The sequence below is a fragment of the Aptenodytes patagonicus genome, chromosome 5 (genome assembly GCF_965638725.1).
Source record: "Aptenodytes patagonicus chromosome 5, bAptPat1.pri.cur, whole genome shotgun sequence".
NCBI classification, from domain to species: domain Eukaryota; kingdom Metazoa; phylum Chordata; class Aves; order Sphenisciformes; family Spheniscidae; genus Aptenodytes; species Aptenodytes patagonicus.
Genome location: NC_134953.1, coordinates 12678630 through 12822419, shown reverse-complemented (window position 1 = coordinate 12822419; position 143790 = coordinate 12678630). Strand labels below are relative to the sequence as shown.

The following is a 143790-nucleotide window of genomic DNA, read 5'->3' as shown; positions in this document are numbered from 1 at the left end:
CAGACAGAATTTGCACGTTTGCCACTGCTTGCTGTTGGGCTTCAAGAAGCAGAGCACCTCCAGCATTTGCTCCTCAAAGGATCAGAGCTGCAGATCCTCTTGCAGTGACTCACAGAAAATTCAACCATCTCAGCCTGAAGCTCTGCAGAACGTTAGGGACAGACATACCAGTGTGTGACTGGACACTGATTCAGAGTTTATGTCTGACCTCATTGTCAGGACTTGGAAAAAAGGGGGGAAAGGAGGAAGGGAAAACTGGATTGAAGTCAAAGTCATTAATATCCTTCTACTTGAAGAACAAGTCCAGAAAGCAGAGGCAAGTAAGGTCAAATGTACATTAAAGTAGTGAGATATAATAGCCATCAGGCACAGCTGAGGTCACAAAGCAATACTTGCCTTCTTTTTCCCCCCTCCAAACTGAAGAATTCTTGTCTAAGCAAAATTAAGTTTCTGGGCAGAGACTAATCCGTATTTATGATCCTCTGTGCTGAGGCATAATGAAGCAAGCTGCCAGATGCAGGGTGGAGGCGGCTGAAAATGAGCTGCTCCGGGCCTTAGGGATATCACCACTACTGTGCCACAGAGGTGTTAGAGCTGCATGAACTGCTGTTGCAAGCATAGTCACCTCTGGGCTCCCTGTGATTTGCAGAGTGGCAGAGCACCCTTGTGCACTAGCAAGCGAGACATTCGGGAGCTCTGAACCACTTTGCTGTGCTTCTTCCCAGCATAGGAGAGAGGGTAGTTGGTAAATGGAGACGGCTCGAAATGCGCAATCTTTCTAAAAGCTGCTCCTCGTACCCTGTTACTAAACCAAGAAGCCCCTTCCCATACCACTGTCCAGACCTGACTCATCGTGAAACCAGTGGGAAGAATGTCTGCGCTTTCACTGGCAGGTCCTTGAGAAACCACTGGGAAATATATTTTCATAAATGCTTGCATTTTTCACAAACCTGGTAGGGACGTCTCCATCTAGTGGTCTGGCCAGGGAAGAGAGGCTTACAGACTTCATGCTCCAGCTTGTCCTTCTACACTGAGCAAGCCCACTCTGTTTCATGTGCTTTGGCTTTTCCAGCTGCACATTGATATAGCAACATTTCCCAAACTTCCAGGGGGTCCTGTTAATGTCAGAGAAAGGCCTGGAGATTCTTGGCTGGACACTCCGCTGTGAGCTACAGCCCAGATTCCACCCACTCAGCTCAGCCAGAGCAGGAGGGGATCAAATTGTCATCTCAACATCTGTTTCGAATCCAGTAAAAGAGATGCTGTAATGTCACACACACACACACACACACACACACATACACACACACTCAAGTGCTTACAAATATCAGGCCGTGGTGACATCCAAGTGGCTTCAGAAGGTGGAGGTGTGAGTGAGGGGAAAATCTGGCTGTCCATCAACACCCAACCGCTATTTACTTGGCTCTCCTTAACAGCAAGTATAGCAAGTAATAGCAAGCAATACCAACATTAATGCCTTTATCTCCTCAGCATCCCTAAGAGGCAGGGCAGTATTGTCAGCCTCACTTTACAGTTGGGGAACCAAAGGCCAAGAGTAGCCAAAGTGAGTCAACCCAAGTCACAAGCAGGCTAGAGGCAGAACGAGGAGCTGAGTGTAGGTCCTCCACTGTTCAGCCTAGCCTGCTTGCTGACTCCACGCTTACTGACTTGCTCTGGAGCCTAGCAGAGGGTCCAGAGCAAAGCTACAGCCCCGTATAAATACAATAATACAGCTTAGTTCCCCAAGCTTTGTGTAAAGTAGTATCTCAGCCAGGGGACACACTCAGATACCTCAACAGGAGAGCTTTGTGTTGTCACCAAGTACGATGATGAATTGCCTGCTAGAAGGTAGATTTCATCCTGTGTGGCAGATGGAGAACAAGCCATAAGGATAGCTCGTAAGAGTAGGGAGGGGAGCGGGGCTGGGTCCTCCTGCTGACCAGGCACAGTGCATCGCCTACCACAGGGTCTTGGCCCCAAACTGAGCATTTTGAGGGGCAGCCAAAAGGGGAGAGTGGAAATGGATGGGGAGGTACAGAAAATGGCAGGGACTTCATGCAATGTAAGCAGACACGTTTGGGATGGAAAAAGCAGCTCTAATCAAATGGAACTCTGAATTTCCCTCTAGACACAGGGTATTAAAAATAATCCCAGCTGAACTTTACCCACCTCTCTCACAGCATCTCCCTGCTGCTTCAAAAATAAACAGCTCGCTCTGGGTGGAGCTGCAGCCACACATGATTTTGGTCTCCCAACCTGAGTGCAGAGATGGTGAATGGAGCTTCCCCGGCCCAGCTGTCCAGCAGGGTCTGCCATGTACAGTTTGTGACTGAAATGACTGCTGTCCCGAGGATAAGACACAGTGAAATGAAGCACAAGGAGAAGGGCTCTGAGGCCATGAGCCTGCTCCCACGCTGTTGGCACAAGCTGCTCCTTGCAGACCTGAAGACCCCCAAGCTCACAGACTCCCTCCCGCTCTGCAGCCGCTGCACTGCCCTACCCCAGTGCAGCCTGTGTTCCCACCCAGCTACCGGCTGGCCTCAGCCCAGCTCTGGTGAATGCTTCATCCCGGTTTGTTCCTGCTCAGAAACCCACCACATGCACAAACAGCCCCTGCTCTGTTCCCATGCGCCAGCCCACCCCGCTTTGCACAGCCCTTCCAGCCTCCACCCACTTGTTGGCACCCACGCCTCCCTGCAGTCCTCCATCTTACACCTCCCTCCTTCCCACACACACACATTCCCACGAGCAATCCCTGCCCCCCCAGTCTCACCCCTCTTTTCCCCCAAACTCCACCTCATGAAGCTGCTTTGCCCAAAGGCACAGACCCCCAGCACACCACTCCTTTCTAAGATGTCTGTCCTTCTCTCCTCTTCCCAGGCCTGGGCATCTTGTGCAGGTAGGTTTTGAGGTAATCCTTGGTGCCCCAAGAAGAGAAGGCATTAGACCTTTCCCCCAGCATGCCAGGATATAACCTCCACGTTACAAGCTGCCAGGCAGCACACACACCACATTTTAAGAGGCTTTAGCACAAGTTACATAAATTCCAGTGCCCATGGGACTCCTTTTGCCCACAGGCTCTTCAAACCTGGGACAAAAGTTTCACCAGGAGGGCATGGCTGCCTGGTGGAGTCAGGGCCAGGATGGGGTGCAGGCTCACTGGAAGACCCAGGACCTCTCAACAACCATGTTTAACCACAAACGGTTGTCACAGACTTTGCATCTCTCCTCTGGAGCGGGGCCAGCAGCAAGTCTGGCAGCATGGGAGCTGGGGAACGCAAAACTGAGGCTTTATCGGCGCCAGGGAAGAGGACACAGTTTTGGGTGTGAAAGAGTTCCTGACTGGCTCTTGAGTTTTAAGTGGTTTATGTTGCAATCTCTACTTCTTTAAATTATCTGAGGTTAGTCAGGTATAGAAAATTTCCTGCATCAGGCTCCACTGATCTTCAGACACCAGAAAGCTTTCATTTTTTAACAAATTCTCTCTCAGGGACTGCAAGATCTAACAGGTACCTGGCAGATGACAAATGGGTCCATCCCAGGCTGGAACGCTGCTCTCCGTCAGTTGTCTTTCTGTCCCCCTCTCAGTCTAAAGACCATGATCCCTTCCACCCTTGCACCCTGCCAACTCCTAACACTGTACAGAAACCCCCAAGGGAGGTGGAAACCACTGTCTCCAGCAGACTCCATGTCTCTAGCAAGTTCCGAATTTTTGAAGGTGTTAACCTTATTTGAAAGGGGAAGCAAGTAACAGGGCTAGTCCATGGCAGAAATAATCAGATCGGGTGGGAATTACAGCTCCTTTTGACAGGGCCACACAATCTGCTCAGCAACAAACCCTTTGTTAATCTCCCACCTATTTCCTGCCGCAGCTTTAATTGTCGGGTGTTACTCAGAGGGAGGCAGCAGGCAGTGGCAGGCTTTCTCTTCCGACCCAGCAAGGGCCACCGCCGCCTCATGGCAAACACACCATGCCGCTTCGGAAAGCTCCTTTCTGAGGGACTTGGCCAAAGGACCGTTTCCAATTCTGGCTGCTCTATTTCAGGCAGAGCACATACACCCACCCCCAGCTCGATGCATCATTGCAGGCTTGCCTTTTTACTTTCCTCAGATTCTGTTCAGGCAAATTCTCATTGACCTCTGTCCTCTGGTACATCCTTCTCAGAGAACAACTTACCGATGCTCTCGGCAGTGCCCAGGCAGAGTAGCCTATGCCCTGCTCAGACGTAAACAATCTCCAAAGAAGGCCTCAGTCAGAGATGCAGCCACATGCTCGCACCTGCCCCATCTACTGTGGGTTCACAGTGGGAGGCTCTCAGCAGGGGAACCCCCCAAAAGAAGCTGCAGCCGTTCCTCCCAAGCTGCCATGTGCTGGGAGGAAGAGGAACAAGGCTGGGCACCTTCCTGCTCCCAGAAGAGGTTTCCCCAGCACGGACATGATGAGAACTCAGCCAGGGTAGCAAGCCTGACCCAGCACACGCGTGCATAGAAGTGCCCTGCCTGGCACAGTTCTCCCTTGGTATTTTTAGAAATGTCTTTCTGGCACGAGTGAGGAGCTTTTCATGCAGGATGGACGGAGCATGGGAACAAAGCAGGCATGCACATGAGAGAGAGCCCTCAGGCAGCACTTGACAAGGGGTTTGGAGAATGTGACAGAGATTGAAAATCTAACGCTGGTGAGTCCACAAAGCGACAGAAAACCACCACTAACAATCAGCTCCTTCGAGTCCAAGGCTTCACAGATGTTCCCGAGCCTGTCACTCCTGCCAGCTGTATTCTGATGTGACAAATCCAAATTTTTAACATACCAGCGTGCTTTCCCCACCTTTCCTATACGGATTGCTCATTGTTCTCTCATTCCTCATGGCAGGCAATTGCTCCTTGCAATGTAGATGTTAAAGAGTCACAGGTTTCCTGAAAACTGTAGCACGGGCTGTGAAACTAAACAACGCGTGCTGTACAGTAAGTCATAAAGCATGTGTGAAAAATAGTTGACACAGAGGCTGTCATGGAAACCAGTGCTACCAGAGAGCATGCAGCCGCAGAGCTCCCATTAAAGGCTGCAAAGTTGAACACAAAAGCTAATCACTAAGGCAGAATATATTAAATTTACCCTCATGCCCCATTCAGTCTTCACAGCAAGTTCGCTGAAAACAGCAACCATTTCCGCTAGCAGCACTGGATGGTAGTTAGTAGTAATTAAATTACCAGAAATCTTCTCATAGAGAAATTCTTTTCATCTTGTGTACCCTAGAAACTGTTTTTACTGACTAGGCACCGCTTTTCTCCCAGGGAATAAGTCTGTTTAAAACAGACTACACACATTTCCCAGCTTTGGATTATATTCTCCTACTTGATTGTCTCCCAGCTCCCCTCAGCCACAATACCCTGCGAGCAAGAAAAAGCCCAGGCTGGAAAAAGAAACATGGTGAAACCAGATTAGGCTGTTCAGGCAAGATAAAGAGAGACAGACTGAAAACTACACAATACCCTGCAAGGATTACAGGCGTATCCCACACTGTGATCAAACCTTAGCTGGTCCTTAGATACCAGCTAGAAGGAAATGACCTAAAAATATTTGCATATATAGATACCTTTTGACATCCCACAGGCAGAGAAGGGGCGGAGGAACCTTGCCCTCTGTTGTGGAGAAGCAGCCCTACAGCCTTTCCTCATTCCCTAGCCTGGCACGTTTCTCAGATGGCCTCACTGGCTGGGCTTCCGACATGGGTGTTGCATGTTCTGATGTGATGGGGGGACACCAGAATTCATCCCTGATGGCAACATTTACAGCCGAGAGCAATGCTGGGCTGTCTGGTGTGGTCTGGATGGAGGCATAGGATTCTATTTTTTCCCTCTGCCACTTGCTTCAAAAGATTTTGATGTATCCAAGGGCCAGAGCAGTGCATTTAGTGTATTTTTTGTGCTCTCTCTCAGGGCCTGGTCTTCATCTCAGTGACTTCAGAGAGCTTCAGGATTGCACTGGTTCAGGCTATGAGGAAAGCCAGCTTTTTCTGCTGACTCTACAAACATATAACAAGGCTTTTACTGACCTATAAAGGAAGCGTCTAGGCCAGAGTTGTCAAAAATAGGGCACCAGCAAACTTATTTCACCTTATTTTTAATCCACCTAAATACCATAGGTTGGGAAGTTCATCTAGTACTCAAATGTTTATAGGGATCTTATTTTGCTCAAGATGCTATAGAAAGAGAAATGGTGGAGAAGAAAATAAAATCCTGATGAAGAAAAATTAGGACTGGTTAAAAACTCCTGATGAAGAAAAATTAGGGCTGGTTGACAAATTTGTCAGAATTCTTTTTCTGGACAGAAGTCAGATCCTTAAGTGAAATTTTTAGAGTGTATGAAAAATGTGTGCTTTCTGTAGAAAACAGAGTGTTTGTCATAACCTTTTGACTGCAAAGAAAGTGATTCTGCCAGATGCTCCTGGCTAACTCTTTTTGTTTTATAGATGAAAAGTTGCCTTGTTTCACAGGGAGATGCAAGAGGAAGAGAAAGAGTCAGGTAGGGAGAGGTCCAATTACAGTTCGGCAAGAAAAGATGTTAAAATAAACTACAGAATGCCCCACTACAAATGAGAAAGGAAGAAGGATCCTGAAAAGGGAATGAGACAAGAAAGTGTAAAATTAAAGCACAGGTTCAGATTTAATGAGGTGCATAAGAATGACAAAGTCAGTGCTCTTTTAATGTAGGAGTCAGAATAAGGTCTTTGGCCAAGACTAGGGCCTTTTCCACACATTCATTGCCTTCTTTAATGACAAGATCACAACCCATTTTTCCTACAGTGCTGTTCACTGCACATACCTTGTTATTATGCTCCAGCATATCAAACTACAATATGCACATTTTTTATGATACGTAAAAGGTGCAAGCCTAGCTAACACAGATGGCTACATGACAGTCATGATGGGAAAAGGACAATATTTTCCATTAAACAAAGAGCCTTCAGTACATAAATATTGAAGTGTGACACGAGATCAAGCTGCAGCTCATCAGATTGGGTGCAGCTTTCCCTTAGACTCACTGAAATCCAAAGTTCTGCTGCTGACCCCACATCAGCCAAGTTTTGTTTCTTCAAATGAAGGATGTGAACGCAATGCCTCCAAACAAGGCATTATCTCTTCACTTGCTCTCTCCCCTCATGACAAGACGGGGAGGTGGCTGTATTTCTGACATTTCCCATTTAAAGTTAAAATACTTCTACTGATGCTGCCAGGACCTATACAGAACAAATCATGTTAGCTCTACTGATGTCAATACAGTGGGGCAAATTTACACCAATGGAACGTGTGACACAAACTGACTCAGACCTCAGCATTTTTTTCTATGAGATAGACCCTAGAAATGCCAGTTTTATCTCCCAAGCTTGACAAAAGCAGCTTAAAGGCTTTCCCATCACACTCAAAGTGAGAGCTGATAAGGCTCAAAATCCAGAAATTGCTTACTTTACAACTCTAAGTCCCTTTCAAGCTGACCTTCTGCCCTGAAAGCCTAAAACCCCTCACCAACAACTATATTTAGGCAACTAAAGAACTGGAACATCTGGGAATAATAACAGCAGTCTCACTTGGAAATGGCATTTATATACCATTGTCTAGAAAGCATCACCATGCTGCAAAAGCTTTGCAAAATCCACTTTGTAGATTTCAGCCTGGAAAATTACCTGCTAGACAATTTGTGCATCACCAGAGGTGATGAGTGACAATCAATCAGATGTAGGAATAATCCAGCTATTAAAAAAAAATCTTAAAACAAGGCTCAGCAATGTGATCTGGCAAAAAAAACCCCGACCTTTTAAAAAGCATCCAAAACTTTCTTCAACCAGAATGTTTTTCATGATCTTTTGAAGGTGTATTTCAACATTGTCCTTCCAGCACTGAAAATGCAAAGCCGTCAACAACTGACCAATGCCTGAGAAAGAGGAAATCAAACTGACGGGTATTTTCACCTCCCAAGCTGAGCAGCATGTGAAAAAACAAACAAGCAGCCTTCAGGATCTCATAGCACTTTCTTTTGATTGCTTGCTTTTAAAGGGGGCTGCAAGGCTAAATGGAGCTCTGGGTCAATATTAGCAGCATTAGTTGTTTGTCCAGCCTGCTCTTCATCACAGCTTGCCTAGGGATATGCATATTCAACACGTAAGTAAGCAAAATAACTAATCTCAGCTAAAAGTTCTTTGTAGATATCCAGAATTCTTTTGGTCCACCCTCCGATTCCTTGAGAATCTCTAAATGCTTTGGTAGTGTTGAAAAATAACAACTAACAAGCCTACTTCATAAAGCCAGGGGAGCAGAAGCAAATGTGGGATCTAGCTTGACCTAACACTAGTCACTCAGGACTGTAAGCTGGGTGCAGACATTAGCTGTTGGACCTCTAGACATCCCCAGTAAAGACCTCTTTGCTAGACTGTCCTGTATCAGCAGTAGGTGATAATTTGCTGAAGCCAGTGGCTAAGCTTGCAGTGAAGCGCAAAAATAGCAGGATACAGTTACACAGGACATCGTATTCATTGGCTCTCTAATGCGAGGACATACTTCCTCAGGTGGGGGCTAACAGCTGTATCTGGATAGACAGCCAGGACAACCCAGGCAATTTCAGTATGATGGACCAAGCCTAGCAAAAATCTTCATGCTGTGGCCAAGAGTTGAGGTACAGACAGTCAAGAATTCATTTGCATCCGGACACATCAGTACATTGAGTATTTAAAAGCATTTGATGTCTCACACTGATACATGCAGAGATATCCAGGACCAGAATCTGACCTCCATTTGAGGCAGATAACCCACTGCCTGTGGCTGAGATACTCATTCAGATTTATATCTCTGGCTTTGCCTGCCTGCAGTCATAGCAGCTCCATGTGGTAACTAAATGCCTGTTACACTAGTACACTAGTACTAATTCCTGGACCAGTAGGAACATCCTAAATTTAGCAGCACAGCATCAACACAGACAGCAAACAGTGTAAGACTATGGGACTTGCTAGCATTTGCAAAAGTCAACACACAGGCACTTACACACCAACCTCTACCACAGCTGAAAGTAAAGCCTGGGCTCCTAAGTCCAACAGCATGTCCACACCGATTCCTGGGATGAACATCAAGGTCACCGTTAAGCTATGATCCAGTGACTATCTGAGTTGCAAACCCCCTTACTCTTTGTCACCATCATCCAAGTCAAAGGAGTTTTGCTGAACCCCCACATGTGAAGTCAGCACCATCCTCAGTCTTCGTCCTCTCTGCTGGGTATTTGGAATTTAGTCAGGAATGCAGGACATCAGCCCAAGAAGATCCCCTACAACTCCACCTCACTCCTGCTCCCCCTGCACCCCACTTCCTCTTCCACCTCCCCATAAGTAGCAGCAAGTCTGCGAGGGGAGGTAAAAGACTTTTTTAGATAAGATTGCTTCCTTGAGGGGAACTCTGAAAGGAATCTGAAATACATTTTTTGCGTAAAGCTTAAAAAACTATGAAAAAGCAGTATCATCTGGACAGCCCGGGTGCACACTGCAAGGTGCAAAGCCTGCAGAGGAAGGGCAGCTCACATACTACTTAGCTGGTGGATGCAGGTCCACTCAGCAACTCTTGCTCCATCTGCGATGTCACACGTCCTCTTCAGCTCACCTTGGTGACTGTGCAGCATCTACGTGCTTCTTACATGCTTGGCAAGTGCTGAGGTCAAACTGAATTCCCACCGCCTCTCTGATTTCAGCTCTAGGCTCACTTAAAAACCCGAAGCTGTATCATGTAGCATGCATTCTTTAATTTTAAAATTAACTTCTGTGGGGACAAAAGGTGAAATAAAGTAGGGAAGTAGGACAGGGAAAGGCAAAGGAAATTGCTTTACTGGAACACATTTTATTAATTTTGGTACTGTCTCTTTTTCAGCTGGCCAAATAATTGTCAAGGCTGTTTCAAATCCTGTAAAGGAGTTTGTGGAGACTTGAGTGATATGCACTTGTCACGACTCAGCCAGTCAACTAAAGGTTCCCAAGCATCAGCCTCTGAGCCAACAGGACACTTCATGACTCCACTAACAAAACCAATAATTAGAATTACAGAGAGTGACAGCTATGAAAAATAAACAGCAACAAAGATTAAAGACTCCAAAGTCGCCCAACCAATGGGAGCTAAAGTTTATGTACTCAGTTTAAAAAAGACCTCTTAGAGCTCCCCTGTGGTCTTTTGGCAATTTGATTTAATTTAGTCTGTCCCTCCAACAAATAATTTTTAAATTAAAAGGAAAAAAAAAAAACCAACCCAAACACTGCAGTGCATTTGTCCAGTGCTCAGGCTTGGTTGATTACGGCCCTCTAGCTTCCAGGAAATCTTGGAAAGCTTTAAAAGACAGACGACTGTTACTGGATCCATGAATTCTTCTCTTGTGCAGATGTTTCTCCCTTTACTTACACCCCAATAGGGCCCACCACTTCCAGTCATAGTCAGCTAGGAAGATGGGAGTCCCCTGTCTCTGTAGAAACTGACCATAACCATATACCTAGCCAACGTGTAGGTATACAAGGCTCCATACAGGTAGGGCAGGAGGAGCTATTCCTGGTCCTGCCCCCAGCACCACTAAAGAAGTAAGAGGAGGATTTAAACACACACTTTCAACCCAAACAGTGGAGCCATTATTGCTTTTAGCACCTGTCACACACAGGTCGACTAACAACACTGTTTTCTTCTGGACCCATCACTCAGAGCTGGATCAAAAAGTTTCATCTATCTGCACTCCCCCAGATCCTCCTCCTTTAGCTTTTGAAACATCTATCGGTACACCACTGTCTACCAAATATCAAAAATTCCTGATCTATTTTGAGAGCAATGTCAAAGGCTACTTGTACTATTAGTTTGAGAGAAGGGACATCCAGTGCAATGAATCTGAGGAAGGAAATTTAAGACATGAAAACCCTGAATGATTTATTATGTCCTGAATAGGAACAAATAGTATCTGTGTGGCTTTCTAGAAAAATGGTGGTATTTAAATGATTCTTCATTTTATGCTGGAATATAGTTTTTATACTTTTTCTTACCCCTTCCTGCCAAGCAGGTTCTTCCCCACTCCCCTCTTTGTCTCTATTCCTTGTACGGATGGTGATTTCAGGAACTTGCTTGTAAGGATCTTAATTTGAGTCATGTTTTTTTCAGATTAGACTTTTCTTTATATTCTTGTCACTTTCTTTCACTTAACACTGGGTTTTTACATGATGAAAGAACAACAAAAACACAATTCAAAAAACGTTAATGCTGTTGGCTATCTGTCTTGTGGAACACACACTCCTACTTTCTAGATAACTTGGCGGTACTCAGAAGACCTACTGCTTACATGCCAGCACACCACACACACATGACTACATACAACTACACTTTATATAATGGACCCAACACTTGTGTATGGCCAGTTTGTGGCCAGCACAGACTCAGCAGTGGCTCTACGGATTCTCGCTGTCCCTTGATTCTTACAAATTTACCTTTCTGATCCATTCGGTCAATGTTTCATATAAACATATTTCAGCCTCTGATCTCTTTGTCTCCTCAATCACAGAGCATTATCATAGCTACAGAGTGCAGAAATCAAGAAGAAAACTCATGAGAAAAGTTACCAAAGCTTATTTGGCAAGGATGTCCAAGCAAACAAGGCTATGCTTTAAAAAAATACAGATTCCTTTTACCAGAAAAATAGGACTTTGGTGTTTATATCGCCACCAAAATGACTTCAGTAGCACAGTGACTGTAGAACTTTGCTGGGACGTTGATTTAATAAATAAAATATCTCAATAAACCAACACCATTTCCTGAAACACCTGTTCTTGTCTGCTTCCTATCAAAGTTCTGGCATGATTGACTCTTGCTTAGCGTTGAGATCTGATGAGATCATAGCCCAAAGCAGTATGTTAAGAATTAAAGGCAGCAGTCAACCAACATCATCAGAAGCCCTAAATTCTCATTCAAGTCGACACTGGTTGGGCTGCATGCCCTTTGGAAGTAATTACTGTATAGTTGTTGGCAAGGCACTTAAGAAATCACCTTTTGTCCTTCAATTCATTTTTATCAGGAAAATAACCAGATGAGGAATGAGTTTCAGTTGTTCCAAGTCACTTATCTTTTTCTAGATTAAATTGGAATAAAAAGTGAAACAGTCATTTCTGCAGTTCTTCGAAGGCTGCTCCATGCAGCAAAACCCAATGCCAACATTTTGAGTCAATATTACAACAGTCAAGTCCCTTGCTATACTAATGACCTGCAAGTATCGCTTTACATCCTCCTTCATATATTATCTCCCTTACACCTAATCAATTCCATTGTGATCTCAATGTAATTTGTAGAATCCCTTATTATTTGTAGGTGGGAAGGAAGAGCCATAGTCTCCGGGGACTGCTCCATAAGCCATGAGAATACACATCAATTGGTAACATTTAGGAACTATTGCAATCATTCTTTATAAATTCCACTCTAATTGCTAGGCTGCCATTGACCATGCTGCATGCCAACAGTTCCCAGTAACAGGCTTCTTCACATGAGGAGTGAAAGAGATCTGGCAGTAACTGGTAGGTAGTGTCAGTGGCTTTCCTGAGTAATTTCCTGAGTTCCTACAGAAAATGAACCTGTAAGACAGCTGCCTTAAAGAGGCATAATCAGACACAGATGTGAAACAAGGGCAGCTCTTTGGGCTCAGTGAGAGGAATACATCATTTTGAACACACTCCTCCATTGGCGGCTAATTAGTTCCAATAAAATTGGGTGTGCGCTGTTTGTCAGGGCTCTGAAAAGTCATTCACTCCCAGAACACAGATAACAAAACATTCTGCCTGACCCACCTGTGCTGTCATCCAGGAGAAACTGCTTATGTTGATTATTTTTTTAAAGGTGTCTTATCAAAACAACTATTTCATACTCATTAGAAGTATTTCCACCAGCCTTTCTAATGACATCAGTCCCTCTCTGTCCACTAGGAACAGCCCTGTCCTTCTGCTGTGACCTGTCTGGATTTACAAAGGCCAGTCATAGCTGAGATATGCAAGTCTAAGTCCAGGTTTTCTGAAAAGCCACCTCCACCTCTTCCAGTGATGGCGCATTGCAGACTCAAGTCAAAAAGCCTTGGAAGATGGAGCACCCATGAGTGGGCACCACTGAAGGCCAGGCAGTATTAACCTTCATGCAGGTTGGCTGTTCTCCAGTGAAAGCCACCTGGAAGAGCAGTAGAGGAGAGGCTCAGACAGACAGAATATGCAGCATCATACTTGGAAGACTGCTGCTCTCAGAAAACACTGCTTATGACCTCAGACGGAGTCTCTGCAAGCAATTCAAGTGGCTGAGACAAGTATACCACAGTGTTGCAGTTTTGCACCAAGTTGATTGATTGTTTTCATTGGGGTGTTTCTTATTTTGCCTTTTTAATTTTTTTGCCCATCCTTAATTAAAAGGAGCTAAGATTTTGTCTAAGACTTGTTAAATCAAGAGGGAGAATTCCATTGACCGCAAAGAATGGTGCATCGGTCTGCTTGCAAGGACAAATTGTTGGTTTGATTCTAGTAGCGTGAGCAGATTGAAGATGCTTACATAATATTTACAGACTGGTTTACTTCTTGGAAAAATTCCTGAATGAATCCTGTAATGCTTCCTCTTTTTGTGAATCTTAAAGATAATTGCTTTGACATAATCCAATCAAAATGGCTCTTCCTTACTAGAATAACCATATCCTTGAATAAGTATAGTGAATTTGTATTTGGAGAAGAGCTGGATCTTACATGTTTTGCTCTTGTTCAGTGAGCACATTTTTCTGCAGCATTTCTCCTCCTCCCCTTCACAAGGAAGCCTGTAAGTGCAGGGTGGGATTTTTCTGATGGGCTCTCTATTCACCAAGCCAAGGCACTGCTCGAGCCCAGCACCCTGGCAGTCTGATCTTTTCACTGTAGAGATAAGTAAGAACAGAAGCTGCTGGCCTTCTCTTTAATCAATACTGCACTCCCTGAGGAGGCTAGAAACCAGCCAGGATCAGAAGAGAGAAGCTGTGGTCATTGCAGGTCATGGCTGTATTTGCTTCTGGCTTCCTTCCAAAGTAATACCTTTTCTTGGACCAGAGTTTATTTTGCATTCTGGAAATACTCTCAACAACACCGTTTCCTTTTTCAAGTTATTTTTTGCACAGCCCTTTGGGGAACACTGTAGCACTCTGGCCAGCATGTGTGCGTGAGCGCGTGCATGCCTGGGTCTCACACCACTGCCCAGGACAGCCTCAGAGCTTCCCCAACAGCTTCTGACCTCTGCAACCTCTGTTAAGTCTTGAGTGGTTGCTCAGTGCCTAGGCAACTGCAAACATAACTAGTGGCAATAGAAACAACTACTGGTTTAGTAGAACTAGGCCTAAACTGTGTCTTGTCCTCTCACTCAAAACCGTATCTTTTTTTTCAAACATCATATACAGCTCAGCCATGGCAACATCACATTGTGAAGTTAAACCACGTAGGATACCTGTCCCAGTGATTAAAAGAGAAGCAAACACACTACCAACACCCTGCCGACATTTAGGCCAGGCCTGCTTGGCCTTTCTGATATTTTGCATCGCATTCCTTTCACTTCTAGTTCAGACACCAGACTTACTAACGGTCTCAAATCTTCCAGATGACAATAACGTTGGGTCACAGTTGACCACTTCTCCATTTAGGAAATGGAAGATTAAACGGCACTCTGGTTCCCCCAGCAACAAAAACACAGGGCATTTCCTTCAGCCCCATTCTTTAGTTTCTCAGAGGATGTTTACCCACACGCTGCCAGAGCTAATGATGTACTGCAGGTTCGGGGACTTGTTGTGAACCAACCGTAGGATGAACTCGAGGAGCAGATTGCAACCGCATGGTCTTTCTGAAGGTGAAGAATGTCTCAGTGAGTAGGAGCAAAGGGCATTGATTAATCTTACTTAACAATTACATGGCTTACTTGTCCCTACAGAGTGTATCTGTTGTACCAGAAAAATAGCAGTTTGAAACATATGAGATGTCACAGTCTGTATTTAAAAATGCCTGTCTATATTATTTCTCTCTCAGTCACCATGGGGCTAGATCAGGCAATGCTTTCCATGGGTGCTGGACTGAACATAAAAAGTCAGGGCTTGTGACTTAGCCACTGCCTCCTGAACAATGACCTGTTTCCCTTTTAGGAAAGGAAGAGAAAAGCCGAGCTTGAGCCAAAAATTTCACAGTGATCCAACTCCGACTCTGGCTTTTGGGTCAAGTAGCAGGGTCAGCAGGGCCATTGTGGTACCTATTCAGTATTCTACTGTTGGAAAATGTAGTTTTCTTGAACTTTAGATTTTCTGTTGAAAAAAGATGTCAGTAGAACTGACCCTGGGGAGAGGAGGGAAGCACGGAGGGAGTCAAGAAGAAGCATTTCACTTCAAAAAATTTCCTGCATCCACTCAGTTCCTCACATCCCCATTTTCTCCAACGGACCGCACTAACCTCCCAGCGGTCTCTTAATTTACTTGTAATCAGAGGCAGTGTGAGCTGCACCTTCCCTTATTCTTCCCTACTGAAATGACCTCTTTAATGCAAAGCTAGGAAGTATGACTGAATGTTTCTTTATATTTCCCTGGTGGTTTATGTGTATAGCACTAGTCTGAGTCACTGTACTAAAGAAGGAGAGCACAGCCTCCCCCATCAGTTCAGGATACTGCATGGTCTCTACGTCTGTGTCACAGATGTCAGTATTGGAGCCTTTCCCTGGACACAGCTCTTGTTCCAGTTCGCTCTCAACTGCAGCTCGCTTGTGTTGTTCTTCTGCTCTCAACTCTACCTTAAACATGAACTCACACGCAAAATGATTTCGAAACAACTGTGAAGTGCAACTGCAGCAAAGGCTACCGAGTGAATGCACTCGGTTGTTTAGCTGTTCTGAGTGCCCCAGCCAGGCCAGACCAAAGGAAAAGAGAATAACAATTTCATCAAATGAGCCACACAGAATTACCACACCTCTTTGAGCGAGGCCATCCTTATCAGAACACGCAAGTCCCACTAACAGATTTAATTTCCTATGTCCGTGGGCAGCTTCTCAACAGTATTAGAAACCTTTTGGTTTTCTTCCCAAAGAGTGGGTGGACAAAGTGGGGAAAATATAATTTCAGGAAACAAATCTTCAGGACCACCGCAGAATCTGTGATCCATTAAGCCTTCTGAAATGAACCACTTCCACAGCATGTATCATTCACTAGCCATTACACACACTCATGCAGAATGCCCATAGATAAATGCCGTGCCTCCTTCACTTCCCACCCTCCCTGTCTCTGCATCCGCACTGTGCTGCACAGGGAGCAGGGGAAAGAGCCACTACGTGAGTGAAAGGATCACACTTCTACTCACGGCCTTGCCTGGAGCAGCTGGGACTTCTCAGGATCTGAGGAACAGTCAATTCCTTCTGCTTGATACCTATTTCTTGAGCCACTGCTTTACCCAAGTGTACAGTAGGTGGCCTTACTATAAAAGTTGCTTTCCCACAGCACTCCAAAAGCTCCTCTGCCTAAATTTATGTTCCTTCTGTTAAATAAATATAATAGCCTGCACCCCTAATGGTGACTAAGCCATGGTTGTTTTGTGTTTCAGTAAAGGTTTAGCTCTTGACAAACGGAGATTGTCAGATTATTATGTATCTGATGTGAACTGGAGAGTAATGCAATACTAAATGGCTTAATGAGCTGAAAGAAAGCAAGCTCTGCTTAACTACTGTTTTTGCAGGCCTGCTTATATCTATAATTCATCCAAATAATTGGCAGATAGATGATCTATAGCAGCCAAGTAATTCTGGCCATTCCCACCTGGATAGTAAAAAATCTTGATGATTAAACAAAATGCCTGAATCTGTTGGTGGCAATAAATCCTTGTGTGTTGACACAGGATCAGAGCTAGCAGAGTCCAGGGAGACCAGGGACGCTCTATGCTGGCTAGACCACAACCAAGGCAAACTGTGGTTGGTCTGGCAAGACAAGTAGCTACAACATTACCCTCAATGAAGAGGAGGCGGCAGAAAATAAAATGCTGGTCTTAAGGCATCTGCTGCTATTGCTTATATACAGCTTTCTGGAAGGTAGAGTTGTGTAGCCTCCTTGGCCTGATTGTGTCAGCCGTCATGTGAAGTTCTGTCAGGACCGAGGTTTATGGAAAGATAGATGTGCCCCCATGCCTCACAATGATCTTCCAGTGAGAGGAGCTTTTAGACTCTGTTGAATAAGACATGAGAAAGAAGTATGTCAGAAAAAATAAAACCACCCTGATTTTAGTGAAGCCTCTTTCTTATGGCTACTACCCACTCAGCTTCAGAAAAATAAACACTGCAAAGTGGAGACACAGCCTCCAGTACCCAGACACTGATGGGATGCTCTGGGATGTATTAAACTTTCTGACAAAGAACAGCAGCATTAGTGAACTTGTAAGGTAACAGCAAAAATACACAGAGCTAAGCACTGGTCATATGTGCTGCTAAGACAACCAGAGCTGGGGTTCCCTTTCTGGCATCCATCCAACACTTAGAAAAATGCTGCTGTTAGATGCAACTCCAAGTCAGCTGTCAACACCATCTAGCTTCTGGGCCTACACACTGTTGCTAACATCTGCCTCTGAACAGATGATCTGAGCCTCCATAAACTCTGTCGAATCTAGATAGTGACCAACCTTGTGTCTCAGACCAATCCGCGGTTACAGTTAACAGAACCACTAACATGCCAATTGTGCTAAGAGCAGAGTTTGCCATTAGCAAGGCTCCGTGCTTTAGATTCTTTCAGGACATGTGACTGATGCTCCCTAGCATGGAAATCATAACACAAGCAAGACTTGACAGTGTAGAGAATTCCCCCTCTTCACCTTAATAAACTTGTATTCTTGGTCCTTGAATCGTTCCAATTACTTCTAGGACATCAGCAGGGAATCAGGTGGATGCGAACCTTCTGGGCATGAAAACAAGTAGACAACATCTTGGAGAAAAAAAACAAGAGAAACAATTTGATTTCATTGTGATCTATTACTTTTGCGGACAGATGGAAACTAAGGTATAAATCTACATGCCTCCTCTGAGTTTATCAGTTGACATAGGCTATAAGAACCAGAAACAAAGTCTTGCAAAACCTAAGATAGTCTTGATAAGAACTTTCATTATTGGCCACTGAGTTAAAAAAAAAAAGCAACAGTCTGTGCTCATGTGGCAACCTCAAAACAGCCACTAGAGAAGCCCGTGCCAGAGTTACAACGGTGCAATCCAACCATCTTCATTTGCTCCTACACGAGCTGTTCAAAGCAAGGCTTTTCCCTGTTCTCAGCAGCACATAACTGCGCTTTCACAGTGGAAGGACAAAGCACCATGGATTTGATGTGCACTCTCAACATTTTATTATTTATTTTCAGGAAAAATGTGCACAAGAAACCTCAAGCACTTCTTCAATAGATTGCAACTCTGTTCTCTCTGCATCTGGTTTACACTTGCTTTCATTCCAACTTATTTCAAGTTAAGCCTCCTGGTTATTAACCGGAACAAATTGCTCTCGTGTTGCCTTCAGCTCGGTAATCAGGGGAAGATTTCATACCCATAAAAATGCATTAGATCGTTGTGATAACACTTTTGGGGGAAGGGGAGTTAATAAAGAACTCCTGCCAGCTTGAACACATTGGATACTTTCTCTTGAACTAATGCGGGAGGATGTGCTCCATACCTCCAATAGAGGGACTCAAGCTAGTGCTGTCCGCATAAACCACCAACAAAGCATAAAGAAACGTCCTGTCATACTTCCTAGCTTTGCATCAACCGGGTCCTTTTGACAAGGAAGAGTAAAGGAAGGAAGTTGCAGCTCACATGCCCTGGATTATAAGCAAACCAAGAGACAGCTGGGAAGTTAATCTCAGATGTAGCATTTGCAGAGCATTGTCTTTGATGCAACGCATCTCCCTTGTGATATACCGCCTTCCTGTAAGCAGCTGTGAGTCCTTTAAAATGCTGCTTTCCTAAGGGTGACGTACACAGACAACAGGTAGCTATTTGAAGCACATATTGGTATGCTTAATTCCAAGGAGCCACAAAACCTGTGCCTGGGCTGTTCCATATAACCACGTGCAAGACTGGAGCCCAGAGACTGCTCCTGGGGCATCCACGTCAGGTGGAATTTTGCTGTCAACCTGACTGCGAGCAAGATCAGGTTCCTGAAGGCTCCGGCTGCAGTTCCCTCAGCAAACTAAACTGATCTCCAGGCTCATTGTTGCTGAAAGAGTGAAAAGGTCTTGCTGACCCTCTCCACTGATAATTTTCACCTATATTAGTGAACTGAACCAGGTCACAGACAGACCCAACAAACAGCAGAGCTGGCAGAAGAAAGGGGATGGGCTGACACAGCCAGGAGCAAGAGCAGGAGACACACATGCTACCTCTCAACAACTTCATAAAATGAGGTAAAACTGAGGAGCAGTTGCATAACAGCAGCGTAAGCCCAGGCTGCTGATAGAAAAAACAGGAAAGTATAGTAGCAAAATAGTCCTGTATTCCTTAGGCCAGACAGCCGAGTGGCTGTGGGACAGACTGGACCAGCTTGCTGATCTACCAAGTCTGCATTTAGCTGACCCACCTCATCCAAAGGCCACGGCGCCAGCACTGCTCACACAGGGAGGGTGCAAACGCCCAGTCGGCAACAGAGGGGTGCGCAACAGCACCCTGTTCACCCACAGCACAGCTGTCAATTAGCTTAAATCAGCTGTGAACCTCCGTCTCCAATACAAGGGTCCCAAGTGCCAGGAAGGAACTATTCTGCTCTGATTTACCTACCAGCTGGTTGTATCAGTTTGTCACAAGCTGATTATTCAAGGCTTCAGGGAGTTTAAGAGCATGCTGTGTTCCTAGTTGATAGTATGTTTAAGAACATGCTCTGTTCCTATTTGGTACTAGGTCATCATTGTGTAATTTAAGAGTCATAAGTTGTCAGGCTGCCAGCAGCACACTGTACATGGGGGACGATGCTTTTTGTTGTTTAACTATTGTTTAAGTTTAAATAAAATCTTAATTGCAAATGGAAAAAATCTGCCTAGTCAATCAGGCCAGGTCTGCTCTGAAGAGAGTTTCCAAAGCCTGTTCTGAGTTTCATAATTGGGTAGCTCAACCCAGTCCAGAAAAAATTTACTGGAGTTAACAATATGAAAGGGCTTGCTTCAAACCGTTACCAAACTCCCACTCAAGACAGAAAATCAGCTGGAGAGCACCATCTATTGGCCAGAAAAAATTGCTGTATTGCTATCTTGTCGCTTTCTATAACTCAAAGCCAAATGCACCTCCACCACTGCTGAAGGCCGGATCTCTCACCGGCAGTTCCCCTAGCTATGGCGCGGTAGGGTACGCCCAGCTGCGGTACAGCCCCGCAGGAGCAGGAAGGCACTCGAGCCCATTGCACACCTATAGACCCCGCGCAGGGGCAGCTCTTTTACACTTAGGGCAGAAATTTTGGCTTGAGAGCCAAGGGCCAGCTGCCGAGGGGAGGACAGTCCAGGCAGTCCCAGTGCTTTATTTCAATGTCATTTCCCTCCCTGCCAATGACCTCTAGGTTTGGTGACTTCATGGCACAACCAAGCTACTGGTGTCTTCTGATTCTGGCTTTAGACAACCACTGACCCCTCACCTGAAGGTCCATCCCACAGAACAGCAGCATCCCAGACCCGTGAAACCAATTTCAAACTGGCACCTGGCCATTGCCTCTGCATGGCGCTGAGCAAGTTCATCAGCCCCTCGGCCTCTTTCTCCCCATGCACACAACAGCATTTTCCTGTGTGTCTCAATACAGAAGGCGCAGGAGAGGGCTATCCTACATCAGCACCTGTATTTTTGTGACACTCCGTCAGCGGCCCCATAGATGGCTGGCTTGTCCAGAAAGTGTATTTTTGACCGCAGAATTCTGTTTCTGAGGATTCCTACTCCAAGCTGGTCTTATCTTTAGACTATCTCTATTTAGATGCCTAAGTTTAGATTTCAAGGGTTGGCCTATGAATCCTACTTTTAACTGTGAGACACAACTCCCTGGGGAACACTTTTATTAGAGCTGGCTAACACTTTTGGCCAGAGAAGCAGGAAAGAAATCTTAAGTAGCTTTTCACTACTTTTTGCCTAATTGCCATTTGTGTTTATCAGCAACACCATGAAGGCATAAAAACGAAGTTAATGCTGTCCTTGCACCCAGGGAGGCTGGCCCAGACCGGGTCCAACAACGCAGGTCACCACCATACTCTGTGGCACTGGTGCTCTCCTGGAAGAGCTCCTTAGAAGTCAAACAGGTTGAAAGGTCTCGCTCAGTGTCCCCCTCCAGCAAGGTCAGAGGGACCTGGATGTGGTACAAACGTAAGAGAGGAGCAGAGACCCACAGCAAAGGCACTGCTGCAGGTAACCCGAGTTCTGTTTCCCAAAGCGACACCAGCGGTTCAGATCCTGACTGGCCGTGAGGAAGGCTCTGAACTGCCCGAGCAGTCAGTCACAGAGGGACTATCTCCATCACGTGCAGGTCTCTGGAACATTTCCAGCTCCAGTAGTTTTCCAGAGACTTTTTGCAGAAGCTGTGCAGAGTAAAGTTGGATAAATAAAAGTTATCAGCGATAACTGTGAACTAAACTATCGGTGATATCAGTGAATTAAATAGCCAGTACAGGCTGTGTTTTGGTTTGAACTAAAATGGAAGTTTCCTGAGAAATAGAAAAGCTGTTCTGGTCAAACCTGAGTATTTAATACACATTTTTTCTAGAAAGAAACCTGTTGGGGGGGGGGGGGAGGGGGCTGTTCATAGCTAAATTCTGAGTGGATACAAACATCAAACTTCAGAGCAACCAAAATCCGACCCCAATCAGAACATCTCAGCTCAAATCAAACACTGGCTGAGAGAGTAAACTTAACAGTGGCAACAACTGCAGCCCCAACATCTCTGGAAAGGTCTGTTCACCATAGCAAATTTCCTGATCTAAAAATGCAGGATGAAACAATACAAAACTAACTGGATTTCATGGGAAGGAGGGGGGGTCCTCTTTTGTCAGAGCTCTCCCCCATGATCTCCATTCAAACTGGCCCAGGATACAGTAAGGGATGTGGCAGCGCAGAAATAGAAAGGCGGGCTGTGGTAAACTGCAACAAGTGCTCAAATAAATCAGCGCTAATAAGCTAAGCTCTAAGGCAAATTTCTGCTGCAGAGTAGAGAGGAGACAATTAAATCAGAAGCAAAAATTATGGCTGACAAATAGCTTGATACAATTAGCAGAAAGATAAATCAGCCTGTTAGCTACTCCAAAAGAGGCAGGCAAAGGAATCTCCAGCAGACAGCACCCTGTCTGAGCTGCTTAAGTGGAATTCCCCTGGGAGAAGGCCGGCAGGTCTGAGGTCTCACAGCCCAGAGCACAAATTGGAAAATAATGAAGCTGGTCTGCTGCGACTGCTAGAGGTGACAGCACTGCAAAACAAAGGGATTCTGGAGCCTGAATTAGGGCAGTGGGAGAGATCAGCTTGCACATACGGCAAGGGGTTGGGTTACATGTAATTGCTCCTGTGAAGAGTGGGTGGTTTGCAAGTGTTATGACAGCTGCAGAGCAGAGGATGTCTCTGCTATGAGACAATACAAAGCTGGACCAGAAAACAGGGAGGCACAAGTCACCGAACTCTCTAACGCAGGGCAAGTACTTTGTCCCAAGGCACTTGCACTATGCTGGGACTCCAGAAGCAGATAAGTTTATCAGCACTTAGGCTCATCCATTCATTCCCTCCCTGCATCCAAGGAGCACACAGTGGCTTTACGCAAAGAAATAAACTGCAGGGTAGCTAACAGGTCCATTCACTGCACAAATCCATGCATCTGAGTGGGACTTTATCTTCTCACAACTCGCAGGGCGGTGCTGGAGGACAGTGATTTTTCAATCTAGGTCTATCTTTATTGGGTTTTCATCCTCAACACTTGATGGCAAAAAAGCTTTAATTGCATGTTCTTAACATGACAGGTTGTCTTGCCAATATAATCTGCATTCAGAAGTTCCTGGAACTGCACAGGTAGTTACAACGTGATTTTAACCTTTAAATGACTGATACACAACCTCACCTTTAACTCCATGTTTACATCTTTTTATCTAGCAATGCATTTGGCAACCAGTCCCTCTTGCCTGCACTTTCTGTTTAAGATACTTAATATAAATGAGCCAGCAGCAGGACAGCTAGCACATTCCTGCACGAAAAGCTCCCATGCCGCTAGAGCTAGCCTTAAGTCTTGCTGCTTTTAAAAAGCTCTATATCTGCAAGCCGGTTTGGGCACAGTGCTCACAAAGCTTCCCCTCACATCCCAATAAACTGGGCACTGGTGCCTTGTAAATACACACTTGGGGAGCCTGGCACGCTGCCCACAGCTGAAACATGAGCATGCCCCTGGGCTCCAGCAGGCCAGCTGGCGGGGGCTGCTCAGCCTGCTGGCACTGCCACTACCACCGGCTCATCAGCCAGCCCCGCTGCGCCTCCACCCCGTTCCCCACCTAGCAGGACCCCGTGGGTGCTGGTTTCTTCCCTACTGGCGTCAGCATCCAAAATCCCTTGGAAATGCTTCACAATGGATGACTTTGTGGTGCAAGCAGGGCACGTTTTCCCCTTCTGATTTTATTCCACTGAGTCCTATTTTGCCTGCGCGGTGGTTGATCTCCTAAACTGTATTAAGGTACCACTTGGTTTTCCTGTTTTGGGAAGACTGGCAAGTGAAAAATGGACTTGAACAAAAGGGGAAAAAGTTGCCCTGAAGAACAGGATAGCTGTTAGCCTTCCTTCTGCCAGAGGGGAGCAGGACAGCATTTTTAAGACAGAGCGCAACACGGAACTCCAGCTCAACAGCTCGGTTTTGACACTGCAGCAACAAACATTCTTCCACAATGCTTTCCATACCAAGGGCTGGTAAGAGTCCTGCCATGGAAATGAAATGGGGACCCCTATCCACCCACCTTCCTGCCCTGGTGCCCAGGATTCCCAATACTTGCCACTTGTGTGGCTGTTTCCTACAGACCACTGTTTGGCCAGTCCTTGTTCAACCCCTCCCGAGCCCTGTGGTCATTTCCTCAAGGATATAAGCCCATTACAAACCTTAATTACAGAGCCCACTTCAGCTCAGTCTGGACAGACCCAACTGTTTTCAGCACAGGAGGTCTCTCATTTCAATCCTGGGGGAACTTGCCTAGACAACCACTGCCACAAAACTAGTAGAGCCAGATTGTGCCTTGAAGGCTTGGGCCCATGTGGGAGCATCACTGAGCTGCATGTCCTGGGCAGAAGCTTGAAATGTGATTCTCCAAGAGGAGGTGCAGTCCTTCCATCAACTGACAAGTCATCTCTGCTATAATGAAAGTACTGCCCCCTGCCCTGGCTCACAGTGAGGGTGGCTTGTGCCTGACAGGTCCACTGAGCTCTGAAAGTAAGACCCAGAAAAATGCTGGGGAAGAGACCAGCAGGAAAAGAGCAGCAAATGGATAAAGAGTCCTTGTATCTTCCCCCTTCAACACACTTCTCTTTAAAAAAGCAAGACCGGGTATCTCTGCCCCATGTCCTGAAAGAACACCTCTTGGTTCTGCTGTGCTTTCTCCTGGACCCTGCCGAGGGCTGTCTTTGATGCAGAGCAAAACCATGCCCAGTGCATCACAAACATCAACTGTGCCAGGAAATCTAGGAGTGAGACAGAGAACGATGCTGCAGAAACCCAGTATCTCTCCTTCCACACCTCCCCGTCCTTGCAGAAAGGGCAGACAGCTAGCACAGTGGTTTGCTGCAAAGGGAGACAAAGCAGCACACACCAAGCCGTCACTGTTCAGCAAGCAAGAGAAGAGGCACTTCTGCGTCAGGTCACTCCTGCACACACTGCGTGGAAGGGGAGGTGAGCAGGGGACCTGCAGCCCAGGGGCCACAGCTGTACGCTCCGGCGGCCACTTCTTTCCCCCTGGGCCCCCCATTATTCAATCACACTACAGTAGCTTACCAAAGGTGTAGGAAAAGCCTATTTGACCTCACTGAAGAAAAATTCCCTTGCCTCTCGTTTAACAGATCTAGCATTTTCAGCACAGAGAATGAAGCTCTTTGGCCAGTTTTCACTCCCACTTAGTTCCCTGAGAGTTTGCCTGAGTAAAGGCTGAGAAACTCAGCCCTTCCACTGTAACCCAGTATATACAAACCACGGGCAGGACCTGGCCCCACTAAGAGCCACAGGAGCATTGGCGCTGATTTTGCTTGGGCTGTAATTCCACGCTTAGTTTTCTATTGAGAGAGGAAAGAGAAAGCCCCCCTCCTTCTTCCCCTGCCCCCATTCTCACTAGTGTTTGCATGTTCTCCAAATCTACAGCACAATTTGCACAGGAGATTCTTTGTTATTTTTCCTTTCCTGTAGTAGCACAAATTTAACATGCAACAACCTTGGACTTTTTGATGTCAGATATGACTCATGAGATAGGCACTGGCTTTACTGATTAATCTTACTTATGCACATGTCTTATTTCTCCCCTATGACTTGCCAAGAGCATTTATTTCTGCTACACTAGGAACAAAATCTCAGCTATGTCTCCGGAGCATTACATATTGCAGACTCTGTCTCTTTGGCCCTCTGCATTAATTTTCTTCAAATGACACCAAGGGGCCAATATGTTAAGTTTGCACTATTGGTCTGACAAAATTTTGGCTTCTATTTATAATCATTTGTGTAAAAAGCATCAGTTTGGGTTAGCTTAGACCTATTGTGGAGGGAATTGCTCTAGCACAGATCATTCCAAAATTGCTTTCACTTTCTGTACTTGCTGAGGTTTGTGTTTTTGATGCAGCGTAAATTGTATCAGGGATACTGACAACTCTCTGACGTGCAATTGGAGGTGTACACTGGAAGGCTCTATTAATCCTAGCTTTGGTCTCCTGTCCTTTTTAAAAGTATTTCTTTATACAATTAGGTATTGATCCTACCCTAGTTATTGGAGTTGATTCACAGCTGCATGACTCCATGGCCTGCTGGCATAAACAGTCTAAAATCAGATGAATACTACGAGCAGCAATACACAAGATGCAACAAGGGCAATTCCAATTACATACTAGGGATAGAGGTTTCTGAGCCCCTCTGGAGCCCTGCCCCAGTGTTTTACTTTCCCTACTGTTCTTTTTCTTCATCATCCAGATACAAGAATCTAAGATTATTCCTTACACAGTATTCTCCCGGGTTTGGATGTATCATAGTCGTATGTGACCCATGCTACAGGACTTCTGATGTTTCTTTAGGCTGACTTAACTGTAATAAATTTAGCTGTCGGGAAGTTCTTTGATATGTAGTCTAAATTTTGTTTTTTAATGTTGTCATAATACTTCTGGTTATAAATGAGTGCTGTCCCCAGCTACTCTACAGGGAGAAGGACTGCAAAACAGTGTATCTTCATCCAAAACATTCAGAGAACACAAAGGTTTCCCTAACAGTGAGAGGTCTAGGGTGAATCGCACTCAAAGGAAAAATCCCCTCTTCCCTACGTGGTTGTTCATGAATATGTTGAAAAAGTTCTTGCAAGCTTCCTTTTGATGCAGGAGCTATGAGCTCCTAGATCTGCTAGATCAGCCTGCTCATCTTGTGGACCCTTCCAGGACAATTCACTAGGACCACTCCTGGGAGCAACTTGAAAGCATACTGGATGCTGGCAAAGTCATATTGGTGTCAGCAGCCTACCCCCTTTTCTCCAGCCCTTCCTTACAGTGCATGCGTGGTGCTGCCACCTACTCTCATCCAGCGGTTCTGGGAGCACTGTGTTCCCTACATGTGCCGAACAGCAGTGATATTGATACGCAGTAAGACAGACGCTTCCAGGAGTATCAACCAGCCTACCAGACGGTAGGGGAAAAGCTGCACCATGCCACCATTCCCTTACACAGAAAAGATGCAAATAACCCATCAGATAAAAATCTTGGGCTCTGTAAATCAATGCTAGATCTACTTTATATTATTCTTGCAGTAAGATACAGGAACAGGGAAGAGTTGTGCCAACATCCTGAATGGACTGAGCAAAGACATATATTTTAATGCAGAAGTTACTGGCTCACAGTTCCTACTATGTGCCCTGAAGGAAAGCATAGCAATACCTTTTATGTATACCTAAACAAAGGTATTGCTCTGCCTTGCCATACCTAACCACATGGCAAAATACAAACCAGAGCTCCTAGGTCCTAGAAGTATACACCATATACCCTACCGTGTAGCAAGCATTAAACTCAGTAAGTCTAAGTTAACATGGGACTATTCACTGAGGAATCTTGATCGGAAGTTTGGGCTTTTGATCACTTCACAAGTAACTAAGAAAATAAACTAATGAGGTAACTGATTGATCCATGTTTGGAAAAAAATATTGTGCTGATATATACAGCAAGAGAATATAGCTCACCAGAACTATCCCTAGCAAAACCAGACCAGCATGGACAGAGGCCCAAACACCTCATCCCTTCCTCTTTCTAGCTACATTGTAATCATATTTGGCAGCTTCTGAAATTCAGGAAATATAAGTTTTTATATGTGTGCTTATGAAAAGCCCAACAAATTTTTACAACCTTAACTGCATCTTGCCATAATGAAAAGCCTCTTAGCAGAGGCTCTATAGAGCCTGGATTTGCTCCAGTGAAGTCTATGGAAGGTTGCTTATGGATTTCAACTTTTTAGGCTCAAATCTAAAAAGATTCATTCACACAGAGAGCCTCAGTGAAGCCAAATAACCAGGCTTAGCCTAGGCTGCCCTGAGATATTTTATTAGAGATGAAACCAATTCCCTTTGAAGATAAGGGAATGCTTTAGTCGATGGACTCTGCTTTTGGCTAGATCTATGTAAATCTGGAGTAATGCCACTGACTTCGTAAGAACCTCACCCCAGATTTACAGTGATGTGTTGTGGTTTAACCCAGCAGGCAGCTGAACACCACACAGCCGTTTGCTCAATCCCCCCTCAGTGGGATGGGGGAGAGAATCGGGGAAAAAGAAAACAGTAACATTCACGGGTTGAGATAAAGACAGTTTAATAGGACAGAAAAGGAAGGAAAACCAATAATAATAATAATGATAAAAGAATATACAAAACAAGTGATGCACAATGCAATTGCTCACCACCTGCCAACCGATGCCCAGTCAGTTCCCCAGCTGCGGTCACCCCTCCCCCGGCTAACTCCCCCCATTTTATATACTGAGGATGACGTCCCATGGTATGGAATATCCCTCTGGCCAGTTTGGGCCAGCTGTCCCAGCTGTGCCCCCTCCCAGCTTCTCGCTGGCAGGGCATGAGAAGCTGAAAAGTCCTTGACTCTGTAAGCACTGCTTAGCAACAACTAAAACATCGGTGTGTTATCAACATTGTTCTCATCCTAAATCAAAAACACAGCACTGCACCAGCTACTAGGAAGGAAATTAACTCTGTCCCTGCCAAAACCAGGACAGTATGGGGAAATTGCTCCAGTGAGGTCTATGGAAGGTTGCTTATGGATTTCAACTTTTTAGGCTCAAATCTAAAAAGATTCATTCACACAGAGAGCCTCAGTGAAGCCAAATAACCAGGCTTAGCCTAGGCTGCCCTGAGATATTATATTAGAGATGAAACCAATTCCCTTTGAAGATAAGGGAATGCTTTAGTCAATGGACTCTGCTTTTGGCTAGACCTATGTAAATCTGGAGTAATGCCACTGACTTCGTAAGAACCTCACCCCAGATTTACAGTGATGTCACCAGGAGCAGCATACAAGCCCTGGTTGACTGAAAATGAGTACCGAACCCTCTAACTGAAACTGAATCATAAAGTAACCAGTGGGAAGGTATTTTCGCAATTGCACTTGTGATTATTTTTAATTTGTAGTTAATTAGTAATGTAGCCATTAAAGTCTAAGAATTCACATAAATCAACATAATTTATGTGAGGAATTGACCATACCTAATTAACTCCAACTGTTGGTTATTAATTATTATTTTTTCTGGGTAACCACGGCCCCTAATGATATAGGGTGAGCCAGAAAGTCTAGTCTGCTTTGATAATGTATAGATATTTAGGATTTGTAGCATATTGAAAGGCCTGCATTTTCTTCAGCATAACTTCCCCCAACTCAAACATATCCAAAGTGAGGTGCAGGGAGAATTGCGTTTTTTCTTAGGTAGACTCTCAATGTTTTGCTTCCAAAATACTTGAATTTTGGACCAAAATCAGCCAAAAACATAGATGGAAAGAGAAAACCTTAGGCATAAATACTCCATATTCTTCAAAAGTCTTTTCTCCTGAGAGAAATGCATTTTTGAGATACCTTTTTCCACACTATTCATAATGTCAAAGCATTAAGCTAACGGCGAATACGTTATGGTTATGCCATACTTTTAAATGTTATTTAATGTAACATTAAGAAATCACTTGCGTTTCTGGCAAAGTCTACTTATCCCTTTGTAAATGTTTAAGGCTCAGAGGGACCATTATCATAATCTAGTCTGATCTTCCGATAAACAGACAGCCAAGCATTGAGAGGGAGTATGTTGTGGATATCGTTAGTAGTGAGGCTTTGTACACCCAGTCTGGACACGGAAGACTCCATGGTGCCACTTGGAAGTTGCACTGTTCTTCTAGTCTTAACCTACCAGGCTAAATTGGTGGAAATTCTCAAGGTAAATTTGTTTACTCAGCCATCTTAAGAAATTACATGATACAGAGCTAGGATTATACAACAGCATAGCCACTTACCTCATAGATGATCTTCACCTTTTCACCCCACTCTAACTTGCATCCAATACTGCCTATCATTAGATCACAGCCTCTAGAGGCACTTGATGGAGGTATGGTACCTTTTAAACCTCCCAACACATGTAGTTAAACCCCTACACTGAGTAAAGTCCCTCACTGATGCTCACCTTGGGTCATTATGACACAGAAAGCAGTCTGTGGGGGCATTACTATTTCATCAGTGATGTCAGTAGCCAGGACATTTACCCAGATCCTGTTTCATCCTCCAACAGGCTCCTTGCCTCAGAAGATGTCATAGGGTCAGGAGATCTGGGGAAAAGTCCAGTGCTGAGGAGAAGGAGAACGCCAACCTCAGAATAGGTCACAGAGGGGTGGTATCAAACACATCGTACCACAGACAATAGCAAGCCACTGTAAAGCAGCAAGATGGAAGATGCTTTCCTATTATTGCTAGAACTGATATTCTGGGTCTAATCTGTAATCCCAAGCTTTACAACAGCCTGATTGGCCTCTTGGCCTCATCTTTCTAACTCCCTGGATCTATTTAAAACAGTCCAGCTAAAATTATTTTCTTGGCCTGTTATTTGACCATGTCACATATACCAAACCTGAGCCAAAGGCAGATCCAGTTCAGGCTGTGGTTCAGGTTTGGGTTTAAATCAAAAGAATGCTTGTGCTTTGAGTAGATAGAACATTAACAAGTAACAACAATGTAATAGCCTGTAGTAACAAGTTTACTTTGCAAGAATACAGTCACAGATGAGACAAAAGAAGAAACTAATCCCCTGGGTGATACAGTTTTAGGATTAATACAGTATGAAAACAGTTAGATCTTCAGAGACAGGCAAACTGATCCAAAATGCAGTAGGGTTTGTTTGGCACCAAGCTTCCAACTTTGACTCCATCCTAATAAAAATCAGAGTTGTATATATTTTTGTATCTTTCCCCTAGCTTACATAAACCGATTTCAACCAATTTAAAGAGCAAAACCTTCCCAAACTACCGAAGTTCAGGGGCCTCTGTTTTTGCAGCTCCAACATTTTTACTCAGACATCTCCTACTTTGTGACATTTTAATTATTCACAGCACCAGCGCTCTGCAAGTGGAACATGCTGTGTATTCTCCATTCACTCATTCATTAGTTTTAATTAAACCCTTTAATTTTATTTATGCTGTCATGGACTGATTAACAATTTGCAGCACAAATCAGGAAGTCTTAAACAGCACCTTGAGAAATCTTCCTTGCTCTAAACAGAGATCTGCTATAATAACTACAGATCTGCAGGATTATGTTCTGAAAGGCGAAAGGAACCACATCAGCAGCTTTCCCAATGCAATTTTCTTTTAGTTGTTTAACAAAACATATCTCAAGGCCTTTGGTGAGAATCATAGATGATGAGGTGTCCAAGGGATTCAACAGAATGAAACTGCGGACAGACACTGTGAAAGTTCCTTTATTAGAAGCAGTATATGGCTGAGCTGGAGCAGCATGATGCAATAGGAACAGTGGACCAAGTCCCACTTCAGCAGAGACTCAGGACATTTTAAGTGTTGCCAAAAGAACGAAAGGCACTGCCTGGGAATTGTTAAAGGATAAATTCATGGAACAGCTTAAGTGACTCTAAACAGGGTCTTGATAGCTGTAACTTACACATTTTATTATTCTTTTAAATTGCTGCCATCATTTGAAGTGTCTGTAACTTACACCTTCTGACAACAGACCTTCTGCCTCTCAAGACCTTCATCACAGTGATCTTAGAGCATCTAGGCCCATCAGCATGTATGCTATACCTCACTTAAATTCAAAGATTTAAGCCCACTCAAAACAGCCACCATTATACCTCTGCACTGCCCTGCTCAGCAATTAATTCGGGTCCCCAGATTTCATAACAGCCCTTCCCTCTCTCTTCACATCTGTTCTTTCCTCTCCGGTCCCCCTCTACACATTTCCTTCTCACATCTGTTTCTGTCCCCATCTGCACACCCCAGCTCTGCCTCTCTTGCTCCCTCAGCAGTGTTTCATCCCTCCTACCTGACTTGGAAAGACTGCCTCAGAGCACTTTTTTTCCCCCTTTCCCTGCTAGGTGTAGCTGTGCTCACCAGCTGAGGCAAGGCAGATATAAGTCTAGGAGAAGAAGAAATAAGCATCTCCATTGAACAGAGCTCATTGAAAGATTTGGGCAGGATACCCAGAGCTCCTGGGCCCTTTCTCCTACCCCACTTCCCTTCTCCGTGAACCACCTTTACTCCTGACAATAAGGGGTGGGGGAAAGAACAGGTAATCATACTCTCTCTTCCCCTTTGCCAGAATTAACTTGCAGGATTTTCAGCTGCCTGGTCCCTACTTTAGAAATGTAACTTCCAACATTCTGCTCAGTACAGTATATGCCTTGTACCACTCTAGGTTACTGTCAACCGCTGTGGAGCCCTCAAATAACTATTCACATTTTTCTATGGTCTTTTTGTGCAACCTAGCAAAATGCAGTTTACAGACATGGAAGCAGTCCCACCATGCATGAGGGAGCTGTGCATTATCTACCCCTTATATGGTACAGGATCCACGCTGCAACGGGAGGAGCTAATGGGCTACATGGGGAGAGGGAAAGACTCCTCAGGGACCACCACCATCCCTACATAGCCACCATCATTAAGTCAATCCCTATTATTTGGCTTATAGGCTTGCAATTAGGGAGAAATAAATACAGAGTGAGGCACTGACATTTCATCTTCCTGGCCTCTGCTTTGAGTACAAACTGAGGCCAGACAGGGAAATCTGTTTGAGTATGTCAGTCTAAAGTGAACTAAAACAACACAACTCTTTATCCTTTGGCACAGTCTTCAAAATCTGCTCACACAAGAATTCAGCAATGAGCTATTTATAGAGGCTGAACTACCTCCAGGCCCTGCGCATAAGATTGTCCCAGGAGAGCCCAGCTAAGACAAAGCAGAGCAGCGCAAGCTGAATCTGCCTGCCCCATCAGGGAGGTTGAATTTCACTCAGGCCAAGAGCATTCTGGGCAACAAATGAGGCCTCCCATAATGTATTCCAATAAAAACAGAGGCTTTAAAAAGAAATCAGTGTTTTGTTCCCTTCCAAGACACATAAATAGTTTTAAATTGCGCTATTTTAGGAGCCTTTGTGATTTCTTTTAGGTGATGCCTCCCTCTAGTGTTAAAGCAGGCAGGTGACCTCTACCGGGTCTCTGTCAGCCCAGTTTTTGAGGAGGTGAAAGATTTTCAAGTACTTGAATATTCATATGCTTCTCTTCCTGGCACCATCTGACAGTTCAAACACGGTCTTAGCATGACTCTGCCAGCGAGCTTTAGGAATCATCATACATGCTAGTCACTGCAAGGAGACCTAGCACAGGTCGTCAGCAGGTGAGAAAGCAGCAGCCTACGGCTGCCTGGGTAAGATGGCAGCAGAAGATCCTGGTTCTGGGATACAAGGGCCTCGTCATAAGCTTCCCGCTGAACAGCTATGAAGTGCACAAAATGTGAAAGGCTGTTTTGCAAAGACTCAATAAACTTCCAGGTTCAACTACCCTCTTTGTCTGCAGGAGATTGCTGCAATTGCTCTGGCAACATCCTATTACACGCTTACTCAGTACTTAAAACTAATATATATTTGTTTGCTTTTTATACAGGGCCTTAAAAAGTGCTGTATACACACAGCTATAAAAGACAGATAGCAAAGACACATGTGAAGCAATGATCTGGCTGCAAGCTCAGGAACAGTCCTCTACAAGCTGCAGCAGATTTGGCTAGAAAGTCACTTTTTTCTTCCTCTGGAGAAACGTCCAGCCCAAATAAGCACAAACACGGAACCTTCCTAAAAATTTGGCATTGTCAAGAACGTCCTTATGTGTGAGCCTTAGTCCAGCAGTATTTGTTGGAAGTACAAAAGGTGAGTAATCTAACCACAGTAAAGTAGTGGGAGAAACCTTCACTTCTGGAATTTGTTCCCATTTGCAGTCATGATTTTTCCAATCTAATAGTGCATTAGGAGTAGATTTCTGCATTTAATTTCTTGAATGCACTACAGCAGGGAGAGAGTGGGAGAAAAAAAAACAGTTTTATTTCTCTGCAATATAAAGAGTAAAAGCTATTGCTTGCCAACTACACAATTATTTTCAAAGAGCTTAGCATCTCTCTTAAGTTGATATATTAGCTTTATTACACTGGCATGGCTCTGAGAGATACTTGCCACTCAACTCGCTGGTACAAAGAGATATAGATGCTTTATTACTGTGGATGGAATTCCCATTTCTGCCAATGCTGCCAACAATTCTGTGTCCTCCTGAGAAGTAATGCAGCCCCTAAATCATTTATTATCTATTTTCATCACAACTTCAGTTTTAGCGTTTTGTTTTACAAGTGTCAGTGTGCCTCAGTGTATAGCATTTTCACCGCCAGCACAGAAATCTCCTAGGGTGTTGGCTCAGACCCACAGCTGATACTTCATCAGGAAAGGATTGAAAACTAGAGAAGCTAAACTGATACGCACTAAAACCTGCCACTGCCATCTGGTTTTTAACAGAATGGTGCTGCCTGTGGGCACTAGGACACTCCATACCTGACTAACTGACCCCTCTAGCATAGTTGGGATTTTCAGCTTCTAAGCTGGCCTCAGGCAGGACAAGCATAGCCAGCTGATCAGCTCAGCCACAAAAGCAGCATTTCTAGGAATAGCCATAGCACAGGGAAGCACATAACTGCTTAGGGAAGTTTTAGGTGGAACCTGAAGTGTCCATCCCATTGCAGACCTCTAAGCAGGTAAGGGAAATTTTGTTCTCCTGATACTCAGTCTCAAGATTTTACAAAGTTGTGTTTGAGGCTTATTCCAAAATTCCATTGGAGTCTTTCCCTCCACTGTGTTAAACAAGCCAGCCCCTTATTTAAGCACGTGGCTGTTTTTTAAGCTAGTGTGTTTCAGGCTACTTGAAACATGTTTTTTCATAGCAAGGGGAATTAGCCCCTAGAACAATCTACCAAGACATGTAGTGGATTTTCTACTGTTCAGTGTATTTAAATCAAAATGTGATGTCTTGCTAAGCCATCTGTGCTACCTCAGCTTCAAGACACAGGCCTGATGTAGGAGTGACTGAGTGAGAATTTTTGCTGTGTGTCACACAGGAGGTCAGAAAAAAATGATCTAATGGTCCCGTCTGGCCTTAAGCTCTATGAATCTATGAATAAATGAAAATCTTAGGCCTAACCGCTTTGGGAGAAGGAGCATCTTTAAATATTTAGCAAAGCACTGTGTCCACTGGGACTGCTCCATAAATAAGAGTAGCAGTCACATGCCTGAGGCTCAGCCATCTCAGGTCACCTTAATGCATGTAAACACTTGTGTGATGAGAGCTCAAAGATGATGTTCAAATCCTGGGGTCATTTAACTCTGAAAATGTAGTGGTTCAGATTACCTTTTTCTTAGCCGGTCAGTCCAAGCCTTTCTGTGCGGTTGCTCCGTTGCAATCAGTCGTAGTTCATGTACAGGATTTCCTCAGAATAAAATCCATAAACATGTTCTGTCACAAAGTCCTTCCTTAGCCTTCAGTTTGGCAAGATGCATATGAAAATCTGTGGAGAAAAGGCCTAATTGAAAAAGCAAGACTGAAGATTTGGCCAACTGTCAGCAGGGCACACCCTTAACAGCACAACCAGGCCACTAAAGGGCTTAAGAGGATCATCTCCTGCTAAGAACCAGGGACTTACACGTGGCAGATTATTACTGGGTACACTGGGTACATGACTGGGATGTGTTTCTCATCGAACTCCCAGGCCATGACTCTCGGGGTAATTTTTTAGAGTAGGAAACTGAATAAAAATTATGGACTAAAAATTAAACCACTGCCCCTTTCCCCCTCATCACTGACAATAATTTACAGAACCTGATTTTTCATTACCCATTTCAGAGTCACAGAAACAAATTGCTTCCTTTCCAAGTTGTTATTCTATTTGAGCTTCCTTGGAAGCCTGTTTGCATCTCCTCACAGCCCTCCAGAACTGACGGCTGAGCTCCGAGCTGCTGCTTTACATGCTCTGCCAGGATCCTTCCCAGTAATCCTGCAAGGCTGATAGAAAGGGGAGATGTCCACGCAATTTAATTTCCCAGTCTTGCTAGTTCAAGCAAAAGAGCATAATTACTGCATGTCAAAAGCTGCCAGAACCAGCTCCAGCAAGGATTTAGTGTCATCGCTAATTCTTGTATGCGAGGGGGGTGAAGATTGTGGCTACATTAAGAACATCAAAAAAAACCCTAACCAAACAAGCAGAACTAGTCCTGCCCAGGAAACCACACTGTCAGTGATTTAGCAGAGTAGCTGCACTGCAGCTAGCAGTCATCTACATGTAAAAAAAAATTAAAGAAAATCAAGGTTAATGCATTGAAATACTGCAGTAAAATACTGAGAAACATGGATGCATGGGACTCTACCAGTGACTATGTGAAAGGATCAGAAGCCATGTGTGTATGTAGCCGAGAGCAGACTTGAACTTCTGGTTCATCAGAGGTTAATTTCCTCTGTGAAAATGACTGCACTGAAAACGTAACTTCAAAGTCATTCTGTTTTTTAATACGGATTTTGTACTTTTACAGCCTTTGTAATGGACCGTGCCAGGCAATAGCTGAGGCTGGGAACAGATCGAAACCATAGATCTCACCCACTTAAGCAAAACTATGTGTTGAGGTAGAAGAGGTAAAGAAAGGCACAGTGTTGGAAATGCATCAAGGATGGACCACCACAGAACTAGCTTTAAAGGCCTACAGAATCTGTCCCTGCTATGACTTTAATGGAGCCACATTGATTTTCAACTGCTGGGAGACCTGGCTTCAGCAGACTTCAGTCGAACAGCCTTTGTTCAGACCACCTGGGAGCCTGACCCAGTTTGCAACAGACCAGTTGCATAATCAGCTTATTATTTATACAGCATTCCCAGTGTATATGGTGTTTCACAGACAGATGACATTAATCAGTCTCTGCCTGATGGCCCTCCCACATTTTTATATCACGGTTTCAGAACACTCCCACAAAGATCATCTTCAGTCCCATATATCCCCTCATATACAGAGCACGATAGGGATCTTGATGAGCAAGCTCTACCAGGGACGTTTGGAGTCACAGTCAGGATACCAGTGTAACTGCTTTGTTCTGCGAGTACCTGCCTTGAAACAATAGCGTTTAATGTTGGATTACAGCCTCTTTCTTCTGGACTTAATACTGACCATCTCCCACACTAGTGAACTGTTAACCCACAGAAGTCTGTTCACATGTAAGAAAACCTTCACTCATTTTCCTCTCGAGCTTGGGAAAGCAGCAGCCTTTCATTTGAAAACTCCTCTCCTAGCAAATAATAAAGCTCTTTTTTCCTTCTTCCAGGACAACTTCTCTTTTCCCCCTCATTAATCAGTTTCTGGAAAACTGAGCCTACCCCTCAGTTTAGTTTTGACAACAGCTTGATTTTGCTCTGTCCTTAAATACCCCCTGGTTGCTGCCTTTCTCACTCTGCTGAAAGACTTTGCACTCCACATTTTCAATTGTTTCAGCAATTACAAAGCATAGTTCCTTGTATTTAGAACATGGCAAAAAAGGTTAAAAATAAGCCTCCTCATTCTAGTCATTACATACTAAGTAAGGGATATTTGAAGTAATAGCATCTTTCAGAGCAAAGGAAACAAAAAAGGGTGTATCAACTAAGCACTGTTTTATTTGCCTGCTGACCTTTTGAGTCGTGCCCTTACCGACCTTAGAGGACCAGTTCTGTGTTTTCTGAAGACTTCCAGACATTGGGGGCTGGAGGGAATAAGGGAATGGAAGGAAGGGAAAGGAACATCTTCAGTCAAGGACCTGTAACTGTAGTTCAGAATAAAGCCAGGCCACCAACAATTTTGAGAGTTATTCGTTAATACTCACAGTATTAATGGGTATTAAAGGAAATGGTATAATGTGTCACAGAGAGCTGGCAACATGGAGAACTTCGTAGGATACAGTATTTCACTAAAACCGTCAGTGGTGGTGATTTATGAGAAAAAGTAACAGAACTCTGGAGCAAGCGTATAGGGACTCTGTGGGTGTGTTCGGTATGCCACAAATTTGGCAAAAAAAAAGTTTCAATAACGTTTGAAACGCTTGAATCGCTGGGTACTTCATTTATCAACAGTGTTTCACTACCGCAATGTGGGCTCCATCAATGCACTGTAGGAACACAGTTGAGAAAATGTCAATCAATGTCTAGAGACTGGGACTTTACCGGTACAAGAGAGAGATGGGGCTACTAAAGAGAGTCCAGCAAAGGGCCACTAAGATGAGTAGGGACTGGACCATCTCCCCTCTGAGGAAAAGCTGAAAAGAGCTAGGACTGTATAGCCTAAAGAAGAAGGAAGGGAAGATCCCATCAACATGTACAAATATCTAAAGGCATGGTGTAAAGAAGACAAAGCCTAAAATCTAGTAAAAGTTATCTTCTCTCCCTGTACACCCTAACCTACATCCTTAAACTTTCATGATTAAAACATTCCATCTAGTCATACACAACCACCATCTCTGCTACTCCTCTGTTAAACAACTGCGACGTTTCTGCATAGTTACAATCATAATCTTCTGCGTGCAGGGTGACTAGTCAGTAGGACCTGGGATTTCTTTGGATCAAAGGTGCACTATAAATGTATTATCATTACTGGACAAGCTTGCTTTCTCTCTTGGTCTGTAGCATTTTGTTGAATTAAGTGTGAGAAGAATAAGGCATCCTGACTCTCACTGACTTATATATGCCTTGTCTCCACCCCTGAATAATTTACGAAATAATATTTTTTTTAAATCTGCATCTTGTTTCAAGACATTCACTGCAAAAAGATGACATTAAGAATACACGGAGCAGGACAACTAAAAAGCAGTTGAAGAAAGCAACTCTGTGGTCAAACTGAATCACAAATTGTCCCCTGAAGCCAAGAGTTAAACTCTATCTGCCTCAGCATTTACTTAGCAAAACATTTCCAAACGTATTCTGCTATGTATTTATCCCCTCACAGTTGGCCCAAGGCTGTCAGCCAAGAAATCCAGTTCTGCTGCCCAGAGGAGGAGAAGCTGGGTCCAGGACTCTAATGCCCCTGGAATGGGGAGAGAGAAGGAAGGGGAAAGAAGGCAGAGAAAGCAAAAGGAGCCCCGGAGAAAAATCTAGTTTTCTGCTTTTGTCACTACCAGAGAATTAGGGAGAAAATAGAAAGGAATGCAGGAAACAGAAAAAACTGCTGCTTCAGAGCCCAGCAGGCAGAACAGTAGCCCTTAAAAGACTGCTCCTCCCGCCAGTCGCTTACTAAGCCTATAAGCAATCCTGCTGCTAAATCCCGAGCTGTGCAGCATCCTTCTTTTTTTCCTCTTGGAGGAACCTCGATGCAACCAAATTATACGGTTTGCACAACGCTTGTTTTTCGAGTCCCGGGCTAATTTTGCAACCACTAGATCAGGTTTCCTTTCCCAAGCCTTTCAAAGGACAACCGCCTGACGTTAAGGCACGTCAAGGGGGGAAACTGAACGTCTGAAGCGGCCCCTGCGAGCAGCTCCTCCGCGGCTCTGATCTACGGGCACTCCCGCCACAAGCACCAGGCCCCTGCCGGGCGGCCAGCCCCGGGCGACCTGTGGGCCTGCCTGCGCCGCCGGGTAACACCGCACTAACCAGGCAGCCTGACGGTAAAGGCCGGCGGCTGCCCGCTCCACAGCCAGCCACCTCGCCGGCGGCCGGCGGGCAGCCGGGAGAAGCGCGCGCAGCACGTCACCCGCCCACCCTCCGCCGCGCAACCGCGACGGTCACCGACGTTGAGGAAGTGATGCGTACGCGCTCGGCGTGGGCGGGCGGTGAGTGGCTGGAGCGCTGGCGCCGCGCGTGCGCCTTGCGCAGCGGCGAGGAGGCGTCCCGGGTGCCGAGCAGCGGGGTGAGTCCGGCGCCGGGACGGCGCGCGCCGCTCCTCCGCCGCCGCCGCCGCCTCCTCCTCCTCCTCCTCCTCCTCCTCCTCCTCCTCCTCCTCCGCGCGCGGGGGCCGCCAGCGGCCCCTCCCGCCCGCCGCCTGGGCCGGCTCGGTCAGAGGCCGGGGAGTGGGGGGGAGGGGGTTGGGGGGGGGGTTGCGGCGCCCCCCGGAGCCCCTCGCGTTTCCGTCCCGGCCGGGCCTTGTCGCCAGCCGCGAGGGACAGCCTTCGGCCGGCGGTCCTGTCCCGGCCCCGCCGGCTCCGGGCTTGCTCGCAGAGAGAGGTGATGAAGCGGGGGAACTCGGGGACCGGTGTAGGCGGGGGGTGGATGGGGTGGGGGGGTCCCTCGAGGGCAACTGGCCGGTGCGCGGGGTTGTCATGGTAACCTGTTGCCTGAATGCAGGGCCAAACCCGTTGTGCGCGTGTTCGGAGCTGATGGGAGAAAACCGTCAGCTGGGACTGAGATCCGCGGGCTGCCACGCTGGGAGAGGTTGCTGGTGAAGCCCGCCTGCCTTATTAATGTCTCCCTGCAAGTTAATAACACTTGTTTCTCCCCGAACTTGATAAAAAATACATCCTTTCAGAAGACAGTCTCACCCTGAAGGCTCCAAAGAGTACCAGCTCCGGCCTTGCCTTGGTAAGTCAGTCCGGTGTTAATTTCCTAACAATTAAGATGCTTTATGTTCTGCTTCAAAGCTGAATTGTCAAACTAAGGCCTACAGCCAACTGCTCTCATCAGTGCTTTCACTGGCAAGTCCTGTTTCAAAAACTTGTATGTTTTAGTTTTGGATATGTTAAGTTGCATATGTTTTTGTTATGTCATAGTCTTCTGGAGCATGACTGTTTACACACAAGATTGAGTTCGCTCTCTGGCAAGGAGAGTAATTTTTACAGGTTGTTTTATTTGTCTTGATATCTGTGTCTTCCAGGAGTATTCCATACAGTTGTCTTTAAGAAGTTTTGGCCGCTTTTTCTTTTTGATTGTGGAAATTAGTGTGGAGAAGCCTTTGGGGGGAGGACTCATGGAGGAGTAGGCTACTAGGTGTTTTGAAACAATTTCTCATAAAGAAACATGCTCATTGTTTTGCTTACTTTTATTTGGGCACAGTCTTCATGAGGAAGTTTGTGTGTGTGAATGTTCTTATGATGATGTGGTGGTTCTTTGTTGCCTTTGAGCAGAGGATGCCATCAGACAACAGCCACCTGCCAGACAGTATCCAAGAACAACACCCTGTTACTGCTTCGAGCAATAATTGCCTCCATAATGCTGAGGAACTGGGAGTCGAACAAGAAAATGGCATTTGTAACAGTGACCTGGGTAATAGTATTAGAGTTCCCAACTCTGCCAGCCAGTCATCCACTTCCATGGCTGTTCCTTTGGAGATGCCCAGAAGAGGACAACCCCTTTTACAGATCAACAGGCAGCAGATTCAGTCCATCTCATATAGTGCACAGGCCGCTGAGCTCAAAGGTTTAGGAGTTGATGTCTATGACCAGGATGTATTGGAGCAAGGAGTTCTTCAGCAAGTAGATAATGCAATTAATGAAACTAATAAAGCAACAAAAATAGCTGATGCGAAGAAAGAATATCGGTCAGTGCTGGATGACTTAAGGTAAATTGTGTCCTTTCTTACTGTTCCTTTCTGTTACTGACTATCTAATGAGGCTGTCTCTCATGTTTTTAAAAGGTGGAAGACGAAAAGATGTTTTGAAAGCACTAGATCACATGTATTCTTCTAGGTCACCCACCTTTGAAAAAAGGAGAAAATATTTTTCAAATCAGAGCAATGCTTCATTGCTCTTATTTGACTAATTCAGTCATGCATCAAGGCAGTAGAGGACAGCGCATCTCCTTTTTCTGCTTTTGTCTTACCTTACCAAGATGCATGTCTGTTTTCTGGGCAGTGGAGAACTGCGTTATACTCTGTTATTCAAAGTTCTAGTCAGAAAAAGTGCCGCTTCTTCAATTCTGTATGCTTCATGGGGTTATCTGCTTCTGGTTTTGTGCTTTCTGTAACTCGGATGACTCCACATCAGGAGTGTACTAGAAGCAAAACAACCTTATCACAAGTGCTTGTATGAAGTACTTAATGACACTTTAAAAGAATCAAATGCTTAATTAACATGGTATATTGATAGTAGAAGACTTGGAGGGATAGGAGCCACTAATCTTCTGAGTTTTGATTTTAGATCTCCCTTTCTGTTTCTAGTCTCACTGTAGAGTTACTGTGTGAACTACTGCAGGTGAATAATTCTACCTGTGCATCTTTCACTGTATTGCATTAGTGGTGTTTTTTAGTGCTCAAGAGTGCTGTAGGCCTCCATTACCTACGTGAACTCTCGCATAGCTCTCTTGTTACGCATATGCTTAATTTTATGCACTTCATTAATTTTCCAGTTTGGGTGTGGAGATGTGAAATTAAGTTTGCAAAACTGGAATCTAATTTCAGATGTTATGTAGCGGAAGGATGACGTCATGAGTAAGATGGTCATTGAGAGGAAGAATGGAGCAGCGTAACCGTTGCAATTAGATTATGTGGTTATTGAAAGTGGTGCATGGCACTGTCAGTTAGTTGATATTTTCCTGTTTTTCTTTAAGAAGCATCCTATGATTTTCCTCACCCCTCTGTTTTTCACTTTCCACTTCAAGTCATAAAATGAGATTTACATGAGATGATGCAAATGGTTTATGCAGACCTGTAGCACCTTGTCTGTATAAGATGTAACGTGCAAGTCTGAAAGTTGATTTTGGAGAAAATTAGCAGAGATACAGCTGGCTTGTTGAGCAGAGGGACTAACAAAAGTAAAGGTGTATGAGTAGAGCGTGATACAGTTGGTTAAAGTCCTGTAACGCGGTGAATGCATGACTAGAAGTAAAATCAGGCAGGAAGTGTTTTTTGAGTAGTTGGCACAGAGTTCATGGTAGAAGCTGCATGATTCTATAATATACACACAAATATAAGCAGAAGAAGGAGATTAAAAAATGGTTGAAGTTAAATCCTGTTTAAATTCCACAGTCCTGTTAAATAAAGCTTTGTGGAAGAGGACAGTAGCAGTATGTGTCAAGAGACCCTAGGGCCTTGACAAGGAAGCAAGAGCCAAAAGGTAGGAGGCATGGAAGAGGATGGTATACAAAAAAGCTACAAAACAGAAGACTGAGAAAGAGGATGGGGTGGTTCAAAAGTGTTGAAAGAGAATGGAGGGGTGAAGACGGCAGTGATAGCTGGGGAGCTGGCAGAATACATCTCCCAGGAGAACAGTGGTAGAATCCAGATTAGAGCTGGAGAGAAATGTGGCCCAACAATTTCCTCCCTGACAATTGAGGAGACTTACGTGGTGCTTTTTTTTGCATACAAGGGGAATAATGGCCGCTTTGCAGATGTTGTAAAGAATTTTCTTTGACATTTTTTATAATGCTTTGAGATGCTAATTTGTGTATCCTTATGAAATATTCTGCTATTTGAATCAACAAACCTGGATTTGTTGCTTCTGACAGTGGGGCAGTGCCTCCTTCCTTGCAAACGAATTCAACAGCAGAAACAGATGATACTAGGTTATAGCATGTGGTTCAACCTGAATTTCATATCGTGTATGGAAACGTGAAAAATGGTACTGCATGAGTAGTGAAAGTTTAATGTTGATGTGCTGTTAATTCTTTGAGCTAGTCTGTCTTCCTGAAACTGTATTTGTATCTTGTAATCTATTCTTTGTGTAGAAGAGAAACTGTAAAGGTAAAAGAAATAGGCTTCCTTATATAATGGCATCAAACTATTAATTAGAAAATTAAAACATGGGATTTCCCATTTAGATTTTTGTTCTGCGTTTTGTTTACCTTGAATAATAAAAGAAACCGCTATCACTTGCTTATTATCATCATCAGACTTGTAACTTTTGAGTATTAAATATTGCAGTGGTTTGTTCAGTTTCCTTGCTTTGGGAATTTTAGTATTAGCAAAATTTTGTTTAAAAATATTTCATGATGTACAACTTTTTAAAGTGTTTAGTATTTCCAGTGTTGTTTAAATATAAGATGCTTATTTAGAAACTTACCTTTAGACTTTTTTAAATCTTACCTTAAATCTCTTGGAATTTCTAAATTGTCTGAATCGAGAATGTGCTATTTTTCTTTCTAGAGTTGACTAGTACATTGCAATCTTCTTGTTTTTTCAGATCATGTACAACATCTCTGAAACATATAAATAAAATTATTGAGCAACTTTCACCTCAAGCTGCCAACAACAAAGATATGAACAGAAAACTAGATTCTGTAAAACGGCAAAAATATAACAAGGTGATTGGATTACATTAATCTCCTGCTGACAATACTTAGCTTGTACTTTGGCTTAAGGTTTGAATCATGTGATATAATCCTTGCTTAATTATATAGTTCAGAGTCAGTCTACAATTGCTGTTCCTTCCCTTTTAAATGGTTTAATTTTCTACCAAAAAATGTAAATAACTAATTTAAAGATGTGAAAGTGAGAGCTGAATTTTTTTTTATGTTTATTTTTATTCCGAGTTTCAGAAAAAGGTGTAAAACTGAAGTTCCAGGACCTGCTTGGAAGACTGATTTGCATTAATTTAATTAAATCCCTCCCAGTAGTATTTGGAGAATTAGCAAAGCATTGTTAGGGCATGATTCAATAGTTGGCCTAAATCTCAGCTCTCGTGGTCTTCATTCCCTACCTTCCTTTCCTTCCTTTCCTTAATCCTCTTTTATTGTCTGTATCTTTCTTGTACCAGTACATTCCTTTCTGTGAGCCATTTTAACTCATTGATTTGGCAGAAACTGCTCCAGTTTTTTTCTGCCACAGTAGTAAGTTAAAGGAGCTTGTAGAGCAATCTGGCAGGCATCAGGGTAATGTAAGCAATAGACCTATACAGCTGTGAATAGGAAGGAGATTTGAGAAAAGGGAAACTTCTCCTGGTCCGGAATGTAGCACTTCAATCAGCTCACCGTCTGATGGAAATTCACCCTAATATTTTCTCTAATGAGAAACCTGACTGGAAAATTACTGTCCTTTGCCCTCAGACACTTATTCCCAGCCTCAGGCCGTTTGCCACTGGCTCATTCAGTTGTTTGGTTTTTAACCGTGATCGTTTCAGCAACTTGGATAACAATGGGCTCACAATTTGGCCAATTAAGAGAGTGAGGGGTACAGTACTGAACAGTGGCACAGGACTAGGAACAAGTAGCTGCAAGTAGTGGGAAGAAATGCGTTAAACCAGACTTGCCACTAACGAGTGATCATCTGATTGGACACTGTATTTTTCTTGTTTTCCTATTACTTGAAGTAATTTACGCAAGTGTTAGTTGCAGGGGAAGTTCAAGCCTCGTTGCGAGTTCATTGTTAGCCATCTCTAACAGTCCTTGAAGTGTAAGAATAAATCCCTGTATGAAAACTATAATCTGTAAAAGTGGTCCTAATAACCTCAAGAGTGTTTTGGAGGCTGTTTGGAGGCAGGCAGTGTGTTTAAAGCTGGTCTTGAGCTGCTTTTTGCATGGAGAAGTGCCTTTTAGTACTCTTCCTTTTGTAGTATTTAAAAAAAAATTGTTAAAGAAGACTGAATTCTTCCGTTATTGAGACAAATGGGAGATTAATGACTGGTACAAGACAGCTATTTCCTTAGAGCTGTCATACAGGGAATGTTTTATGATATAAAGTACTCTGGTAGCAAGAATAATAGTGCATACACAGGAGATAATATATTGTACCATACGTGAATATACTTACCCTTTGTGGTTTGAAAAGTGCTACATGAAGATATGAGCAAGCTAGTGAACCGTTCTTCACCAAAAAGGAAAAAAAATGTGCTCATTTTGCCATGAACTTGATTACTGAAGTATGTGCCTGTCTAGGTAAAGAAATATTTCCAAAGAATGGAGTTACAAATGTGGAAAGTTACATTGCCTATGTCTTTGTTTTACTGGTTAGAATTTCTTGTTTCATAAATGAAAGTTAGCAACACCAAGGAATCACAACGTCACCAGAAAATACACAGTTGAGGATGTTACAGTCGGATAAAAGGTGTAACAGAAGACCTAGCTATGAATTATTTTCATAGCAGTAGTGAACTATACTTGTTATAGCATCTGTAATGTTGATTTTTTTTTTACTTATTTAAAGTCATTTCACTTTGTAGTTTTTGCTGTTAAATTATCTGGGACCACTCCTGAATTAACTGTGTACAAACATATATTAGGATGATAGACTGATTTACAATTTCAGTTTCTTTCTAACAAAACATTCCAAAAATTCTGGGATGATAAATAAATCTTTTTAAATCTTATAGCTGTTTTTAGTGGCTTACTAACTATTAACCCGGTCTTGCAAATTGTGAACGAATCTTTTTTTCTCTGTGCATCTCACTAATCTACTTGATGGACTTCCTTCACTAGAATCAACACATTGATAAAATGACCTCAAAAGATGTACATAAAAATGTGTAACATGCACATGAAATTTGTGTGTATAAACAATCTGATCTTACTGTATGCATATCGTAAGACAATTGTACACACAAAATTGTGTGTGTTCTGTGGGTTGGAGCCCTACAGATACTGTGGTGACACTTTTTTGCACTTCTTTTGTTTCAAATGCGATACTGTGAACACTTGAATATGATATTCTGGTGGAAAATACTGCAAATGTAGTAATTTAAGTCTTGTTTAAAAGGATAGCAAGTTTATGAACCAGATTAAACATTAAATTATGTATCTACTTGTCATTCAAGGAGCAACAGCTAAAGAAGATCAAAGCAAAACAAAAGCGTCTCCAAGCAATTCTTGGTGGAACAGAGATTCTTGATAAAGTAAATGAGATTGAATTTGAGGAAGATGAAGGTATGGGAGAAGGCTGAAAGTTCTGTTCTACTTTGATGTAATGCCTTTTTTTGTTTGAAGCTAGTTTGCAAGATCTTTGCCAATAAGGAAATAAATTTCAGTGGCTTCCTTTCAAAGAGCAAGTTAAGAACACTTATTCTCTGCACCTGCAGAATTGCAGATCTTGGCATATTCATGTGGGAAGTTTTTAAAAATGGATGTTAATCCATGTTCAGCTCAGTAGGGATGGCTGAGGCACATTAGAGTATTGGGCTTAATAAATTGGAAATCCTAACATTTTTTCACAGCTAATTTGATAAAGATGACTAACATCATGATTGAATTACATTTTATGTGCTGGATGCTATCAATCAGCATTAACAAAATTGTTTTTTCTTACTATTGGGAAGTATCACTAGAAATGGAAGGGGGAAGTGCTTCTCTTTTACAGGCTGCACTGTGATTTAAAAAAAAAAAAAAAAAAAAAAAAAAGGCTTCTTCCAAAGCAGGATATTTGTTCTCTCAGTGTTTCACTAGGTGTTCTTTCTCACTGCTGGCTGCAAACTGAGCTTGGACTTTGTAACTTCAGCTTGGCTGTGTCTTGGTCACAATCACTAATCTGCAGTATTCTGCAGGGCAATTTTGGACCCCATTAACATCTGCGCATCACCTTTGGGTTATATTGTTGTTTGCGGAGGTGTAAACTCTGTGTGCTATTTGTCCATTGCAGATGTGGCTGGAGTGGATTCCAGATCTCACAGAGCTCATGCTTTTCTCCTGATTCAACAAAACTTACAGGAGTCAAAACCTCAGTAAACTTTTCTTAGTAGAAAAGCATCTTTAATCCTTTTTCTTTGAATGGGTTCATGCAGTAAAACTCAGATACCCAGTGTGGTGAAATGTGACTAGGAAGTGAATGGAGCCCAAGACAGAAGAAATGGAGTTGAGCAGTTCCAGTAGTCTGAGAAACTGAGGGGGTGGAGAGGGAGGAGTTTCATGCCTGATGCCTCATCATTACCTGTTAAACATGTTTTGGTGATAAACACAGTGCTTTAAATGGGACCATATACAGTAGCATGCTATGCTGGCAATTCTGGTATGGCTATTTTGAAATTTTGGACCCTAATAATAGATTGCAGGCTGGACTTCAGCTTCCTGAATTCAAAAGCTTTTCCTCCTCTTTGGTTTCAAACACCAATTATAGTTTGTATTAATATGTATAGTAACTGTGTATGCAGTTTAATGGAAGTGCTCTTTTATGGCAAGGTGCTGTGCAGCCAATCTGACTTTTAAAGTCATAATCCTAATATTAGTATTGTAGAGTAGGAAGATGGGGTTTGTTTTTGTTTTGTTTTTTTTTGAAGCATGTGGGAAGACAGTCTTTTATGTGTTTTGTAAGATTTGTGTCTGTCCTGGTATGGTAATGGAAATGTCAAATTTCAAGCTTATTAATAGGACTGAAAAATCAGTAATAAAACAGAAATGGACGATGTTGCTGTATATGGGAACACAGTGGTTTCTTGCACTGAACATGGTGACATGGGTTGAATTGGCATCATAGGGAGCACGGTAGAGTTCATGTGCCATGGGGGACTGTAATTTTATGGTAGTTCTTGCTGCTGTGTGTTGTTGCAGAAGTATTTGCATTTTGATAGTATGTGTAATGTTTCCTATATGAAGTTTGAGAAGTAGTTTGAAGTAGAAGTTACAGTCTGACTTTGTTGGCCTTCTGTTTTGTTGGGGTTTGCCTTTTTTGAACTTCAAGTATTATGTGTGACGATAAATTGGACTTTTAAGTTGTATATAAAAACTGAACTGAATGCAGTGGGGGGGAACAAAACAAAACACCCTTGTTCCTGTGTTTGAGTTATTCAGAAAGTGTTAAAGGCATGCTGGATGTTCTGATTTTTGTTGTAGAACCTGGTCCATCATGTCTTGGCAGTATGCTTATGCCTGTTCAGGAAACAGAGTGGGAAGAGCTTATTCGTACTGGCCAGATGACTCCATTTGGAACTAAAATATCTCAGAAGCCAGAGAGGAAGACACGACGATTAATGCTAAATGAAGCATCTGATTTTGAGAAGTACTTAGCAGACCAAGCTAAGCTGTCATCTGAAAGAAAGAAGTTATCCCTTCACAAAGGAGCAAAGAAGAAAGTACAAGCCAAAAATGTTCAGTGCGTAGCTTCCGCATCTACTACAAAGGAAAAAAGAGGTAAAGCCCTGTCAAAAACAGATAAGCGCTTAAAAAAAAACATGAGAAAACTTCAGAAGCATGCCCTTCAGATTCAATCAAAGGTGGATATTCCAAAAGAAAAGAAATATTTTGAGGCCAAGAAGTTCAGGTGTGAACAGGAGGATGATAGTGGAGAGTCTGAGTATGTACCTGATGAGGAGCTCTTTGATCCAGAAGCAGCAGAAGAGGAGGAAGAGCAGGCATCTTCTCATGCTGAGAATGATTCTGATTATGAACTCAGGAATTTGTCAAGAAAAAGAAAATATTTGGTGAAAAGAGATTTTAAAGAAGCTGAAGATGATGCTGACTTCTTTCCAAGCTCTGAGGAAGAAGACCATACACTGGGGAAGCACAAAGTAAAGAGATGGAGAGATGATGGAGATGAAGACTATTACAAACAGAGACTAAGGTTAGTCCTAGACATTTGTATTAATAACATTCACAAATGATGTTGAACATGCAAAGGGCAACGTCTGTAATACACTGCTAGGAACTGAAGTAAGGAAGACGAGACAGACAGAATGATCGTAGCCTTCCAAAAGGAATCAGACATACCTTTTAGTTACAAGGACTTTGCTGTTAGATTTTTCTGATTGTTATAGGTCCTTCAGTAATAAGCTATTTGTGTATCAGTGTGTGTTTGCTGTTTGCAGAACTGTGAATGTGCCCAAAATTGAGTATATATAAAACAACGTATTACTTGGCAGCTTTATACTTTTATACAGTACTGCCTTTGTCTGTAGATCATATACCTACCTTTCAAAAAAAAAAAAAAGTCTTCTGTTTGACAGGCAAAATTACAATGCAGTCAGACAATGCCCTCCCTCTTCAGAGGGATGGCACCTTTCCACCAAGAGAGAAATCGTTGGTTTAGGATGGGGTGAGATGCGTAGTTTTCGGCTTTAAATAATTAACTGCTAGTCAAGAAGAAATCATTTGAATAAATTATGGTTACATACTATTTTTGGAGAATCTGTTAGTTTATTGAAATCCGAGGCAATTACATATAGTTTATATGGCTAACAGGTTTATTTGAAAAACAATATTAAAAGGATCTTTTGAATTTAAACTTGTAAAAAATTTATACTGGAATGGACAATATCTACATTATTTGATTATTAGCACATGATATCTCTTGCATAACTTATATTAGAAGACTTAAGTAATGAAGACTGGACATTTGTACTGCTGTTAGTCAACTCTAAAAAGACTTGCTCTGTTTGACAGTGATTTTCTTCTCTCTGTTCTTGATGAGAGTGAGGGTAAAAACATCCTTATCTAAAGTGATAGTGACGGTGGTAGTAGTGGTGTTTTCTGTTGCTATGATGACCTAAGGTTGTAAACTGATTAAGGTTTCTAAGGAGAATCTAGCATGTTAGGTGGGGAAATACAGCTAGGGACACAAGGTATTTTTGAAAATGGCAGCTGAAACACCTTGTGCTGATCTGTGATTTATGAAATTTGTATAACCTGTGTGTTGATGATCTCTCTGTAGCTACGGTGTGCTGTTGAGATGTTTTCTCTACTGATAGCATAGCTGTTGAGCTCCTAACAATAAGACTGAGCAATGTTTCCATTTTCACAACTGCCTGTTTGAAGGGGCAACGAAGTGACATGTAATTTGTTAAGCTGTTAAAATGCTAACTAGACATGCCAGTGAAGTTAAGAGACACTTCTGTACATACTGGGAGTCAAAAGATCAAGATCACCAAAATGGTTGTTTTGTTTTAATTGTTCTCTAACCACTGGCATGTTGTCTCTTTTTTAGTGTAAGGGTTGAGCTTCATATAATGCACTTCAGCTTGTTGATAGCATGCTTACTTTTAATTAATTACCTTTAGTGAATGTCCTTCAAGTAGTTTTATAGTCCTCTAGAAAATCGTGGAAAAACTTGAAAACAGCTGCTCTAGAGTGAAAGAAAGAATATGTATTAGGGCTGTCAGTGAAGGGTGATTGATGCAGTGATAAGGCCTAGCATAGGAACTTGGTTAATGCTTGGGAGACTTGAATTTTGCACTTCTATGGAAACATAAAAATCTTCCGGATTTAAAGGAAGCTGTATCAGAGAAGGGGTCAAGAAGTAGAGGTATAAACACCATCTCTTCCTGCGGTGAGAGCCTGAGCTGCTGTGGAGGAAGAGGGTATCTTTTGATAGCAGAGGTGCTCACAGTTGTAGAATTACTGGTGACAAAACCTCAGGTAGGAAGAGCCCAACTTTACTTTCACATCCCAGGTTACAAAGGCAGATCAGGAGCTGATATGAGGCAATAGGTTTGCAATCCCAGGATGCTACTTTTCAAAGTTAAAGCATAGTTTATTGCTCTTGAATAGAAGATTTCTGAACAATGTCCAAAGGGTCAAAAAGAAATATGTTTTTCATTAGATGCATTAACAGAAATTAATTGTACTTAATTGGTAAAATATTTACAATTTTATTGAATAAAACTGTACTCTTCACATTTAAATTAGACCAATATTAAATCATTTTTAATTCAGTGTTTTCATCAAGAGTAATTTATTTTGATTGAAAGTTTTAATATGACTCACAGTTTAAATTCATTCAAACACGTTTTTTAATAACGTTAAGATTGTGACAATTTATCCTTAGCAAAGTCATATCATAGACTAGATTTCTTTTGGTTACTAAAGTTACAATAAAAGCCTAAATGAATTTTAGAAATATCAATAACTGTAATTGCTACCAAAACACTACATCTCTTAAAAATTTCATAGCTACAGTTATTGTGGCTGTTAAGCTGCAGCTGTCCACATTGACGTTTTTATGCTGACACCCCCAGGTAATCTTCATTACGGGAAATGCCATGAGAAAATAAAATGTAGTGAATTAAGAAACATATTAAGAATGCTATAGAAATGCTGTCATTTGCTTACATTTATGTCTTATTTCATGTCAGTTTTACTTTTGAATGCAAACGAATGGGTGAGATTATGGTATACTTTACCCCTGAGAGAGGCAGGGGAAAATCCTTTAGGATTACTTTAGTCTTCTGAACATCTAGTCTTGTGCTTGGCGCTGAATACAGTCCTACACTCTTAAAGATTGAAAATGAGTTTCCTTAACATTAAAACTTTTCAGAGATGGGACTTGAAGAGATTGGTCTGTGTCAAGGGGAAACTATGATGATGTTGTTAAAGCATGATAATTAGCTAACTGCGGGACTGCAAAGCATCTCTAGAAAAAGAGACTGTTTTCAGAACAGGAGCTGGTGTTATCTGCAGTAAACGGGCAGGCGGGAGAGCAGCTGGCTCTGTCCTTTTCTTCTAAAGGCTACTTGCAGTGGTCGGGCTAGTCACTCAAAGCAAGATGTGATCAGTGGAATGTGAAAAAGTAAAAGTTACCTATACAGAATTCAGCTCATGTTCTCAGTAATTTCAGTTCTTTTCCCTTGCGTGGGTCTTGCCTTTCTCTTGTTACTGTTACTGGAGCTGTGTTGCTGTGCAAACACGCAGGGGAAAAAGTCTTCCGTTCAGAAAAGGTTAACGTCTAAGGTGAATCATAGCTTGCAAGAATAATGAACAGTAGCAAGGAACATCAGGGTTATGGAGAGTAAGGTAAATAAGTAGGATACTGTCAAGCAGCTAAAAGGTAAGTTTAAGTTTCAGTGAAAAGTAGCGTATCGTCATTCCCATCTGTCCTTCATACTGGCTATTACCAGCTGAACCCAGAGGATTAGGTAATCAGTCTCTAGGATGGTGCTGAAGGTCTCAGAGGCTTGATCCCCATCAACAGGCATGTTATTGATGTATATTTTGTCATACTCAACGGTGACCATCTTGGTCTAGAAGTGTTCAGAATTGGCGCTGGTGGAATCAACCTGTTGCCTCCTGCCTGGTGAAATGGTCAGGTCATGGCAGAGCCAGTTTCTTTGAAGACTATGGAATGAGTGAAAATGCACCTGTTTTCAGCTTCTTTTACCTAGGATTACAAAATAAAAGTAACCTTGTATGCAGATTAAATGCATAGGAAACACACCTTTTCTCTGTTCTCAACAGGAAAACTGCTGCATGGTTTTCCTGTATTATTCTCAAGACTTTGCAGATGTGGAAACTGCAACTTAAAGAGATGATTTTTTTTTTTGCATGTTAATCAAAGTTTTCCTTTGCATATATTAAAATGCAAAGCATAAGTATAACCAAGTAATTTTTGCTGCATATAGCATACGTAGTTAATGTGTTACATTATTGACATCGCTAATACAGAATCTGCATAAGGTAATAGCTTGGAGTCAAAACAAAACAAAAAATTAGCAGTCTTACGGTCACTATTCCTGTAGCAGTTGTCAGTATGTATCTGCCTGCTGCTTCAAGGACGGAATTACATGTCATGTTATGGGAGATAAGTGCCATATCTGTGTTTTCGTGTGTATTCTGTATGGTTTGTGGAGTACAGTTGTTTGAATTCTTCAGTTGCTGTCAAGTGTTCAGAGGCAAGGCTAGGAAAGCTGCTTCTTTCCATGTCTCCCAAGTGGCATCCAAGCAGCTGAGTAGCTGGAAGTTACGGCTATCAGTGCACAAAGCAGTTGATACAAAGAATCAAACCAAAAAATAAAATTCGCTTTAAAATAAGTTGTTTTTCTCAAATCAGCTCAGTTTTCATGTGCTAGCTCTTTCAAGTATCTGAGTCACTGAATCTCTTGATGTTTCAGAGTTATAAATTAAAAAAGGATTAAATATTACCTTTCCTGAAAGATACTTTCTTAGAGCATCCTAACTGCTCTTTAAAATGACAAAGCCAAGACACAAATGAAGATGTATTTTGGCTCACTTGCTGAGTACACCTTTCATTCTAAGCTCAAGTGTGTAATTGTCTACATCAGTCTTAACTTACTTACAGAGACTTGTGGTACTAACTGCACGTATTTCATCTGTTAGGACGTACCAATTAAATCCACCCATATAGACCATAAAAAGTTAGATCAGAAAAGTAATGCTGAATGCTTCAATTTAGCAAATTAGAATAATCTGTAAGGGATTCTTAGCTGTATAAAATGGAAAACATATTGTGCTTCACAAATGCAAACTATATTAAACACTCAGCTTGGTTCCTGACTGTATTTTTAAAAAAAAATCAAATCGTGCTCATTACTGGTTTGGATGCAGAATTTCTTTCTAGGGTATTGCAATAAGTGGGAAATGGGCTTAGTATTGGAATACGTTCTTATATTAAGAAAGATTTAATTGTATGATATATGGCTTTCATACTGCACTTTCAGGATAAAATTGTATTTATGTCAGTGACCATGGACAACATAAAATAGATTTCTCAAAGGTCATGCTTTTATTTTCAGGAGACCTTGGTGATATAGTAAAACCTGTATTTTCTGATTGTTCAGGCATACTAATGATGTTTAACTGAGGTGTGCAAGGAGTATTTTGACCAAATGGTGAATATGTTACTGTGTAGTTAAGTCAAATATGAGCTACTGCTGTTTCTCCCTCCAAAGTTTGACTTCTGAGGAAAGGTACGAGACCAGACTGACCAACTGACTGATCTGGTCTAGCAAACAGTGTTTGTCCTCCCATTGCTTCAGCCATTTAGATATTTACACTTTTTTAAAGAAAGTAATGAAGTTTTAGTGTAGAATATCTTAATACAATGTCTTATGTTAAGTTCACAGCCTTTCAAAAACTGAATAGCTGCTTCAAACTTTGGAAGTTGTTAGTGGTAACAACAAATTGCTGCTTTTTCTTTTAACTGGTAATTGAGGGCAAAAAAACCTCCAGACCTTTGGAACAGACGTAGTACCAGAGCCTTCAATACTACAGCTTGTGTAATGATACACTTCAGTAAAGTAACAGATACGGTGTGTATAAAATAAACTTTTCTTTAGGAAAATTAAGTACGGGATTTATTAGTTCAAATTCTAGGTATCTAATAATTTTAAGAGAAATCTCAACGTTGATAACCCTTCTTGCAGAAAATATAGTAGTTATATTAAGGTGAAGTGCCTGAATTCCTGGACAGCTATGAGCTAATCTCGGAAACATTTCTTCTTGGTTGTTTCTGGATCACTTTTTCTAATGTACGCTAGAGGGCAATCTGTTTCTTCCCAGGGGAGACTGAGGCTCCAGTGATGGCTGGTGGCGATTCATACTGGAATACAGAATTAGAAGCAAACTCTTGTACAAATTATTGCCCTGCTTGAGTTTAATACGGATTTTTTATCTAGCTGTCACTTCAGAAGCTTTGTAATCTACAATTGTTTTGATTTTAGCGTGTTAAGTAGGAGTTTCCTTCCTTGGTTTGAGTCTTGTCATAATCCAGTCAGATAAAATAACCAAGTTCTGACATGTCTCAGTTCCAGTAATGACACAGTCTGAAGCAATGACTATCAGCATTTGTCAATTTGAATCGTTGATCTTTTTCTGGAACTCAGAAGAATAATTGGCCACCTGTGCCTGATAGCACAACATTGTAGTACTGCACAAAAATAAATGCATTTTTATGCTGTGCCTCTAGAATGTATCATATCTGCCTGCTAGACTCCAGAGCATGAATGTTATTTTCCTAAATCAAACATTTAACAGACTGCTAGTCTAAGATAGAGATTTCCATTCCTGTGTTAGGATAGATATATTAAAGTATCTGTGGGGAAAACTTTGACACTTCATATATTTTTATTAAGTTCTTTTTTTACTTCTTAACTGGATACATGATTTTGTATAATGAAATAAGAACAATCCAATAATAAACATTAGTAACTCATCAGTTTTTAAACAGAAAACTGAAGACTATCTTTGTCCGTCTCAGGTTTTTTTTTTTCCCCTGCATATGCTGCTTTTTCTCTCCATCATGATTTTTGCTTCTGAAGACTTCCTGACTTAAGAGATCAAAATATATTCCAGTGAAGCTGGATCTCTAAACCTGTCCAGTATTGTGTTGTCTTAGTTTTTCAGTGCAATCGTTTTTGGCAGTTACTGTAACTTGTGTATATTTGGACATGGTGGTGTTTATTTCCACTTAATAAAACAATACCACAGTTCCAAGTTTGTGATTGATTCCATAAAGGCAGACTGCCAGTATTATCTCAAAAGATACTGGTGAAAAGCTGATCTAGAAACCTGCCACAATTAGCTTTCTTTTATGAGAAAGGGTATATGATTGTGTTGTTTGTATATGATTGTGTTGTTTGTATATGAAGTGTTGAACTTCTTCCCTGTTCTCTTGTTCCTAACCCAAGTTTTTTTAAACAAATTTGCCGGAGACGCAGAAACCTTTAAGTGGAAGTTCCAACAAGTTTCACTGAAGTAAGTGGTCAGGAAGACAAGAGAAACTCTATTATTGCTGCCAGTGGAGAAAACACAGCTTGAGCTTAAGTCTTGTTATGAGTTTGCAGATCCTGTGGAAGATGATTTTGAATGACCTAACAGCAAAAAGAGTCTCTTTTAGTGTTTTCACCTTACTTCATACCAGAGAATGCAGAGTAGTGTCCTTAGGAAGACAGGCATCATTGGTTTAATTGCCCCCAGAACTGCTTGTGTAGTTAAAAAGTACGAGGGGAACACTACACCTTCATTGCCTGTTTGTTTGGGGTTGTTTTTTTCATTCACTAATGTGTTCAAGATAGAAAACTTGAATCGAATTTGATTTTAAATGGGTTTAGTTGACAGGATTTTTCTCTAGTGAAGAATGCACTTCTCATACCAGGCTGGAAGGAGTTACAGTACTGTACGTGACATTGTGCCAGTCGTGTCTGCTCTTAACGTGACTGAGCTAGATAGCAGCATGGCTGAAGCCTTAAAGACTTGGAGCAACGCTTGAGGTGTTTTATAGTGTCTTCTGGTTTGTTTGCCAGGTTGGAAGTGCAAAATGTCAGGGATGGTAGCTGTCTTACGGGCAGTTGTTTGAGAAAAATTTTAAGTGACTTCTGTCTCCCTCCTTTTGGCTAGTTAGGTCAGGATATAAATCAAGATAATGAAACTGTTTTAAGTTATGTTTCCATAGCTGATCATATTGTCAACTTCGGGCCAGAAATTGACTGACGTTTTTATGATTATGCTTCTTTTTCCTGACATGGATAAAATTGGGCTAGTAGCTTTGAAAACATAAGGCATTCAGCCCATAAGCTTAAAGCACACTGGATTGTGCATAGCAAGGCTGGAAATAAAATACAATTTGCATGTCAACCTCTAGATGCAGTTTATCTTCGAATACTTGAAAGCAATGCAGAGCTTTACAGAAAAATCAGGATAAATAACTTTAAAATTTTAAAATAAAAAAAAAGAGAGGAAAACGAATTTCTTCACATTTTTAAATAGTTCAGAAATCCTTTTTCCCAGAATATGGGCTGTATTTTGGGGAAGGGGGTTGGAGTTTTTGTTTTGTTTTTTAGAGCTCTGTTAATCCATTATCCTGCCATTTGTTTTGCTGCTACAGAGGCAACCTAAGCTAACAAGAAGCCATTTGTGTAATGGGTAAATGGTAAAATCTTACCAGGAGGGAAACGGACTATTCGCTCACCTGTAATGTTTGTCATTCAGAAACTGGAGGTGTACTGGAAAGCTGTTGCATCCTGTTAAGTCCTCGTTCATCCAGTTACTGCAGGACTGTTCTAGAGTGCATGCTCCAGGTTTTCTTCAATGTAAAGTTAAAAAAGACTGGACAGATGAGTTTTCCAGCATCTCACTCAGGAGGCTGTTTGTCGCTTAATACAGTAGATTCCAGTGCTAGGTGGCTTAACTTACTTTTTTTCACCCGAATTTTCCATTTGCTGCTTTTCATCCCGTCGCTACTATTTATAGTTCTTTGGGACCTGAACAATTTTAGTCTTCATGTTTTATATTTCAGATACTTCTAGACTCTCAGGCCTCCTTCTCCTTCAGCCTTTTTATGAGATGAAATATGGCTGCTTTTGCACTGCATCCAGAACAGTAACATAAGGATGTTTTTTATCGGTTCTATAGCTTGCCAATTTCTCTAGGGATTTTGTCAGTTTATACAGCACATTCGGTGTGCCTGCAGTGAATAGCACTTTCATGGGAGAATTCTAGCAAAACCCAAATTGTCAGTGAAGTGCTGTTCATTGGTTAATACATACCCAGCTAGCAGTAGCATACACTTTACTATTACAGGTAGATGTTTTTGGGTCACTAAAACACAAGCCCATAATTTCCTTGGATGTTGAAGATCCCTTGGTACTTTTTCAAAAGGGAGAGGGACGATGGTATGGGAAGGTAATTCTCTAACCTGCCTAGAGTCCAAATAAGGTTAGGCTGCAGACCACGAATCACTCTGTAATTTCAAAACCTCAAAAACCTCATTCTCTTAATAATGACTGCTTAACAAATTTAGAGCATGTCACCCCAAAGATGATGTTTCCAACTGAGTCGTCTGTATAAGAGTATACACGGCTGCACGTTTCTCTAGGTGAAGGAAGTTAAATAAGTATTTGGTTGAATTAATAAAATAGCTTTGGAATACCTAAGCTTTATTGATATTTTTCTGGGGGTTTTTATGGAGGGTTTAGGAACTTAAGGTAGCCACATTTTTTTGATGGTGTTTGTCCTGGTTTCGGCTGGAATAGAGTTAATTTTCTTCCTAGCAGCTGGTACAGTGCTATGTTTTGGATTTAGGATGAGAACAATGTTGATAACACACTGATGTTTTAGTTGTTGCTAGGTAATGCTTACACTAGCCAAGGACTTTTCAGCTTCCCATGCTCTACCGACTGAGAAGGCTGGAGGTGCACAAGAAGCTGGGAGGGGGCACAGCCAAACTGGCCAAAGGGACATTCCATACCATGTGACGTCATGCTCAGTACATAAACTGGGGGAAAGCTGGCCGGGGGGGCCGCTGCTCAGGGACTGGCTGGGCATCGGTCGGCGGGTGGTGAGCAATTGCATCGTGCATCACTTGCTTTGTATATTCTTTTATTATATTATTTATTTATTTATTTCCAATTATTAAACTGTTTTTATCTCAACCCACAAGATTTCTCACTTTTGCTCTTCCAATTCTCTCCCCCATCCCACCGGGCCGGGGGGGGAGAGTGAGCGAGCGGCTGTGTGGTGCTCAGTTGCCGGCTGAGGTTAAACCACAACAGTGTTAACTGTTGATTCCATTATATTAGTATTTCTGTCTATAGAAAATTATAACTAGCTATAAAACGCTGAAGGCGTATAACTAAATAGCCAGGAGTGCACGTACCTTTTAATATGTCAGATATTTTGAGCGTTTACTTGCATAATTCTCTCCTCCAAAGGATTACTATTTAACTCATGACACTGGAGAATGCATTTTTATTGGGTTTTTACCTGATCAAAAATTCAGTGTAGTTTTCATATAGTATCTTTTCTATGCAATAATTGAATATTGACTCCTTGTGTCACTCTAGGAGGTGGCAAAAAGAACGTTTGAAGGATAAAGACCATCAAACAGCTGAGGAACTTTCTGAAGAAAGTGACACTGAATTTGAAGAGGGTTTCAAAGTACCAGGATTTCTCTTCAAAAAGCTTTTTAAGTATGTGTTGTGTACTTTAATATTATGCTGCTGTATGCTGTTAATAATATTAGTCATGGTGATTTCTGGATGCCATTTGCTGTAACTTTTACTTCAGTGACTGATGCCTCAACTTTTACTTCAGTACTTTCTGTAGGATTATTTCTTTAAAAAAGGCTCCAGGATCAAACCTCAAAGAAACTTACTTATTACAAGCACAAAATGCAGTTACATGAAAATACAGATGATAACTGGCTGATGTGAGTATTGTGAATGCGTATTAGCTAAACTACGAATTGAGAAGCTCTCCTTGTCTATTTTTATAAATGCTTTCTTTTATTGATAAGTGCTTGCTTTTAATTGAGGTGTGGAGTGGTAGAATAACTTTACTTTGAAGAATAAGGTGTTGGCAAGTTGTGATAAATGAAAACAAGAAATGTAGGTGTTTCTGTGATTGGGTGGAGTGAGTGAAATTTTCTGCCAGTAAAAAATATAGACAACTTTTTCTATAACTACTCCAAGTCTACTCAAAGTAACTACTTATAATTTATATTATAAAATAGTCTTGAACATTTTGCCCAGTAAAATTTTAAAATATGAAAAGTGCATTCTTGATTCCTTTAGTAGGTGGAAAACACTCTACAACTCATTCTTTAGTTATTTAATGCTGGATTACAGATTTGGACATGACTGCTTTCTGTTTCAGTTTTTTGAGACCATGGTGCCTAGTGACACTTTCAAGTTCATCTCAAAAAGCTATTTACAAAAGGCAGCTCAAACAGGCTAGCAGCTGACAAGTTAACTCCATCCATAATCTCTCTCTTAACTTTCATGCATAATAGGCTTGAATTCTTTTTTGTTGGCAACATTTTGCACAGCAGAAGAAACATCTCTTTCAAAAGCTAACTCTCTAAAATCTTATAATTAATGTAGTAGAAAGCCCTGGTTTATAACAGGCATGCATGGTATCCCTTCCAACAGGACCACTTAGTCTTAACCTCAAAGAAATTATTACTGTTGTCCTGCAGTTCCTCCAAAGGAAAGCACTAGCTCTGAAATGGAATTGAATTAATGACTTGGTTGCCAGGACCATACACAGCCAATATGTGGTCTCCAGTTGTTTATGCAAAGCTACGGCAGAAGTAATCATCCTGAGAACGGATATGTGGTCTGAGCAACCCGAAGGGGATTGAAATAAAGCAGACAACTAAAAATTAATCTTAGAGATATCAGCCTCACTAATGAAGGGTATCCCTGCAAGCATGAGTCAGTTGGCAAAACTTCTTAAGTGGTTAGAAAGATCAATCGAGTTGAATGATTCGTCAGGCTTGTAACTTAAATGCTGAAATCTCCAATGTAGGAAGGCCCATAGTCAATAGGCATTAAACTTTGAGTTCTGAGCGCGTTTAATACAAAACATGGGAGTATATTGACCCAAGGAGGTGTATAGCGGTATACTGTAAGTGACCTTCCTGCATAGTTTAATTGAATTCCAAAGAAGTTAGCTCACACTAGGAATAGTAGACCCTTAAGTTCGTTCTTTCCTAAAGTGGACAATCTGTTTCTTCTCTATATACTTGTCTGCTTTGAGGAACATTCAGCAAGAATACCAGTGGTGCTGCTGTGGAACAAAACCAAACAGTGAGCAAGACTGACTTACAAACATTGCCTTACACTGTCTGCACTTAGCCTGAGAGAATGCTGTCTATATAAACAAGAAACCAGGATTCTTCATTATTTGCTTTCAGTGTGAGATTTCCCTGATACGTCTGAAATGCAGTTTTGTCTCAGCAACAATGCAGCTAAACTCTGCTAGCTACTGTGGTGAATTTTGAGGGATGCATCACAGCATGAATGCTCATGTGAAATACAGTCCAAACATAACTATTCTGGAAGACCAGGCAACATTTTTATTTTATTTCTACGCTATTTTTGGAGTAAAAAACAAAACATAAAAATTGGTGCAGTGAAAGCATAAGATCAAAGAGAATTGATTATATCTCCATATAACCGTAAAAATTATTGTGGGGAAATTTTTTTTTACTTTAACTTTTGCATAGTTGCAATTATTGCATGTTTATGTGATTATGCAAAGAAAGCACCTGCATCTTTTCCATTTTTAGATAACCTTGGAGTAGAATTTTTCACAAACTTAATTCTCTACTGTGAAACTTTCTCAGGAGAAGCGGGGAGAGGGAGAAAGATGCTTGTGAATGCAGCTAGCTTTTAAGCACTAGATGAAATAAGAAATAACACAAAATAATATCAGGAAGTTCTTGAATGGTTGTCTTCTGAAGAGACATGCTGGATGCTAGTCTGGGGGAGCAGCTTCTGACTGGAATTAGGGTTCTTTCCAATTCTTTAATATTTCTGTCAGAAAATGTTTTGTCTTCATAAGAGGTAGTAATGGTAGCATCTTAACTCAATTATAGCTAATCCTGCAAGTAATTTCATAGTTGTTTTTAGATTGCTGCATTTTTAGGGTGAATTAATTTCTAATAAAAGGGGTTTTTTTAAGGGCTTCTTGGTATAATGCATTTGAGACACCAGCAGATAGTATGATGTCTGAACCATTAGATGTGTTCTTTGATCATCTTTTTCTAACTACTCAAGCTGTTTGTTTGTCTCCATTTAGCATTCTCTAAATCCATACAGAACTCATCATAAATTGATTTTTAATTGAACTTTGTGGACACTAGTGTCATTAGCTGTCAGTAGTTGTAATTATTATTTGTTCAAAGAATGAAACAGGATTTTGAAACGCACACAAGACAATGCCCTAAAATGAACAATCCCTATTTAAAAAAAGTGTTTTGCTCTTTGCTGTGCTCTGCACTCCAGGAATGCATGCCATCAAGAAAATTGTATCAGTAACCTTGTTCTTCCTCTAAGTTACAAGACACAGAAGTGCTGAAATGTGTATTTTATTTTTTTTTAATTGTAATTTAAATACACTGTTTCTTCATTTCTTTCTGTTCTGTTTTCAATTTAATCCACACATGTGGTGTGTTATTCCTAGTAGTCTCACTATTTCATATCACTATAAAAAAGCATGTCCTAAAGTGATTCTCAGTCCAGCATCTTATCTCCCCCTTTTTAGCTTGCCATTGTAAATCTTGCTTTCTAGTCTACTACTTTTAATTGGAATGTATTTTACATTGTTGCTTATACAATTTCCAGTGAATGACTGGGAGTAGAAACTGCCCTGATACTCTCTCATAAAAACACTCTGCTGCATCCCATTCGCTGGAATAGTTTCTATTGTTTTGCCTTCCAAAACATTTTGCCTTGTTGGCTTTTCTCTTCATTGAAAGAGACTAAATGTTATTTAATGAATTTATGTAAAAAGAAAGCATGCTTTGGCAGATGTGATCAGTTTTCACAGTGGAGTATAAAGTCTGTAGCCCTTACAAGTCAAGCTTTTCTTTCAGTTCAAGGTATATGTTCCAAATAATATAACTTACTAGACCCTTACATGTCGTCTTTTCTGAAAAGATAATGCTTTGTGAGAGTAGCTTTCCAAGTTGCTTTTAACACTTAAAATATACATGAAATAAAATACCCTCTAATTACCATGACTATCAGTTTAATTAGAAATGTTTTAGTGTTGCATAAAGAATGCAAGTCACATGTAATGTCTGAGTGCATCAAAAATGTATGACCTAGTAAATACAGCACTCATGTAAAACACACATCCAGCATGTTACTGTAACTAGTATAAGAACCTTGCCAAATGATTAATTCATGAGTACTTTCTGTTATGATCTGTATTATCAAACATTTGCCATCTTCTTTTTCCTTGTTTTAGGTACCAGCAGACAGGTGTTAGGTGGCTCTGGGAATTGCACTGCCAGCAGGCAGGAGGAATTCTGGGAGATGAGATGGGATTGGGCAAGACCGTCCAGATAATTGCCTTCTTGGCAGGTCTGAGCTACAGCAAGATCAGGACTCGTGGTTCAAATTACAGGCAAGTGCTCCGCTGCAGACTGTCAGTCTGTGGAGCTCAATTAATATTTCATCAGATGTATTGCTGGTGGAGGAGGGTCCTGTGAATTATTAATGACATTTCAATTACAATATTCCTTTAATTCTTTTAGTGGGGGACATCAAAGGAAAAATTTTACGAGACAATGGAGCTGTAGGGCAGGAAAAATTAAACATGTAACACTTTTAATGAATTCCAGGCATTGATGCTTCATTTTGCAGATGAGCCGCACTAGATATTTTGGGTCAATACAATGTCTAAGGTTAGCTTCCACAAATGGATTGTTTACAAACTCAATTACATTCATATCAATAGTTTACACAATATGGAATTTTAAATTAGATGTAATACCTTTAATTCCATTTATTAAATTTTACATTAAAATATTTGTTCTGGCAAGCCACCAGGTAAATGCTTTACAGGAAGTAGCAAGCTGATTTGCAATGAAAGTTAGTGTTTCTGATCGACAGGGAATTACCGATGCCAAAAAAATAGTAGTAATAGTAAAAACAGTGACTTATACAGAGGAATTTCTGTCTGCTTTTTTTTATTATTGTTGCTTTTCAAAACTATGTTAGAGTGACTGGCCTTTCTTACAAGATCTTTTATGCTTTTTTGTTGCTGAACAATGCTTTAAAATTCCTTCTTCATAGGTGAAATTACCGGAAAAGGTACTTGTTGGTGTCCTTGGATTTACAAATGCACGCATGAATAATACTTGATTTTTTTCTAGTTCTGTTGGCCTGTTCACCTGATGTAAATTACTACATGCAATTAAGCAAATATCATAGTACTATACTAAACAAAAATAATTAACTTTCTATAGAGGCATATTTAAATTATGTTCAGTATGTACATGAATTGTAAAATAATGCTTTAAAGAGAAAATATTACTGTGTTTTCTCCAGTTGCTTCCTACTGTAGCCTTTATATAAGAAAACTCCAGGTCCTCCATCACTCAGGCCAGTTGGTTTACTTTGATATGGCTGCCTGATTTAAGGATGCTACTGTACAGATTATTTTATGTAGGTATATTCCCTGCCCCAGTTGGAGGACCACGGGGTTGATGGAAATCCTTCAGGAACATCTCTTGACATTGTTACACAGTTACAGCTTAAGACCTAAGATACTGCAGTGAAACTACAATAAAACTTTGAAAAGGCCAAAATATAATTGCACACCTAAGTTGCAGTGTTCTTTCTGCATGTAAGATAATGTGTTCTGTTTCATATTTTGGCTGGTGCATGCCATTAAGTCGATCATGGGAGGAAACCTCCACGGGAGGAAACAAGGTTTAATTTTTTGGTGAAACTTACTCTGATTTTGCTTGTGTGCTGTAAGGCAGAGGGTCCAAACAACTTGATCTTTGCACAGTCAAGTATTTTCCCCATCTGCACTCTGAACTAGGAAGGCAGTAACACTGCCTAGCTAGCTTCTATCTGAAAGCCATGTAGTCTAGTAAGCCGAAGACCTTCTGGTCAGTCTGGCTGAGAAGCAGGCATTAAGAGTGGACATAGTTGTGTTGTCAGCACGTTTAAATGTCTTCCAGCCTAGCTCGTATCTCATTACCTTGACGTGTAGATGGAGCTAGTGTACTACTGTATGAATCTGGCACTGCAGGTTTCCCAGCCTCAGCTGGCCTTCTGTAAAATGGAGATAATACTGTCATTCCTGTGCAGAATTGCAAAGATTGTTGTATTTGGGGGCACTTGAGTATTAAGACAATAAGATCACTTTTGTTGATATTCAAAATGTTCAGCTTTATTTTCTATCAGTGACACTTTCTGCAAAAGTATTCTTTAAAATGTGAGTAGAAATTTCCTTTTGTAAACCGCTTCTGCTTCCAGTGTTTTTCTGATTTTGAAGGAGCCTGAAGACTAGCTGAAGTAAGGAACTACTTCTTACATGGAGTATAACTATTACAAAAATTGTCTCACTTTTAACAGTTATTGAGCCATACAGCTGCGGAAAGCCAAATGTCCTGTGAGGTATCAGTAGAAGTGGTGCAGCTATGGTGGTGTAAGGATATAAGGGAAGCAAGATTTATAGAGGGGGAAAGTTCTTTTGTTAGACAAGCTGAGATAGTTGGAACAAGCAACAGCTTTCAGACCAATGGTCCCTTCACAAGAAAAAACAAAGCAGCAGCAAACTTCAGGTAACCCGTCTCTAGCCTGTTATCTAGGTTGAAAACTGTTGTTGAAACCTGTTGAAGGGCTTGGGGGTCCACAAGTTTGCTTGTTTCCAAATACATTATTTTGTTTAACAAAGATGTTACCTTCCACTACAGACTTTGCTTCATTTGAGACATCAGATGAGAAACTCTGCCATAAAGTTTATACACTGATTATTTACTCGTCTGTGCTCTTCAAGATACTGAGATATAATCATACACATTAAACATTAAGGCTCAGTCTCTACTATGAGTGACAGGGAGGTTAACTTCCATGGTGCTTACATAAATAAAAATCCATTGCCTCAGAAAATTTGTATTGCTCTTGCTGCCCTGTTCTTTTATTTTCACTAGGATTTAGTTGTCACTTCAGTTTCATTTTGAAGGCATGATTTGCCAGTGCTTGGCAATAGAGTTGGTTATAGTGCAACATGTTTTCCTTTGCTAATTTTTGAATACTTAAAGATTATAAATATAGTATGAATACAGCTTCCTTTTTCTGGGTAATAAGTTGCAGGAATAGGTCTTATACAACCAATTAAATAAGAACTAATAATGATACTTACTGTGAATTGGGGTTTTATAAACCAGAGGCAACAGAAAAAGAAAGAGATTTGGGTATATTGATCATACATGATATTGACCATAAGCTATTAGCACAATGCAACTGTGAAAAAGGGGCAGAATACATTACAACAATATATTTGGGGTAGGAACAGGGCAGTATTAGTATCCCGGTACAAGGCACCAGTAAGACTTTGGTTTGAAATGTTATTAGAATCATAGAATCGTTTAGGTTGGAAAATATGTTTAAGATCATCAAGTCCAACCGTTAACCTAACACTGCCAAGTCCACCACTAAACCATGTCCCTAAGTACCACATCTACACATCTTTTAAATATCTCCAGGGATGGGGACTCAACCACTTCCCTGGGCAGCCTCTTCCAATCCCTGACAACCCTTTTGGTGAAGAAATGTTTCCTAATATCCAATCTAAACCTCCCCTGGCGCAACTTGAGGCCGTTTCCTCTCGTCCTCTCGCTTGTTACTTGGGAGAAAAGGCTGACCCCCACCTCGCTACAACCTCCTTTCAGGGAGTTGTAGAGTGTGATAAGGTCTCCCCTGAGCCTCCTTTTCTCCAGGCTGAACAACCCCAGTTCCCTCAGCCGCTCCTCATAAGACTTGTGCTCTAGACCCTTCACCAGCTTCACTGCCCTTCTTTGGACACGCAGTGTCACCTTTATTCAAGGAAAACAAATATAAACTGGATGGGCAGCAGAGCAAATCTGTTGCAGTGATTAGAGAATGAAGGATGCCTCCTAAGTGTAGCAAGCAGAAGTGTGTGGTTTGTTTAGTTTTGTGAAACAGCACAGACTGGAAGAAGTTAGATGACTCTTTTATATAAAAAAATAAAAGCTCTCAAGAGAAGAATAAAATGTTGGCTAGTGGAAAGTGGTTAGGGCCAGACTAGACACAGAAGAGGTTTTGCACAACCGAGCGGAGGGGGAGTGGATTTTCTGAAAATTGATCAAAGGAAGTGTGAAGTCTTTGTGTAAGCTGAGGGGGAAAGAAAAAAAAACGGTTAAACCCAGCATGTGAGTTTGTTTGATACAGACCAGGGGAATAAACAGAGGTAATTTGTTACTATCCATGAAGAATGAGAAACTAATATGTTCTGGGAAAGATGGCTTTTTTGCTATACGTATTCTTAAAAGCAGTTGCCTTTTTTGCTATAGATATTTTTAAGAGCAGTAGCAGTGGCTATTTGGATTCGTAGTATAGTTTAAGCTATTTTTTGCATCTCCAACTTCTAACTTCCCCTTGGATTGCTGGGATTTTTTTATTTAGACTATGTAAGGTTGTTATATGATATTTTTTCATAATGAAAGAGAGAAGCAACATTCTGCGTATGTATAAGCTTTTAATAAACAATATTATTTCTTAATGTCAGCAGTTTCAGAAGGCAATGGGGTTTTTTTAAAGCAGGGTATTGCTGGTGTCTGGGAAATCCTTCTTTATTGCTATATGCATGTGATCTTGAATGTGTACTGTGATCTTTTGAATTGTTTGTTTATTACCACTTGAATAGTACATAGTCGGCCAGACAAGATCAGTATGTGATAACTGTAGCTATTGTCTTTGTTTGCAAAGACACTTTGTTCTGTTTTTTAAAGAGCAAATATATTTGAAAAATAACTACTAGTAACCACTACCTAGTATATTTCCTATATGATTGTTGGTATTTGTTTGTGACGGTAATATTTCTTGTTTGGCTGTTGCGTGAGAGATTTCTCTCTTCTTAACCTTAAGAGTAGCTCTGAACTTCATATACAGAAAGACTTTATTTCAAACATCCTCAGTAATTCTCAGAAACAATCATATGATTATGAATAAGAAACTTATGAGACAGTTTAAGCCCAGCTCAGACCTCAGCTGCTTTAGGTTTCTTGTCTTACCTGTAAATTATGGTGATAATAGTACAGTATATTACCAAAATGAAGCAGAACACCTGTGTGTAAGTCCATTTGTGAGACTCTAGCTAGATATTCTTTTTAATAAAAGTAATAAAATAGTTGTTTGTTAATGATTTCTTTTCTCTTATAGAAACAGCAGTCACCCAAACCTGATTTGTATTACCACAAGAGGAAGTTCCTTTATGCCTCATTGTTTGGAGCTTTTCTATTTTTGTGTTTATCTTGATAGATGCATCCATCCTGTTCAGTGGATAGGTTCTTACAGCAGTATCCCTTTCATCTTCCTTTAAAAAACAGACTTCCAGAAAAACAAAGTGCCAATTAATTTCCAGAGCTCTCATATTCCACTTGAACTATAAAGTGTGTCATTTTAATATGTGTGTATTTTAATAAGCCACTAATATAGAGTATTTATTTCACATTAAAGTTTTTTTTCTTGAATACGTTATTTTAGGTACCAGGGATTGGGTCCAACAGTGATTGTTTGTCCAGCTACTGTGATGCATCAGTGGGTAAAAGAATTCCACACTTGGTGGCCTCCATTTAGAGTTGCCGTTCTCCATGAAACTGGTTCCTATACCGACAAAAAGGTAATGGTTGACATCCATTTTGTAATTCCAGAAGCGTCTCTTTTTTTTCTTTTGTGCTGGCCAAAAAAAAAAAAAAAAATCCCCTGTGCCTGAATGCTTCTGTGCAAGCTTGTGCTCTTTCTCTGGTTGTTTTAAAAGAACAAAAGTTCACTGTCTTGTATAGATTTGTTAGGAAACTGGACAAAAAGGGGATGACATGGAGTACATTTATATTATGATATAGACTAGCGTTGCCTGAACAAATTAAACATAGTAACAGGTTTCATGCTTGAGCTTTGCTTGTACTGTAGTCCATGCTAGAAGTTCCTGACTAGACTGCTTGTACACCAGATATATGCTTCTAGTACTGGTGAATTATCTCCTCGTGCTTTTGTTCATCAGTATGTCATTGATGTAATATTTAATACGTTTTGCTTGCACAGGCAATTTCTCTTCAGTTGGTCAGTATGTCAGTTGATATCACCTAGTCTCATTTTCTTTTAATGACAGTGTTACTTTGTTGGTTTTCTTTTTTTCAAGCAGTGCCTTTTCTGTCTTTCAATTTTCTTGGCCAGTCTCTTAATATGTGTGTTCTTATTCCATTTCTTAAGTTGACAAGCCTGACTTGTCTGAAGTTTCAGTCCCTGGTACCTTGCGGGAACAAAACAAGGAAAACTTAGATTTTTGTTTTCCCATGGCCTCGTATTTCAGATGCTTAAAAGGATTTTCAGGATTCAGCAAAGCATTTTTAAATTTCTCTTTAAATATTTATTGAATTTCTTGTAATAACATAAAAATGATATGGTGCTTAATTGCACTTGATTAAACGTATTCTGAGGTAATTGATGCAGTTACAGTACATGGCAAAAAAGGAGTAGCATGCTCTAATGTGCTAATAGCTTCCTGTTGTTCAATTAACTTGCTATGTTTTCAAGCCCTAAAAGTCTGTTGACCTCAATAACACGCTCCCATGTCTTCCTAAATTAAATCATGTATGCTTATTTTGGGGTATTTGTTAATTAATGCACTTGATGGACTGGCTCAAATTTTTCCATCTGCAGGAATAGTCAGGTTTTCAGGATTTCACCTGCCCGTTGTCGCCCCACAAATGCCTACTCAACAACTTAAAATTAAGGAACTTGGTACCATATGATCACTTTAGATAGGTTCAGTTCTCTAATTCTGCCCTAATGCCTCATCTTCTGAGAGCTGCAGCAGTATGCTTTAAACAAGTGTCACTGCTGATGCGGTCTTCACCTCATGCACATTTTTTTCCTAGATACCTCTTAATCAGAGAAGAGCAAGCTTACAACTAAAGTAAAGTTAAAAAAAAAAAAACAAAAACAAAAACAAAACAAAAGCAAACCCCAAAAACAAGACTTTCCCATTCTAGTTGTCCTTATACCTGCAAGAAAAGTTTACTACTAATTTGTTAGCATAAATAACGCTTGTACACTGAAAATATATCACATAAAATACAGGCCAGGTGATTTACTCCTGCCTAGAATTTCTTTTCAATATACATTCTTTCTATGAATACGTTAGTGCTGATCTGATCTCATGACAATTCCATCTTCTTCTTCCATCATATGCTTTTGTGTATGTTAACTTTATAATACTCATCCAGGGACCATTCTACCCTTATGCTCTGGCATAAGGCATAAACTTAAATAAGTTTAAGAAATAAATAAGAAAATTGTGGTTAGACTGAGTAAAAACATATGTTTGTTGTTTGATTGAGATTAATTCTACATGGCCAAAAGCCAAGTCACTGTGCACCTGTGGTCGCAATGTTGCACAGACCTGTTTGGAATTAAACTGACAATTCCAGGATTCGCCTGTTGTTCTGTTAGTATGTCATCGTTTATCATGAAGTAAATGAGAAGAGTTTTGTGCTGGACAGCTAACTTGCCAGGAGACAGGATTGAGGAACTGAACATTGTTACCTGCTTTGTAGTGAGAAAGGTCACTTCAGCCTCTGGGCTAACAGAGGTTAGAACAGTCTGGACTGGTAGAAGAACGTAATTGTCCCCCAAATTAACTGGACATCAGACAGTGAGGATCTCAATGGATTTTGAGGAATGCATTATCCTGTAGCAGTTAGCCAGCAGGTTGTTCATGGTAAAACACAATATTGCAGGCCTGTGAAAGAGGGACAAACGATTTCTAAGGAAGAGAGAAAGATTAATCTTAAAACTAATGAAGGAGAATTTTGGAGGAAAAGAGTTAAGCGATGACAAGTGTCCCGTAAGACAAGACAGTATTTCATAGCAGAAAGAGACAACAGCTGAAGTTTCATTTGATAAAACTTAAGTTGATCTTTTAGGTGAGATGGATCTATGTAATTACTACCATAACATTGTCAGGAATCCTGAAATATTAGCAAATATTAAATCTTTCAGCATTGGTGAAATTATATGCTTTTATGAATAGGTATTTTCTGTTGCACCTTCTAAGGTACCCAAGCTTCAATGCAAGATCCTGTCTCCCAGTTCTTTAGACTTGCCCACAGAAGTATTTGCTTGACAGTGAAGAGTGGGGAAAACATCTGTTCCAATTGTTTTATCATAAATTGATACTAGGCAATACCTTGCACATCTTTTCGGTTAGTGACACTTCTTCAGTGTTACAAAAGGACTTCTGAGCAGTGTGGTAAGTGAAAGGCTCACTGATCATTACCTTGGCATATCCTCTCTTCCCAGTCCATTTTGGTTTTCTTTGCAAACAACTTTAGGATTTTCCACAATAATAGTATGAAATAACAGCCTGAATTGTGAGCACCGGATTGGCTGTGAGTCTGGTCAGCGTGTTTCAGATGAGCCATTGAGACATCCTGCTTAGATATCTCTGCTGCTATAGTATTTGTGTAGGTTTTTAGCATGTGTGATGCTTCAAAAGAGAGACTACTTCATTCCTTTGCTAAAATAACAATGGTAGTCAATTTTTGGCAGTAAGGGAGAGAAGTGTAAAGTTCCAGTTTCACCCCTTGAAATATTACTAACAGTTTAAAGGCCTTCAGCTATCCACAAGGGAAGGCAGACTGGTATTTTAGACAATGGAAGGAAGACACAATAGCACGTTGGATAGGTTTCCAAGACTTCAGAGCTAGTTTAAGCATTTGGATGAAATGTAAAACTTGCCTTTTTTTTAATTATTTGTGATCACAGAAGATCATTTGGTTCTTTTATGATGATAAATGTGCTTAAGTTGGAAGCAGTAGGAAGAACCAGGTTGAAGTAGTAGTCTTCCCCTGTGAAGTCAGCTTTCAGTTTGAACAAGGTACAGCATTTGTGTCCTGTGGTGCTGTCTTATGCTATTAACCTCCTACTATGGTTTACACTCAAATCTGATGTAGCTTTAAGTGACTTGTAAATATCAAGTGCTCTGAGACCTCTAAGGATGAGAGAAAATAAAGAAGTAAATCTAATGTAGTGTATCATAAATACTGTTTTATTTATGGTATAGAACAGAAGATAAGGGGAAGAAAGCTCTGTAAGTGTAGGAAAAAAAGGCCTTCTGTACAAAGAGCTTGTCCTGTTGTTTCAAAACTTCTGATGGCACATGAGCATTTGTAAATCATGGAATGTAAGAGGCAACGTGAACGTTTCTTATCTTGGTTTAACATGTTGCATGTGGAAGGAGGCTGTATTTTTTCAGATCAAGGCTGAACTTTTAATTTCTTGACCTTTAGAACGGGTATCACTGAGCTTAACAATTCTTTCCGGCAGTAATCACATACCATTTGTAAAGCCATAACTTTACATTCTCTTATTCTGGTCAAATGCTGGACACACAATGCAGCCCTCAAAAGCAATTGTCAGTTTATGATGCTTGCACCTGTGGAACCATCTATTTGAAGATGACTTTGTACGCTGAAGATTTTAGACCTTCTACCCTCACAGTAGAGTACGCAATCTACATGTTAAAGAAAATAAGCTGCAGAAGTTACAGTTATTGGCATGACTGCATATGGAACCTCTATTTTAGCCAAAGGCTCTATTTCTGAGTTAAGGACCAAATTCAGATAAACTTAGTATCATGCCACAAGAATTAGCATTCTTGTTAAATGTGTAGTAAGTGCTTTAGCTCTTTTTATTGCAACTTTTACATTATTAAACATTGTAATGTGTTCTTTTGAAGCCTCTTCATGGTGCCATTTAGATTGTTTTGTTGGGGGCAGGGAAATAATAAAGAGGTTTTATAGGTTGAATTTATGGATCTCTGGGCTTAATGGTTGGTTATGAGATAGTGATAAGCCTGCTGAAGAATGCATTTTTGATTCACAAGTGATATATGGTTGTGTAAGTGACTAGATACTATCTCTGTAAGTTCACACTTGCCTTAAAGGTATCTGAATGTTTAAAGAATTTTATAGTTATCGCTAATCTAGTTCTTTAAGTTCAGTCTTAACATACACATTTCTGTTTAAGAAAATTACCATTTTAAATACGTAATATTATAGAACAGTGCAGGTCCTCTTAAATATTTTTTAAAAGACTACTTTATGCTAAAAAAGATAAACCTTATTTCTGTAAGTATCAGTCAAAAAAATTGTCCTGTTTTTGTAGCTACAAGTTTGTTTCTGAAGCTACAGTGAGGTACCAACAGGAAAAAAATATTTGCTTAGAGGTGTGTCCTTAGAATAAATCATAAACGCTTCAGCCTTAAGAAATAGTGCTTGCTAAAAACCTTCCAGTCTTTGTACATTGCATATGTCCCAGTGAAGACAAGGCAATACAATCAACTTACCACCCTAAGTTAGGAGAAAATACTGTCCTTGAATTGTAAAGGCCTGAAATACTGTGCTGAACAGAACTACAAGATCAGAATTACTCGATCTACTCGCATGTTCCTCGTATTCATTAGCTTCTTTTAAAGGCCAGAGTTCAGAATTTCAAAGCTAGATAACTGCTGTGAATCTTCTGGCATTAGTAGGATTTGTCTCTCTTAAGCTGATTTTTTTTTTTTTTTTTTTAAGTTTAACCATGCGTGCCCTGAAATATTTCATTAAAGTGTATTTCCTGAGAAAAAAGAAAAATGAAATTAAACATGCCTGAATCTAACCAAACAGGAATTGTGAATTAAAGAATACATGATAAAATAGCATAAATTCTGAAATGCCACAGCCTCAAAACAGTGTGTATCCAACATTAAATCTGTTACCATATTTTAAAATATTTAAAATTATTCCAAGAGCTGCAACTAAAGCAAAGGCAACCTCTGAGAAAGTACCCAATGCAGTAAAATGAGAGTTAATAAGTGTTGTGGTGTGAGTTGATAAAATTGTGTTGTTGTATTTCTTCATTGTCAGCACAAATCCTTGTTTATTAAAAATTTAGCTTGAAGGAAATTTTAATTAATTACAGGTTCAGTAAATCCTGACTAGGATTCTGCTGTAGTGTGTTTACAGTGAATGGCCTTCATGTGCCTGTGTTTCACTTCTGTTCTCTCTGCTACCTGACAATGTGATTTATGGCTGTTGTTTTCTACTAGTCCACTGTTTGCCCTCTAGGAGGGATTGGTCTCTTGAGCCTCCATAATAACAGCAGCACTTTCACAAAACATCTTTTAATGACAACAGTGTAGCATTCTGTAAGTCAGGCTAATTGCAGACATACCCTATTAATTGCAAAAACTAGGAGAGGTTACATATTTTACAAGCTTTTAATTTGAAATCGCTCGAGATGATTTGTCTTAAGTGTTTGGGTAGAGATGTCTACAATATTCTATGATAGGCCATTGCTGAGACTCTAGGACACGGTTACAGACTATGGGCAATGTACCAGGTCGAATTAAGCTTTGGATGTCCACACCTGCTTGGAAATCCTACTCTGTCTGTAATACAAATTGTTCTAAAGATTACATATTCTCTTGAGAAACACGATGTCAACGTGAAATAATGTGTCATGGGTTTATCAGGGGATGATAATCAGAAAGTAGAAATTCTTTAACAGTTAAACGCAGAAGAACTTTTTGAATCTTGGGGTACGTCTGAGCGAGAAATTTTACAATAAGAGATGGTGGACTTTTAACACCATCTGAGTCTTTGAGATGGATTTTTCCCTTTTGTTTTTGTTGGTTTTGTTTTGTTTTGTTTTTCTTAAAGGCACTTCTAGTAACAAGGATTTTGTCTTTCCTTTAGCAAATTCTGTGGTGGTTCTACTTTTCTTTCTTTTACATTGGGTATGTTTGTTTCATCCAGGATTGCTTCCCAGCCCATCATCTTCTGTTTAAGTCTTCTAGATTTATACGTGGAGGATAAATGCAAGAAAGATGAGTCTTGAATACTGTGAGTGCTATGGAAGGTGATATAGACTGTCCCTACCCTACGTAATTTACAGCTATAAAGGCTAGTAAAAACTTGGGGAAGGGATATAGCTTACAAGAGAAGCACAAAATTTGAAGATTAATAAGAAATATATTAATCCTATTAATGAGAGAGGTTGGACAGAATTTAGGATTAACCAAGTAGATTTTTGTGATTGTTTCTCTGTTTTTCACTTGCTTAATTTTCCTCTAACATTCTAGATCTTGCGTGCAGTACACAAAGCTGGGTTTGTGAGGTGAATATAGGAGAACTTGAAGAAACTAGTTACTTTAATCAAATTTAATGTTTGTTTTTTCAGACATTGCCTTTAAAAAAAACAAACCAACCACTGTTTCCTTCTGATCAGGCTTCAGGTCACATTCTGATCTGTTATAACACAGTATTCAAGTGCTTCATTCTTTTACAGATGAGCTAAGAATCATATAATCAAAATCTTGCCTATACTTACTTTCTTTGCAAAGTAAACTATATATCTGCTTTTTCAAAACTTTTTGTACGTACCTTGGACAGCAAACGTGTAGTTCAGTAGGTCTGAGTTTTCTGTCTCGCTGTTACTAACAACGTGCACCTTTTGCTTTTAGGTGAAACTAATTCATGAAATTGCTTCATGCCATGGAATTTTAATTACGTCTTATTCATACATTCGAATGATGCAGGATAACATCCACAGCTATGATTGGCATTATGTGATTCTGGATGAGGGTCACAAAATCCGAAATCCAAATGCCGCCGTCACGCTTGCGTGCAAGCAGGTACTTTATAAAAAATAAATGAAAGATTTTAAGCGCTTGGGGGGGGGGGTTGTCCAAAATCTAATAGCCTGTATTACTTTATCAAAAAAATACATGTTTGACTATTAGTAAAGAATAAAAGCATAAATTACAATGGTCTGTATTTGCCTATTTAATTTACTTAACATTTTTAATGAGTTTACATCAATAAATTTACAGAAGTATAGTAGAGAAGAAAAATCAGAAATTTTAAATTGTGTAGTAATTTACCACTAGGGATAAATGTCAGATTGCTGGTGTTCATTTTCTGCTAATAGTTTATGGACAATATATTGCAGAAAGCTGTTTATTTCAGGAATATGAGGCCACATATTTTAAAATGAGAATTCATTGATGGTGAAATTGAATATCCTCTGAGGCAGGAGGCAGGTTACACCATGAACCATGAAAATAACTTTCTTTTGGTGTCGTGTTTTTTATTAATAGTTCCGCACACCCCATCGAATCATCTTGTCTGGCTCCCCTATGCAAAATAACCTAAAGGAGCTCTGGTCCCTCTTTGACTTTGTATTCCCAGGGAAACTGGGAACACTACCTGTGTTCATGGAGCAATTTTCTGTTCCAATAACCATGGGAGGATATTCCAATGCCTCTCCTGTCCAGGTAAATGCATCAAAAATATAACTTTGCTTGAAGGAAAGTGTTATGTTGTTTCTAAACTGACTTTTAAATGTACTTCATGCTGTATGTTCTAGACACTAACCCGAAAGAGTGTTGCATGTGTGTTTTACTGCTGCATGTGTGAAAAGAACTGTTCAACTGAATGAGACCATTTCATTTATACAGGGGTATAGCTTATACACAAGGTTTTCTTGTCAAAAGCCCTAAAGGTTAAATCATTAGAAGTATTCTTTGATGCAAAGATAAGCAAATTGGGGTGGGAGGTGACTGATCTTGTATTTTGATGTATTTAAATAGAACTTCCCTGTTTGATATCAAGCTTCAGCAAATTATGCAATAGAGGAATCCTTAAATCCAAACTGAAAACTGTTTTCATTTAAAAAAGCTAAAGTAGGTATTGGCAGTCTGAAAGTAGATAAACTATTTAATTTTGAAAGCAAAAATTATTTGGAATATTATTTTGAATAAGTATGTCTACTAATCTTTGTAGTTGTGGTTCTCAGTATTTATGACTTCTTAAACATTTTTCAAATTAGCTGATAGATAAATTGTCTGCATAACAGTCTGCAGACTAAGTTTCATATAAATGCTAATAAACTTGTATCCTTTTAAATATGCTTTGTAATGTTTTGCACACATACATTTCTAAAGTTTTATTTTCTTTGAGTTTAAGTACTTCCCTTGTCTAAAGCTTAGTAATTTACTAAATTAGACAGCCAATTTGTTTTTTACATATCAATAATTTATTATATTCTTTGTTTTGCTTTAAGAGAAATGAAGGTATTTTTAGCCATTATGTACAGTTAATACCCATCTCACACATCCATTACCCTTTATAGAACCATATGCTCCATTTAAGGCCAGAGTGACCTTTAGTTTCTGTGATCATGGGGATTTTCTTGTACCGATTTTTTTAATAGTCTCAAGCGGGCACTAATCTTCACTTATTGTCTAGTAACCACCATTGCTGCAGGCTTCTTTTTTGATCTTCAGTATATGTATTAGCAGTTTTTCATGAGGATTTTGGTTCTGGGCAAGTTTATACTCACTTCTTGGATTGGTTTCTAAAAGAAATATCTCATTTCTGGTTTCTTTTAAAGTCCACTAGATTAGGAAAGATAAATTAGTGGTATCTGAGGAAGACTTACTTATTCAATGCTGTTGTTGCTAACGTGAATTTTATTGCAATTCATGTTGTGTTGAATATGTAACTGTAGATCCACATAAATCATAAACCATTTCATTTTATTAGGATTTTCCTATTACCAATTATGGCATTTTGTTTGTTGCTAAAATTAATATCAAGAACCAAAATACAATTTTTACTTTTTCTTCCTTTTTCAGGTAAAAACGGCATACAAATGTGCCTGTGTGTTACGGGACACCATAAACCCCTACTTGCTGCGAAGAATGAAGGCTGATGTAAAAATGAGCCTTTCACTTCCAGATAAAAATGAACAGGTTTGCTTATCTTTACTATTAGATCTGAGCCCTCTCCCTCCCCAAAATCCAATCTTTCATGGACATTTGGAAATAATTTGTGCTAATAGCAGATGAAACACTGTTTTAACTAAAGATAAGATGTAGAGCTTTCAAGTTGCATATTCTTTTCACCTGTGTTCAGAGTATTAAATGGTCATAGTCTTGCAGGGTCTATACAAGTACACTCTCATCTGAAAAACAAAGCATATATGAAGTGTAGTCAGGTCTGCTCAATACTGTCCTCCTAGGTCACAGGTGCATACAAATGAGTTGTCTGTGGGGTGTTTCCTATGGTGCATCTCTTGGACACTTTAACATTGTTTCCTGCCGTAAAAAGGTTAGTTTGGGCAGCAAATAGTAGAGAAATACTTGATGGCAGTTGTTCATATTGCAAATTAGCTGGGCCTGTACATTCTAACAAATTTCCAGAATATTAGCCTTTTGATCTAAAACTTGTTTGCTCTACAAAGAGGTGGGATATTTTTTAGGAAACATTTTGATTCAAAGTAGAGGAGGTTGAAAGGATTATTTAAACAATTGAAATTCCTACAAATATTGACTTGTAGTAATTATTAGATTCTTCTGCCACTCAGGTTTCAGTGCTTCAGGCTTTCTTGTCCTCTCCTCACTCTTTTGCTTCCTGTCTCCTCCCTCTAAAAGAGAAGTAGACGTGCTAGTCTTTGTAAGACAGTGCTGACAGCTACATAATAAATGAGTAGGCCATACGCAGTTTCTGCTGTGCAGTCTAATGATCTTTTTTTTTTAATCAAATTTTGAATTTCTATATACTTTAAAGAGTCTGGGCTACTTACTCTAAAGAATGCAATCATAAACAGATTAAACAAATTTGATTCTTTTTCTTGTCAATCACAGGGCACTACATAAGTTCGACTTACGGCATAATGTTGGGTGCCTTGCAGAATGCGAGGAAGTTATTTTGTTCCATTTTAGCCCATCAGAGCATCTGAAAAATCATTATATGCTCACACTCAAAGGCTAATGACAGAACAGATTACGTGTGCTAACCTTCCCATGAGGTACTAGGAATTTGCAAGTTGTAAGGGACATAATAGACACACAATGGAAAGCATTTCCTATAAACATAGCTTTGAGAGAATGCTAACACTGCACAGTTACCTCATTAAAACTGGAAAATGGCAGCACTTCCAAAATTAAAGCAATTTGAGGGGAAAAAAGAACCACTGGGAAAGGGCACAGAAAAACTCATGAAACCCATCTTAATGATTATGTTCATTCTCTAAAAATTCTGAGTTGTTTTATTTCTAATGATTTCTATGCAGTATCTTTTAACTTAGTATTTCAGTATGTCAGACATCTGTGAAGCTTCATTGTAGCACATTGTAAAACTTCACTCTATTTGGAGTTTACAGGTTGGGCTTGAGCGGTTCGTTTGTTTGTTTTGGTAGGTCCTCTTTTGCCGTTTGACAGATGAGCAGTGTCAAGTCTATCAAAATTTCATCAGCTCTAAAGAAGTTTACCAGATCCTCAATGGAGACATGCAGGTTGGCATTAATTAAGGTTAATGGCAGGTAGAGTTTGATGGATAAAGTCATGGACTGACCTTCCCATTCTTCTAGCTGGATTCTGAGCAGAGAGGGAAGCAAACACACTGATCTCAGTTCTGCTTTTGTGGGTGTCTGCTCTTTTTTCTCAGAAATGTTCCATGGAATACGTAGAGTTAGTCATCCATATGTAGTGGCATGACCAGATAAAACTAGGAATGGAATGGGCTTTGCAGTATATTTGTGATCTTGGGAACAAATTATGGCTTGTTGGATGACCTGCTGTAGGTAACTGTATGCATGCTTTTAACCAATTGCAAAAGTGAAGCAAAGGAAGAAAGTAATTTGTCCTGAGAGTACAGTTCAGGTATAACAACTTCGTGATGCAACAGTTGATGATTTCACAGTCTTAACATACAGCAGAGCAAATAGCAAGCATCCTTGTTATTACTAGTCACTTCAACATCTTTTGCCTCCATCCTCACAACATAAGTGTTGAAATTGCTGTGGCCAGGATGACAGCAGCAATTGAAATACAGTTTCAAATGCCTACTGTTGCTTGTGTAAAAAGTCTGCTATTCCCTGTGACTCCTACATTGCACGCATCTGGTCTGTTTGACTTCTTTATGCACGCAGTAGACGTTTTTCACTCCCATTTTAGCTGCAGGATACAGATCTATTGTTTGTAAGAGGAGAAGTAATACATCTTGGTTATAATGTGTAATTTACCATGTTTCCTTGTCTTGTCAACTGTGAAATCCCTTCTCCCCTCACCCCCAGTGGCTCCAGTTAGTTGTATGGTCAGTACAGCCCTGTATATTGCAGTGCCATACAAAGCAGATGTTGACCTTACCGCTGTTTTGACTTCTTTATTTTTCCAGATCTCGCAAAGCTATAGTGGCCAAGTTTTTTCAAGTGCCTAGCCATTTTAGTTATCCCAATGAAAATTATTTTATATCAGAAAAATAAGTAACACTTGTAATATTATTGCATGAATAACTGAACAGAACCTCCTAACATGGCATCAAAAGTGCTAATTTTCAGCTTCATATGTTTGTTCAAATATGTTTACTCATCTATTCTTTGTTACCATGCATTCTGGTGGGTATACTTGCTATCCTCAAGGTCTGTCTTAAGTTACCTGCTAACATTGTGGGGGTTGGAAAGAAGGACACAATTTCAAGTAACAAACTTGGTGGAATTTTTCCTTTTGAGTAGGAAAAATCTGACTGTGAGTTACAGCTAGGGACTGCTTTTGCTAATGTGGAAGCTGTTGCAGAATTCTCTTAACATTGTCACCAGAATAGGCTCACAAGAACATAAAATTTCATTGACCTTCTCTTGTACTGATTTTTCCTAAAACTTTGCATGAAACGAGTATTAGCGTCCATTGGCTTCTCTAAAGAGCAAACCACTATTAAAAACAAACTTCTTGGTGATGACTGGATTAATCCATTGCTGTTTATTTTTCTCAACCGCAACCCATATAGATACAAGTATTTATCAAGAAAATAAAAATATTTTTCTCCTGTGTTCTTTAGATTTTCTCAGGACTAGTAGCTTTGAGAAAGATTTGCAACCACCCTGACCTCTTCTCTGGTGGTCCCACGAATTTGAAGGGTGTACCAAATGCTGAAGTGGAGGAAGCAGATCAGTTTGGATATTGGAAACGTTCTGGAAAAATGATAGTGGTAGAATCCTTGCTGAAAATATGGCACAAGCAAGGTCACAGAGTGTTGTTTTTTACTCAGTCAAGACAGGTAAGATGAGCTCATTGTTTTTAGTTTTAGTTATTACTAAAACTAAAAAATTGCATGTGTGTGTCCCAACAAGACTTGTAATTAGAACCACTTTCATAGTGTCCTTCTCAGAAAATTAACATCTAATTGAAAAAAATACTAAGATGACTAATGTCTTTGGAATAATTGGAGACCAGTTCCCAAGCTCAGTAAGCTTTGCTGGAATGAGAGCGTGTTGTGGCAGTGTTGCCCAAATTCAATATACTGGGTCAAAGCTTGTATCAGTTGTACCCATATAATACCAGGCTGAAGCAGTGGTGAATGTATTTATTGTCCCTACTGTGTAGTTTCAGGATAGAAACTACCAAGTCAGTTTGCTCACTCTGTTTAGTGCATGTGCACACCTAATCCTCAGAATTATGTGCTTTCGGCCAGTAGCACAGACAGTGACCTTCATTTGTTTTCCCTATGTATTCATGATTTTGTCTTGCTTCCGTGGATTCCCTTGGAATGCTGCACCATTTACCTGGTTAATTGTCTTGAGACCATGGCTCTGGACTTCCCAAACCAAGCACAAACATTCCACTTGTGCATTCAGCAGTGAAATAGCTACTTTCCCCCCCCCAATTACATAAGTTAATGAATTTTCTGCTCATTTAAGATTCGAAAGTTTTTAGTCGTCATCTTGTTTGTTTGATTGGCACTGCAGTTAGTACCAGAAATTCTTATGACTTGATCAGACAGTCGCTCAGTCTTCACGTCTGGATTTCATTAAATTTTTTCCATCACAACAGATGCTGCACATACTTGAAGACTTTGTGAGACACAGAAACTATTCCTACCTCAGGATGGATGGCACCACAACAATAGCTTCCAGACAGCCCCTTATAACAAGATATAATGAGGTGAGATGTTGCATCCCACACACTAATGCCTATTAGTGAGTATGGTTGAGTTCTTGCATTCCTTTTTGGTCTGTTTTTAACCATACTACTTCAGGTTTGAGACACAAAACTGGGGAGTTCAGTCAAATGAAACCACTTTCTTTGTGAGAGGGGAAAAAAGTCATCACTTTTTTCACACTTAAGTTGGATTTTCTGCTAAGAATAAAAACACAGTTGAAAAGAGGGAAAAGAAATTTTATTGGACGACAGTAAATGAAATTTAGATCAAACTACTTTTATTTGTCAAAAGAGATATTAGGCAAACAAGGAAATGTATTCCTTCTCTTGGCTCCCTTTGCATCTGTGCAAATAACACTGATAATTTTTTTTGTTTCCTGGATTCTTTTATCTTGTACTTTGGTAATTCTTGCTTTAGTAAATTCTCTCTCGTGTTATAGGACAAATCCGTATTTATTTTTCTTCTAACAACTCGTGTTGGTGGCATTGGAGTTAACTTGACTGGTGCTGACAGGGTTATTATTTATGATCCTGACTGGAATCCCAGTACAGACACACAGGTGAGTTTGGTTCATTACATTCCATTTACCAGCTTAAGTTGAAATAAAACTGAAGATGGAATGACATTTATCTCCTCAAATAGTGCTAAAGCACTATGTTGCTCTTCCCTAAGTTGCTGTTCCCAGCAATGGTCGCTTAGGGTGCAGTTCCACGTTATGATTACTCTTGTGGCAAAGCCAATTTAAGTGGTTCCCACCACATCCCCTTTACGCTGTTATACCTTACCACTCTTCAATATTGTCGATTCATATAGTCTGTTTAGAGTGTAGCCAAACAAACAGTTGAAATGGCCTGGGGTTTTTTTAAATAAACAAACAAACTAGATGTTTCTGAAGGGAAAGTACAGCTATGCAAACTCTTGAACAGGCATGACTGTTCATGGTGGCAATGCAGGGTAAGAAAAGGAGAACAACTGTTGCTTAAATTGTCTTTGTCACTAAATAATGATATGTAGCTATGCCCTTAGAAGCTGCTGTTAAGCCAATATCTTAAAGAAGTTTTTCTTTATCTGATGGTATGATGACACTCTGGTTTATCAGATCCCTTAACAGTATATGGGGCTTACGTGTTTGAGAGGAAAAAACTATTTTTGATGGAAATCCTACATAGCTCTGAGATCTGCAAGTGTGTAGTCTGACCTAGAGTGGTCTGTTTTAGTGGTTGGTTCAAGATGTTTGTAGGAAAGCTTCCAGTTAAGAAAAAGAAGACAAGTTCAAAGGAAATTTGTATATTAAAGCTCTATTGTGAAATAGATCCCTTTTGGAATAAGTCTATATAAAGTACATATCCTAGATACGAGTTCTAATTTTAACATAATTTATTTTTTGAGATTTTTTGCATAGATTTCATGGTACAGTTGGAGACTTGTCTTTTTACATATGTAAACTTTCTAAATTGTTTTCCTCTCCTGCTGAGTTAGTTGTCCTAATGCTGTAGAAATACCACAGCTATGTAACTTCTTGAACTATTTGTTAAATGTCTGAACTAGGTTTGAAACAGTGGTATCGATAGCTCTCTGTCAAACACATGTCTAAGAGGCTAATGTCTGGTAACCAAACCTTTTGTGTTCCAGGCTCGGGAACGTGCTTGGAGAATAGGCCAAAAGAAACAGGTGACTGTATATAGGCTTCTCACTGCGGGTACTATTGAAGAGAAGATATACCACAGGTCAGTGAGAACGATTCCTTGGATACAGCCGTATGCTCAAGAAAATGTTTGCAGCAAATCTGTGGTGGTGTAACAGTGACATACCTGTGCATGTGGACACATGGCTTGTAACCCCCAACCTTGGTCATGATGGGCACGTCACGGAAAACTTTTAAAAATTTCTGCTGAGAAATGGGCCTTCTTCTAATATTAGACTCCCAGCTGCAGGGCTGTGCTGCTGCCTCTCTGGCTCCAAGACCCACATGCTAAATATACCTCATCAATCTGTTCCAGCAGCTGTGTCCAGCACATCCAGAATTCACTGTAAATGAGAGAGTATGAGGCATCGACAGGAAAAAATGAGCCCCTTACTCAGAACAGGAGACTCAATAAGCCTGAAATGCAAATTGAAATCAACAAGTTCTTTATATTGTCCTTAGGATGTATAAAGATGTATGTGGTACATACATCCATTTACTACTCTGCAAACCCAATTTTATTTTATTCCCAAATCATTCCAAAGTGAGAGAATTAAATCCCAAGAACCACCAGTCATTTTCACGTTATTTATTCCAAAATGTAGCTAAAGCCTTAAAATGCTTGTATTTCGAAATCAATGAAATCTTTTTGTTTTGCTTTCCCATTCAGCTTTCTCAGTAGTTAGCTTCACTCACATGAATTCCAAATGAATGTACACGGGAATCCTCTGCCTAGGCATTACTCTTTAGAACTGGAATATCCTCTTTGAAAACGCAGGTGAATGAAAAACTCTAAACAATGAAATACCCACACTTATTGAGTGCCTTTTTTAATCTGTTTTACCACATGGATACAAAACATCCGCTGTTGATTGGCTTGCGTCCCTCTGGCATACTTCTGTTTGAACAACACTGACCACATCAAGGAAGTGGGCTCTAGGGGTCAGGACAGCCATCAGGAATTCATTTATTTCCAGAACAGTGCAATGGACTTTGAACTTTAAGCAAGGTGTCTTTTCTCTTTGCCTGTGTTTTCTTCCCTGCAAATATGTGATCATCCTTGCAGGAAGCTATGAAGCTCAGTTAATTCTTAAAAACTTTAGTGTCTTCTGATGGGTGCACTACAGTAGCTGGCACCTATGTTTAAACTTAGTTTTTGCCAACTGCATTTAAAAATAGTTTCCCTGCTTAATGCCAGCAGAGCCAAAACCATGATAAAAACACTTCTTGAGATCTGATTTCCAGCTTTATTTAGGGGTGTATTTTTTGTACAGGAAAATAGCGCCTAGAACTTGCAATCAAAAGCTATGTAGTACAAACATGTCATAGAAGTAGATTTACCAATACTAGAAGAGTTTTTGCAGCTTAGTTCTCCCCCAAATTTGTTCTTTCAGTCCTCTGCAGGTGGGCTCTTTTCTCCCTTCCTCTAAACCACGTCTGATTTCCCTTTTCAGTGGTTGTCATCCAGTCATCACCATCAGACTGAGCTACTCTGCTTCTTTTGATTCCTCCAACCAATTGAACCGTTAAAATGTTGTCATTTTAACAAGCTCTTGTTTTTCTTTCAGGAGCTTTCCGATAGTTTTATTGTAATATATACAAGCTTTTCAATTTTAATGGACAAAAAAAATTCTAGCTGTGAAGTTATTTATTGCTTAGTTAAGGGATGCCTCATAGGATGTTTCAGGATGGTGGTTACCTGTTGTGTTATGGGGTTGTTGCAAAACAATAAATCCCTGTGTTTAACAATTTAGTTGGTTGTTTGAAAGTTACTAACTCAAGATTGTCTTCTGGAAACTAACATCATCTTCCCACTGCTTAATTGTTCTGCAGGGTAACATTTGTGCTTATACAGTTTTCTGTTTAAGTACTGTATTCAGTACTTAAACATAGCTAGACATTGTTTCATGCACAAAGTACTTTTTTTCTTTTTTAGACAAATCTTCAAACAGTTTTTAACGAACAGAGTGCTGAAAGACCCTAAGCAGAGGCGCTTTTTCAAATCCAATGACCTTTATGAACTTTTTACTCTGAGCAGCCCAGATGTGTCTCAGGGGACAGAAACAAGTGCAATTTTTGCAGGTACACATTTATTTCTATTTGTACAAAAGAAAAAATGTTTGAAGTGTTTGATAAATGGATACTAATTTCATTCATCCCTCAGGTACTGGTTCAGATGTTCAAGTCCCAAAACACCAATTGAAACGGAAACTTGAAAAGCCACCTGATAATGACACTTGTAAAGGTGATCTCCATCTTACAGAAAGCAGCTCACCGAAGTACAGCAAGTCATCCAATTCCTACTCAGCCACCCACGTGACAAATTCTTCTTCTAAAGCAATAGAGACAAGTGAGGAAACCAAAGGAAATTTGGAAGCCTTGGACCAAAATAGCTATGCAAAAGATAATGCACAAGCTGCTACTGCTATAAATTCATTGAATAAAAGCAAGGAGGAAAGCTTGGAAAGAGCTGACAAATCTATGTACCAGTCATTGCCAGGTGATGCAGGGTCTTCAGAGAATGCCAAATGTCTGAATACCGTGGTGGCTGATGAAGTACATGGAGCAGCTAATGCAAATATCAAGGGAGATTTTAGCCTTACATGTAGTGCAGCTGGCTTTTGGGAAAAGCAGGTTGCTAAAACTGAAGATGGGCAATTAGATAATAGTCATTATAAACGTACCTCAAAAACAAAGCACAGGGTGGATATTCTGTCACATGAGAGCCACAAAGATAAATCTAAAAAGAAACATCACAAAGATGCCAAATTTGAAGGAGAGCGCGTTCCTCATCTCGTGAAACAAAAGCGATACAGAAGGGAGAACAGTGAAGAGAAGGAGGAAGACTCAAAGAAAAATGATGATTACGTCTTGGAGAAACTTTTCAAAAAATCAGGTAACCGTTGTTATTTGGCTGCTCAACAGTGTCAGACTATTTAAACAGAGGTATATAAAACTTACGCAAGTGAGAGAAGGAGCAGTTCTGTTACTCTAATGGTTAGAGCTACAACACAAAACGTGTTTTATCTTTTCTGTTACTGTAGTGAAACATTAAAATGTTCATCGTTGAAACGCTCTGGTTATGAATGTGCTCATTACCTTGGCACAAACATTTCAGAGAGATGCGCAGCCTTCCAGAAACGCTTCTGGATATAGAAGTAATGCAGTGTTTCTTCTGGAAATAAGGATGTAACCAACCTTCATTTACACAAGGGTTTCACTTCTGTCTGTCCTGTCCGTAACAATAGAAATGATGGATTTACCCACATAATTGCCAAGTCTGTTGTGAATAATGATCTCATCAGCACACCAGAAGTGGCTTGCTGTCAAATTGATTGCTTAACTGATAGAAGGGGGTTCTCTTGTTAGAAACGACTATACTGAAGTGCTGAATATAATCAACCTGAAAAAGGAAAAATGCGATTGTGGCATTCACTTAAATGGTGAATATTTAATTTTATAGATAACCATGTAAATTAACAGATGTCCTCCTTCACCTTTTCTTCTGGTTTTTAGGGGTACACAGTGTTATGAAGCATGATGCCATTATGGAAGCTTCCAGTGCAGATCACGTGCTGGTGGAAGCAGAAGCAAACAGAGTAGCTCAGGACGCCTTAAGAGCCTTAAAAGTCTCTCGACAGCGATGTTTAGGAGCTGCTTCTGGTGTGCCAACCTGGACAGGCATGAGTGGTCTTTCAGGTGCACCATCAGGAATAAAGTAAGTTCAGTTCTCACACTGCTTTTCCAAAAATCGAAGAGTTCCTTAAGATGCTATGGATTTATCTTTTTTTTGCACTTGGTATTTGCAGTAACATGTATCAAAGTGGAGTTTCACGTTTTATATTTAATAAAGACATGAAGGCGTATTATAAGCCTAGAAAGTCCATTCTGAAGTACAAAGAAAGCATTATTGTTGCACAGCAGAGGAGAGAGTTTGGCAGAGGGCTCTTGAGAACCCTAAAACTTTGGCAAAACTATCCTAATCGTTTTGGGAAGGATGTTTTATAGAGTTAATTCTTTTGTGGGTTTTTAGAAGTCGATTTGGTCAAAAAAGAAACCCCATGCTGCTTTCTTCACATTCCACTTGTGTATCACCTGCAAAGAAGTGCAAGGTAAGAGACACAAGCTAACGTTTCTCTTTTAATAGCTGATATATGTGAAATGTTCTGATTTATGCAACAAATCTGATTTATGCTGTAGATGTGTCTCATACCCATTTGTCATATGATTATGTAGAATTCTAGAATTTTTAGTCACCCATTAATTTGATTTTTCATGTTTTGATATAGCATCTTGATGAAGTGTAATTCGATACAGCAGTCACAAATTGCAGCATGGTCTGGTTTATCTGTCTCAAGACCAGCAATGCTTTTCTTTCGCTTCCTAAGTTCTAAAGTTGAGACCAGAACATATTACCTCTTTATTGTGTATTTCAGATGACTAGCTTCTGAGTGTTCATGTTTGTTATTTAAGTCTAAACAGCAGGCGGATTTTGTTCAACAGATTCCGTGGATCTCAAAATCCAACTTTCTCCATAGTCTGTATGTTTATTTGCAGGATGCGGATACAATAAAGAAAGAAAATGTAAAGAAGTGTAGTTCCAATGGGCACTTTGATGGAAAATCTGGAGAATCGTCATCCAGCGCACTAGACTCTTCATCTTTATTAGCTAAGATGAGGGCAAGAAACCACCTTATTTTACCACAACAGACAGGGAATGAGGGAGATGAGAATCATCAGCAAGCACCTGCCCCAGCCCCAGGTTCAACAGAATACGATGAGCTGCTCGTGGATGTGCGTAACTTCATAGCGTTCCAGGCCCGCGTGAACGGCGAGGCTAGCACTCAGGAGCTACTGCAGGAATTTGAGTCCAAACTGCCTGTGGCGCAGTCCTGCGTCTTTAGAGAACTTCTCCGCAATCTCTGCACCTTCCATAGGAGCCCGAATGGTGAAGGTGTCTGGAGGCTAAAGCCAGAATTCCGCTGACCTTTGTCAAGGGAAGGCACCTGTCTGTGTGCTCGGCCACGACTCTTTTTCCAAGGACTTACTGTTTGTCTTTTAAAATGAGGAATTATTTTGTATTTATGATTTAATAATTGACTCGAGCAGTCAGCGGTTGCCTGACTGCAACCATAAGCAGTGCTTGTTGCAGGCTCAGAGCTAACTTAATTTCTGATTTACACTATTTATATGAAAGTGCCATCTACCTCATAGATGAAACAATACAAAATATCAGCACCTTTTCTTTAAAAGAAATCTTAACATAGATGGGATGAAGAATACATACTGACTTTTTATTGCAATAAGAACCATGGATGTTGCTGTGGGTTGTAAGACTTCTATTTGATTTCTGTGAAATTCCAAGAACTTCCTCAATTTTCTGTATGTTACTTGAATCGTCATGGGGCACGCAGTGTACCATCAAAAAAAAAAAAGAGGAGGAGGAGATGATAGTGGTCAGCATGAGAGATTCACTTGTACCAACACGTGCATCAAAATCATTGTATGACACTTTCATCAGTAGTGAGAATTTTGTTTTAATATCGGTGCTTTCATTGTTGCCAGCATCTAGCATATGCAGTGTAACTTACATCGCTAATTAACTTGGGAAATAATTCTGCTGCCATGGTGGTTTACTCACAAAAAAAATGGAAAGCCTGGCAGAATGTTGAGATGACGGACAGTTGATAATTATGGAAAACGTGTTCTATCACGGAAAACCCATTTACACCATAATTGTCAATTCGGTTACAGTCCCATACACCACTGGCAATTGCTTGGTACGCTATTTCTTACCACTGAGGTGACAGTAAGTGTTATGTTTGTCACAGGTTGTGGACTGATAATTGAAATCCCATGAAATGTTCATGGGTCTCACTGTAATTTATGTCAAAAACTTCCCAGTTCCCTGTTAGCACTTAAAATTTTATGCCTTGACAAAGACTGAGGTGTTAGTTGGTCAGAGGGGGAATGGTTTCACTGTATTTTACTAAACATAATCACTTTTGGCCAGAGACATAATTGGAGCATATACAGAAGTTACAGGTTATACCTATTCTGTAGATAGAGAAAATCTCAGCCTTCCTGACAGTCAGACAAGTTCTAATACCCATTTTCTTCGAAGGAAGGAAGGAAGGATTGGATTATTTGTAGCAAACCCAAGTACTACACTGGGTCTGTCTTCAAGGTACTAGTGTGCTACATAAGGAAATCTTAAGGGAGAAAAATTGATAGATTTTGAGAAGAAAACCACATTCTTGCAGCAACGTTAAATTACTGTATGGCTTAAACTAGGAGCAGTTAAATATGCCTAATGTCCTTCCTATCCCTAAGCTATTGAGAAAAGGGAAAGCTGAGCTACTTTTAGATTTTTTTTTTTTTTTGTTCAGTGTGACGGTATCTTGTTTACTTCAAGTGGAAGTACAAATATTGAAAGATGAATGGTGAAGCAAGAATACAAACTGTTACTTTGTTCTCGTAAAGAAAGCCGTCAAGATTCTTCAGTGGCTTTTCCTCTTGTTTTTGCTCGGTGCTAAAGGATCTGTAGAGATTTGTAAAAAGTGGTGCCCCGCTGTTTCAGTAACTGGTCAGTTGGCTTTTCACAGACTGGAGTTGGAGAGGGCAGACAGTCCAAGAATCTGTTTCTTTTCCTCATGGCATTTGAAGGTGGGACTGTTGCACCTTTTCCTGACGTCTCTTTTTCTGATCCCGTTTATATTCACTTACATTCCCTCTTTCAGGAGAAGGATGAAACCAGGAATCTACGCTGCAATTACAAAACACTTCAAAAATTGCAGATCTGTTGATATGACTTAAAATGGATCAGTAAAAGAGTAAAAACAAACTGATTTTGCTGTTCTCTCCAAAGCTATAGGGAATTTTAATTGGGTTTGGGTGTCATGCCCCCACGCATCCCTATGCCCCAGGAACAAACCAGGAATTCAGCTGTCAGCAAAGCTGCTGCTGCCACCTTAGCTGTCAGTTCTGGTGTCCTGTTTTGTTTACTACTTCCAATCTTAGAGACATAGTTCCTGTACTAAGGAAAGTTTGCAGCTTCTTGCTGATCTGTTAATGTGAATGGACTTGCATGTGCTTTTTATAAACCCTTGGCTTTTATGGACTTATTAAAAAAGCAAAACCAGAAGTCTGTTCTAGAAGTCTTCTTTGGGGGCGGGGGGAAGAATGGGGTGGGGGAGCCATTTTTGCTGTATAGTGTGGCTCTGACTAAATGATTCAGGTTGTCTTTAAGTACATTTCCGTTTTTCATACAACTTCAAATTATGCATCCTAGCAACTAGATTTTTTTCCCAGTACTAGCTTTTGTTTAAAATGTTTAAAAGACTGAATGAATGTTAGTATAATACTCAAGAAAATATTTTTAAGTATTTCACCTCAAAAGTGTATGTGATTAAAGGTCTACAGGCTGATTTATAGGTAAAAGTTGTTCTGGAATATAATATAGCTGCTATACATTTTAAAGTAGAAGAGTTATTTCAGAATAATCCTACTTTTATTCCACAAAGCATTATCTGATTTCTTGTTTGTTTAGCTTTACCTGTGTAAAGTGAATTCCTTTTACATCTTCAAAGAATATCTGAAACAATTCCTGACTACTGATATTGCATAGTCAAACATGTTTACCATTAAATAGCTTATAGATACGTAATATTTTTAAAAGCTTGTATTTTAGCCTTCTCAGTTTTCAAGTATTCAATGCTGTAGTTGGTAGTTGCTGCTTTATTTGTGCACGATTCCAAAAATCACTCACATGGAATACTTGTATTTTTATAGTTTGTTTTCTTACCTCAGTAAGAAGGGGATAAAGAACAATCAAAATACTACAGATGTTAATTTAGGAATCAAGTTGAAAAAAATCATTAAATCTTATTAAGGAAAGACATTTCAGCATGAAACAGTGAGTATAATCTTAAAATTAAAAAAAAAAAGTATATCACAAGGAACTACTGAAAATTTCTTTCCTATAAAGATGCTAAAAGCTGAGCACCATGCTACTCCAAAAATGTCAGGCCAGTGTAGATGATGTGACCTACTACCCACACAGCTCAGCGGACAAATGCAGTTGAACAAAAATTTAGAAAGCTAAATAGCAAAAACTTGGGATTGTTCTGTAAGTGGTTATGGGGACACCCGTTTGGGTAAAATGTGCTGCACTGGTACCTTAACAGCAGAAGTTGAAACTTAACCATAATTGTTCCTTCTGGTTTCAAACCATATTTGTGAAGGGGGAGGTAAAATAACTCTTGCTTTGTTTATTAAGATGTTTCCCTTCCTCCCCCATCCCATCCTCCTTTTACATTCTTCCAGGTGTTTATTCTCCTGGGTTTGTCCTTTTGCTGAACACTTAAGTCTTGTATAGCCAACCCGCTCGTCTCTGGTCTAAGAACTAAACTCTGACCTAGAGAAAAGAGATCCTGCTAAAGGTTGAAGGCATTTGACTCTTCTGAACAATAATGACCCACCACAAAAGAAATCTTAGCAAGATGCTGAATGGATAGATTGATAGAAATGGTGATTAAAAATGGAGAGGTGTATTTTTAAATCCGTAACTTCATACTGTGGCTCAGCCTCTTCTCAAAGGGCTACACCATGTGGAGAATTGAGTCTACTACAGCTAATAAATGTTATCCTCCCAAGTAAAGCTGTAGAGAATTGGGCTTTTACATCTGTAAGTTTTGGCTTCAGATGATAGTCACCTATAGACGGTTGTACTCAAGTCACAAGGTCAACTTCGCTTTTGATTCCAAGATTGCTAAACTTGGCTAATTTTGACTGTCTTCTAGTAGTGCAATTCTCTGCCCTTCAAGAAGCTACAACAGAAGGGGCAAGGCTTTCGAAAGGACTTGGTGGGCTTTTTGTTGTTGTTCATACAATCCTGCAGCACTTCCCTTCTTTGAGCTACTGAGTCATTAGGACTAAGAAGTTTCCAGTTCCTCAGCTGTTGTAAATGCAGCTCCACTGGCATGGGTGGGCTGATGCTGTTCCTCGAGGACCTAGCCTTCTGATACTAGCCTTCATCAGAGCCAAAAAGCGTGTTATTTGGGATGCTGCTCGTACGTGATTTGAAACAGCCACAGAATGTTAGCCTTTCTCCAGTTTCTGTGTGCTTATTGATACTGCTGTATGGAAAGGACAATTAGAGGTGAGTTGCGTTCCTGAAAAGGGATAGCCTGTTGCACAGGTTTTTGGCTGATTTGCACAAAGAATAATCTTGTGGTGTCCATTTTTGGCTGAACTCCAGATACAGTTTGAGATGTGCTTTTCAAAAATCATGGAGGTAGGTGATGGCAATGATTTTAGCAGCCATCTGAAGAGACCTTTGTGTCTTGATTCCCCAGCTGAAGTTGTGTTTGAAGTGCACTTGGTTATACTGATGTTAGTCTGCAATTGAATCAGGGCTTTTTTGCTCATCTACCAATTAACTCAGTTAATACTGCCAGGACCCGTAATGCCCCATCACTAGTATGTAAAGAAAAAGCTCTTCACAGAGGGAGACTGTTTTGCATTTGCGAAGTCTGAACAGATACACAAATTCTGTTCAGTAAACAATGATACCACTGTGTAACTGAAAATGAGAGGGGAATCCTCGTAACAGCATTGGTGGGGAAGGAGGGGATTTTCCAATAGATTTTAAAATGTTACACATTGAGATCTATCAAAAAAAAAAATCCACATGTAATGATATACCATACTTTCTCAGTGACAAAGATATCCAGGCAAGCATCGCATAACTAGAAAAAGCAGTGTGAAAGTTATTGTTACAGGACGCATCCTTCAGAGAAAGCTGTCACAGGAAGCAGTAATTTAAGCAATTAATTTGACAAAACAGTCTTAGAGAAAAGACTAACTTGACTAAAGCTCTTTCAAAAAGGTAACACTTTTCTCCAACATAAAATAATTTTATTTTTAAAAGAAGGAACTGTGTAGATGGATAATAAAATTGGTGGGATAGTACCTGACTTGCATTCTTTTTGCATACTGCTGGGATTCCTATGTCAGATCTAGTAATAAGTTTAAGCAGTTTTCTCTCTTGGAGGGAGGAGGTGTTGAGGAACAGCCGTATCTCAGTGGTTTAGCAAGGAAGGACGATGCAGTGTCTCTTGTGCTGGTGGTGGCTGTGCTTTCTCAAATGATACATAAAGATGATGAAAAGATTAGCTGTGAAGAGACCCCGTAGCAGCTTTATCCAAACTTGGCTTACTCCCAATGTATGGACCAAGAAATTACTTAAACCGTGAGGAAAAATTAGGAAGGAATTAAGTTAGGTAGCATAGTCACTGAGATGGTTTAAAATGTGGAATAATCTACCTGTTTGGTCTTTTAGGAGCAGGGGGATCTGGATTCTCCTACTATAAACCTCTGGGTGACTTTGGATGCGGTACTATACTGCCTGCTGCATTGGTTTCCCCATCTGACGCATGCAGTCTTTCGGGGAAGGTAAGAAATCTTTCAAGTCCTTTGGAAGTGCTTCAGGAAATGACAGCACGGTACAAAGAAGTCCTGGTTGGAAAAACAGGTAACATGGCATTTTACTGTCTAGATCATTAATTCAGCAGCTGTAGTTTACACAAAACTATCATACAAAATTGCTGAGAGTCCAGTTTTTGAAGGGCTTGAGTAGGGCACATGTCTTGGAGCCAGGATGTGCTGGCAAGTCTGCACTTGGGAGTTTATCTCCTCTGGGAGAGGTATTTATATATTAGATACATGGTAAAAACACTCTCTGCTACTTAAGGCCATTTATAACTTCCCTGTTCCAACATTCAAGCTAAATGCTGAATACACGCTTACCAACTCAATGGCTCTCTCCATCTACCCAGCCCTCAAGGGGCTATTCTAGGCTCTGGGGTGACGTCAACACTCCTACTTCACACGATATCACTGATGTGGTACAGTCCTGTACCTTCAGCTGAGACTTAGAAGATGAAGCTTTCCTCAGTAATTCTTAAGTTTTGTTGGTGAGCCTGGTTTTGCTGCCTCTACTATCATTAACAGTAAAGAGAAGTCTGACATCTTTCACGCAAGGGTCGTTCCTCTCTTCTTTTTTAAATGGGTCTAAGACAGCTGCTGTGAAGTGAGTGAAATACCTTGTGTTCTTGCTCCCTGCCTGCAAAAGCCACAGTGTCTTCACTGTGCAGTGCATCATTGCTGTGTTCAGGGAGCAGAAAACTACTCTCTTTTTTCCAGAAAGATCTGTTGTGAGTCACTAAACTAGGAACTACAGAACCTGCACAGAGCGTGTACGGAAAAGTGTCAGGCAGCTGTGTTGAGAAAGAAGCAACTTCCAGCCTGCTCTATCCACTAGTTTCTTATTGTTTGTGCTAACATGAAATTAATGGGAGAAGGGAGAGCATGTTCTGAGCTGAGCTCTTCATTTCTGAACGGCAGGGTTGGACTTGCATTTAAGTCCCACCTTGCTAAGGTTCTGAAATGCACAATGAAGGCTCCCAAGTAAATTTTGCTGTGCCCGCTAATGATACCATGCGATAACCATGCTTTTTCAATATTGCTGTCCCATATTAATTATAATGGCATTAAAGATGATATGGCAGGCCACATAATAAATCCCACCGTTCTTACCCATAAGCTATACCTGAAAACCAGGTGATTTTGAACTCTTCAGACCCTCCAAGCTGTTTATCCAGTCATTTGAGAGAGGGAGAAAGAAAAGCAATGCCAATGCTGAACTCTTTAGAGAATCCACCTAAAATTTTAAGTCGTTAACTATCTATCATAGTTCCCTACAGATTCCCCGCTTTTCCTGGGCTCCCAAAGCCACACTGCTCACAACACGTAAATTGAGAGAACCTATTTTTATTGTACAGAACAGGGAGGTTGAAGCCTTGCGCTAATTGCAAACCAGTATATAGTATCATCAGCGGAGCTATGACCAGCTCCAGCATAAGGCTTACATAAGCGGTGAGTCATAGTGTCTTACGAAAGAATAGGGAGCGAGGTTTTCATTATGTTGTTTGCCTAATCAGAAATATGAAAATAAAAGAACACAGCACTCAGTGGGTTACGTTTGGCTAACTGTAGGCTGGTATTTCTGCAGTCGCACTACTATGATTGAGGCATTTCGTTGTTTGTGGTCCCAGCTTATATTAAACAGAGAGGATTTTTTCATAAATCTTTGCCTCTAAGGCAGAGTTAAGGTTGTTTGGGAACCCTAGCTATGTGTTTCCAGACATTAATGTCTGGAAGCAGCACCATGAGAGTAAAAATGGAGGTATATGCCTAGGGAGGATACTAGGAGTAAATGAAGAGGCCCAAGGGCGGGGTAGGATAAGATAAGATGCTTATCCTTCTTCACTGAAGAAGCAGTGGAACGGAAGCAAAGCTTTTAGGATGACTGAAAAACAGTCTAGTGATGATTTCTCATATCTTACTAGTCTCTTTCCATGCTCTCAGGCAGGTAGTTGAATGGATATTGCTTTATCCAGCACTGTTGTTAGCCATGAGCTGAGATACATACAGCCCTTAGAAGACAACTGGAGAGTTTTGAGGATCAAAGTTGGCTGTAGCTTTATGTGCAGCAACAGTGCTCTTTACACTGGTCTGATTAACCCATCACTGCTTCTCATTTTCCTCCATCAGTCCTCTGCACCTCATGTGGCAAACTGGATCAGCAAGCTTGTCTCCTCGTGAAAAAAAACATAGCAATAGTAACTATCCAAATGTTCTTTCAAACATATGGCTACAATAGCTGAAGGCTGGAACGAGTGACAGTAGGAGGGAGTCTGGAGCTGAAGAGCCGCATGGCCAACTGCCCTAGGGACTTCAGCTTTGGAGCAGCAAAAGGTGAGTGCTTCCTGTATCAGAGCAGTTTGAACAATCCAGATTAAACCTTTTTTTTTTTTTTTTCCCTGCAAATGGCTAATTTGGGAGCGGGTGGAGCTGTAGCCTCTTCGTCACCACCTCATTCCCCTATGGGCCCACATGCTTGCTCAGTGCAAGTACTCCTCTCTAACATAGTGTGCCTAAGCAGAAGGAGCCAGAGGACATTTCTACCTGCCCCATAACCCCCTAACCTTTGCTTTCCTGCCTGGAAAGGGAACACGGGGCCGTGTGGCACAAGCAGAACAGGCACTGCTGCGTGAACCATCAGGAATGTATAATTGCTCCTCAGTAAGTTGCCAGACTGCCTTAAAAAGGACTAGTATGCAGGATGCTTAGGGTTTGGGTTTGTTTCGTTTTGTTTGGGGTTTGTTTGGGGTTTTTTTTTGGGGGGGGGAGGGGGAGGTGGAACTCCCTTCATCAACCAAAGGGGGGGGAAAGGCAAATTACTGAAAGCTGTTTCAGTTTGGGAATTATTTAAGCCTTAAAATAGCTTTTCAGAATGCGTATGTCTCCCCCCATCTTCGAAGCTTACTTCGAAGCTCGGCTGCTCCTGCTGCATTGCAATAGCAGAAAGCCGGACTCTGCCCCTATCCCCTCACCCTGGGCAGCTCCAGGGCCGGAGCTAGAGACTGGTGTAACCGCAGGCTCCGTCCTGCAGCAGGGCCGAGCCCACCCTGGTACCTGGGCCCGCACCGGGGCGGGGGGGGATTCTGTGGGCTGCGAAGCTGGAAGATACAGGGGCTCACGCTCATTTTCACGCGTACGTTTTATTGCCGTGGCAACGACAGGAAACAGCACCTGGGATCAGCAACGCCCAAATCAAAGCCTTTTTTAAAAAAGTAAATTTAAAGAATAAGATCCTCACAAGTGCGGTTTTCTTTGCAGACACTTGGCTTCCCCTGAAACCGACAAGCCGTTGCCCGGCCGGCGGCCCTCTGATGTTGACGAGCGAGCGGCGGTGCCCCACTGAGCCTTTAAGGGGCCTTAATGGCCCGGGCGAGGCGCGGCCGCCCACCCCCGGGGGAAGCGGCCGTCGGGGCTGAGCACCCTGCCCAGCGCTCCCCGCGCTCGCCTCGCCGCCCTCAGCCTTGGCGGGCCGGGGCCCGCGGAAGGGCCGCTGCCCCCTCACCCCAGCGCGGTCACAGCCGCGAAGCGGCGCGGGGCACCCGAGGCGGCCTTCCCGAGCCAACGCCGCCGGCCATGGCGGCCCGCCGGCCGTGGCTGTGGCTGTGGCTGGGCCTGGCCTGGCTGCTGAGCCTGCCGGCGGCGAGGGGCCTGCCCCTGGCCCCCGGCCCGCGGGACGAGGTCCTGGCGGCGGCCTTGCAGCGGCTGCGGGAGGTGTTCGACATCGAGGAGCTGCCGCCCGACGTCCTGCCCCGCAAGAAGCCGCCCCAGTTCATGGTGGATCTCTTCAACAAGGTGGCCGACGCCAACGGCATCACCCGCGCCCCGGGGCTGCTGGAGGGCGACGTGGTGCGCAGCTTCGAGGACCGAGGTGGGCCGGGGCGGGGGGCGGCGGGGGCCGAGCCGAGAGGCGAATCCCCCGCAGCGGAGCAGCGGCGGCATTTCCCGAGCGGGGGAGCGGCCTCCGTGCCCGCTGCGCAGCCCCTTCACCTCCCGCTTCGCGTCCCCCCTGCGGACCCGGCAGCCGCTATGGAAAACGCGGGGGTACGGCTTATTTTGCGGGGTCTTGCCTGGCTCCTAAAGGCGGCTCTTTTCCAGTTCACGTGGACCAGTACCGCTTCTACTTCGACATCAGCGCGATGGAGAAGGGCGAGCAGGTGCTGAAAGCCGAGTTGAGGGTCTTCAAGCTGAAGAGGACACATGTGTCTAGAAGGTCTGACGTGAAACACTTTTGCAAAGTAAGTGGGGAAACAATCTGTCAAGTAAACGCTTACTTGTGCTTTCGTTGTTAATAATACTGAAAATGAGGAGTGCGACCATTTACCACATAAACCTGCTGTATTTTTGTTTTTATTTGATTGTCGTCCTCACTTTTTCTTTGCCTCCAGCATGCCAAGAAGTAGACTCAAGGTTTTTGCTTTGGCAGTACGCTGTCCTTCGCGCACTATGGCAGTGAGCTATCCTACAGATACCTATGTCGTACCTATCTCAAACCATACCGTATTTTTCTGGGTTTTGAGACGTTTTGAAACTCGAATCGAAATTTATCTGCTTGAGCCGCTCTAAAAAATAGTAATAGCAATCAGGGATTCATAGGAAAATGGGGCAGGTGAGGACTCTGACGTTAAGCGTATCTGTTCCTTTGGCAAAAGGCAGGATTGGACTTTTTGCAAACCTGAAGACAAAGACGTGGAGGAACAGAAGACTTTCATGGTATCACATGTTCAAAACAGAAGGAAAAGGGATGGTCAGGATATTTTTCTATAGAATCAAACAGTCCAGTATCCCGCCTCTGAACACATCAAGAAGTAGATGTATGTAGCGATACTTGTTTCTCTGTTAAACCGCCCAAAAACTACTTTTTGCCTGGTTTAGAATGATGGTACAGTTTTACAGCTATGATGTAGCAGAAATGTGCATAATCGTCATCCTCCTTGTTTTGCTGGAAGAACAATTGGTTTCATTTCTTACTGTTTTGTTGTATTGCTCGCATCAAGGTGGAAGTGTATGAGCTCATGGAGAGTGGAAGTAAGCCACAAAACAGCCATCTCGTTGCATCAAGATTATTGTCCCTGTACACAGAAGGCTGGGAAGTATTCAACGTCACGCAGACAGTAAGCAGAGAATTCTGACTTAATTTTAATCATAAATCTCTTAAGGTGACAGTCGGCTCATAACTCCAGCATTGCCCTTATGCTGGGTTTTGTGGTCAATTCAAACTGAAGGACAGCAGCAGAGGGAGAAGCTTTCTCTCTGCACTTAAAAGTATACGTGGTGCTAGCTGAATTAAAGGAGAAGTGTTTATATACTGCTAGCAGCACAGGCACGATGAGAATTGAGTAACCCAAACCTAGTCGATAGGAGGGACATCAGGCCAAGTATGTCATTGTGATTAAAACACGTTAGTCCTTAGGCTGCCAGAGGAGATGGCATTGATTGAGTGCTAAGAGTAGGTTTTCATTTCTCCTTTTTATTCTGGTGGCATTACTACAGAGCAGATGTGCAGCGTGCTTTAACGTTGTGCTTCTGGAATTTTTTCATTTAACTTCCTCTGTAGACTTCTTTATTTGTTAGTTTCAAGATTTGTTTTGCAGATAAACTATAACAGTATGTGAATGCCTTTCCATAGCAAACAAATAAACGTGATTTTAAACATACGGTTTCTTGGGTTTAAATCTGTACTCCCGGACAGTGTTTTTTGTTGCCTAAGCTTTATGGTCAGACTGAACAGCATGCTTGCATGATTGGTTGAGTTGCATCTTAAGTCATGATAGCCCTGCTTGAGAATGGCCTGGCCTTATCTATTAGTCTGTAATTATAACAATTAGATAAAGTAAATTTGCTTGATTGCAAGCTAATTTCTTCAAATGCCATGTTTGTTAGATTTAAATGAGTTTTAATGGTATGGAAAGTCTGGAGAGTTCATATTACTCAGTTATTAAGATTGCTATAAAAAAAAAATCCTGGCTAAAGTCAGAGAGGATTTATTTTAATGTTAATTTTAACTCCTAGACCCATCTATTCACTAGTAAATTCTCTGAAATTAATTATCTTCCTGTAAATGTAGCTTTGTATTTTTAAATGTTGAGTACTGGTTTAAGTATTAAACTCCATTGAGTCTCAACTATACAGTTACCTCACTTCTGTGACACTCTCATAGCTTGTTGCCTGTTCCCTTTTCCTAATAGAAACATTGCTTAATCATAATGCTGTCATAGGAATATTGAAACAGAATTTTTTCATTTCCCTTTCATTACCAGGTTTCCAAGTGGGTTGGAAACAGCAGCTCCAACCATGGCTTTTTGATAACTACAACACATGTATTTAACAACAGAATTGAGCACAACCTGGTTAAGTTTGCTAAGAGCCAGGGCGTTTTGCAGGAGAGTAGAAATGCTCTCCTTGTCCTCTTCACCAACAGTAACAAACGGAGGTCTTCCAGCTTTGTACCCTCTTCCACAAGTAAGTTCACACGACAGCAGCAGCTGTGTTACAATATGAACTCCCTGTTCATCTTCTGTTACCTTCTGCTGCCTCATGCATACCTCATCTCGGTATTTACTTGCAGCGTTGAACAGGTTTGAAGTTCAGCTTTGTCACTGATCAGAGTTTGATTTGGTAGTTCTTGCTAGTAGGTCACCCAGCATCTTAAGTTGCCTCCCCCCTCAGAAAAACTCTGTTTGCAGGAAATATTCATAAAGCCTAGGGGGAGTCTGGTTTATTTTGTTTGTAAAGGGGTGGGAGTTCTATTTTTTTAAATTACTATTTATGTTATTTTTGTGGTGGTGAAGTTTGCAGGAAACTTGTGGATTAGGTTTAGGCTAAAAAAACTCAGTGACCTGGAAAACTTTGTGAAAATGCTGGTAAAGCAACTGTAAGTAGAGTTATTAAGTGCAGTTTTCAAGAGTGGAAGAGGTTGTTAAATAAGCAATTTAAACCTCTCTGTCCTTGGCTTGGTTTTTAAGCACCTATTTAACTTCAGTGTCTAATTAGCATTGTGACTAAAGGCTTTCATCAAAGACAACGCCCTCATCCCTTAACTTACAAAACACCGTGTCTTACCTCTCCCACTGGTCTTCCAGTAAAACCAACTAAGGCCGGATTTTAGAGCCTGATAAATGCAAAGAGCACAAGCTGGGAGGAGGGGCAAAAATGATTCTGTTTTGAAGGGTTTTCTGGTAAACGATTGCATTTGCACATTAGAAAGAAACTAGGTAGGACTTGCATCAATATTAAGAAGTAGGTGGTGAAACTGATGAAAAACAAAAATGAGGCTGGCCTGTTTATTTTTGTTTTCCAAAGAAAATTTTTATAGTGAAATCCTCAATCCCAGTTTAATGAGCATCAAGCTCCGTATGGGATACTGCGCCAGGATTGAGAAATTGATATCCGTTTCTCAATGAAGAAACTCCCTAGACCTGCCGGTTGTTTGCGGTCAGTGAATCTGCGCAGATTGTTCTTCTACCAGCCTGTATATCGGTGGTTTTCAGCCTCTGTACATGGATCTTGAGGTCTCCGTGGACATTTATTGAGACTTCTCTGAAGATACTTTAAGAAAGCAAACTTATTGTCAGTAAGCTTCATTCTCTAGCAGAGTTCCATAAACCTGGTGGTAATTTTTTCAGATCCAAAAATTGAAAAATACTTTTAAAAATATTACTCTACAGGAACACACGCTGTTTTGCAAGCCTATGAGTAGTTTCTGGGAGGAGAATACTGGAGAGAGAAAAAGGCTGTGATCTCCACCCTCTGTTAGCACTGCTCGGCATGATGTGTGTTGTAGGAGTGGCCATATAAAGACCATTAATACTATTCTGACCAGATTCAGCCCTGAAAAGGGCCTGTGGAGTTCACAGAATGTATTTAGTATATCACTGAGCTTCTCCTTTGTATTTCTGCTGAGTTGGGGCCTTTCAGGCCACAAAGTGAAACACGAGATTTGGCAGTTTTTGAAATATGGCTGAAATGGCAATTGAATACACACCTCTTCCGGTACTTCCACAGTTAAATGTCATTTTAAAATCTACTCTGAAGACTTTGATGTAGATTTATGGAATAGACTTTCATGCAGACTACTGTACTTAGGAAATGAATTTCTTTTGAGAAAGATTAACACGCAACTTCCTTTCAGAACTAAAGGTGAACCCTGCCAAAAATGATGCTTCACGTGTGCCTCGTGAAACTCGGATCATCGAAAGCAGCAACGCAAGCCTGAGCAGGAGACCTCGAGCTGCTGCAACCCCTTCTGCCAAAAGCCAGGTAACAGCATGTCATCGAAGGGAACTCTACGTTGACTTCCGTGCTATTGGCTGGTCAGGTTGGATTATTTACCCAAGTGGATACAATGCATTTTATTGCAGAGGATCCTGTCTCTTCCCCCTGGGGGAAAGTCTAAATGCAACAAACCATGCTACAGTTCAGTCCATAGTCCACACACTTAAACTGTCTCAAGATGTCAGCACGCCCTGCTGTGTGCCAGATGAATTGAAGTCCCTCAATCTTCTTTACTTTGATGACAAAGAGAATGTGGTCCTTAAAAATTACAAAGACATGGTGGCAACAAGGTGTGGTTGTCATTAGCAGGACCTTTTTTTTTGTCTGCATTTGGCATGCACCTGGATTCAGTTCCCCATTTGCCACTGAAGATACCAAAGGAGATGGCATTTCAGTTCACAGGGCAGGAGACCCAGAAACTCAGCTGTGCTTCAGGTCCTTCTCCCCTCACCATGGCTGTGTGGAAAGGCGTTTAAGGCTGGCTTTCGAAGAGCCATGAGCTTCTGGAGGGTATGCTGACCTGCATGGAGAGCTCTTTGAGTGCCTGTACACCAGAGGAAACCATTAAAAACAGGAACTTGCTATGTGAGGGAGTAGAAACACATTAAGTTGAGCGTTCAAATTAAGGCTTTGTTCTGTATATTGAGGCTCAAAATTTCCTATGATTTAACAGGCATGGTATCCTGCCTCAATCCAGGACGGGGTGCAGGTCTCTTAGTAACACAGCCTTACTCAGTTTTGACTGCATGATCCAGTGGGGATGTACACTCCTACGTAGAGCTTTCAGGATAAGCGTTTGCCCAGAGCTAATCTCAGAGGCCTCTACCTTCTGCAGCTCATGCGTTACCTGGAAATGCACTTCTCCCCCCTGTTCTTTATGCAGCTCTACCAAATGCAGAGACCTCCTTGTAAGTCCCCTGGGACTTGCTAGCCAGTCTGAGGGAACACACAGGTCAGCATTTGTCTGGGAATCAGCAAACTTGGCTTCTGACTCAGGGCCGCACCTCTGTATGATGAAGGGTCAGCCAGTCTCCCTCTTTGTAAAATCATTCTCTTCCACCATGGTCTGCTGCGGCTGTTAGGCTGTGTGGCAGCAGAGATTGCCTTTGTGTATTTATATAGTGGCCGTACAATGGGATCCTAAGATTGGGTCAGAATCCCCATAGTTTAGCAGGAAGAAAGAAGAACACTAAGCTTTGGAGGTCTGTGAGAACATGCTGGATGCTGGCCTGGTCCTGTATCTGAGGCAAGTTTGACGGAAAGTACTCACTGATTCCCTTCCATTCTTCCTTGGAGCATAGGACTTAGACTTGGAAGGGGCCCACTGAGGTCTTTCAGTCTTGCTACAATTTAGTGCAGGTAACCAGCCCATTGCAGTTCCTCAATCAACTCACTGAGTTGTAACTTAAGCCTGGTTAGGTTTCTTGTCTCCATTAATCCTTGAAGGAGGCTGACTTCCCACAAAACGTGACGTCTCCCATGGGTAGAAGCTTCATGGAGAATTTTTTTACTCCAATGAGATTTTACAAAAAAAAAAAAAAAAAAATTATGTAAATGTTTTTCTTTCTGTAAATACTTATGTCTGTAATAAATTTATTTTATTTAAAACCCAAACACTTGGAGTATATTAACTTAATCTGTAATATAAAATGTTAATTTCCAAATAAATGTAATGTAACATTGGTCTGTTTTTTTGTGTTGTATTTGAACCTCCTTCCTAGAGTCATGAATCAAATACTTTTCCAGAAGGGAGGGTGTTCCCAATGGCTTCAGTCCTCTGACTCCATGTCAAGGAGTATAATGAATGGATAAGCAGAATAGATGTGTTTTCCTTCAGGGAGGATCCAGTAATTATTCCTGAAGTGAAACTCGCATTGAAGTTTCTTGTAATCACTTGAGTTAGGCATAGAGATTAAAGCCCTTCAAGGTTGGTCACGTGTGGTGCTCGTAACAGAGCCTACCTCACGGAGGTCCTGAACTTAACATACCTGAGATGTTTTCAGTCTTGGTGTGTAAGGCCTTATTTTCACGTATGTTGCAGTATCTTGGGATGCCTTCATTAAAATTTCACTAGGTTAGAAAGCCAGGACAACAGAAACACTGTCATTCACAGATACGGATGAGAAGGCTGTGCTCCATATGTGTAGGCCAGGCATGTGCTTATGGGAACCACAACGTGGAATGGGTGGAGTGGAGGATCCTGAGCAAGATATGGATTTAGAAAGAAAGGTTGGCATGCGTGGGTCAGTGTGGAGAGAAGGGTTTTCTCCCACTTAGTTTTTTCTCTGGAAGGCTGCAGAGGCTGTTGTAAGTACCAGCGGAGCTGTGACACTCCAAGGTCGGAACAGCTCCAGGAGCAGGTCCTGCTGCTGGGAGCAGCAGTTAAGGCAAAGGACTTGGTGCTCAGTCCAGGCTGGAACAGGCAGTGGAGCGTTCAGGAAGCTCATTTCTGTTAGGGGCAAAAGGCTTGATTCCCCCAAGCCGGGGAAACAGGCTGCGAGAGGGCTCCTCTATTTCCATCCAGCAGAGCACGCGTTGAACTGGTGGTGCCTGAGCTATATGGCGCAGGCACAGGGAGTCCAGTACGTCTGAATGTTTCAAACCTGCTGTATGTGCCCAGCATGGCAGAACGAAAAGTGTTCGTCCTTTCCGCAGAACAGCCCATCGTCGCTACGCTGACCACACTGCCTCGTGTTCAGAATTCCCAGACAAATGGCCAAAACCTTCCTCTGCCTACGTAAAACTTCTGTGTAGGGGAGGGGGGGAAAGGGGTGTTTTGGTCTTGGTGTACGGTCACCCTGGTAAAGTGGAATATAAATCTGGTAGCAGGGTGGTGCTAACTGCTGCATCAGCCATGCCCGGCCGTTGGATTCGGTGCCATTGGCAAAGGGACCTCGGAAAGCGTCAGGGGCCATAATCTCACTTTACTGGTTTATTTCCCGGGCCGCTGTTTTGCACTTTTCACTGCAGAAGTATCTGTGGTGGTTTAAGTCTGTAGGAACCACACCTTGGGAGCGGGAAAATGTATCTACAGTGAGAGTCCAGGCAAGGTAGTTTCTGAATGGTGACTTCAGCTGTTATCTAGGTTTCTTTTAGTGGTGACCGTAAGAACTGAAGCCAGAAGTTCTCCCCGCCTAATAATGCTGGGAGAAGGACTGCATTTGGAACAGACTGGCTGAGGCAGGTTGTGCGTCCAACACACTCCAGTCTTCTGTCCGTGACATGACAAATGCTTCTAGCACCATCAGCTGTGTGTCAGCTGCATCCTTCACTGCTCAACTCAGAGAATTGTCCATTTTTTCCAGGATATCTTAATTGGTTTCTTCTCGTTTCAAATGCCAGGGAAAAAAAAAGGGAAATTTTCCATTGAAAAGCAAGTATAATTAATAAATAAATGATGGGCACACTGAATATTAGCTAATGTAGTGCTACCCTACAATAGGTGAAATATGCACAGTCAAGCTAGGAGCACTCAGTAGTTTTGCACACATTAAATTATTTTTTTCTGCACCACTCAACATAGTCTCATTATGCCTCATTAAACCCTGATAATTAAAACAAAATATATTGGAATTGTTTATCCTGGACTTTGTAAGGAAATGAGGTTCATAATAATGCCAAGGGAAAAAATTTACACTACACCAGAACTTGTAATTAGAATAACAATTAAGCACAAGTATGCTCTTTCTTCTTTTTTTCTTTCTTTTTTTTTTTTTTTTAGAATAAAGATATATTTTCTTGTTATTCATTAACTGAAATAAGTAGGAATTCCAAAATAAGAAATGCTACACTTTGGAGTCTTGGTTTAATCAGAACATCATATGTTTAGGTGGCAAACCAAAAAGCAACAGCTAGGGTTTTGGAGGGAATAGGGGTAGTCTTCAGCATGGACAGTCTGGAAAAGGATTGGTGACACAGATTATGTGTTGTTATACCATGTTGCGTCACGACAGCAGCAAGAGAAAGCCAGGCTGGTAGCAAACCCTGTTGTGATAAACACTGTACCAAGACCAATGAGGAGCACACCTGGCCCTGAAGAGCTCTCCTTGTAAAGAGCAGAAACAAATAGGAACGACTGCACATTTTATATGCTGGGTGCCACCGAGAGCATCGACATCCCCGAGACTGAAATTCGGAGGTATACAGAGGAAGAGCCCCACGTTAAAGGACTGAGAGCCTTGCAGCACCTCTCCCCTTGCCTCCAGCTCCAAGCCTCGCTGAGGGCAGAGCTACAGCAGGCGTGGGGCTGTCTGAGCCGGCTCAGCTGGTGGCTGGAAGCGGAGTGCCCTATCAGCCATTCGTGGTGGTGCACCTGTACGGCGCTCAGCTCTGCAACTCAAGGTCTGCTGGCTTGGATCTCTGACAGCTCATGGGTCTCTGCATCCTCTCCATAGCGTGAGATCAGCGTGATTCTCCTCTGGTAAATAACACACCTTGCATTTTATACCAACAGGCACCTGGAAAGCAGGATTTCAGAGGCAGAAAGACTCAGACAATGCCTAGGAAGAGAATCCAACCCCATGGTAAAGCTATAGGGTTATGTTCAACCCCATGATAAAGAGTTTGGCCCGGGATTGGAACTGAAGAGGTCCAAGTATGTGAGGTCACACTCATTATTGCGTAAGGTGGGGAGAGCACTAAACCTGGCCCTGACAACACTGCAGTGGGATAGTAGTGGGATCTGAGTATGATGTGGGGGAGAGCTAATGGTAAAGAGCACAAATCCTCGAGATCAGACTTCCATGGTCTCCTGTTTGTAGAAATGATTGTTTTAAGGGCTTTCTGTGGTGCTCCTGTCATGAGGTATAGATGATGGAAGGTGCTTCTTGGCACTGAAGCAGGGGGAGGGATATGCTGGGGATGTCCTGGGGCGGGTTAGGCAGAAGGGATGAGCTTGGGGAAATTGGTCTGGGATGGTTTCCTGTATGAGGGGGGAGATAACTTAAATGTGCCTGCCCTGAGGAAGCTGGAGCACAGCGGTGCTGTAAGCAGCTGAAAAGCCCCTGCTCTATTCTGTCTGCTCTGCAGGCTTGAAAATGATGTTCAGTATGAGGCATCCAGTTAGGAATGCTCTGAGTTGTTTCCAGACTGCCTGGGGTAGTTACTGTGGTTCCTGTTCTCCGTGTAGGAAACGGGGCATTTACGTGCTTTACTTGAAAGACCCATGGAGGATAGTATTTGATTCATAGCACTGGAGCTTGTCTCCTGAAAAGAAAGGAGAGGAGCTGGGTGCCTATCGTAAGTCCCAGGGCTTTCCCGCAGATACCGAATCCTCCAGATTGCCTCCAAGTCCCCCTAAGATCACACATGAAAATATATAGGCAAATGCAAGTATACATGCGGGTTCTTTCTTATGGACACCCATGGGCACATGCATTCGTGTTCAGAGGCAGCCTCCCTCCTGGCTCATCCCAAACTCCTTCCCAGAGGATGGTGCTACTTATCCGTAACTGAGGTGGAGTGCTCGGGGCTAATTTGAGAACATTGCCACATCCAGAGGGTGCATTTCAATGGTTTTGTGCAAAAGTTTGTCACACCTAGGCCGTTTCTCCCCTTCTGGCACTGAGTGTAGCTCACCTCCAAGGAGAGTAGTTAGCAGGTGTGAACTGACCTTTGGTGAATGAGACAATTGTGCCTTAAAGCAGCTAATTAAATGTTTTCTTTCTTCCTACTGGGTTTCTTGCTAGAAGCCATTCACAGAATAAGAGGGACTGCTAACTTTCTGTTGTCACAAGGATATGTGCGGCTATAGATTCATGCAGATACTAACTGCCCTAATTCAAAACTAGATCACAGCCTGTCTTGGTTCTGGAAAACAAAACCTGTAAGTTTTGCCTGTAAGTGGGAAAATGACCTGTAACTGAGAAGTGATTGGCCTTTAACTGAAACCGTGATTTGGTGATGCTGTAAATCCAGGCCTCGTGGCACAAAGCGGCGTTATGGCATAAATGCCAGCATAGTGGTTCAGATCTGCTCACAAAAATCTTGCTTGGTTAACTATCAGGTTAAACAGAGTTGTCAGGCAGCATAAAACCGGTGCGTGTGCTTAAAAATCAGTATAGACTCTGTACTGTGATCCATGTAGGAATCAACTGTTTGTCCATGTCAAGTTTTCTGCTGAATGTGCTGAGCCAGTGTTGGTGGCCAGGGAACTGTGTCCTCAAAAGCCAGAGACAAAAAAAAGAAGTATAATTTCCCCCAAACATGTCTAAAATTCCCTGGGGTTAAATCAAGCTAAGCATTGGGCCAGCTTTCCTGACAGAAAAAGCCCTACGGGCCAAAGTGCTGCTGGGAATAAACGATCACAATACTCGGAATAAGCAGTGAATTCTGGGTCTCCACTGCTACCTCCGGGATTCCCATTTTACTGCTGGAGTCCAGGCTGTAAGTGGAAGGCGTCAAGGTTTTAGTGGTTCAAAATCAGAATTAGAACAGATGATGTTGCAAGAAAAAGAACTGAGCAATAGGAGTTAAAGCTCTGATTTCTTGACTGGAGAGACAGGCGTTTGCTGTTAGAGCTAAGACATCATCTCTGTTTAACAAAAACAGCCAAACGTAAGCATGTTAGATACTCCACTCGATATCTAACTTAACTAGATCAACCAATACCTTCTGAGAATTGTTTCAGCTTATTTAGTAAGATTTATGCTTTCTGTACCACAAAAAGAAGAGGACTGTGCACCATGTTGGGGGAATGGAAGAGGTGATTTAATTTGCCATTCGTAAAATACTCCTGTGCTTGATTTATCAAAACTACTCAAGAATAGAATCACATAAAAAATAAGGCTGGAAAGGGCCTCTGGATATCATCTTTGTCCAACTTTCTGGTCAAAGCAGGGTTGACTTCAAAGGTGCTCAGGACCCTGTCCAGGTGAGTTATGTGTATCTCAAAAGATGGAGATCTGACAACATCTCTCGGCCCCTGTCCCAGTGCACACCCACCCTCAGCGTATATCCCTTGACCTCACAACTATGCTCTTGCTAATGCAACCCAAAAGGGGGTTAGGGGTTAGCATTCAGCACTGCATAGGTGCACCAAGGGCATATGATCAAGTCCTTACCCACAGGGAACCCCGCATAACCTAAGGAGTCAGCCCCTGACCTGTGCCAATATATGGGGTTGTTCCCTCCCAGGAGCAAGACTTTGCCTTTGATGAACTCCACGTGGTTCTTGTTGCTTCCTATCCTGAATAACTTTCCGTTTCCTAAATGTGGTATTTAGTTTTAGCACTGGGTTTTGACAGTTTTTCTGCTTCTTTTGTCACAAAGATTTTGTCTTGATAAAAAGAAAATTCAAAACCTCACATTTATTTTAAGATTATGACAATGCAAAAGTATTTCTAAATTCTCCAATGTTTCTCTGGAAATTCACAGTTCCTGAGTGAACCTGTTTACATTTACATATTACCCTGGAAAGTTCACACAGGTTGGCTCAATAATTGCATAGATTACAAAATGATTTATTTTCATATGGTATAATAGTAACACTATGCAAAACTTTGCTTTCTAGTTTTTTGGTAGAAAATGGGTCAGCAGGTAACTAACATACACTTATCATTTCTGAGATGTCTTGAGGCTTCCTAGGATTATTTCTCCTAGATTATAATAAGCTCCTCTTTCCAAATATAATTTATAATTATTATTGCAGTGACAGTCTTTCTGACTCACAAGGGTACATTGTCACAGGTGCTGCACTTTCAGCCCTTGTTTTACAGGCTCAAGTCCTATTACTAACTGTAGCTAGTGACTTCTACCAAGATGAGGTTTTGACCTGGACGTTGGACTGCTTCTTGTGTGCTGGCCGATGGCTGAGACCTCGAGAAAATGGGGCTGGGATTCACTTCGCCCAACTTCAGATACCGACAACACAGGCACCAACACGTGATCGAATTAATCCCACCCCGAGTGGCTCACACAGAGTCCTACAAGAGCCTGGTAGCCTTAGGGCTGGACCACAGGACTAATTTCCCGCTGGCAGAACAGTGGTGATTGATAGGCAGTCACCAAGTGGCATTTTCAAACTGGCCTGAGAGCTTCGGGAGCCAAAAACTGCTGTACGGGTGGGTGGGAGTCAGAGGCTGCAGCACACTTGCCACCAGCTCCCTGCCCTGGCGGCTGCTGCCGCCGCTGATGTGCTGCGCTCAAGGTGGGTCCGCGGCCACTAAAGTCACCATCTGGCCCCTCATATTGGTTTATAAATGCGACAGCTCAGAAGCTGTTTCAAAGGCAGCGGTCTTTGGTAAGTGGACAGGACAGACCACGGTCACACAGCAGCACACCAACTGCCTCTGGGGCTCAACGCCTTTCAGCCTCACTGCTTTCCTGCAGCAGGTACTGCGCAGGAATGGGCAGAAATATTTTTCCCCATTGCATGAGAATTTTCAGGGTCAAGCAGTCAAATCAGCTTTCAAATTTTTGCATGCCAAAAAGCTAAAAGAAAAATTTTACTTAAAAAATTTCAGAGTTCCATAATCTTTTATTCTGATTTCAACAACACAATTTTACATTTGTAATTTGAAGTTATCTTAGGGTTTTCTTCACTACAAGTGCCTTTTGAACATTTTGAAAACAAAATGCCAAAAGGGCATTTTTGTTTTTCTGTGAACAGCTTCAGTGGTCAAAGCTCAACATTTAATTTTTTAGAAGAAAATAGTTAAAATGTTCTGAAGACGTTCATTCTCATTCTGGGCAGCAAGGGATATGTGTTCTGAGACTTGTAATTGCAACTCAGATGCACGTATAAAATGTGAATGTAAATTTGAAAGCGTAAATGTAACTTGCCTGAGGACAGGCTAAGAAAATAAACCTAATTTAGAAAAAAAAAAAGAAGAAAATGAAGGCGTGGACATTGCAAACCCTAAATAAACTCCAGAGAATGCCAGCAGGGTTCTCTGCTCCCAGCCAGCCAGCCAGCATGAACAAACTGATTAACAGCATGACCATGGCCATTCCACTTCTGTTGTTTCTTGGATGACAGCTCATGAATATATTATTTGCTTCCCGAGCAAGGCCAACCTTAGGTACAAGAAGTCCATCAGCTGCCCAGAGCTCTGTGCTCCTCAAGGCCACCCAACCTTTCCTTCTTCACCACATGCTGTCAGGAGAGCAGCACTTTGTGGTAACTCCTGTGTGCTGACTGCCGCTCTGCACAGAAGCCCCTGAGGTAGTTTATGCCTCTTTCACGGACAGGTAAGTGACCTTTCAAGTTCCATGATATGGGATAACCCGTTCCTGTTCGAAGTCCTGTCTCAAGCCTTCCCGACTTATTTCACCAAATGCTCCAAGGTGCCTGAGACAGGGATAGGACCTGCATTTTAAGGTAAGAAAATGGGATAGAGGGCACAGAAAGGGTGGAGGGAGGGCTTTGTTGTCCTGGTTTAAGAAAATATGTTGGGAAAGATAAGGTTCACGAAGCTGGAGGTGAAAGGCTGAAAGGCAATACGGATGGTCCCTCAAGTTGAATTTTTTTCAGAATGCTTTAGGATCCTGCCCTAAATTTTGCATGACCCTGTATTGCCTTGCTCTTAAGCTCAAAGAATAAATTAAGATTTCCTCCTTTCCTTCATTCATGTAATATTCAGCTTGTTTAAATTGTTCCATCTCATTCTCTGAATCAGCAAATCTCTGAACATCAGTGAACACCATTGTCAGTGTTTCGGTAATGCCTTTTATTAGAAATACTCTAGCACAGAGCATCCAGATTCCTGGAAATAACTCCAGAGGGATTTGGATGGAGAAAGACCTAGTCCTAGTTTCCCATTGAATTAAATATTAAGAGGTGGAGCAGGAATGAGCTTGAACTTAAGCATGGTTAGAAGGGTGGCCTGAAGGACTGAGGAGGTGTTAGACATAAACTATGTCATCCACTCATCATGAGAAGAAGAAAAAGGGGGGAAGGAAGGTTTTAATCCTTTCTTTGTGCTATTTCACAGAATGAGCACAAGGGTTTACCTTCTTGATACTAAGATAAAGATTTGGCTTTATCCTACTTGGCAAAGAACAAGACCATGACAGCATCAAAATACCTATCCAGCTAGCATAAACATGGCGTTGGACCATGTCTGTCCTCAGCTAGGGATCTGAGACAAGTTTATTCTGCCAGAAAGCCAATTACCCTGTCTTGTTAACACAAGGAATTGCGGAGAAGTCAAGAGGCCACGTCTCTGGAAAAGGTGAGCTGTTTTCAGGATTTCTAAAGTCCCAGACAATAGCCAACATCTTTGAAAAGCAGGTCATTGTTTTAGGGGCTCTACATGGATCAGGAACCTAAAACTGGGCAGCTGTATTTGAGAATATTATGTTGTTCCCAAATATGCTCCATCAGAACAAAGGAGGAATAAACAATAGTACAACTGATTTATATTTCAAGGGCCAGTTCCTGCAGACTTGCAAGCATCTGAAAAATTCCAAATAAACTGGTAAGTCCATGGGAGAATAAGGACCACCCAAAGAAAGCGCAAACCTACATCTGAGATACCACGTGTCTTTCAAATTTTAACTTTGACCTCCACAGCTCTCAATCTTCTAGTAGCTCTGGGTACCTTTTAGGCAATAGGAAATCACTTTTCTGCCTTTGACCAGGGTAAATAATATCAATAATCATATCATCCACATTTATGTGAGATCTGTTAAATTTTCAAAAACATTGGATTCTGGTAAGCCAGAGCAGCTGCTTCTGGAAAAAACTTTTCTCCAAAGGCAAGGTCAAATGGTGAAGATGTTAACTTACACACTCTGAGTTTACTGCTCTCTTCTGCAGTAGTTGTCCATTATGGACAACTTGAGTAAATCAGTTAGTCTTTCTGTATCTCATTTTCCTACCTTCAAGTAATGCTACTACTTTTTCTCACTCTTATAGCTGCTCCCTTGGAAGTCTTCTGTCACAAATCTTGGTTAGAAGACTCATTTTAGTGGGAAAGAGCACATCTGGGAAGAAGCATCTTTATATGACATCTTCATTAAAAAACCCAGACAATCCCCCTGAAAACCAGTGTTGTTTTTCCTCCACAAATCCTGGCATAGTCCCAGCCTGCACTCTGGGTCACTTCAAATGGTAAGGGGACCAGGCATAGCTTCGGTAAAGGCATAGCTACAGGTAGAGAGCTGTTGCTACTGAGTAAGCCTCCTGGCAGACTAATCCTCTGTGCCACTGGAGATGCCACGGGGTACCTTCTTGTGCTCCATGGAGAGGGAAGGCACAGTATGGTTTATGGGCTGTCTTCGGCGTGTTCGTACAGTTCTGGCCATAGGACTACAGTCCTGGTCAGCTCTGAAAGGAAACGCATAGTTCTCTTAGATACAACACTGTGAGGCGGAGGTGGGAGAAGATGTGTATCTGCTTGAAGCTTGGTGTGACCTGGGTTGAATGAGCGTAATACTTGTGGGGACATAAACCCAAGGGGTCATGGAATCAGGCCTGGCACACTGCGTGACTTCTCAGTGGTATGTAATTTAAGCTAATATCCTTCCCCTCCCAAGCACCTCCTCTGCCATGTCCTGAAATTTCTGTCCAAATCCATTGGTTGCTCAGCCTTTGATTAGAGACTTTCCTCTTCTGTGTTGCATGTTCCCATACCTAAGGATCGTGTAATTTCAGTCCAGACAGCAGCTCTCAAATGAGAAAAAAATATATCCAGTATACGCAGTCCCCATTAGAGAAAGAAAAAAAAGAAAAAAAAGAAGGCTTACTTTCATTATAAGTGGGACCAGGAACGTAAAAGTTCAATTACCAGAATGCATTTGCTTTGTACATTTTAAACCTGCTGTAGCTAGTGTAACCGGCACATGCAGTTGGGTCTAATTGCTGCTTTCCGGCTTGGCCTAATTGATGCTCTGATTTGCAGTCACCTACCTCTACGAGCCCATGTTTCATTACGTTTTACCCTTGCTCCCGAAATCCTAAAATCCCCATGGGGAGAAATAGATTACAGCAATCCAGAGCTTTTGTGTGTGAACTGACAATTCTTTCTCCCCTATACTTTTCTCCATCTACACGTGAACAATGAAAATACAGTAGGTTGACTAAGAGATGTATTAGTTACCCCCAAATACTCCTTATTTAGGCAGGCATAACTCCTTTTGAACTCACTAGGAGTTTTACTTAAACTCTGAATGAAAACTGCAGTGGTATAAAATCAGCTCAGAGAGATTTTCGTCACCTAATTGGGATGTTTATATTGCAAAACTGTGTTATCCTCAGTCTCTCCTCACAATTACAAAGAAAAAGTTCTTTGCTGAAGAATGTGTCAGTATTTTCCATGGAAAAAGATTTAAAGAAAAGCTTTTGAAATATGGAAACCTCATGGTTTTAGCTTTAAATAAGCATTTCAGTCACCATAAAAAAAAAAACCTCTAATGTCTCCTGCAGCTTTGATTTCAAACACGTCACATTCTTCATTAAAGCAATCATTGTTAAAACAGAGGGACATAAAGCAACATAGGATTTATTCCTTCATTAAACTGATGATCCGTATATGAAGCCAATTAACATTATGAGTCTGGTGAACATCAAGTGTAAAGAGGTTACAGAAAATTAAAAGCAGTCACCTTGGTCTTTAGATAAAGAAAGAACACTTTTACATTATAAATTATAAGAGTGTCCAAGCGGGACAAATCGGCAAATTTGGTTAATTGGAAAATACATTTTACTGCACATGAATTAGGGTAAAATAACCTTTTAGCTGCTAGTCTTCTTTTGTGGTCAGGTGTTGGGAATCATGGGAAAGGAAGTGTTTGGACATGGAAAGGCAAGAGAGCCGTTTCATCAAACTTGAGCCATTCAGGCTTCCTCGAGTTTTACAAATGATCCCCTCGAAGCTGAGCGCTCTCAAGGAAAACGTCCATTCCGTGATTTTGCTCATCAGTTCAGTCCTAGGTTTTATCGTCTTGGGAGAAAAATGAGAAGAGGTGTGTTTGCGTGTGCAGCACAGGAACAGTTCTGCTTTAAGACAGGCACAATCAGCAAAGCGTCTAGCCAGAATTACATTTACTTGGACTTTTCCTTGCAGACCTAGTAACTAACGTTGATGTAATGATAGTAAATAATAATAATAAAGTGTATGTGAGAGAGACTTTAAGGACTTTGCATAAAAAGAGATTTTTTGCTGAAATATTGTAGCTCGCCTCTGCATGTTATTTCACGCTACAGCTTGTGTTTAGTGCGTGCCTTTGGTAGCTAGATGAGAGGAGCTACCAGAGAAACACTAGCCATGATCCAAAGCAATTTACTGTTCTTTTCTTTCCTGTAGTCCCAGCTTCGCAGGAAAGCGCCTACAGAAGGCGGACACGGAGACACCCAGAAACAGCCTTGACAACAGCCTTCCCCCGGGGAAGGGACTAACCCCACGCTACACCCCAGCGGGCCGGGCCGGGCCGGGCCGGGCGGTGCCGGGGGTGCCGTGCCGGGCCGTGCGGTGCTGTGCCGGGCCGGGCCGTGCCGTGCGGTGCTGTGCCGTGCCGGGCCGTGCGGTGCCGTGCCGGGCCGTGCCGTGCCGTGCGGTGCTGGGCCGGGCCGTGCGGTGCTGGGCCGTGCCGTGCGGTGCTGTGCCGGGCCGGGCCGGGCCGTGCGGTGCTGGGCCGTGCCGTGCCGTGCCGTGCCATGCGGTGCCGGGCCGGGCCGTGCGGTGCTGGGCCGTGCCGTGCGGTGCTGTGCCGGGCCGGGCCGGGCCGTGCGGTGCTGGGCCGTGCCGTGCCGTGCCATGCGGTGCCGGGCCGGGCCGTGCGGTGCCGGGCCGTGCCATGCCGTGCCGGGCCGGGCCGGGCGGTGCCGGGGGTGCGCGGAGCGGCGGGCGCTCTCCGTGGTGCTGAAACGCGCCGCTGCCGCCGCCGCCGGGCTCCGGCCGCCGGAGAACGGCACCCAAGACTCCGAAGCGCTAACTTTTAATTATGTCAACCCCACGTTTCGTGCATTAAAATTAAACAGGCACCGAACTGGCGAGGGGTGGGGGATTATATATTGCTTAGTTATCTCCTTGTTTTGCAGCTGCTGCTCCCCGGGAGAAAGTTCAGCCTCGCCCGGCTCAGGGTCCTTCTGCTTCTATTTAAAAAGCAGCGACTTGGAGCGCTTCCCCGTGCTCCATTTCACCCTCTCCGCCTCCTGCAATACGCTGAACTTGCAGGCTTCAAACTGCTGGGGAGAGTGAGTCTCGGAGCCAACACAGCAATGCAGCCCCCTGACTAGAGCAAGGCCTGAGAGCGCCGTAATGAAGTTATTATTATTTTATTAGGGGTTCTTATGATAAAACACTCTCTCTCGCTCTCACTCTCTTCGCGACGTCAGAGGAAAAGGAAAAGGCACATCTCTCTCTGCGCAAAGGGCTCCTGCAGTACTGGTCCTGCGTGGATTTTAAAGCTCGGGATGGAGAGGCTGGCGGGGGAGATCCAGACAGCACCTCTGGGTTATGTTCTTCTTTTTAAGGTTAATTGACCTAAAGCTTGCGCTGCTATTTTAAGGAGTACAGTTGGATTCAGAACATTGGTCTTGCGTCTTGCACGGTGCTGTAAAAGCCATCTCAATTCATAGTACACTTTGCTGTTCAAAGACTTGCCTGAATGGTAAGTCAATATCTGTTGCCAAACAGAGATATCCCTAAAAGCATTTATGTATGTATATACATGTAAATATATATATGTGTGTGTGTATACACGTATGTATATAAACATGTTTGAATGCAGCTTTCTAAATCTATCACTAGTATGCTAAAATTATAAATGAGTGGATAAGATCAGATCAAATCAATCTGGATCTCGGGTACAATTAATTTTTGCCTTGCTTTGCTGAAATTATGCTTTACAGGACTGAAACATGACTTCAGTTTGAATATACATTAGGGGAATTTCCACATCTATGCCTAGTGTGAAAGGCAGATAGAGCAGATGATATTTCTCAGGCTTATTAGTGTTTATTTAATGAGATCATACATGCAGAATAACTTCCCAAAGACATCGTCTCTTCAAAATCTCTATTTCTGCACCTGTATCGTCTGCATCCATCTCCTTTGCTCTGGTATGAACGTGCTATTTCTTTAAACTCCCATCAGATCTAAGAGAGCCTGTGTAGATTTGCTCGCCCTTCCTGCACAGAACATTACAATGTTTATAAAATATTAAATTTGTGTAGTCTGCCGGAGAAGCAATTGTTCCAAAATAAAATCAGCAGTCTAGACGAAACATAGACACCAGAACTTATCAACAGTTGTCTGACTTACATCTTCTGATGCATCTTGAGTGGGTCATAATACCAACTTTATTTTCAGTGGTGCATAAATTAATTACACGCATTTAATAACCAAAATATCATTATATTCCCCCTTTAATATCATAAAGGCTTTACGCCAGGGAAGCACTTAATGTGCAGGGGGCCATAACAGGCTATTATCCTTGTGTAATGCTATTACAGAACCAATTATGCGCCATTATACTTGCTTTTTTTGCAGTTTATGTGATTTGATCCAATCCCGCGTCCCTGACTCGAAAATTTCATCTGGGTACTTTAAAGTCTAATTTTCACCCGGGCTGAGGCAAGGGCCATCTCTCTCCGCTGAGCCTATGTCTCGGATGCATTTTAAAAGTAATTGCAAAGGGTCCCGCCGCATATCATTTGCAGACGGGAAGCGAGCATAAATCCAGGGACCCCTCGCTGTGAACAAAATCAAACTTTGCCGCGGTACGATCGCTTGGAAAGGCAAGGCGTGTGCAGAGCGACCCCCCAAAACCCATCCGGCGGCAATTAGCCGGCGCTTTGTCAGCGCCGGGGTACAGGCGGCGGGGCAGGGCTCGCCCGGCGCGGCACGGCTCGGCTCGGCACGGCACGGCACGGCACGGCTCGGCACGGCACGGCACGGCACGGCGGGGGCCCCCCCGGCCCCGTAGCCCGGGGCGCCCCAGGGTCGGGGTGTGGTGGGGGGGACGCCGGGGGACGCCGAGCCCCGGAGCGCCAGCGCTCGGAAAATAATGGGATTTTGTTGCTGCGGTTCACATTCCTGGTGTTTGCTGAGAAATGACGGGGTTTTTCTTTTCATCTGGGTTTTTTTTTTTTTTTTTTCCTCCTTTTTTTCCCCTGCTCTGCACACCACGTGGGCCATTTGTAGGGCCCAATAGACCTATCCAAGTTACTCACTGTAGACAGCGCTGGAAATAATCAGATTAAGGCCAATTATGCGTGAGATTATAAAGGCAAGTGCTGAGAGGCAGAGCATGCTGTAGACAGATATAAAGACATCTGGCCACTTCCAGAACTCCACAGAGCCCTTCTGTCTCTGCAGCCAACAACTCGCAGCGCCTTATTCCAGTGCAAAATACCCCCAAACCTTACCGGTGATTTTTACTTCTGTTCGGTTTAGGTATGGATTACTATTTTTATTTGCCTTCTGGATTTTTTTATATGACTGCATATAAATTTGAATAGTTTTGGGTTTTTTTTTTCTTGCTGAGGACACTGGTTTCCAACCCGAACACAGCTCCTAGTGTGTTGGATGCTTCAAAAAGAAGACAGCTTTTAGGTTTTATTGCCGTTTCATTTAGGCAGAATAATTTAGATATTTTTTTAAACGGTTCATTCTTAGCTATAAGCATTTTTTTTCTTTATGTAATTATTTGCTCTGGAAGGGAATATCTGAGATAGACAGATAGCTAGATAGCTAGATAGCAAGAAAGAAAGAAAGAAAGGAAGGAAGAAAGAACGAACAACAGATAGATAATCTGCTATTCGGGAGTAGGAAAAAAAAAAAAAAGAAAAAAGAAAAAGAGAAGCAACAAAGTTTTACTGGTTCTGATTACTGTGCACCTACCACGGAGTTTTCTGCCTTTGGCTTTTTCAGTTCGTGGCACAGAGCGCCAGGCGCTACTTTCTCTGCTTCCTCTGGGATGGGATCTCGGACTACCAAGGGGTTTCTCTGGGTGCTTTCTTCTGGTTACTCACCTATTCTGTTCTTTCCCTCTCTCTCTGTCTTCAGGTCGGCAGGAGACACCTCGGCGGTGCCCGGCGGTGCCCGGCTGGGGAGCTGGTGCCGGTGTGTCGGTGTGGGGGGTGCGCGGAAGCTCCGCGCCCCGCGGGCTGGCCCCGGCCCCGGCCCCGGCCCCGGCCCCGGCCCCGGCCGCCGTCGGCCTCGCAGCGGCGGGCAGCGGGCGCCCGCCCAGCCGCAGGGCCATGTTCTACTTCCACTGCCCCCCGCAGCTAGAGGGTGAGTGTTGTCGCACCGAGACGTGTAAGTACAAGAGCTGAACTTCGAGGTGTGTGTGCGGGGTGTGCGCTGGGGGCTGGAGGGAGGAACTGTGGTCTGACTTGCTCCAAGAGCCGGCACTTCTGACTGCCGGGGTCCAGATACGTGCTGAGATAAGGTGCAGATCTATAGAGACAGCTAAACATAAAAGCGCGTCATCTTTTTCCTTGAGAAAACACAACCTTATCCCCCCTCCCCGCGCCCAGCTTTCCCCTCTTGTCACAGGATGGAAAGAAGGATTGCATGATTATTTTTTTTTTAATTTGGTTCCTGTTGGAAAGGCCTTGTTTTTACACCCCCACCCCCGTCATTTTGCCACCTGCCTCCCCTCTGTGGATAGCGATCCCGCAGTTGAGCCTCAGGCTACGAAAGAGATGCTTTTCTCCCCTCCCAGCACAGATGTTGGTGTCATGGCTGTAATCGGGACACTTTCAGGACGTGGTCACGCCTCCTCCCTCCAGCCAAAGGGACCGCATAAATCTTTAATGCTATTTTCCAAACATTCTGCGGGAGGATGGGGAAAGACGGGGCACGACTGGAAAAAAAAAAAAAGCGGAAAATAAATATTTGGGAGAATTTTTTTCTTTGTGTTATTGATCAGAGGTTTTTGTTTATTTACTTTGTTTCCTTTAAAAAACAAAAAAAAATGGCAGCCTTCGGGATTTCCCCGTGTCACCCCCGCATATGCCCTGGGCCCTCTGCACCCGCTCCCTCCGGCCAGCGCTCGTAGCGCGGGGAGCCGCCCCGCAGCCTCGGCCGCGCAACTTCAGCTCCGGGCGGGCGGCCCTGCCGTGCCCGGGCGGTGCCGGCGCTCGCCGCGGCTGCACGGCGGGGGAAGCGGCCCCTCCCCGCAAAATCCCCCTGCTCGCCCGCCCCGGCGCCTTGCATGGGCATCACCCGGCGAGCAGGGGGCTTTCCCCGTCGTAGCGCTGCCAGGAGGCTGTGGTCCCGCGGTTTCGTCCTCCTCCGGGGAAGGGCCGTCCCCGCTTTGAGCACGGCTGCCCCAGGGCCCGCGGACCCAAGCCGGTCTGCGCATCGCCTGCTGGAAAATTGTCTCCCCGAAGTTGTCCCCGGTCCGGCTGGGGGAGCCGGGCTGGGCAGGGCAGCGCCGGGGGTCCCTCCGCGCCCCGTCAGCCTGCCCCGCCGCCCCCGAGCGCCGGGGCGGCTTTGTTCGTTAGTTTTTGGCAGACAGCTTTAGAAACATGCTTTTGTTTGTTTGCTTGCTTCCTTGCTTGTTCGTTTGTTTCCCCGGTGGCAGTTTGGGGCTGGTGCCTGGTTTCGCCGTCCGGAGCCGGGGAGCGGTCCCCGCCGGCTGCAGCCTCTCCCGGCGACGGGGGCTGCGGGCGGAGGGCGCCGTGCCGGGGCCGGCCCCTCGCTCTCCCGGCGTGGGCAGCAGTGGGGCGCGGGGGGTGGCCGGTCTGCCCTGCTAAAGGGTGAAACCACCCAGCGTAGAGCATCCCAAGTAGAAACCAAAAGGACCCCCCCCCAAAAAAAAAAAAAAGCCCCAAAACAAACCCCACCCAAAATCCGAAGAAGCGGCAACAGAAAAGCCCTTTTCGGCCAGCGTTTTCGCTGGGTTTGGGCGCCCTGGGAGGCACGGCGGTGCCGGAGGGAAGTGACCAGGCTCTGGGGTCACCGGGACAGTGTTTTATTCTCTGATGAGCATCTCCCAGGGCCGCAGCGAGCCGTCCGTCTGTGCGAAGAGGGGGCTGGGGGCCGTGTTTATCTTCCAAATGATGCTGCAAGATGAGCGGCGTCCTCCAGCCCCTGTGCCCCGAGGCGGGGCCGCCCCGGCCCGGGGTGCTCCACCGGGCAGGTCTGCGGGTAGTGTCCTGGAGACACTCAGCAACGCTTCTGTGGGTTTGGGTACTTTTCTGTTCCGTGTTTTTTTGTTTTGGTTTAGGTTTTGGTTTTTTGCTTGTTTTGTTTTGTTTTTGTTTTTGTTTTTGTTTTTGTTTTTGTTTTTGTTTTTACTCTGTTTTGTCAGCGAATAGAAAGGGAGCAAAGCGGTTCAGCCAGGGCACTGGTGGTGTGTAACCAGGGGAGCCGCGAAGGCCGGGTCTGCTCCACGGAAGGTGGTTTGCATCCCGGCGGGCCGTCTGCCCTCTCCCGGCCTCCGACCAGGGACAAACTCCCAGTGCCCCAGTCTCCCCCTCGGGCCCCTCGAAACCCCCCGTCGGGGAAGGGCAGGGGGTCCCTTCTCCAGCCCCGCTGCTGAGTCCTGGCGCTTCAGCCGTGGCCGAGCCCCACGACGGCTCCCGCCGCCCCCGATGCTCGGCGCTGTACGAAGCCCCTGTGCCCGTGTTCGCCGTCCGCCTCCGGGCATGAGGGCGAGGACACGGGGGGCGGCTCGGCCGCTGCTCGGAGGGTGTGTGGGTGTGCGGGGAGAAAACTGCCAGCGGCCCCAGTCCGGCTCCTTCCAGGCACGGGGGCTTCCCCTTGCTCTCCCGGCAGACAGGCAGGGCTTCTACTAGCTCGAGCTGCCGTCACCACACCTAGGTCAAAGCCTCGTCTCTTCGTCCTTTGAAAACACAAATGGCCCGAAAACGACCCTTTCCCGGGGGCGGGCTGCCCCTCACCCGCGGCGGCGTGAGCTCAGGTCGGCAGGACCCCCAGGTGCCGGCAGGACCCCCAGGTGCCGGCTGGACCCCCCAGCCCGGCGGGGCACCCGCTGCCCGGGCGGGTCCCGCGGTGCCTCCTAAGCCGGCCGAGCTGCTCGGGGGTGCGCGCCCCGCGGAGATGGGGCAGCGCCCCCCGCCCGCTCCGTCCCGCTCCCGAACAGCTCCGAGCCGCCGGCCCTGCCGGGGTGGCCCCGGCTCCCGGCCCTTTCCCCCTCCCGGGGCGCGGCGGGGGCTGCGGCTCCGCGCCCCGCGGCCCCTAACGCGGCTCTCCGCCCGCAGGCGCGGCCCCCTTCGGAGGTCACTCCGCCGGCGACTTCGACGACGCGTTCCTGCGAAGGAAGCAGCGCCGCAACCGCACCACCTTCACCCTGCAGCAGGTACGAGCCTGCTCCTCTCTGCCCCCTGACCTGCACCCCGATTGCCCCTTGCCTGCTCCCTGCCTGCCTCCCTGCCCGCCCGCCCTGCACCGCCCGGCTCCCTGCCCGGCCCGCAGCCCGCGGCCCCGGGCGGCCCCGCTTTCCCCATCCCTCGCAGAAACCTCCCTGGGGCAGCTGGACAGACGCCCCCCGAGACGACGGCAGGTCCCCGGCCCGTACCGCGCTCCAAGCCGTGCCCTGCCCCTGACAGACGTTTGCTCTCCTCCCCTCCACCAGCTCGAGGCACTGGAAGCCGTTTTTGCTCAAACCCACTACCCCGATGTGTTCACTAGGGAAGAGCTGGCTATGAAAATCAACCTCACGGAAGCCAGGGTGCAGGTAAACATTCTGGGGAATTATTTAACTCTCGGGTATTCAAACTGGCAAACTTTTTTTTTTTTTTTTTTGACATCATGACTGCAGAGTGCACATTTGGCCAAAGAACGCAAATGAAGACGATCTGTCATTTTCATGATGCACTTTAATAACATCAACATAATGTGGAATATTAGATTAGGTTGATTAATCGGTCATTCATAATTAACTAGTGATAATGTTCTACACTAATTTGTCCGCGTCTCCAAGGTACTAAATTACATCAATGCACATCCATTTCCTTGCTTTTGGAGGGGGTGTGTGTGGAGAAAAGAGCTGAGACGTGATTCTCCAAAGCAACTATGACCACTGTCGAGCAATGGGGTTAGTCAACTGCAGGGAGCCCAGCTGCCAGGAAGAAATCTTCCGCACCTCTTCAACTTTTCTCCCTTTCGCCTTCTTTCTAAACACTTAATTTCGGCAGCTGAAGAGCCTGCAGAGCAGTTCCCACACCTTTAATAAGATCCAATAAATACCATTGGCCACGATCGCTCTCTTTCCACCCCCAGTCTTTTCCACCCCTTCCTTTCTTCCTTCTCCCCACTTTTTTCTCCCCCTTTTTTTTGACCCAGGTGTTTGTTTTTCCATATCCAGGGATTAACTTCATCTGTGTATAAGCTCTGCTAAGAACAGCGGTCCTGCGGTCGTCAGAGATGCATCCCTGTAACTCTGCAGGCATCCACCACAGAGTTGCAAGCCATTTTTTGAACAGGATTGTGTATTCATTTTATTTATGGGGCTTTTCTGCACGCTGTTTTTGTATTTTTTTTTATCTAGGTGCTTGGGGTTAAGACTATGCAAAGATCTAATTGTAGGAAATATAATAGCTAGCCTTTTGTTCCCTAGGGTCATGTTAGTATCTCTTAAAACCCAATGGCTGAAGAGAGATAATGGAATTCACCGCAGTAAATTGGGGATTGTAAACAAATTATTTCTCCTATAATCAGATTATGCGATCCTGATTATTAAATCTGAACATGAATCATTGGTCATATGCGGGCAAATTAAACTGATTATTATTTGGAAATGAAAATCTCCTTTTGCCACTGCATTGTAGGTACTGGCTTAAAAAAAATAATAAAAAATGCCATTTTGGCTATTGGTGCCTAAAGACTGAACTGCAAATTGAGATAAATGGCACAATTATTGAGCATTCAGAAGTGGAAGATCATAACTTCTTCCTGAAAGGTGCAAGGGTGAGATAGGGGTGGTGACAATTAGATTGCTGAGGACTGGTGTTTAGCCTTGTTGTTGGCTATTATGCAAACAGACAATAGATGCAAGCATTTGTTTAGCCTGCTTTCATGCAGGGACATGGGGAAACACAGAGGATGGGAGATATGTTTACATTTATACCCCTTGCTCATTCAAATATGATTAATGTGCTATAAAGCAGAGTCTTAATCGAAGATGATGTTGTCAAACAATAACTAAATAGGGAAATAAACGACTTCATCATGCTCTTTCCTCAGAAGCAGGCGAACTGTCAGTGCAAAGTCATTAAAATATGATAATGAAAAATAGCTCAATTAAATGTTGTTATAGCTGTGACCTTCATTCAATTAAGACGCAAGAAAGTGTCTGCATTTTGCTTTGCATTTAACTGCTCTAAATTTAGAATACAGATAAAATCATTATTCAACGTTTGCTGATACATGCAATTAAAAGGCAGCTAACTAAAATGGAGTTGTAGGAGGAGAATAATAATAATAACAATCTCGCCTATACTTGAAGTCATGTATTAAAATGTGGATTTCCTGACCTCAAGAGAGGCTTGGCATTTTCCACCTCAAACAAGGCCCTTTCGGAGCATCAGCTCCAAGGTAAATGGAAGAAAAAAGTGTTTGGACTAAAAGTCGGGGGATAAAATCAAGAACATGAATATTTGTATTGCATTAGAGGGAAAAAATAGCTTTTGGAAACTGGTGTGTATTGAAGTGCAGAATGATCTTCCAAAATCAGTATCTACCACCTTTTGAGTCCTCTAAATGCAGACTGGACAAATACATCAGAGGAATAACAGAAAGTGTCAGTCCTCTCCGGGAAATGGGCTGGATAAGATGGCCTAATACATACCTTCTCAGTTCTGACCTCTCTGATTCTAGCAGCAGCCCATTTAAGGGCATACACGGTTTCGTCAGAGCGCTTAGACACGTATTTAAGTCCATCCCTATACAAAAAGCTTTTAGACGTGTTAAAACACAGAAATCAGTGAGAAACGTGTGCCTAAAGGCAAGCACACATTTAAATGTTTTGCTAACAACTGGCACAGTAACATCAAAACTCTTTTTTAGTTTTTTTTATTTTTAACATGCCTTTTGAATGTCTTTAGACATTCCTGGCTTGTCTTCCAGACACAGAAATATTCCGGATGCAAATGTAATCCTAAGGCTCAACTAGAATAACGATGGGGACAAAAAATAAGAAGAAGTTTTAGCCAAGCTTCTAAATGACTGATTTCACTAGAGCAACAATTTACAATTTCCTTGCTTCGCATTTGGCTAAACACGGTATTCAGCCTGGATTGCTCTCCCGCTGCAGGTGTGGTTCCAAAACCGAAGAGCCAAATGGAGGAAAACAGAGAGGGGTGCTTCCGACCAAGAGGGCTCTAAGGAAACAATGGCTGAGGTGGCACCTCCTGCGAGGAATTTGAATTCCCCTTCTCCAGCAGATCAAACCAGGAATAAAAAAGAGAGTCTGGAGATCCAGCAGAGGTAAGAGCAATGCATGTTATCAGCTGCCTCTCTTTGGGGCAAGCACGCATCACACGTATGTACATACAGACAGACTCGCCTGCTGCTAAGCCTTGACCTACACAGTACCATCTTCAGGTACAGCCCAAATCGTTAGAAGATGAGCTGTCCCTCTTGCAACTCACTGCTTCCCATGGAGACGCTGAGAAGCTGTTGGCTGTGGGAGGCTAATGCTATCCAGGCTTGGTCCCATCTGGTTGGACACTGAGACACCAACAACGTGTTTGTGTGCATGCACATACTCTGTCTTTGGAATCAGCTAGTTCTGGTTTTGTAAGTTGTTTTCTATTCTCCATCAGCCTGAGTCGAGCAGTGGGTCCTACAGGACCTTTCTTCCCGTCCTGCCTGCCGGGGACTCTTCTCAACACAGCCACCTACGCACAAGCTTTATCCCATGTCGCCTCTCTAAAAGGTAAGTGACTTTGTTTAACTTCAGGGATGAGCTCAAAGAGCAGCTCTTTCGAGCTAAGCAGCGTGCTCCCACTTGAGCCAGTGGAGAAGCTTTTGGGAAATGATGGATCCTTCTTACTGTTATGATTGGCAGCACTTGCACTGACCGATGCTGCAGGTACAGGAGTGGGTCTCCTGTTGTAAATTGTAGCATCATTTGTGGCGAAGCTCCTTCATTTTACTCAGACAGTTTTAGTGAGGTCAGGGTTTGTCTCAAGGAGCAAGGCAGGTAGGGTTTGCTCCTTTAGAGTTTTCTTTGCATATGCTTTTTTTTAAGAGTCAAATTTATACTAATAAATTAGTTATACACATCCTTTTGCATTATACATTACCTGGCACCGTTACTGATGCCTCATCCGCTCTTTGCATGCAGTTTCCTTTGCAGTACATCTCTGCACAACGCCAGCCCTTTCTTTTCTTGAACAGTAGATCCCCTCTGAGAACTTGAATAAAGTGTGTGCATAGGGACAGGGGAGGATACAAAGTCATTCCTCATTACCTGGGACCCAGGCTTCAGGAAGGGTACATCCAGCATCTTTATCCTTTTCAGTTCCCAAAAAGCAGCAGTATGCATCTTTTAAAAATAAATCACCAGCTGATCCATTAGCTGTTCCTAGTCTAACAATTTATAAGACTAAGGGTGTAAGCAGGATGAATTCAATTTATAGATTTATAGGATGTAAAGCCTCATAGCACTGCCAAGCACAAAGTGGCACATACATTTACTCTATGTCCCAATGTGATGCAATAATTTGTGAGGAAAGTTTCCCAGTTTACGACCCTCCACTACGAACACAAATGTCCTCTAATACCTCTCACTATGTTCTCTGGCACACCTCATGCTCTTTGTGAGTATTTCCAGTTAAATCAGCATTGCCAAAGTATATTCCTGAAGCAAATGCTTGGAACTGCTGAGTTTTGCATTAGGTCCAGTGTCCCGCCCCCTGTTCCCCCTTCCCTCCTGTCTTTCCAAAAAAGCTGAAGCCAGACACACCATACCGCTACTGCTATTTTGATGGGTGTGGGACCTGTGATTTTGAATCAAGAAAAGCCATAGAGGTGTGACCTGAGCCCTAAGGCTTAAAGGATGACTGTCAACCTAAACCCTGTAAGCGGGCAGCGGCTGTTGGACTGCACGAGTCCTCTTGATGTCTGCCCTGCGACTGTGAGGTCTTGGGGCAGAGACTTTCGTCGTCTTCCATTGGGCAGGACCAGCCTCTCTGGAGTAGACACAAGTGAAAGTCTTCAGGCAAAAAGATTGTTCATTGATAAATGTAGTCCTGGGCAGGTTGAAAGGTGTGGAAATGTGGTTGTGTTCAGTGAATAATTTTGGATGGAAGTAAGGGATTTTTTTTTTCTTAAAAATTACATTTAAGCATTTTCAAAATTAAATGCATCAATATATTGTTCTCACTTTTTTCGTATTTAAATGTAGATAAATTTTAAGAAAAATGCCCCCAATAAACAAAAGCCAAGCAAAAGGAAATAAAAATGAATGAAAAAAAAATTGTCATGAAGTTTTTTTTTTAGTTTTATTTATTTGGAAGACCTCCAGATATCCTTTTCTGTGATTTTACAGCTCAGCCACTAAATTGAGAAATTAATAATTTGCTCCTTTTTGCTTGATAGCAGTTTTACAACCTAGGGGCAGGAAAGATCCTATTCCTGAATCTCTTGTAGAGATACTTATTAGATAGTCAGTTACTCAGGCTAAGAGGCAGTGTCCCTGAAAAATTTGTCCCAAATATAAATATAGGTTTTTAATAATTTATATAGGGGTGGTCAGTTATCAGATGCATGCATATTCTCTTGATGAATGTTGTCAGCTACACGTGCAGTTCATTGCTGAGATGCCCGGTTTATATTTCCTGCCTGGCACTAGAAATCTCCAGATACGTGCAAGGGGACTGGGACAATGTAGTATATTTTGGTTTTAAGAAATCCAGTTACAGATTTGCATATCTGCATATCCACCTACCAGAGGCTTTGTGGAGCTGCCTATGCCTGTCAGCATATTGTTACACTTACGAGGAACAGGTAGACTGAGCTGCTGCTTTGAGGGGAGATCTTCTTCTGCAGCTAGGTCTCAGTAATGTCAAATTTTGGCTTTGAGGTTAAGGGGGAAGAATTTGTTGTTCTATAAGGCGGCAAATTTGATTTATACAAGCAGAGAATAATTGTAGCATCTTTCTTGTGGTATTTATATGTGGAGTATTATCTCCTCTTTCCTTGGCTCATCTCCACAAGTTCCTCTTTCCCTGTTTCTCCAAGAGCAATTCACTTGGGCTGGGGTAGGGGCTGTGCACAGCAGACCTCGAGCTTCAGTCTTGTTAATTGGCAATGATGAACAGGACGATCTCTAGAGGTTCTGAGTGGACCAAAAGTATCACAGGCCTGATTTGCATGTTGTTTTTCTTTGGTATGGAAACACCAGGTGAATGATGATTCGTCTAAACCCATGTATTTGAGAGCACAACCAAGCTTATGTGTCAGTCTGGAGGATGAGATAATGGTTATGGGAAGGAAGGAAAGGACAGGGAGAGACACAGCGTTCACAAAACCTTTATATGACCTTCTTTGTCTTGCTCAATTCCGTTTGTTTGACTCTCCCCTCTCATTTCCCCTTTTGAGCTAGGAGCTGATTTGTACACTTCAGGCCTGTCAAAGGAGAACTGACCCTACATTTAGGTGGGCCTTAGTCTGTGTCATTATGTGTCCTAATGAAGTGACCTAAGCCTCTCCCTTAAGAATCTAGTCGCATTTTGCAGCAGAAATGCTGACAGGACTCTGCCACAGTGATTCTGAGGGCATAGGACTTTATGCCACACGAAATCCCATCAAACTCAGCACAGGGCATAAAATTCTGAGCTGTTTGGGTTTTGGATTGCTTGGATAAGGAGAAATTCAGCAAGCAGTAAGGTTTTCCAAGATTTTGCAAGTTTTACTGAAGAGTGAAATTATCAAGAGCTCTTCCTGGTATCTCTCTTGTGCCAACCATGCTTTGAAACTAGCAGGAATTCTTTGTGCTTTTGAAAGCAAAATAGTTGCTCCAGAATCAAAGCACCATTTCACTACCAATGGATGCATGACCCCGCTTTCTTCTATGCGAATGTCAAATTAAATGCAGCTCCTCTACGTAGATCCCGTAAATAGATATGTATTCTGACCACTGGGAGAATAATCCTGGCCAGTAAAGGGAATCATATTCTTCAGTAAGGCCGTAAAAGCTGCCTGCAGACAAACGGGCACTCTCAGCGCATCAGATACTACTGGGAAGTCTAGGTTGTTTTCTTATTCTTTTGAGGAGACAAGACATGCTTTGTTGGGCTTATGAGCCAACACTTCGTTGGTGTCAGTGAGTAATATTCGACTGATGCTTTAGAAGGAGACAATTAAAATCAATACAGTGAATAACAAGTGATGATGGTGATGTAACTAATTAACAATTATTTTATGCTCTCAGGGACCATTTTCATTCTGCCACCTGAGAGTTCTCTGTCTTCTGTAAAGAAACTAATACCTCTCTTTCTCCTTCTCTGACTTTGATTGCTTGGCTCCAGACCCAGATTTCCAAGGCTGCATAAAGTGTCTAGGGCACATAGTTCCTGGTTCTAATTTGTAGTATAAGGATATAATAGTTGATGATGAAGTTGGTCTAGTAGAGGCAAGAAATCTCAGGACAGCCTGGCATGGGGCAGGGACTGAGCCTGCAATTTTGCTTTTGGAAAGACTGTGCAGTGCACTGCAGGCTTGCCTTATGCTTTGTGTGGCTCTGCAACTCTTTAACAGGCAGCACTCATCTGAACCCCACACGTGCCACTTCCAGGTAAATGGGGGATATTGCTGGAGCACGAGACTAGGCCTGCTCTGATGAATGAGAAGAAAGCTATTCTCCCTAACCAATATACGCCATGAACCCTGGTGTCTCTGACACAGAGATTTTTTCCTCAAAGGGATGGTATGGCCACCGCAGGATGTGCTGTGAGGCAAGCAGGCCAGCTATACAATAGCGTCAGAACTGTAATTCAGAGCACAGACTGTTCCAGAGAAGAGTATATTACCACTGGACAGTTTTTCTCTGTTTCTATCCAATATTCTCTATTCAGTAATACAACAGAGCTTTTCCTTCTCTTAGGTGAGTCCCCTTCCTTTCTGAAGTTTAGCACATTGGAGGCTGTACTTAGTAGCAAGCATCTGTTAACTACCATATTACCTCACTACGTACTATTCTTTCAGGAAATGCAATTTCTCATTTGAAAAATTAGCATAAGATCATAATTTCTGTGGTATACAGGGCTTCCTACTTAAGGGTTTTGAGTTCTTCACCACTGGCCATAGTCAGGAAGAAGGTTGGCTCGCATAGATGAAATTTCTGGTGTTTGTTACTCTCTAAAATTGCCCTAATTTGACAACTATGCTACTTCATTGTGGTGACTTCGACATTTCCATGATCTTCCAAGATGAATCACTTACTGTAAACCATGCATCTGCAGTCCATTTAGTAGATTTAATTGCAGACCTCAAATATGAAGGGAAAATACTTGTTTTATTTATGGGCTGTATAACAATAGAGTCATCAGGAGAAGCTAGTGTTCTGTGCAGAGAGAGACCTCAAAGTATCTTCTTAATGGATGACAGCATGAATGCAATTCATTAATGTAGAAGATGTTATTAATGGGTGTAAACAAGAATCTCCGGTTTTTAGCGGAAGTGTTCTACCATTCTGGTGGCTGAGGCCAAGAGTGTGTCTGTTACATTCCACTGAAATTTCCCCAGACCCCATGATGAGTGCAGTGTATGAGAAGAGAAATAATTACACTTGCCAGGGAATTACTTTCATAATTCACCCACAGCTCTGCTCTGTGCAAGTTATAACTCAGTTGGTTTTCACGGCACCTCCACACTGCTGATAGAGAAGCAGGATCGCACTATGCACATCGAAGTGGATATTCCAGGGCACCATTGATTAGGCTCTTTTATGGTTTGTTGCTGCTGCGGTTGCTGTTGTTCATATTAGGGAGGTTTAATTGCAGTATCCAGGAAAAAAACACAACGACTAGAACTGCCCATCCATTACATTTCAATTTCTATTATGGAAAGATGAAGAGAATTTGCCTGATTCCAGTGGGCAATTCCCATTGCCAAGGCTGAGAAAGAAGCGTTCAAGGACCTAACTTACCCTTGAACTGGTGTTTACTGAATTGGAGCACCACTGCTTACCATGAGACTGGGGAACGGGAATCAAAACTCTTGGGGTCCTTTATTTTCTCTGTCATTCTTTATTTTGGACTTACTGACTTTTCTCATGTAATATAGCAAATATATCAAGTGGGTTCTGTTTGGCATTTTCCCTAGTTTACCTGCCACTGTGACTTTAGAGAATTTAAAACATTTCTTTAATTTGCTGCAGATGCACAGACCTTGAGCAAATTACTTTGATTCCCGTACCACAGGTCCCCAACTCTAGCACTGCCCTACCTCGCAAGTAGATTTTTTTGGTCTTTATCACAAATATTAGGGAATATGCAGATACTAGGAGCCCTAAGAGCCATGGGAAGGAAATGGGTGCTGGCTTGTTCCTCCAGGACAAATCTTGATTATGTTAGTGGACCTTAGCTGGGCAGGGGTTTCTATTGACTCCTCTTGGAGTGACACATGTCAGCAGGACTTAGGGTCAGATCATGTTTTTGATCTGGAAGGGAAGAGTGGTAAATGGTTGCTGAGCTGACAGTATTCAAAGGACTGGTTCTGTTCTCCCAGCTCTTGTGGGCTTTGCTGCCAGCTTTCCTGTCCAAACAGGCAAGGTCCTGGCTTCTGAATTATTTTTTTGGAACAGTACTAATGGCACAAATAAAGGAGGATGAAATCCTCCAGTTCCAGTGTCAAGTTATTTACCAAAAAAGGCTCCTGCTAGAGCAACTGGGCCAGATCATCAGCTCTTTGTTGTTTGCATTGGGCATATAGGGTTCACAAGCCAAGGAGATACGAAATTATAACATTTTGACTCTGCTGTCAGCTCTGAAGTGCTCTTCCAGCCTCTGGGCAGCACAGGGTGCCTTCCACACTTAACCAGCTTAGGCACTAGAAGGAGGAACCATCTAGCACAACTTTAGCAGCCTTGAGCTGCTGGGAGCATCTGGTGCCTCTCTGTTTCAGGCTTTAAGTTCTTGCCTTTCTTGTTCTTCTGAACCTTCCGATTCAGAGCCCAAGAAGGTTTGGATAAAGCCACTTCTGTTCTTCCTGCTTGTGCCTCAGGCTTTAACAGACACAGTGTTGGCGTCATGTATGAAGAGCAAGAGGGAGCTCCCTTTGAATCAGCTCTTACGGGTAAATGATACTATGAACTCAAGGTTGTTGTTGACCTTCCAACCCTTGTGAAAGTGATTTCAGATTTTATGAGGATTTAGAGCTCAAGCAAACCAATGTGACTACTATCAGAAGAAAACAATACTTAAATCAAGCATAATATTTTCTCTGAAAACTAAACAGCATGCATTGACAAGTGAGGATTTTAAATGGGAATTCTTCCTCGCTTCCTTCCATGTCAGGCTGCTGTTCAGCTGTCCACATCAAATGCTGATATGCACAAATACTGAAAGAGAAAGGGGACTGGGGTTTTGCCTTTTGGAAAGGCTATCTATTAAATTCTTTAAACTGTTGAGTTGAAATACAAAATATATATTTTAAATACTTATGTATCAATATGGGCCCCGTTCCCACCCCACTCTTCTCAGCTGAAACTGAACCTTGGAACTGCACAAAAGGGTCTGCAACCAAAACTGTAGATCAAATATTGTTACAATTGAAATGTGATGTTGGCAGAGACAAGACAGAACTAATTTAATTTTTCCTGTCAGTCTCTGTAGTAGATCAATTAAACTGCCAAGTGGATCAAATATTTCAGACTGTATTTATTACATTAAGTATTTATGTTCAGGCTGAGCATTTAAAGTATGATCTCATATAGGAGTACAAGGAGGTTCAGATCAATTCAGCAGAATTTGCTGTAAGTTAATGGAAATCTAATTGTGTATTTTAATTTTGTGTACAGGAGGCAGTAAGTTCCTGAAAGAAAGAAAATGGTACCCTGTCCATATTGTAGCAACTTGATCCAAATCCCACTAAAGTAATATCAGACTGTTGTAGATGTTAGTGGAAGCTGGATCAAGATCTAGGGCTAACGGCTTAACCCTCACTGGTTTTGATGGGAGCTAGGTGCCTAAACTCCTCTGAGGATCCAAAATAAGTAGGAACTATTCCTTCTTTCCCCACTGTGGACTCAAGGTTACTGCAATAAGATGTAAAAAAACATTGATGTCTGCTTTATGTGGATGCCACTTTCTTGGTGAAAGTTAGATCCCTGTCCATCGTGGGCTGACTGACGGGGAGGTGGAGACCTTGGGCTCCTGATTCCCCCATTGTTCATCTTGGCTTTTGTGCCAGCAAAGTCCAATGGATTTCACTGGACTTACTACCCACAGACACAGGCAATTGCAAAGTACATTAAACCTTTCTTTTACATTAAAAAGAAATGGGGCTAAATCCTACTCTCCTGTATTCTAGCTGGATCCTGGAGCAAATGACACTTGTTACTTTAGATTTTTTTCAGGTGTTTAACCTCAGTGAAAATGAAAGGAACGGTTTATGGGTGAATTCTTGCTAGAGATAACCTAGTTTCCACCACAGGTAACTCTGCACCCTCAGGTTGCAGATCCACTGGGTAATATCAGGTCTAATTATTAAGCAAAGAGCTTAGATTGGTACTGAAGACTGATAAATATTTTATCCCTCTGTAACAATGGAATGAAAATTATTCTTAGGGGATGGAGCTGATTCCTGCTCTTTTGAAAAGGGAAAGACTGTTTTCCATTTCTCCCCACCTCCTGCTAAGCAGACAATGTCTGTGCTTGGTCCTGCATTAGGTACCGCAGACGGGCCAGCCCGCCCCTCAGCCCGGGAGCTGAACAGCCACGTTCGAAAGTCTCACTCAGTTTGTGTTAGAAAGCAGCAGTGAAAAGACAGCTGATGCTCAGGCAGGCCTCCATGGTCCCCCATTTCAGAGCTGAACCTTAAGGTAGTGGGGCTTAATAGTAGTGAAAAACCAGACTTCTGTGTGGCTTCTGCAGCCAAAGACCTGCTGCAAACTGTAGGGACTCTGAAGTGCCGATCTTCCTCTCCTCCCTCTTGTTAAAACAGTGGCCATCCAGCACCCCTGAAGTGGCTGCAATTCAACAGGGCAAAAAATGACTTTATGAGCGTGGTTGGTGGTGGCAAAAACTGTAAGTTGTGTTACTGAGTGGATTTTGTTATAAACCCTCCTTCTGACCTGCTCAAAGCAGCCACAGAATTCAAGATTGAGCTTCCTATTGCTAAAAGCAAAAAATGGAAGATTTTAGTCAGGTGCTGAAACTTGCTTGTGCAATTCATTTGAATGCCTGGACCCATGGAAATGTTGGTCTGCTGATCATATGCTCTATCAGAAGAGTATTACAAGAGAAAAGACGACTTTCCAGTTACATTAATAACTTCTCCCCTGTAGGTTGTGTTCTTTAAAATGCAAAGTGTTTTTTCCTGAACATTACCTGCAAGCTGCTAATCTCTGACAATTGCTGTGGAGAAGTCTTGCCAACATCCTAAAAACAAACAACTCTCTGCCTTCATCCCTAGCAGATGCGTGCTGACCCGTTGCTACTGAGAGCAGAAGTGTAAAAGAAAGACTACCTGCTCCCTGCAGGTTATTAGTTCCATCACTTAGTCATGAGCCATTTAACTCAAATATTAACTGCAGAAATTAAAGCAAGTCCTTGGCTTGGAAAGATCAGAGGAAGGCATTGCGTCGTGTCAGAATGTGTGCGGCCGGGCTGTTTCTTGTTGGGAGGTAGCGTATCAGCAAAGGACAGGCTTTTGCCATGGACATAGAAGAGGATGTGGAGTTTGTGTGGCCTCTGAGACCCCTGGAAAAATGGTGAAACTCAATGTTTCTCACAAGAGAGCAAATTAAAGTAGTAGCTCAGCCGTCCCACCTTGCCTCCCCTCCCTACTCCTCTGACACATTCTCCTTCATTCAATAGGTGCATCTAAGCTAGGTACCAAGGTGGCTTTTTGGATGGACGGCATGTCCTGCCCAGTGATCAGCCTACACTTCCAGGTGTGCTTGTTTGGGAACTGGCCCAAGTTCCAACGTTATCAAAGATAAGCCAGAGGAAGACCCTGCAGTGGTCCAGCTCAGGAAGGCAGCTGGTGGAGTGAGGACTGCCTCTGGCAGTGGGTTGCAGGGTAGCCTTTTGGCTTAAAGGGAAAGGAATACCCATTTCACCCTCTCTCCAGTGTTTTATTGCCTGCCTGGGACAGCCCATGTGTCTCAGATGACAGGATAGAGATGTTCTGGCCTGTCTCTCCTGATGGGACTCTTAAACCATGTCAGCAGCAGCAGCTTTAAGTGGCCTTGGCTTACTTCTGGAGGCCGTTCTCTTCGAGATGTCATCCTTATGCAGCATGGACATTGGGTGGGTGAAGATAGAACAGACTCCTGAAGGTAGACATGATGCCAATAGTTGGCAGCGGCCTGGTCAAGGAAAAGCCTGTCTCATCTTACAGTGAGATAAGAGAAGGTCATTAGTTCCTGCATAATAACCAGGATATATATTTTCAACTTTCTCTCTGCAGTAATCTTTCAGGTGTAGATAAGTGATGGGGCCCCCACACTCACCCAACAAATGCAGCTGCCCAAATTGATCAGGCTTCAGTGTGCAGGTGGAGGCCAGGGGACACTTCCAACGGGGGGCTGATGGTAGCCACAGAGCAGCAGCTTGGTATAAGAGCAGGGGACGAGCTCAGCCTCGCTTATGGGGAAATCTCATGTGTGATCTAAACTTCACTGCTTGCTTCTGAGTCTGCTTGCCCTCACTCACTCTGTTTGTCACACTGGATGACTCACAGCGTAAGATCCTTCACAGTGGGCCTCAGCAGAACAGGATCTGGCTTTTCTAGCCCTGATCCAGAGAACATCTATGTACCCACTAAAGGTCAATAGGGGAGGGGGTTGTTGCCATTCGAGACTCCAAGCCCATCTTTGCCCTCTCCAGATTGACCGTGGAGGGAACAGTCAGACAGTCCCCATGACCTTCCCCATCAGTGATGGTGCCTTGTCTCCTTCCTCCCCAGGGAGCCCGCTGTGCTCGTGCTGTGTTCCAGACCCCATGGGCCTCTCCTTCCTGCCCACCTACGGCTGCCAAAGCAACCGCACCGCCAGCGTGGCTGCGCTGCGCATGAAGGCCCGGGAGCACTCGGAGGCTGTGCTCCAGTCTGCAAACCTCCTGCCCGCCGCTAGCAGCAGCCCCACTCCTCCTGCCAAACCCGGCCCCGAGGGCAGCCAGGACAAGCAGCCCTCTCCGGCCAAGGAGCACATGGAAGGAGAGAAGAGCGTATGAGGCCAGACTGGCTCCGGCCCCTCGGCTCAGGGCAGGGACCCGCTGCCGGGGCTCTGCCGCGGGGTGAACTGCAGTGTGGCCGTGCCCCAGCAGGATGTCACGGGGCCACCAGGGACCCGGCAGATCTGAGTGGCCTCTTTGGCTGCCTTTCACGCACCCTTGCTTTTCTTGCGCCGCTGTAGGTTCATTCCCCTGATTTATCAGCACTATTTGTGTTTGGAAACGTTCGTGAAACTGTTTTTAGCCCCCCCTCCTCATCCCAGGGACACCGAAATACCCAGGATCCTGGCTTGCTCCCGCACATCTCAGGTCCCCATCCTGTGAGAGATGGAGGGCTGGCAGAAGGGCAGCGCTTCCAGATGCGAGGTCCGGAGCAGGAGAGGCATCCAGGCATCATTTATCCCACCGCACACAGGAGAGGTGAAGGAATATGCAGGTATATACCAGTCTGGCCTGCTGTTTTCTGATGGCATTTGACTTCAACCAAATCTATCCCAGGCAAGCCAGGTGTAAGAGAAGCAGAAAACAAAATGAAACTCTTCATAATTTTTTCCTTCTCCCTTCTTTTCCCCAAAAGTGAAACTTTCCATGGAGTAGATTACTGGGAAATTGCTGAGAACAGTTTACCTGTGAATAAAATCCTTGCACTAGTCTCTATGTGACCATTAGTCTGTTACTCTTGCCATTCCCTGGGTTAGACATAAAAGACACATGACTCCAGAGCAGCGTTCATAGCTTCAAACAGTAATGCTGGTATTTAATGCAGAGTGCAGTTGTGTCTAGACCTGCACAAAGCTGGGGGTACTTTAGCATCATTCTCTTGGAAAGAAAAACTGGAAAACATTGCAACACTGCAAATATGTCCTTGCCTGTTTTGTTTTTAATAAAGAGGAAATAAAGCTTGGAAGGATATTCCTTTATGCCATCCAAAACCAGACTATTCCATTCACTGAAGCCTTGTTGTAATGAATCTAGATATGAAAATGTCTTAATTATTATGGAGTGGGCACAGTGCAAAGGAGAAATTGATGCCTCAGGAAATATAGTCTTATCTCTGACCCAAAACTCCCCGGAGCAAAACAGACTAAGATCTGATGCTCTAGAGCAGGCATTTTAATCTGGGGTGCCCCACATTTTTTCCATGAGAAATGCAGATGCAGATTTAAACTTAGTGACATGGACTTGCTTTTCTCAGGTGCCTTTTGCAGACTCCTTAGGCTTGTCCACAGATGTCCCTGGAGAACAGGATGAAACCACTGCTCTGAGACTTGACCAAGTAATGTGGAGGCTAGTGGAAGGATTCCTGTCAGCTCTGATCCTGCGCATTGTGCTGAGGATCTCCTTCAATGCGTTGAGCACACACTTTTACACTGGATTGTGTTTGGCTTCTCACAGGATCTGAGCCTGGGGATGTGCTTGGAAAGGCAGTCCCAAGTAAGGCTGGCAGTAAAAATTTCTCTCCCCTACCCAAGTGATCTCAGCCCACGAATTTCACAGAACCTGGGACTTCTCTGGGGCTCACAGGAGCCTCCTGTATCCGCCGGTGCACACCTTTCTTTCCCTGAGGCAGGGCTTGGTGTCAGTGCCCATTCAAAGGGTAGAAGCCCTGGTCTTCAGGGGGTGGCTTGGCAGCACCAAACACCTTCGTTGCTCCAGGGGTGAGGGGTGCTGGGCATTCCCCCAGGGTGGGGTTTGTGTCTTCTGGACACAAGCCATAGGGGAGGGCAATGCTGGGTCTGTCCTTGGATCCAAGTACAAAGAAAAGTCTGACAGGGCCTACATTCATCAAATGGAGTCATTTTGCTTTACTTTTGCCATACTGTGTGTTTCTTTTGGCAATCCTGAACTGTCCTAACTGCAGGGGGAACATGCAGTAGTCTGTGATCTGTCTTTGTGTTACAGCTTCAGGAGCTGCTCTGCTGAACTGTAGGTGGAGGTGGCTTCTCTGGCTGCAAATTATGGCTTAGTTTAAACAACAGCAACAACATGTTTCTTCTACCAAAATAAAATAGATCGCTGTGTGCTTTGTTGTGGGGAGCGGTTGGAGAAGAGAGAATCACTGTTTTCTTAGTGATCTTCCCAATCATAATCTTTTTGTGGACTCCCCCCCAAAAAAGACTAAAAAAAAAATTCCACTCCAAAAAGGCAGGCCCAACTTCATTTCAACATAATTACCTTGCATTCAGTTGAACTTCAGCCCTTCTGTACACTAACTCTTCAATCTAATTGTTTGATTAAACTCGTATTTCCTCCAGAAAGGTACATAAATAAGTGAATTGTTGAGCAAATTAAGAATACTTAACAGCATTGCATCTGAAAAGTAGTTACGCTGATTAAATTTTCTGTCCTTGAGGATTTTCAGGAAATTACTTTTGATCGTCAATAACACAATTAAGTAAACTACACGCACATTAGCATGAATAATTGATAAGAAATTATGTATTACCACGAAGCACTGATTTAATAATTCATGATGCGACACTCTAGTGACTGTGCAAAACTGGATAACATCGACAAGTCTGCCTGATGTTGCTGGAAATGCTGCAATTACAAACAAGTCCATAGTTTTGTTGTACAATAAAGAAAAGTATCTGATGCATGCTGTAGTTTCTGTTTGTTTAATACTTGAATAAATTTAGAAAGAAGACCCTGAAAAGTTCCTGTACTGTTTTCATTCAGATCAATTTCTCTGTCCAAGCATCTGCTCTCACGTTGATGACCGTCCAGTTCTGCTTAGACCACAAAGATGTTGCAGAGTGGGGGAGGCTTTCAGATTCACAGCTGGAACCTGCTGGATGTCTCACGACTTGCAAAATTAGGGGGAGGTCAGAGTTTTGCAGAGCCTCCTGTTAGGAGCAAAGTGGCATTAGTCCCCCAGAAGCTTAAGGCCAAAGGCTTTTAGATTCTTTGGTGTCTGATGTGTCTGTGATTATAATTATTCAATATGATTTTGTGGGTAGTTGCTCCAAGTCAGCCATAAATGAAGCATTCGGATTTGTATGTTTTGAATCTGCACCACACCATGTTAAACCCTAGGCCAATTCACCAACAATTCTTGTGACTTCCCTAGGGGAGGCAGATACATATTTGCATTCTCGTTAGCATGTTGGGGAAACCAGGGCGTGGTGAGCCACATTTTCCAAGTTTTGGTCTGAGACTTGTCTGCTCAGGGCAGTGCAGCCCAAGGGAACATGCTCGAGGTCACCGAGCAGTAGCACAAGGGCAAGAGCAAAACTCAAGAGATCTATGCCTCAGGCATGCTCGCTTCTAGCCACCAGACCCTGCTCCCTTCCAGATAGACTGCCCACCGCGGATGAACCACCTACCTTCTTTCTGTGCTATCATATATCAGGGCTATGCCACTTAAACCACTCCTGTAATGGCCATCTCAGTAGCTCTGATTAAGTCTGGCATTTAAAAGTTTATAACTCGGCTATAAAAAGCCATTCAGGCTGAACCCCAGTGTGAGAGGCCCAAGCCCAAGGGGATGATTTACATGAGAGCTATTCCAAAATCAGCCTGCGTGATATTTCTTCAGTTCTGTGAAGTGAAAATGGAAGCCCGAGGTTTGAGGGACAGATGTAAGACAAAGATGTTTTGTTTAACGGCTTACTGCATTGTCACTAGATCCCATGCAGTAATTCTCTATGAAGTTCCATACTAGCATGAGCCAGGTGTAGCATGAATGGCCTCTGGGCAAATGTCATTTGCACGATTTTGGTAAAGCATCTCCAGTCCTGGGCTCTTTTCTCAAGAAATCACGGACGCCCACAATGCCCAGATTTCCCCTCATCCCCCACTTTCCCTGCACAGGCCATCTCCCAACATCCTCACTCACCGCTCTGCAGAAAGCCTGTGGTCCTGCCTCCAGCTCTGGTGCTGACTCTCAGCTTGTGCCGTCCCCATGCCACAGTCCCCCCGCCCCGTGCAGAGCCCTGCCCCAGCGCCGAGCGCAGCACCAGGGAAGCTACGGCAGAGCCAGCCCGGGGAATCGGTGCTCAGGGCTTGTGTGCGGGGTTATTGCAGCGCGTTGATCTGGGTTTTGTTAACGGGCCTTGATGCAAAAAGCCAGGTCACGGGACCTTCTTTATAAGGTTGCATGCCATCCTCTCAGCCCTCCATGCTTTTTGTCTCTTGTATATCTATTTAGGCCTCCTTATGCCTACATATATCAGAGCAGGAAATGTGAAGCAGAGAATGCACCTTTGCTCAGTTATGCCGTAGGGTAGTCCTTCCTACACTGCATGCTGGATAGTAATGAGATTGTTAGACTAATTGGCTCTTTATTAAGAGTATTATTTACAATGATGCTGAAGGCCATGTGCATGCAGAAAAAGATCCTGGTATACCATTAAACTCTTCCCTCTTGCAGTTGGTGCCCTCCCCTCTGTGTTGCCCACAGGTTGCTGCCCTTGGCAAATTCGGGCTGACCTTCTCTGCACCTCCCAGACTACTCCCACATCCCGTGTCAGGGCCGGGGAGAAAAGCCTGCTGGCAGGGCTGTGTCGCTGGGAAGTTCGCACTTCTGCTGCGCACTTAAGCTTTCTGCTTCCCTGCAGCAGAAAGAAGCCAGCGCAGTGCTGGAGGAAGTCGTTTGCTGCCGGGCGGGCCACGAGGGAGCAGGGGATGGAGATGAAATGCTTGTGGTGTGCTGCTGTGGCACATTCTCCCTCTAAAAGAGCTGTTGCTCGATAAAGATCCTGTTGCGCCTGGCTGTTTGTGCGGTGGAAGCAGTGTGTGAAGCGGGGGAAGTGAGAAGCCCTGAATTGATACCTGAGTTCCGAGTACATAATTCAGACCTCTCCACTGAAGAGTTTGACACCCCTGCCATAAATAAAAGAGCAGTAGAGTACCATAAACAATGCTTTATTCTTTCCAGTTAAAAACTTCCTTTGCACTGTAGTAAAATATTGACTTCAGGTGACGATATTACCACAAAATATGATCTTTTCCTGATACCAACCAAAGAAGTCTTTACATAGATCTGGCCTGTGAGAATGAGAATTTCACTGGCATACAGCAAATCCAGCCTTATTTGAGAGTGATGTGTCGACAATATTTTAATAATCCAACCACAGCATCCTTATTGCCTGCCCTAAGCTCTCTGCCACAAGACAAGTAGGTGCTGGTTTGCTGTCTCAGAAGTCCGAGCTCAATTTTTGGAGCTGTGACAAGTCTCCTGTGGTAAACTCGTAATAGTTAAAACTCACCAGGATTTAAAGTATTGGCCTGCATAACTCTTCCAGTATTTAACCTTGATGGCTTCTTCTGTAGTCAGTGCTCTTGCAGTACTGCTGTAACATCTGTAACATGAAACAGAGAAGGAAAAAAACACGACCATCTGTGTCATTTTATCCAGGAAGAGTTCTCACATGCAGGGCAACAAAAGGCAGCTCTTTTCTGCAGGCTGAATCACTTCCAGATCTAATGCTCACCCCCAACTCTGTTCTGATGGGCCTGGAAGTTACCTTACATCTCTATTTTCTCATAAAAGGTGACAGCAGCATTGAAACTGTTTCTGGTCTTGGACAGTTAACAGTTTAGCTAAATCACCCTGCGGTCTCCTGGAGCACCTGAGACTGCAACAGCTCTGTTTGTACAGAGGAAATACCCACTTCTTTGGGCTGGTCTAATGGCAGGGTGGTTGTTACTACCCCACTTTCTAAGCCCTAGCACAAGCCAGAGTACTGTGATATTAAAGCTGTATATAGGTGGACATCTGGAAGTATGTCATCTTTCACAATTTACCCATCTTCTGCCCCACGGATGGCCTGGACAAATACGGCTCATTAGCTGCCAAGGTCTGTTCTGGTATACAAGTTTCTGTGTCCTCTGAGCAGTGGCCTTCAGCCCAGGTTGGGAGACCTCCGATAGTGTGGTCAGAAAGAGCACCCCAAGAGCAGCCATCAGAAGGCAGCCCAGACACAACCAGTCTGAGACGCTGGTGCTTGGGACTGGTCAAGGCCAGGATAAAACTTTTAATTTCTAATTAAATTCTGTTTGCTTTGTCAGCTGAACTGGTTTACCTTTCAGTTCTTCTGCTTCAGAATTTTTGTTTATTAAACTCGAGCATTCAGTATTAGCCCTAGAGACTAACACTTGCTATAGTGGCAAATTTATTAGGACTCCCCTAGGTATTGAATAGGCTGAGGTTTTTTATTGTATGCACACAGCTTCTTTACACCCGCACTGTATATGAGCCGTTGTGTTAAATAAGATCCAAGACCCATTAAATGAAGAAGCCCATCTCTGCAAAGAAGACTCCCCAGGAACCTAAACTGTGCCTGTTATATCACAGCTGGCTCACCCTTGCTCCATCATGCTGGCTGAAGCCATCAGGTTTTGGCAGATGCTTGAGAACCAAGATGTTGATGTGATCACCAGTCCTTGGCACAGCAAGGGATAGGAGCATCCCTGGGAGTTGTTTGTTTTTATTAGAAATATTTCTGTAGCAGTGCACAAGAAATTGGCTGCTGGCAGGGAAGGAAGATGTACAGGAGAAATGAGCTGATCCTATTCCTCCTCTGAACCATTACTCGTGTTTAGAGCTAAACCTAACTGGGACTGAGCCAGAGGCTCTCCAGGGAGGATTTCACAATCACAGTCCAACAGGGGTCAGAAAGGAAAGTTTCAAAATCCCACTCAGAAAGCCAAATACCTGAATACTTCTCCCGTGGGGTTGAACTCGGGAGTAATCCAGATTGATGTAGCAACTTGTTGTTCAGACAAATAACACAGATAACAAGCAGCCAGGCATTCATATGTGTGTGTGTGTTAGCAAATCCCAGCTTCATCTCTTTTTGATGGGGTTTCCCTCCATAGGGCTCAGGACCTGCATTTAAGTGAGTCAGCTTCATGCACCCCACAAAGCCGTTTCTCTGTCAGCAAAGCCCAGGACTCGCTGCACAATGTTTTATCTCTACCTCCACTATGAGGCTGTGGGACAGAGCTCACAACCTGGGTCCAAGCTGGAAGGAAAGGAAGGAGGACGGTTTCTTACTCAGTGCTTTCTTACAAGTGATCCCTTTGCACCGTGCCCAGCCATCCTGAGCCCTTTTTTTTCAGCGCAGACATACCAAAGGGAGGTATTTCTTGCTAAGGGGTCGCCTTCTTTAGTAACTGAACCAGCCTCCATAGCTTGGGAGGCTTGCTGTTCCCTCAGTGAGGGCTCACGAGCCACCTGGGACCCCTCAGTGCCTCTGTGTCACCCTGCTGCTCAATGCCATGCTGCATTGGCTGCATCACACCATCACCAGAGATGAGGAGCAGCACAGCTGAAGAT

General features: G+C 42.6%; 3 protein-coding genes across 8 annotated transcripts; all 3 read left to right on the top strand.

Annotated features, from left to right (window-relative positions):
• The first annotated feature begins 39636 nt into the window (after window positions 1-39636).
• On the top strand, window positions 39637-90632 carry ERCC6 (ERCC excision repair 6, chromatin remodeling factor). 6 transcript variants are annotated; one of them, XM_076338697.1, is made up of 22 exons: window positions 39637-39669; window positions 40104-40337; window positions 40880-41313; window positions 43871-43991; window positions 46436-46544; window positions 48441-49167; window positions 59114-59239; window positions 63027-63185; window positions 68303-68438; window positions 75327-75497; window positions 75963-76139; window positions 77502-77618; window positions 79067-79162; window positions 80704-80922; window positions 81696-81806; window positions 82244-82363; window positions 83437-83531; window positions 85425-85570; window positions 85653-86384; window positions 87005-87206; window positions 87522-87600; window positions 88046-90632. In XM_076338697.1, exons 3-22 carry the CDS (start codon window positions 40883-40885, stop codon window positions 88472-88474), a joined length of 4503 nt encoding a protein of 1500 aa, XP_076194812.1. In that variant the 5' UTR covers window positions 39637-39669; window positions 40104-40337; window positions 40880-40882; the 3' UTR covers window positions 88475-90632. The 6 variants fall into 6 exon arrangements, with proteins under 6 accessions (XP_076194812.1, XP_076194816.1, XP_076194814.1 ...); XM_076338699.1 differs by having other exon boundaries at window positions 39638-39669; window positions 40285-40337; XM_076338698.1 differs by lacking the exon at window positions 39637-39669 and adding an exon at window positions 39960-39983.
• A 6914-nt stretch (window positions 90633-97546) lies between these two features.
• Window positions 97547-102550, top strand: LOC143160362 (bone morphogenetic protein 7-like). Its single transcript, XM_076338084.1, has 5 exons — window positions 97547-97841; window positions 98069-98208; window positions 98968-99084; window positions 100231-100432; window positions 102102-102550. The coding sequence occupies exons 1-5, from the start codon at window positions 97547-97549 to the stop codon at window positions 102548-102550; spliced, it is 1203 nt and encodes a 400-aa protein (XP_076194199.1).
• Window positions 102551-119390: 16840 nt separating this feature from the next.
• Window positions 119391-136508, top strand: DRGX (dorsal root ganglia homeobox). Its single transcript, XM_076338083.1, has 6 exons — window positions 119391-119424; window positions 122364-122461; window positions 122738-122839; window positions 125417-125589; window positions 125928-126040; window positions 136243-136508. Exons 1-6 carry the CDS (start codon window positions 119391-119393, stop codon window positions 136506-136508), a joined length of 786 nt encoding a protein of 261 aa, XP_076194198.1.
• Window positions 136509-143790: the final 7282 nt, after the last annotated feature.

What these genes read in the sequence shown, in the direction of transcription:
- DRGX (XM_076338083.1), top strand. Translation starts at nt 119,391, where the DNA reads ATGTTCTACTTCCACTGCCCCCCGCAGCTAGAGG. An exon ending in CTGCCCCCCGCAGCTAGAGG is followed by an intron (nt 119,425 to 122,363) that starts GTGAGTGTTGTC and finishes CTCCGCCCGCAG; the next exon opens with GCGCGGCCCCCTTCGGAGGT. An exon ending in CCATGTCGCCTCTCTAAAAG is followed by an intron (nt 126,041 to 136,242) that starts GTAAGTGACTTT and finishes CTTCCTCCCCAG; the next exon opens with GGAGCCCGCTGTGCTCGTGC.
- LOC143160362 (XM_076338084.1), top strand. Translation starts at nt 97,547, where the DNA reads ATGGCGGCCCGCCGGCCGTGGCTGTGGCTGTGGCTGGGCCTGGCCTGG. An exon ending in GCGCAGCTTCGAGGACCGAG is followed by an intron (nt 97,842 to 98,068) that starts GTGGGCCGGGGC and finishes GCTCTTTTCCAG; the next exon opens with TTCACGTGGACCAGTACCGC. An exon ending in TATTCAACGTCACGCAGACA is followed by an intron (nt 99,085 to 100,230) that starts GTAAGCAGAGAA and finishes TTTCATTACCAG; the next exon opens with GTTTCCAAGTGGGTTGGAAA.
- ERCC6 (XM_076338696.1), top strand. Translation starts at nt 40,814, where the DNA reads ATGAGGAAGTTTGTGTGTGTGAATGTTCTTATGATGATGTGGTGGTTC. An exon ending in AACGGCAAAAATATAACAAG is followed by an intron (nt 43,992 to 46,435) that starts GTGATTGGATTA and finishes TTGTCATTCAAG; the next exon opens with GAGCAACAGCTAAAGAAGAT. An exon ending in CTCTTCAAAAAGCTTTTTAA is followed by an intron (nt 59,240 to 63,026) that starts GTATGTGTTGTG and finishes TCCTTGTTTTAG; the next exon opens with GTACCAGCAGACAGGTGTTA.